At 44.4% G+C, this 144,179-nt stretch overlaps 1 protein-coding gene across 1 annotated transcript; it reads right to left on the reverse strand.

Moving 5' to 3' along the window:
• Positions 1-63,886: 63,886 nt before the first annotated feature.
• On the reverse strand, positions 63,887-67,472 carry LOC123448925 (protein YIPF5 homolog). The gene is made up of 2 exons (XM_045125969.1): positions 66,514-67,472; positions 63,887-64,188 (listed from the first exon to the last, which is right to left on the reverse strand). The coding sequence occupies exon 1, from the start codon at positions 67,299-67,301 to the stop codon at positions 66,534-66,536; it is 768 nt and encodes a 255-aa protein (XP_044981904.1). The 5' UTR covers positions 67,302-67,472; the 3' UTR covers positions 63,887-64,188; positions 66,514-66,533.
• Between the last annotated feature and the right edge of the window lie 76,707 nt (positions 67,473-144,179).

Below are 144,179 nucleotides of genomic sequence, written 5' to 3' on the forward strand. Positions count from 1 at the left end.
AACAATTTCCACATTGTCTTAACTGCGTACCAAAACTTGTAACTCAGATATTCATCTCTTTGATCATATTGTAGAACGTTTATCCTTTTGTCAGGACGATCTTCACTCTGAAATAGCTTTAAACTTTTCAATACTTCAGACTTGTGATTCATCAAGTAAATACTCATGTATCTACTTAAATCGTCAGTGAAGTAAGAACATAACGATATCCACTGCGTGCCTCAGTACTTATTGGGCTGCACACATCAAAAATGCATTACTCCCAACAATTTACTCTCTTGTTTCATGTGGCATGATTTGCATGTCTCAAGTGATTCAAAATCAAGTGAATCCAAACGATCCATCTGCATGGAGTTTCTTCATGCGTTTATACCAACAGGTATGGTTTGCATGTCTCAAACGTTTTAAAAATGAGTGAGTACAAAGATCCATCAGCATGGAGCTTCTTCATGCATTTTACACCAACATGACTCAAGTGGCAGTGCCACAATTAAGTGGTACTATCATTATTACTTTGTATCTTTTGGCACCAATATTATGAACATGTGTACCTCTACGATCGAGATTCAATAAACCATTGAGGGTAATTATTCAAGAAAATAGAATAACTATTATTCTCTTTAAATGAATAATTGTATTGCAATAAACACGACCCAATCATGTTCATGCTCAACGTAAACACCAAATAACAATTATTTAGGTTTTACCACCAATCCCGATGATAGAGGGAGCGTGCGATGTTTGATCACATCAACCTTGGAAACACTTCCAACACGTATCGTCACCTCGCCTTTAGCCAGTCTCCGTTTATTCCGTAGCTTTCATTTTGAGTTACTAATCACTTAGCAACCGAACTGGTATCCAATACCCTCGTGCTACTAGGAGTACCAGTAAAGCACACATCAATATCATGTATATCAAATATACTTCTGTCGGCTTTGCCAGCCTTCTTATCTACCAAGTATCTAGGGTAGCTCCGCCTGAGTGACCGTTCCCCTCATAACAGATGCACTTAGTCTCGGGTTTGGGTTCAATATTCGGTTTCTTCATTAGAGCAGCAACTAGTTTGTCGTTCCATGAAGTATCCCTTCTAGCCCTTGCCCTTCTTGAAACTAGTGGTTTTACTAACCATCAACAATTGATGCTCCTTCTTGATTTCTACTTTCGCAGTGTCAAACATAGTGAATCACTCAAGGATCATCATATCTATCCTTGATATGTTATAGTTCATCACGAAGCTCTAGCAGCTTAGTGGCAGTGACTTTGGAGAACTATCACTATCTTATCTGGAAGATTAACTCCCACTTGATTCAAGCGATTGTTGTACTCAGACAATCTGAGAACATGCTCAATGATTTGAGCTTTTCTCCTTTACTTTATAGGCAAAGAATCTTGTCGGAGGTCTTATACCTCTCAACAAGGGCACGAGCATGAAATCCCAATTTCATCTATTTGAACATCTCTTATGTTCTGCGACGTTTTCAAAACGTCTTCGGCGCCTTGCTTCTAAGCCATTAAGTATTGCGCACTGAACTATCATGTAGTCATCAAAGACTTGTATGTTAGATGTTCGCAACATCCATAGACGACAACCGAGGTACAGCACACCGAGTGGTGCAATAAGGACATAAGCCTTCTGCGCAGCAATGAGGACAATCCTCAGTTTTACGGACTGAGTCCGCAAAGTTGCTACCATCAACTTTCAACTAAATTTTCTCTAGTCACATATAAAAACAGTAGAGCTATAGCGCAAGCTACATCTTAATTCGCAAAGAACATTAGACTATGTTCATGATAATTAGTTCAATTAATCATATTACTTAAGAACTCCCACTCAAAAAGTACATCTCTTTAGTCATTTGAGTGGTACATGATCCAAATCCACTATCTCAAGTCCGATAATCACGTCAGTCGAGAATAGTTTCAGTGGTAAGCATCTCTATGCTAATAATATCAACTATACGATTCATGCTCGATCTTTTGGTCTCTTGTGTTCCGAGGCCATGTTTGCACATGCTAGGCTCGTCAAGTTTAACCCGAGTGTTTCGCGTGTGCAACTGTTTTGCACCCGTTGTATGTGAACATTGAGTCTATCACACCCGATCATCACGTGGTGTCTCAAAACGACGGACTGTCGCAACGGTGCATAGTCGGGGAGAACACAATTTTGTCTTGAAATTTTAGTGAGAGATCAACTCATAATGCTACCATCGTTCTAAGCAAAATAAGGTGCATAAAAGGATTAACATCACATGCAATTCATAAGTGACATGATATGGCCATCATCATGTGCTTCTTGATCTCCATCACCAAAGCACCGGCTCGATCTTCTTGTCATCGGAGCCATACCATGATCTCCATCAACGTGTCGCCATCGGGGCTGGCGTTCCACTTATGCTATTACTACTAAAGCAACGTCCTAGCAATATAGTAAACGCATCAGCAAACACAAACGTTAGTTTAAAGACAACCCTATGGCTCCTGCCGGTTGCCGTACCATCGACGCGCAAGTCGATATTAACTATTACAACATGATCATCTCATACATCCAATATATCACATCACGTCATTGGCCGAATCATATCACAAGCATACCCTACAAAAACAAGTTAGACGTCCTCTAATTTGTTGTTGCATGTTTTACGTGGCTGCTATGGGTATCTAGTGGATCGCATCTTACTTACGCAAAAACCACAACGGAGATGTGCAAATTGCTATTTAATCTCTCCAAGGACCGCCTCGGTCAAAACCAATTCAACTAAAGTTGAAGAAACCGACACCCGCCAGTCATCTTTATGCAACGAGGTTGCATGTCAATCGATGAAACCAGACTTTCGTAAGCGTATGAATAATGTCGGTCCGGGCCGCTTCAATACAACAATACCACTGAATCGAGAAAAGACTAAGGAGGGCAGCAAATCGAACATCACCGTCCACAAAACCCTTTGTGTTCTAGTCGAGATAACATCTACGCATGAACCTAGCTCATGATGCCACTGTTGGGGAACATATCATGAGAAACAAAAAAAATCCTATGCACACGAAGACCTATCATGGTGATGTCCATCTACGAGAGGAGATTTGGATCTACGTACCCTTGTAGATCGTAGAGCAGGAAGCGTTAAGAAACGCGGTTGATGTAGTGGAACGTCCTCATGTCACTCGATTTGCCTCGCGAACCATCCCACGAACCGTCCTGCGATCCATCCCACGAACCGTCCCGCGATGCGTCCCACGAACCGTCTCGCGATCCATTGCACGAACCGTCTCGCGATCCGTTGCACGAACCGTCTTTCGATCCGTTCCGATCTAGTGTCGAACGGACGGCACCTCCGCGTTCAGCACACGTACAGCTCGATGATGATCTTGGCCTTCTTGATCCAGCAAGCAAGACGGAGAAGTAGATGAGTTCACCGGCAGCGTGACGGCGCTCCGGTGGTGGTGAAGGATCTACTCCTGCAGGGCTCCGCCCGAGCTCCGCAAAAATACGATCTAGAGGAAAAATCGTGGTGTTTGTGTTCGGGATTCCGTGGCAAAAGTTGTCTCAAATCAGCCCTAAAACTCCACTATATATAGGAGGAGGGGAGGGGAGACTTGCCTTGAGACCAAGGCCCCCTATGGTGCGCCGGCTAGGAGGTGGAGGAGTCCACCTCCAATCCTAGTCAAACTAGGATTGGAAGGTGGAGTCCTTCCCTTCCTTCCCACCTCCCTTTTTTCTCTTTGATTTTTTATCCTTGGCGCATAGGGCCCTTTTAGGCTGTCCCACCAGCCCACCAAGGGCTGGTGCGCCACCCCTAGGGCCTATGGGCTTCCCGGGGTGGGTTGGCCCCTCCCGGTGAACATCCGGAACCCATTCGTCACTACCGGTACATTCCCGGTAATGCCCGAATACCTTTCGGTAATCAAATGAAACAAACCTATATATCAATCTTCGTCCCCGGGCCATTCCGGAAACCCTCGTGACGTCTGTGTTGGAATTATGCCCTAGAGGCAATAATAAATATAGTTATTATTATAATTCCTGTATCAAGATAATCATTTATTATCCATGCTATAATTGTATTGAATGAAGACTCATTTACATGTGTGGATACATAGACAAAACAATATCCCTAGCAAGCCTCTAGTTGGCTAGCCAGTTGATCAAAGATAGTCAGTGTCTTCTGATTATGAACAAGGTGTTGTTGCTTGATAACTGGATCACGTCATTAGGAGAATCACGTGATGGACTAGACCCAAACTAATAGACGTAGCATGTTGATCGTGTCATTGTTGCTACTGTTTTCTGCGTGTCAAGTATTTGTTCCTATGACCATGAGATCATATAACTCACTAACACCGGAGGAATACTTTGTGTGTATCAAACGTCGCAACGTAACTGGGTGACTATAAAGATGCTCTACAGGTATCTCCGAAGGTGTTCGTTGAGTTAGTATGGATCAAGACTGGGATTTGTCACTCCGTGTGACGGAGAGGTATCTCGGGGCCCACTCGGTAATACAACATCACACACAAGCCTTGCAAGCAATGTAACTTAGTGTAAGTTGTGGGATCTTGTATTACGGAACGAGTAAAGAGACTTGCCGGTAAACGAGATTGAAATAGGTATGCGGATACTGACGATCGAATCTCGGGCAAGTAACATACCGAAGGACAAAGGGAATGACATACGGGATTATATGAATCCTTGGCACTGAGGTTCAAACAATAAGATCTTCGTAGAATATGTAGGATCCAATATGGGCATCCAGGTCCCTCTATTGGATATTGACCGAGGAGTCTCACGGGTCATGTCTACATAGTTCTCGAACCCACAGGGTCTGCACACTTAAGGTTCGACGTTGTTTTATGCGTATTTGAGTTATATGGTTGGTTACCGAATGTTGTTCGGAGTCCTAGATGAGATCACGGACGTCACGAGGGTTTCCGGAATGATCTGGAAACGAAGATTGATATATAGGATGACCTCATTTGATTACCGGAAGGTTTTCGGAGTTACCGGGAATGTACCGGGAATGACGAATGGGTTCCAGGAGTTCACCGGGGGGGCAACCCACCCCGGGGAAGCCCATAGGCCTTGAGGGTGGTGCACCAGCCCTTAGTGGGATGGTGGGACAGCCCAAAAGGGCCCTATGCGCATTGGAAGAAAGATCAAAGAGAAAGAAAAAAAAAGGAGGAGGTGGGAAGGGAAGGAAGGACTCCCACCCACCAAACCAAGTCCAACTCGGTTTGGGGGGGGAGACCTTCCCCCCCTTGGCTCGGCCGACCCCCTTGGGGATCCTTGAGCCCCAAGGCAAGGCCCCCCTCTCCCACCTATATATACGGAGGTTTTAGGGCTGATTTGAGACGACTTTTCCACGGCAGCCCGACCACATACCTCCACGGTTTTTCCTCTAGATCGCGTTTCTGCGGAGCTCGGGCGGAGCCCTGCTGAGACAAGGTCATCACCAACCTCCGGAGCGCCGTCACGCTGCCGGAGAACTCTTCTACCTCTCCGTCTCTCTTGCTGGATCAAGAAGGCCGAGATCATCGTCGAGCTGTACGTGTGCTGAACGCGGAGGTGCCGTCCGTTCGGTGCTAGATCGTGGGACTGATCGCGGGATTGTTCGCGGGGCGGATCGAGGGACGTGAGGACGTTCCACTACATCAACCGCGTTCACTAACGCTTCTGTTGTACGGTCTACAAGGGTACGTAGATCACTCATCCCCTCTCGTAGATGGACATCACCATGATAGGTCTTCGTGCGCGTAGGAAAATTTTTGTTTCCCATGCGACGTTCCCCAACAGTCTGTTATCTCATCCGGGACTCCGAACAACATTCGTTAACCACGCATATAACTCAACTATACTAAAACATTGCCGAACCTTAGGTGTGCAGACCCTGCGGGTTCGATAACTATGTAGACATGCCCCGAGGTACTCCTCGGTCAATATCCAATAGCGGGACCTGGATGCCCATATTGGATCCTACATATTTTCCGAAGATCTTATCGGTTGAACTTCAGTGTCAAGGATTCATATAATCCCGTATGTCATTCCCTTTGTCCTTCGGTATGTTACTTTCCCGCGATCGTCGGCATCCGCATACCTATTTCAATCTCGTTACCGGCAAGTCTCTTTCCTCGTTCCGTAATACAAGATCCCGTGACTTACACTTAGTCACATTGCTTGCAAGGCTTGTGAGTGATGTTGTTTTACCGAGTGGGCCGTGAGATACCTCTCCATCACATGGAGTGACAAATCCCAGTCTTGATCCATACTAACTCAACGGACACCTTCGAAGATACCTGTAGAGCACCTTTATAGTCACCCAGTTACGTTGTGACGTTTGATGCACACAAGGCATTCCTCCAGTGCCAGTGAGTTATACGATCTCATGCTCATAGGAACAAATACTTCACACGCAAAAAACAATAGCAATAAAACGACACGATCAATATGCTACGTTCATAGTTTGGGTCTTGTCCATCACATGATTCTCCTAATGATGTGATCCCGTTATCAAGTGACAACACTTGCCTATGGTCAGGAAACCTTGACCATCTTTGATCAATGAATTAGTCAACTAGAGGCTCACTAGGGACAGTGTGTTGTCTATGCATCCACACATGTATTTGAGTTTCCAATCAATACAATTCCAGCATGGATAATAAAAGATTATTTTGAACAAGGAAATATAACAATAACTAATTTATTTTTGCCTCTAGGGCATATTTCCAACACTTTGCAAATCTTCTGAACGCATGGTTCATATCTTTGAGTATGTGGATTTGAGGCAGAAATGTGTTGAACATTCCATTAATTTCCTAGCATTCTTTATGGTACTTGAATTCTCCCCCTAATGCGAGGAAATATTCCTCATTGAATCAGCATATTGGCCTTGAATAACTCCCCATGCTAGGGCTTGAGGTATTGACAAAAATACAATTATTCCTCACATAGATCCCAACTATATGTTGAGGGGCCAATGATATATGTCGGGCGGTGATATGGGTATGCAACCGAATTACCGCGGATGGGAAATACTTGCTAGATTTCCACGTATCAAAGATAGAGGGGAATAAAATTATGCAGTTCTGTCATGAGCATGTAAAACTGCATGACTCCAACGTAAAGTTGGAAGTTGCAATCCCAAATTAAAGATAATGCAATGATCTTAACTCTTTGGATAAAGGATTCTACCAAACAATTTTGAGTTTAGACATTACGACAAATTGATAAACATCAATCCAAGGGCTATAGAGACGGCACTCAAGGAGAATTCTGCAATGTTATCCATTCGATTTGCTTGAAATCGATGTCAGGATAATGAGCCAATGGTTTTGTCTGAATAAAGAACACACTCAAGACCACTATATAGATATGTGTTTTAGAACCATTGAATACCTGAATGGTCTAGTAAATGGATGGGAAGAGACAATTACCTCGACTTGATGCATTCAAGGAGTCTGAGTGGTTCAGCGTAGACTTTAAGGTGCGCGAGCCTTAAAATTAGCTTACCTGTATCAGATGTAGTGCACACAAATTCCAAATACTGTTAGAATTTAGCATCATAATAATTATAAACTATTGTAATTTCTAATAGTTTCGCTTTCAACCCAATGTATCGATGACCAAGGCGAGAATGCCAAGTTTGTCATGTACAAGACATTGTGGAAAACTATCTCTTATGCAACATGTGTTATGGGTTGTATCGTATGTGTAGTACAATCCAAATGATACAAAGAAAATGTGCTTGCCATATCCGCTGCATATGGTAAAGAGAAATTATTTATCTTTGTTGTCATCATAAGTTTCTCTATGGAAACTATTTTGACGGCTACATCTATAATTTAGTAGGGTACGAGTTAAACCTGGGAAGCAATAAAGCATCCTGACGTTACTCGACTACCCACATGGATAGTAAATATGACTCAATTGAGCCAACAAATACCTCATCGCATTTAATGATTTTAAAATATCTCTTTTCTCTCGACGAGAGTGGAAACATTGTACTTCCGTGAGTATAGAGTTTGTGGTGCATATGTCCACAAGGCACAATATCATATTTCATCGGATTGACTCCCTTAGAAATCTATATATAGACATGAAGATTCTCAATATGAAAATCATTGTCAGATAAGTATAATACATAAGTGTTGATACAATATATTGTGATATACAATATATGATGACAACAATACTTATGTTCTTGATACAACATCATAAATGGACATAAATAAATATTGACCACTCAAGGGATTGAGAGACTATTCATAATCTCCAAACATGTCGGTTGAGGCATATTCAACCATCACGTTCTCATGCCCATAGGGTCAATTCATCACTGGTTATGTCGGGTTGAAAGTTGAAGTGAGCTTCAAACATTTGACCTTGAGGTTCATTGTGTCCGAGGAATTGCTGATACATAATAAACACATGCTACGATTTGAATAAGTGTAGTTCCTTATGATGTATAAGACAACATTTTTATATTAGGGGTGTGTTCCTGACCAGAGATGAATCTTAAGGTATTGGATTTCACACATTATCCCACGAGACACAAGAGTGATCACAATGTCCTTGGGCCAAGAAGGGCAGTGGTGGCCATTGAGGACGAATGCATCAAATTCTCTAGCCATCGGTTACCAGAGATAATGAATTTACGATCAGTAAATTAAAGACCATCATGGTTGATGTTGCAGTTGACTTAGCAAAATTAATGGGTATTTCAAGAAGTCGTCTTGAAACATTAATGTGAATCTCAAATTGCTAAGTATGACACCTTGAAGATAATCTTCAAAATGGAGTAGATCTCGTACCATTAAGGAGTATAATTTGATGAAATCAGTAGATACTCACTCGTAATGCATTATGTCATGACTTAGAGAAATATGTGGGAGAGCACTTTTAAAAGCAATCATAATGTCGAAATGACAAAATGTAGGCTTTTTCTGTAGTCATCGATAATACGCGTAGGCAGTAGATCCATATGACTATGTGTAACGCCCAAGATGCGACCCTATCCTTATTTTGGCACGAAGGCCTCGACAGGGATAGAAGCGATTCTCCTCATTTTGCAAGAATAGACATCATTACAAGTACATGTACTGAAGAGATGAGTAAATGAAATTGGCTTACACTCGCCACAAGCTACATCAAGTTCACATCAATACAACAATATACGGTCATCATGAAGAAGAGCAAGGTACGACTGTGGACGAAAACAAACGATAAAAGAATGACGTCCATCCTTGCTATCCCATGCTGCCGTCCTGGAACCCATCCTAGATCGATGAAGAAGAAGAAGAAACTCCAAAAGCACAATCATCGCGCTCACATCATAATAACTTTAGTTGTAACTGCAACTGGTGTTGTAGTAATCTGTGAACCACAGGGGACTCAGCAATCTCATTTCCAAAGGTATCAAGACTAGCAAAGCTTAATGGGTGAGGTATGGTTAAGTGGTGAGTCTGCAGCAAGCGACTAAGGATTTATTTGAGGTGGCTAACTTATGAGTAGAAGAATAAAAGAGGGGGATGATCTATGCATAGCGGACATGAACTACTGATGATCGAATGAATGATCCTGAACACCTACTTACATCAAACATAACCCCACTGTGTCCTCTTCCGGATACAGAACTCATGGGAAGAGACATTCATGGTTACGCACACAGTTGGCATATTTTAGTTAAGTTTACTTCAGGCCGTCTAGAACCGGATGTTAAACAAAGTTTCCAAGTTTGCCAAATAACCACGGGCACGGCTTTCCGAAAGATTTAACCCTGCAGGGTTGCTCCAACTAGTCCATCACAAATTACCACAAGCCGCATAGAAAGCCTCGATCACGAATCTCGTGATCTCCTCGGATTCCATAGTGGGAAAACATCAACTCTGAGATAGCCCAAAGCATCACCGGAATCCCGATGCACAATATATCTTGTAAAAGGTAAAAATTAATCCAACAAGGCCACCTGACGTGTCGACGAACCCGATAGGACCCGCGTATCTCGTTCTCAGGACACGGCGGATAAGCTACGCGTACAGTGGCCTGATAGAAATCACCCAAGTTGCCCTGGGTCGGCCCCACACAGTGCTCTATTTTGGACAAACACTCATGAGGAGTAGTGGCCCGGGGGTTGATTAATTTTCCAGAGGGTCCGGAAAGTCCTGATGCAATTTTATTAGGTTATTAGGCAAACGTAATACCAAAGTTGGGCCTTGCTAGACAAGCTTTAACTAAGATGAATTATCAAGGGGGTCCACATCACAACCCTCATCGTGTTAGGAGCACCCAATTATGGAATATAACACCGGTAGCTGAAACTAAGGCAACAAAGGTGGAACAAAACACCAGGCTAGAAAGGCCAAGCCTTCCATCTTTTACCAAGTATATAGGTGCATTAATTTAAATAGCATTAATATGGTGATATAACAAGGAACTCATGTTATCACATGATAGCAGCTGCACCTTCAACTAGCAACGCTATCCAATGGTTAAGCGAGCGGTAACATAGCCAATCAATACTTTGCTAGGTTGTAGAAAGGTTGAAGGTTTTCATGGCAATGTTCGAACTCTTATTAAGCAGGTGGTAGGCATCAAGACATAGCGGTAGAAACGAAACAACTAGCATGGAAATGATAGTGATGGTATCTAGGGAATGATCATCTTGCCTGAGATCCCACTTGGAAGAAGAACGACTGTGTGAAGCAGACGAGCCGACATAGTCGAACGAATCCTCACATTCAGACACGCTTGCGGAACTCTATCAAGAAGAAGAAAACCGGCAACAAGAATCAACACGCAATATTCACCACAACACATGCATGATATGATGCCCAACCTAATATGATACATGTCCATTTCAATTATGCAAGGCATGGCATGGCAATTCACAACAATCAAACACTACACCTTAAGTGAAGCTCAATATGTAACGAGTTGCATATTGATGAAACTCCACATACGAATTATTTAGTTCAATCCTGTTTAGGTACACGCAATATTCAATGTTGTTTAAACATGGCAAGAGGTGAAGCACAAATAAACTACCTATCTAGGCATTTTAAATGAGGCCGAAAACGACATATAGCATTTCCAAAATGACCCCACACAGTAACTTTGAAATCTGTCCAGATCTGTCCTAAACACATTTTATGTTTGTTAAACGGCAAAAATAAGTGGAGCACGTGAAACTACACGTCATTCTAGTCGGTTTACATGTATAGCTCATCTACAATGGAGCTAGGGTGAACTAGATACGGATTAAACCGATTTAGCATGGCATCACGCAAAACAAGGCAAACAACAAGGTTAACAGTTTTAAATATGCATGAGAGTCGGAAAATATTAATCTACATGAAATTCTACATGTTTTACATGTCTACAGTTTTCGCACACGACGCACGGTTTAAAAGTTATGGGTAATTTAAAATTGGCATCTAATCTGTAATTCTAAATGTCCCCGAAATAGCTAAATTCGCACAAAGAAAAAACACATAGCGGGTTGGAGCACTGGGCGACATTTAGCAACCATTCGCATAAGGCGCTAGATAGGGCGGCTCAGGTGCTCACCTTGTTGGGCTTCGGCCGAGAAGCGGGAGCTAGGCTGGCGCGGCCTAGCGAGCGACACACCTGGGTGTGGCCGGGGCGGACTGGGCCGGCTGTTGCCTGGAGGCCCACGCGGGCATGCGCTTCACGCGAGCGAGCGGAAGGGTCGACCTGACGTGCTCCTCGTGCATGAGACAAATGTTGCGGTGGCGAAACCTGCGGCGGCCGGCGAAGCGCTACGACAAGTCGGGGAAGACTCAGGGCGCGAGAGGGCGGTGGATCTGGGCGCAGCCTACCTGGATCTGGCCGGAGATGGGGCTGGAAGCGAGCTACAGAGCCAGCGGCATGGCTCTGTCGGGGTACCTGGGAGGGAGCAAGAGCACGCGAGGTGAGAAAGATGGCAGCACCCGAGGGAAGGAGAGAGGGGTCAGGCGGCGGAGCTTGGTCTATTCCGGTGGACGACGTCGCCTGCGGTGGCTTCCGACGAGGTGCGTGTGGCAGGGGCGACGTCTCTGGATCGGGAGCTCCTCTCTTGATCTGGAGCTTGAGGCCAACGCTATGGTTTGGGCCTGAACGGGTCGGCTATGGGCCAAAGCATGCCGGGGCGCGGTTGGGGCTTCGGGGGCGACGTGGCGGCGTGATGTTGGTCGCGGGCGGTGGTTGAGGTGGCGCTCGCTAGCCAGGCGGCACCAAGTGGTGGCGGGGAGGAGGCCGACACGGAAATTGAGGGAATGAGGCTAGATTAGGCAGGGTGGAGCTACTTAAATAGGAAATGGGGGCTGGGTTTTGGTGTTTTGGGGGGTTTTTCGACCCTCCGATCGCTATCGGACGGTCCGATCAAAGAGGCGGGTCAGATCAGCTTAGGTGGGTTGGTTGGGTCATGTTAGAGAGGCTAGGTGGGGAAGAGAGGGAATGTTAGCCGCCCGTGACACGTGTTTTAAAACGCCGAATACGTCCGACAAATAAACCAAAGACGGAGCCGCTCCGGTCGACTGTTCGGGTAACAAACAGACTCCGATTGCAACAGAATTTGGCACGCGGCCTACCTACATTAAAATAAGACTGCACGCCAAGTTTCAACCCAATCCGAGAATATTTTATACACACTTTTAAAAACAGTATTTTAACGATGTCGCGGGCGCGCGCGCGTGTGGTCGGTCTCGAAATGGTCAACGACAAAAACGGAGAGAACCGGCAACTAATAACGGACGCAAGTTTTGGAAACTCACGGCAACAGAGTGTCGATGCAATGTGGATGATGTGAATGATGCGATGATGCATGCGACAAACAATCTAATCACACGACGGCAACCGAATAAAAGGGGAATCTTCTGGAGCGTCGGTTCTGGGCTGTTACAACTCTCCTACACTTACAAGAGATCTCGACCCAAGATCTAAGAATGAAAGGGGGAAGGGGAAGAGGAAGAGAAATAGGTAAAACTTAGTTTCTTCTATGACAAACGAGTGAAACCAATGACTCTTGAAGGTTGCAAAGAGTTGGAGAATGACATGAAGAACAAGCTAGAATTCAAATGAAATTTCGGCAACACTTTGGTAGGAAATTGAGGCAAAATTTGATAAGATGGAAAGATCTTGACAAGATTCACAACAAACCAACTAAATTAATACGCAAGGAAATAACATGAAACAAGACACAACACTCAGATTAAATGAATAAGAAAGGAAATAACACGATCTTGCCAAAACTAGATAATGGATAAAAGAGAGCAACATCACAAAGCTTGTGGAGCAAAAGAACAAAACTAAATCATTGGGAAGAAATAATGAAGAGGAAAATGACAACTACTACCACAATTGAATTAAGAAGCATCAACAAGAAGAATTGAACAGAGTTGTTGGAAAACCAAGAACGAAAAGAACAAGCTTGTAGTGGACTTATGAAAACCATCCCAAAATAATGAGGTGACAACCAACCACTAACACAAACAATTGATTGCTTGGGAGCAACAAGATACGAAAACTTCTTTCACCAAGAGGATACATTGAGAACTTGGATCAACGATAATCATCATAATAGCAACAACCCTTAGGAAAAGCTTTAGGTGAAATTCAATCCAAGAAACGTCAATGAAGAAACCATGAGTTGAAAAATTCTCATGATCAAAGAATTGGTGGGTTTAAATATCTCATTCTTGAAACAAATTCCCTTTGAGACTCCTCCGTTAACAAGAATTCTATAACACCACCTCGAGGGGAAAAGGAGAAAGAATTTCTCTTTGAATGCAAGAGAAAGAATACTTGATATTCCCCCACAAGAATCTTGAAGAATTCCTGGAGAAAGAATTACATCCTCAACGAACCAACATGAAGAACCTCCGGAACAAAAGAATGATGAGAATAAATGAAGGATGAAAGAATAAGATTATGGCCATGAAAAGAATTAGATGGAACTTCGCGAAGTGAAACTTGAGAAAAAATTGACCTCCGGAAAAGAAAGATGAAGCACTTGAGATAAAGAATTTGATATCATGAGCCACTCCGGAAGAAGAATTGAAATCACTTTAAATAAATAAGAATAAGAATTATGTAGTTCATATCCTTCATCAAGTTAAATTGATGACAAGCAACGGATTTAGCATACCACTTATTCTTCTTGAAAAGACAAAAGATAGATAGAGCTAGGGTAGAAACCTGAAGAAGTATTGAAAGAACCACCAGTAATAATTTGGAATGAAAGATGATAATAAAAATGAACTGGGCTACATGAGGACAAAGAGAGCATGATTCGATTAGAGAATACTTGAACAAGCCACCGGTAAGAATTCACAAATGAATGAGGATATCAAGAATGAATGAAGATACACGAGAATGAAGAGATCATAATCCACCTAAAATAAAAATGTGAATGAAGCACCGGAATAATTAAGAGACAAACAAAGAGACAACAATTGAGAAGAATTTGAGAACGAAAGCTGAAAGCTGAGAATGAAGAAATCTTCTAAAATGATGGCCTTCGGAGGATCAAGAAAAGAAAACAACTCTGAAATGCACTAGATAGATATGGAAGGATTTACTCATGATCGAAAACAATTCAAGATGATAGCACCAAGATGAAACCATGAATCTTCAAGAGAACGGACCAAGAATTAAGAGAAACACTTCTTCGGTCTTTCAAGCTGAGAATGATGGCAAGAATCACCATCAAGAACTACAGAGGAACCCCGGAATAAATAATTACGAAATGGTTGAGCCAACGATGAGAAATAATTCAAAGAGATCATGGAGAAGGAATATGACCGATGAAATTCATACTTACGTCATGCTTGAGCAGAATTAGAGATCTCCGGATAAGATTAGAAGACCCACGTAAGATCCTCGGAAAATCATGTGGGTTATGGGCCCACTCAAAGAAACCACCGTTGAAAAGATTGCTTGGGAAGAGATATTGCACCGGTACAAATGAAAACTTGATGAGGCGAGAACCTCGAAATAATTGAAAGGATTGAAAACAAGAAACTTCTGAGATATCTTCAACACTCCGGATAGAATAGAGATCGATGAATAACCAGAGAGGCTTGGATAAGAATTTTCAACACGGGAAGCATTGGATGATTGAAAAGGATATGATGAACACCGGAAGCGTGAATTGTATCCACCAGAGAAGAAAAGACAAGAATGAAGCATGATGAACTCCAAACTCCTGAGAATCTTCACAAAGAATCACCGGATACCACACAGAAGAGAAGATAGCGGAAGCAACAATGAAAAAAAGGCACTTGGACGATAATTAAATCATTGAAGAAAAGGGCGGGAGGGTGGGTAAAATAAAGACAAGTTGGGACAGATGAGATGAACTCTAGAAAGAAATGAGAGATTGATCTTCCAAATATTGAAAATGATAGAATTCACTTGAAGAGAAGCACACCGGTAGAAAAGAATTAACATGACAGATCTGGTTGACAAGAATTTGATAAGAGAATTTGATTGAGCAAAAGAATTTTTATTCCCATAAAAATAGGAGAACACCTCTTGTAAAGATATGGATTCACCATTTGACATTGAAGCAACTCGAATTACCATATTCCAACAAAACAAAGGATGAGGCTTGCAATTAGCCAGAACAAACATATGACATAGATTCCACTCGATATTTTCGCGGATAGGATCGCACGGGCTCGATTGTACATTCGATTGTCATATTAAAATGATGCTCGAATTTGCTCCCTAGGCATAGCGAACTACAAGGCTTGTCGAAGCATACTGATGACATATATCGAGATTGTCCTGTGTAAAAACGACCCTAAACAAACGAATCCGCTAGATGTACCCCAACCTCACATCATGCATTTGTTGGAAGATTGTACTATAGGCAACTACTTGAATTCCCACCTAAGAACTCCCGAAATTTTTGGTCATGCAATTGGGTCCACGGATACAAGGAGTAAATTCCATCACTCAACTCCTAGCAATAACACTAACCCATCCAGTGTATCACATCCGTCAACACATAACCAGAGATCTCGAAAACTCATCTATCTCAGACCATCGAAAACACAACAATAGTAGGTATGGTAGTACATCCGAACTCTCTCCACCAGTACTGGGGATGTCGGACTCCTCTCGACACTACTAATATTGAAGCAATTTCAAACATCCTCCGTCCTGAGATACTAACAAATCTGAATGATAACGATGTGCTCAAGAATCCCCTGGAGCTCAACTCCCGGGAAGAAAGCAAGTTAGACAGGAGGCACCAAGACAGAACTCCGTCACATCGACATCATATAGATTCCAAAATATTTGTGTGATCCTAAAAAAATTGAGTCAGAAGAGGAGTAAAATTAAAATTCTACATCAAGATTCCTCAGCAGAGCATAGAAGAGGAGTAAAAATAATCCTACTCTCCAATATATAGCTAGATTCAAAGTAGGTTTTCACTAGACTCGACTCGGCCAAGTTCGATCAATCAAGGAGGCTCCTAGGTGGGTACGGCTCGGATACCAACTTGTAACGCCCAAGATGCGACCCTATCCTTATTTTGGCACGAGGGCCTTGACGGGTATAGAAGCACATCTTGTCCTTTTGCAAGAGTGGATAACATTACAAGTACATGTACTGAAGTGATGAGTAAATGGAATTGGCTTACACTCACCACAAGCTACATCAAGTTCACATCAATACAACAATATACGGTCATCATGAAGAAGAGCAAGGTCTAACTACGTACGGAAACAAACGATAAAAGAATGACGTCCATCCTTGCTATCCCAGGCTCCGGCCTGGAACCCATCCTAGATCGAAGAAGAAGAAGAAGAATAAGAAACTCCAAAAGCACAATCATCGCGCTCACGTCATAATAACTTTAGTTATACTTGCAACTGGTGTTGTAGTAATGTGTGAGCCATAGGGAACTCAGCAATCTCATTTCCAAAGGTATCCAGACTAGCAAAGCTTAATGGGTGAGATATGGTTAAGTGGTGAGTCTGCAGCAAGCGACTAAGCATTTATTTGAGGTGGCTAACTTACGAGTACAAGAATAAAAGAGGAGGGTGATTTACGCATAGCGGACATGAACTACTAATGATCAAATGAATGATCCTGAACACCTGCTTATGTCAAACATAACCCCACCGTGTCCTCTTCCGGATACAGAACTCACAGGAAGAGACATTCATGGTTACGCACACAGTTGGCATATTTTAATTAAGTTTACTTTAGGTCGTCTAGACCGGATGTTAAACAAAGTTTCCAAGTTTGCCACATAACCGCGGGCGCATCTTTTCGAAAGATTTAACCGTGCACGGGTGCTCCAACTAGTCCATCACAAATTACCACAAGCCGCATAGAAAGCCTCGATCACGAATCTCGTGATCTCCTCAGATTCCTTAGTGGGAAAACCTCAACTCTGAGATAGCCCAAAGCATCACCGGAATCCTGATGCACAAGATATCTCATAAAAGGTAAAACTAATCCAACAAGTCCACCCGACAGGTCGACGAACCCGATAGGAGCCACGTATCTCGTTCTCAGGACACGGCGGATAAGCGACGCGTGCGGTGGCCTGATAGAAATCACCCAAGTTGCCCTGGGTTGGCCCCGTCCAGTGCTCTATTTTGGACCAACACTCATGAGGAGCACTCCCCTGGGGGTTGATTAATTGTCCATGGTGTCTGTAAAGTCCCTTTGCAATTTTATTAGGTTATTAGGGAAATGTAGTACCAAAGTTGGGCCTTGCCATACAAGCTTTAACTAAGACGAAATATCAAGAGGGTCCCCATAACAACTCCCATCGTGTTATTCACCGCGCTTGCGGAACTCTATCTAGAAGAAGCAAACCGGCAACAAGAATCAAGACACAATATTTACCACGGCACATGCATGATACGATGCCCAACCTAATATGATGCATGTTTATTTCAATTATGCAAGGCATGGCATGTCAATTCACGACAATCAAACACTACAGCTTAAGTGAAGCTCAATATGCAATGAGTTGCATATTCAAGAAACTCCACATACGAATTATTTAGTTCACTCCCGTTTAGGTACATGCAATATTAAATGTTGTTTAAACATAGCAAGAGGTGAAGCACAAATAAACTACCTATCTAGGCATTTTAAATGAGGTCGGAAACGACATATAGCATTTCCGAAACGACCCCACACATTAAGTTTGAAATCTGTCCAGATCTATCCTATACACATTTTGTGTTTATTAAACGGCAAGAATAAGTGGAACACGTGAAACTACATTTCATTCTAGTTGGTTTACCTGTATAGCTCATCTACAACGGAGCTACAGTTAACTAGCTACGAATTAAACCGATTTAGCATGGCATCATGCAAAACGAGGCAAACAGCAAGGTTAACAGTTTTAAATATGCATGAGAGTTATAAAATATTAATCTACACGAAATTCTACATGTTTTATATATCTATGATTTTCGCACACGATACATGGTTTAAAAGTAACGGGCATTTTAAAATTGGCATCTAATCTGTAATTCTAAATGTCCCCGGAATATCTAAATTCGCACAAAGAAAAAACACATAGCGGGCCGAAGCACTAGGCAACATTTAGCAAACATTCGCATAGGGCGCTAGATAAGGCGGCTCACATTCTCACCTTGCTGGGCTTCGGCCGAGAAGCGGGATCTAGGCTAGCGCGGCCTGGCGAGCAGCCCGCCTCGGACTGGGCGTGGCCGGCGGCCTGGGACGACGGTTGCATGGAGGCCCATGCGGGCGTCCGCTGCACGCGAGCGAGCAGAAGGCTCGACCCGACGTGCTCCTCGCGTAGGAGACGAACGCAACGGGGGCGGAACCTTCGGCCGGCAAAGCGTTGCGACAGGTCGGGGAAGACTCGAGGGGCGAGAGGGCGACGGATCCAGGCACAGCGTGCCTAGATCTCGCCGGAGACGGGGCGGACGGCGAGCTACAGAGCCAGCGGCGCGGCTCTGGTGGGTGATACGTCTCCAACGTATCTATAATTTTTTATGGTTTCATGCTATTATCTTGTCAAACTTTGGATGTTTTGTATGCCTTTTATATATTTTTTGGGAATAACCTATTAACTCAGTGCCAAGTGTCAGTTTTTGTTTTTTCCGTGTTTTTGGCCCTTTTTCAGACGGAGTCCAAATGGAATGAAACTTTACGATGATTTTTTTTGGACCAAAAGAGACCCCCGAAGCTTTCAAAGAAGGCCAGAAGAGCCACGAGGGAGTCACAAGCCCAGACGGCACGGCCACCCCCCAGGCCGCACCAACCAAGCTTGTGACCTCCTCGTGGGCCCAACCGACGTAATTCCACCGCCATAAATTCCTATAAATTCAGAAACCCCCAGAAAGAAACCTAGATCGGGAGTCCCGCCGCCGCAAGCCTCTGTAGCCACCAAAAACCCATCTGGGGCATGTTCTCGTGCCCTGCCGGAGGGGGATTCGGATACGGAGGGCTTCTTCATCAACACCATGACCTCTCCGATGATGCGTGAGTAGTTCACCATAGACCTATGGGTCCATAGCTAGTAACTAGATGGCTTCTTCTCTCTTGGATCTTCAATACAAAGTTCTCCATGATCTTCATGGAGATCTATCCGATGTAATATTCTTTTGCGGTGTGTTTATCGAGATCCGATGAATTGTGGATTTATGATCAGATTATCTATGAATCTTATTTGAGTTTCTTCCGATCTCTCTTATGCATGATTTCATATCCTTGTAATTCTCTTCGAGTTGTGGGTTTTGTTTGGCCAACTAGATCTATGATTCTTGCAATGGGAGAAGTGCTTGGTTTTGGGTTCATACCGTGCGTTGACCTCACCCAGTGACAGAATGGGTAGCAAGGCACGTATCGTGTTGTTGCCATCAAGGGTAAAAAGATGGGGTTTTCATCATTGGTTTGAGATTATCCCTCTACATCATGTAATCTTGCTTAAGGCATTACTCTGTTCGGCATGAACTCAATACACTAGATGCATGCTGGATAGCGGTCGATGTGTGGAGTAATAGTAGTTGATGCAGAAAGTATCGGTCTACTTGTCTCGGACGTGATGCCTATATGTATGATCATTGCCTTAGATATCATCATGACTTTGCGCGGTTCTATCAATTGCTCAACAGTAATTTGTTCACCCATCGTGATATTTGCTATTTTGAGAGAAGCCTCTAGTGAACACTATGGCTCCCGGGTCTACTCCACACCATATTTTCAGCCTTACACTTTTTACTTCGTTGCACTTTCCGCCTTCAGATCTCACTTTGCAAACAATCTTGAAGGGATTGACAACCCCTTTGAAGCTATGGGTGCAAGCTTGTTTGTGTTTGCGCAGGTACTCTGGACTTGACGAGATCCTCGTTCTGGATCGATACCTTGGTTCTCAAACTGAGGGAAATACTTACTGCTCCTGTGTTGCATCACCCTTTCCTCTTCAAGGGAAAAACCGACGCAAACAAGAGAAGTAGCAAGAAGAATTCCTGGCGTTGCTAGGGAAAGACTTTTGTTGCCGTAGCAGTGGGGTACCTACGAGGGAGCGAGAGTGGGCGAGGTGAGAAACATGGCAGCAGCCGAGGGAAGGAAAGAGGGGTCCGGCGGCGGAGCGTGGCCTATTCAGGCAGTTGACGTCACCGATGGTGGCCTTCGACGAGGTGCGCGCGGCAGGGGCGACGGTTCTAGATCAGGAGCTCCTCTCCTGATCTGGAGCTCGAGGCCGACGCCATGGTTCGGGCCTGAACGTGCTGGCTACGGGCCAGAGCGGACCGGGCGCGGTTGGGGCTGCGGGGGCAAGGTGGCGGCGTGCCGTTGGTCGCGGGCGGCAGCGGCGCTGGCTAGCCAGGCGGCGCCAAGTGGCGGCGGGGAGAAGGTTGGCGCGGAAATTGAGGGAATGAGGCTAGATTAGGGAGGGTGGAGCTACTTAAATAGGAAATGGGGGCAAGGTTTAGGGGTTTTGGGGGGTTCGACCTTCCGATCGCGATCGGACGGACCGATCGGAGAGGTGGGTTAGGTTATCTTAGTTGGGCTGGTTGGGCCGTTTTAGAGAGGCTAGGTGGGGAAGAGAGGGAATGTTAGCGGCCCGTGACACGTGTTTTAAAACGATGAATGCGTTCGACAAATAAATCAAAGACTAAGCCGCTACGGTCGACCGTTCGGATATCAAACGGATTCCGATTGCGACGAAATTTGATAGGTAGCCTACCTACATTGCAATAAGACCGCACGCCAAGTTTCAACCCAATCCGAGAATATTTTATACACACTTTTAAAAACAATATTTTAACGATGTCGCGGGTGCGTGCACGTGTGGTCGGTCTCGAAACGGTAAACGACAAAAACGGAGAGAACCGGCAACTAATAACGGACGCAAGTTTTAAAAACTGACGGCAACAGAGTGTCGATGCAATGTGGATGATGCGAATGATGCGATGGTGCATACGACAAACAATCTAATCACATGTCGGCAACTGATAACCCACAAGTATAGGGGATCACAACAGTTTTCAAGGGTAGAGTATTCAACCCAAATTTGTTGATTCGACACAAGGGGAAGCAAAAGAATATTCTCAAGTATTAGCAGTTGAGTTGTCGATTCAACCACACCTGAAACACTTAGTATCTGCAGCAAAGTTTCAGTAGCAAAGTAGTGTGATAGCAACAGTAGCAACGGTAACAGTAGCAGTAGTGACAGCAGTAGCGGTAACAGTAGCAGCAGTGACAGCAGTAGCGGCAAAGTAACATAGCAAGGACCAGTAGGGAAAACTCGTCGGCATTGGATCGGTGATGGATAATTATGTCGGATGACATTCATCATGCAATAGTTATAACATGGGGAGATATGTAACTAGCTCCAGTTCGTCAATGTAATGTAGGCATGCATTCCGTATATAGTCATACGTGCTTATGGAAAAGAACTTGCATGACATCTATTGTCCATCCCTCCCGTGGCAGCGGGGTCCTAATGGAAACTACAGGATATTAAGGTTCTCCTTTTAATAGAGAACCGGAACAAAGCCTTGCTTGTCCTCAAGCAATTCAGTTGACAAACTGAAAGAGACAAAAGAAAAACTTTTACGAACTCCGTTTGATCTTGTTGCTGTAATTATGTCTAACTCATATTCAGATTTTTAGCAAGATCATAAGCTAACCACATAAGCAGTGACATTTAGGTCTCAAGATGAACTCATATCAATGGGATAATCAACTTGCGAGCAATAATAATAAGTTTCAAACGTCAACACTTCAATCAAAACAATCATGAAGCAATTTGAATAGATGGTATCTTGCTAGCCCTTTCTGAGACCGCATAACATAAATGTAGAGCACCTTCAAAGACCAAGGGCTGACTGAACATTGTAATTCATGGCAAAGAAGATTCAGTCACAGTCATACTCAATAACAATTAAAAGCAATGCATAAAAATGACGGAGGTGCTCTCTAATTGGTGCTTTTATAAGAAGAGGATGACTCAACAGAAACATAAATAGATAGGCCGTTCGCAGAGGGAAGCATTGATTTGCACAGGTGCCAGAGCTCAAGCTTTTAAAACTGAGATAAATAATTTTGGGTGGCATGCTTTCATTGTCAACGTGATGACCAAGAGTTTTCACCATCTTCCATGCTACACATACTATAGGCGGTTCCCAAACAGAAAAGTAAAGTTTTGACTCCCCCACCACCGATCAATCACACTCCACGACTAGCCGAATCCTCGGGTGCCGTCCATACCAACAACAATCCAGGGGGAGTTTTGTTTGCAATTATCTTTTCGATTTGAGCATAGAACTGGGCATTCCAATTACCGGCCCCTTTCTCGTGAGTGATAGTGAATAAACACATATTGAGGATAACACGCCTAGCATGGAAGATAATGATCGCCCCTTGTCACAACATGAGAGGTTCGGGCATGCAAAACAGATTATTACTTGAAGGTTTAGAGAGTGTCACATGCAAATTTAGTTTGAACGGCAGGTAGATACCGCATATAGGTAGGTATGGTGGACTCATATGGAATAACTTTGGGTTTATGGAAGTGGATGCACAAGCAGTATTCCCGCTTAGTACAAGTGAAGGCTAGCAAAAGACTGGGAAGCGACCAACTAGAGAGCGACAACAGTCATCAATATGCATTGAAATTAACCAACATTGAGTGCAAGTATGAGTAGGACATAAATCACCATAAACATGAATATCATAGAGGCTATGTTGATTTTGTTTCAACTACATGCGTGAACATGTGCCAAGTCAAGCCACTTGAATCATTCATAGGAGGATTCCTTTCTATCATACTACATCATAATCATCTTGAAATTCATGTTGGCATCCAAGACAAACCATTATAAGCTCCTAGCTAATTAAGCATGGCATCAGAAACTATGATATCTAAGTTGTCATTGCAAACATGTCTCTCTCACAACAAAGCTGAATTAGGAATGATGAGCTAGTCATTTTTACAAAAACAAAATAGATCGAGTTCATACCAACTTTTCCAGGCTCAGTCACTTCATCATGTATCGTCATTATTGCCTTTCACTTGCACGACTGAATGATGTGAACAATAATGAGAGTGTTCGTGCATTGGACTAAGCTGAAATCTGCAAGCAAACACAAAGAAGAAGACAAAGTAATATGGCTCTTTGACAGATAAACAGATATGCATGCGAGAGCCACTAAACATTGTAACCATTGTCTTCTACCTTGACCCAAAGAAAAACAAAACTATTTACATGGGAAAGCTCTCAACAAGCAAAAGAAGAACGAGAAATCTTTTTGGGTTTTCTCAATCTAAACAAACACACGATAAGAAAGCAAGAAAAATAAATAAACTAGCATGGATGATACAGTGGCAAGGTCTGAACACGACTATCAAAGTGAAAGTGTGAGCAAGAATATAAAGTCAGTGAGAAACACGTACTCCCCCAAGCTTAGGCTTTTGGCCTAAGTTGGTCTACTCCCATGGCTGGTCCGGGCGATATCCAAAATCATAATGGGGGTTGTACGGGAGCGCGGCAGCTACTTCCTGAATAGCTGCCTCACGGAGGCGAGCAGCATTTGCCTCCCTCTCATACTGCTATGCCTCTCCTCTGGTTATGTAATATCTCCATTTTACCTAAAAGTCAAAGAAGGCAGGAGCAGGAAAGGTAATATGGAAAACACACTGTCGGTTAAATATTAACCGGTATAGGAAGGATTCATTATCCCTCTCAAGGAACTGATAACGTGTCATAGCGGCGCGATCAAGGAAAGCTGTATGGAGCGGGGGATCTCCTTCGCGGATAGGTATTCCAAGAAAATTTATTACGCGCGTGGCATAGATCCCACCAAGGAAATCCCCTTCATTAGCATTATTATTTAGCCTCCTCGCGATTATAGCTCCCATGTTGAAACTTCTATCACCCGTTACTGCGATCTTAAGAATACTAAGGTCAGGTGCGCAGAGGTGACAATGCTCAATCTTGACGTTAATGCATCTACCTATGAAGAGGGCAAAGTAATGCAAGGCGGGAAAATGAATGCTCCCCATGGTAGCCTGCGTAATATCTCTAGTTTCTCCAACAGTTATACTAGAGATAAAATCTCTAACCGAAGACTTAGGAGGATCATTGAGACTGCCCCAATCAGGTATCTTGCAAATTCTATTGAAATTCTCTAAATCCATGGTATACGATTTGTCATATAGATCAAACAGTATGGATGTGTCACAGCCAGCTGAAAATTTGAATCTACGAACAAAAGAGGCAGTGAGAGTAGTATATTGTTCACATTTATCGGAGATGAATTCTTCGAGCCCGGCGTTGTGAACAAATGTATCAAACTCGTCTTTGAAACCTGCATCAATCATGAATTCATCAGAAGTCCATTCACATGGTTGTACCTGTGCGTTCCTAGGTTGGTAAGGATCGGGCTCCTGAATCGCGAGACGGGGACCCCTTTTGCTTGAGGAACCACCATGATAGTTTCTCCTGAACATCTTCTTTTTCTGAAATTTTCAGTGACTCAAAAGAAAAGTGAACAAGGCTCAACAAAACTCATAGCAACTACTCCTACAAGTTCCTAGAGGCCATATCATGCATCAAAACTACCTGGAACCAACTAAAATTAACATGCAAATCTCAAGAACGGGGTCACCAAGGCAGCAAAAATACGCAACAAATAAGGCACTAGAGCAAAAACTAATTGGACCAATGGAGGAGTCACATACCAAGGAACAATTCTCCCAAAACAGTTTGGTGAATGGGGTTTTGCACAAGGAGATCGAAAAACGCAGCAAGAAGAGCAAGAACACGGGTTTGAGCTGTGGAATGATTTTTTCTGGAGGTAGGAGAAGGAGATGGGAGCTGGAATAAGTGGAGGGGGGCCACGTGGGGCCCACAAGCCTGGTAGGCGCGGCAGGGGGGGTGCCCGCGCTTCATGGGCTTGTGGCCCACTGGTGCATCCCCCTAACTAACTCTTTTTCTTAGAATTTTTTAAAAATTCCAGAAAAAATCAGACTTGATTTTCAAGGCATTTGAAGAACTTTTATTTTCTCGACACTTTTCTAAGGGATGCAAAAAAGCAGAAAACAGGAAAGACTAAAGCTAAATTTATCATTTTTCCTTCTAAGCAACAGAAAATAAAAGTATGGAACAGAGGGTTGTGACTCCTGGATTCATCCATATCATGGTCATCAAAACAAATCCGTCAATGAGGTTGATCAAGTCTCCTTGACAAACATTTTTCGAATAGTCACTAGGTTACCTCAATGGGGATGTGCATATCCCCAACAAGTAAATCATACTTCATCTTGACAGTGGGTATAGGGCATTCAAAGCTCCCAATAAGAACCGATGAAGTTTTTTCAATAGCATTGATGCAATATACTCGATATTGTTTCTTCGGAAAGTGCAATGTATGCTCATTACCATTGACATGAAAAGTGACATTGCCTTTGTTGCAATCAATGACAGCCCCTGCAGTGTTTAAAAAGGGTCTTCCAAGGATGACCGCCATGGCATCATCCTCGGGAATATCCAGAATAACAAAGTCTGTTAAGATAGTAACGTTAGCAACCACAACAGGCACATCCTCGCAAATGCCGATAGGGAAAGTAGTTGATTTGTAGGCCATTTGCAAGGAGATTTCACTGGGTGTCAACTTATCCAATTCAAGTCTACGATGAAGAGAGAGAGCCATAACACTAACACCGGCTCCAAGATCGCATAAAGCAGTTCTAACGTAGTTTCCTTTAATGGAGCAAGGTATAGTGGGCACTCCGGGATCACCTAGTTTCTTAGGAGTTCCACCCTTGAAGGTGTAATTAGCGAGCATGGTGGAAATCTCAACCTCAGGTATCCTCCTTTTATTACTCACAATATCCTTCATGTACTTATCATAAGGAGACATTTTGAGCATATCTGTCAAACGCATTTACAGAAAGACAGGTCTAATCATTTCAACAAAGCGCTCAAAATCCTCATCATCTTTTTTCTTGGATGGTTTGGGAGGAAAGGGCATGGGTTTCTGAACCAATGGTTCTCTTCCTTTACCATTCTTCCTAGCAATGAAGTCGTTCTTATCGTATCTCCTATTCTTAGGTTGTGGGTTATCAAGATCAACACTGGGTTCAATCTCCACATCCTTATCATTACTAGGTTGAGCATCATCATGATGTAATGCCTGTGTCAGGTTATCAAGACCATGGATCTCTTCGATGGGTGGTAGATTTTTGACATCTTCAGATTTAATGCCTTTCTCTTGCATAGATTTCTTAGCTTCTTGCATATCTTCAGGATTGAGGAATAGGATACCTCTTTTCTTCGGAGTTGGCTTCGGAGGTGGTTCGGGAATAGTCCAAGCATTCTCATTGCACAAGATATTATTCAATAGAATCTCAGCTTGTCTCACAGTTCGTTCCCTGAAAACACAACTAGCACAACTATCTAGGTCGTCCCTAGAAGCATCGGTTAGTCCATTATAGAAGATATCAAGTATTTCATTCTTCTCAAGAGGGTGATCAGGCAAAGCATTCAGCAGCTGGACAAGCCTCCCCCAAGCTTGTGGGAGACTCTCTTCTTCAACTTGCACAAAGTTATATATATCCTGCAAGGCAGCTTGTTTCTTATGGGCAAGAAAATATTTCTCGGAGAAGTAATAGATCATATCCTGGGGACTATGCACACAACCAGGAGCAAGAGAAGTGAACCAAGTCTTAGCATCATCCTTTAGCGAGAAAGGAAATAGCTTAAGGATATAGTAGTGACGGATCTTTTCCTCACTCGTGAATAGGGTGGCTATATCGTGCAGCTTAGTAAGATGTGCTACAACCGTTTCAGACTCATAACCATGAAAAGGATCAGATTCGACCAAAGTGATTAACTCAAGATCGACAGAGAATTCATAATCCTTATCGGTCACAAAGATAGGCGAAGTAGGAAACTTCGGGTCATATTTCATCCTAGCGTTCAGAGATTTTTCTTTCCACTTGCGCAGTAATTTCTCAAGATCATAGCTATCCTTACAAGCAAGAAAGTCCTCAGCTACCTCTCCCTCCATAACATAACCCTCAGGTATATCAGGCAATTCATATCTAGGGGAGCTAGTTCTAACAGGTGAAATAGCAGGTTCTACTTCAATAATCTCAGCAGTTTCAGAAATATCATCACATTCAACAGCAACTCTATCAATTTGTGCATGTAGGAATGCACCTAGTGGCAAAGCAGTATCAAGCAAAGCATCATCACAAGCATCATGGATAGCAGATGAAAGGATCGATATGGTTGACTAGAGGGGGGGTGAATAGACAACGACCACTTTTTAATTAATCTTAGCAAGTTAAGGTAAACAACATATGGGTTCACAAATATTACGACAATGAGGTGAACCCTAATGAAGCTAACAACGAGAGTTATTAAGACAAGTAAGATATAGTCCGCAACATAAGCATACACAAAGTAAAGGATAGAGATAACCACAAGTGGAACCGATGGAGACGAGGATGTGTTACCGAAGTTCCTTCCCTTTGAAAGGAAGTACGTCCACGTTGGAGCGGTGTGGAGGCACAATGCTCCCCAATAAGCCACTAAGGCCACCGTATTCTCCTCACGCCCTCGCACGATGCAAGGTACCGTGATTCCTCTATAGGTGCCCTTGAAGGCGGCAACTGGACCTTTACAAACAAGGTTGGGGCAAACTCCACACAAAGCTTGGAGGCTCCCAACTAGACCACGAAGCTTCACCACAATGGAATATGGCTACGAGGTGACCTCAACCGTCTAGGATGCTCAAACACCCAAGAGTAACAAGATCCGCAAGGGATTGGTGGGGGAATCAACTTTTCTCTTGGTGGAAGTGTGGATCTAGGCCTTCTCAACCAATCCCTAAAGAATCAACAAGTTTGATTGGTTAGGGAGAGAGATCGGGCACTTTTGAGCTTAGGGAGCAACAATGGAGCTTGGGGAGGTAAGAGATAAGGTTCCTCAGCTAGAAGAACCCTTTATATAGTAGGGGGGGAATCCAACCGTTTTCCCACTCTCTGCCCGAGCTCCAGCGGTACTACCGCTGACCAGGGGCGGTACTACCGCCGACTAGCGGTACTACCACTGGTTGCAGCGGTACTACCGCTGGCACTCTAGCGGTACTACCGCTGGCACTCTAGCGGTACTACCGCTGGCCCCAGCGGTACTACCGCTGGGCCCCTGGTATTGCAAAAGCACTACCACCGCCAAGAAAGTCTTCGCAAAAAGGTCCGTCCACGAACAACCGCTAGGCAGGCGGTACTAAGCTCCTGGAGCGGTACTACCGCTGACCAGGGGCGGTACTACCGCTGGCTGCAGCGGTACTACCGCTAGCATTCCAGCGGTACTACCGCTAGGGCCAGCGGTACTACCGTTGGGGACCATTTTGCAAGGAGGAAAGAAACACAGTGGCGGGGGCCGCTCCAAAGATGAAGGTAAGGGAAAATGTGTGAAGTGTGCGCGTGCAAAGATGGATTCCACCCAAATCTTTCCACTACGGTTCCCGTCTTAATAGTACGGATTTCCTATGACTCAAATAAAGAGAATCGTAGAGAGCGTCGTGCTTCCGTTCCATGAATGAGGAGGCGAGTCGTCTTGTGCCGTTGACGTGTGTTATCTGAAACCTTAACACACACGGTTAGTCCTTTACGGTACTGTCATCAATCGCCAAAATTACTTAGGCATAAACTATGCCCCAACAATCTCCCCCTTTTTGGTGGATTGATGACAATACCGGATTTGCACAGTAAGAGATATGAGAACAAAACGATAGAGATATATGACAGTACGGGGCATATGACTCACAACATATGATGGAAATAAATCTCACATAAGTTCATGTCTCACACACGATAGCAAACTAGAAGCAAACCAAGTTCGAAGCAAACCACGAAAGAAAGCAAAGCAAAGCACAAAGCAAAGCAAAGTTCGACTCTGAAAGCAAATCCAGCTCCTAGACTCTCTCCCCCTTTGGCACAAGACACCAAAAAGGGGCACACCTAACGCCATAGGTGGTTACTCCTCATCCTCAGCATCGCCAGACTCGTCGGTACCCTCCGGATCATCCTGCTCCTCCTCTTCCGCCTCATCGCCAGACCACTGGTACCCTTGAGCCTGCATCCAAGTAGCCTCTGGAGTGATGTCGTCCTCTGATCCGCTGGAGATGTCAACATCAAGAGTCCTTAGAACACGCTTGTGCCTCTGGCGGCTCTCCTTCTGAGCCACGTGCGTCTGGTACTGACCCTTAGCCTGCATACAGGATAGAGTCTTCATCTTATCCTGCAGTTTGATGGCCCAAGATGGCATGGCGGAAGAACAAGACTGAGATGTTGTTCCTCTATCAGCAGATGTCTATGTGTCAGTATCCATGTGCTGAGAGGAAGCGGATGGGTTGGCCCATTTATCCTTGACGCGAAGCTTGACAGGGTCGTGTATAATGTAGTCAGCCTGAATGTATAGCTCCTCCTCCGGATAGGTATCTTGCCACTTCTGACTTATATAAGCAAACAGATAGGGCTCGTAGATGGGAACCTTGCGCATCATGATGCAGTTCCAGAGCTCCGTGAACATCACATCAGAAATATCAAGAGGGGCAGACTCCTTAGTCATAGCCTCCTCACAGAGCAGCAGCATCTCAGCCAGAGAGCCATGAACCTCGTCGAAGTTACCAATGCGAGGAAAGAGGGTGTTGCGGAAGATCCGATGCATGATGTCCAGATGCTTGGGAGCACACCCTTCTTCACATATAGTTGCTGCAATCTGTCCTTGGCGGGGGCCCTATCAGTGGGAGCTGCAGCATGAGGACGCGATCCAAGTGGAGTGTCAGCTCCCTGGAACCCAACCTTGAGGAATGCCATGAATTCACGCCAGGTACCAATCATCTTCTGAGTCCCAGTGATCCACACCATAGAGCGCTCGTCATCAGGAGAGAAGTGGACTGTGACATAGAACTGGGCAACAACATTGGGGTCAAAATCTGTCTTGAAGGTGATGATGTCCTTGATGCCCAGTTTGTCAATCAGAGAAAGGGCGTCACCAAAATAGTCCAGGTTCCGCTGAAGATGAGCGAGGTCAATCCACTGAACGGGGACAAAGTTCTTCTTGAACTGCATGACAATGTCACGGTAGATCCTGCAGTGATCCCTGGTCCAAACATGTTCAACATTCTTGATCACAGCCCGCTCTTGGAGATAATGGTTCTGAGTGCGGAACCGCAGAAAGTCCTTGGGGGGCATTGTGCGGACATTGATCCCCTTGTCCTTTTGCGCGGTCTTCTTGAAAGCCTGCTTTTTGGGTTGCAGATCTGAAGTGGCGGAACCCTCTGGAGCCTCTGGGTTGCGATAGTGCTTAGACTGCGTGTCCCGTGAGGGGTTCGAACGGCGAGCACCACCTGTGACACAAAACACACACCAAAAAGAAGCGACAGAAAAGGATTCAAGGCAATGAACTAGAAAATGGCAGAAAAAATAAACACTCATTGCCAAGCACATGAAAAGAACGCACAGTGATTCCTCCTGGCGGTAGTACCGCTACACCTGGCGGTAGTACCGCTGGGGTCCTAGCGGTAGTACCGCTACCCCTGGCGGTAGTACCGCTGGGGGTCCTAGCGGTAGTACCGCTACCCCGGGCGGTAGTACCGCTCGGGTCCTAGCGGTAGTACCGCTACCCCTGGCAGTAGTACCGTTGGGGTTTGATTTTCAGATCTGACAGATAAAATAGACCTCATGGATATGGCTACACGAGTTTTTACGAGGGGCATGGGTTGTGTATGAACACTAAGAACTCCACCACAGCCCTACACACATGAGGATCACAAGTATCACCGAAATAAGTACATGCCTAGGCAAGAGAGAGCAAGTTTTAGATCTAATCCAAACATAGTTCAAGTGCTTGATCTAAAACAAGTAAATCCTAGGGCATGGCAAAATAATCAGCAACGATTCATAGGACCTACACTCCCCTCAAATATCTCCTTCATGCCATCCAAGAACAAGACACAAGATCAAAGACATGAATCCAAACCACCAATGCTCCTAACCCTAGAACAAGAACATCAACCAATAGAAGAAGGGGAGGAGCTTTTACCGGGATTCATGGCCCTTGGAGGAGGAAGGAGAAGTGGAGCAACCCCTCCAATCCAACGGAGAGAAGGAGCTCCACGAATAGAGATCAAAACAGGGGGATTTCGGGCTAGGGGAGGGAGGAGCCGCGAGGAAGAAGAAAGAGCCTCGGAAAAACGGGCTCCCCCTCCTTTATATAGCCCAAGGGGTACGGGCCAGCGGTAGTACCGCTGTGGACTTGGCGGTAGTACCGCTGGATGCAGCGTTAGTACCGCTGGGGTCCTGGCGGTAGTACCGCTCCCCCTTGAGACAGCCCTAAAAATTTCCTAGCAGGTCGTGTTAGATGGGAATCCTGGCGGTAGTACCGCTATCCCTAGCGGTAGTACCGCTGGGGTCCTGGCGGTAGTAGCGCTACCCCTGGCGGTAGTACCGCTGGGGTCATGGCGGTAGTACCGCTGCAAATGACACAACGCGGCCTAGGATAAGAGAATAACTTGGGCAAATGACAAGTAAGTAAAAAAGATAGCATCCTAGAAATATGTACTGACTTGTCATTGTATATCCTTTCTTCTATATGATAGAAAGGTGGGAGGGGCGGTGGCCGAGGCCACCTATGTTTGAGACAATGGTATGACACCGCGAAGAATTATCCTTGGGTTCATAACCAATGCTCGTCCTTGAAGCACAAGTGCCATTTGACAATGGCTAAAGTGAAAGACTAGATTGATTTATGCATAATGGGGGGAGGGAAAGTTCATTTAGAGAACAACACTCCCCCTATGTCCATGCCTACATCTAGACCAAGATGGAATGCAAAGTGAGGTGCAACATGCCTAGTTTCAATCCACATTACTTGAATCAATGATATTTAGCTCATGCCTTAACTCCCTGAACCTTGCTTCATCTAGAGGCTTAGTGAAAATATCTGCAAGTTGCTCTTCAGTGTGGATGAAGTGAACCTCAATATCACCTAGCTTGATATGTTCACGAATGAAGTGATGGCGAATATCAATATGTTTGGTTTTTCTATGTTGCACTGGGTTGAGGGAAATCTTGATAGCACTTTGATTGTCACATAGAAGAGGCACTTTGTCACAAGTGACACCATAATCCTTTAAATTTTGCCTCATCCATAGCAATTGTGCACAACAACTTGCAGCTGCCACATACTCAGCTTCGGTGGATGATAAGGAGACGCAATTCTGCTTCTTTGACGGCCAACTTACCAATGAGCGACCAAGGAATTGGCATCCTCCATACGTTGACTTCCTCTCCACACAATCTCCTGCCCAATCTGAGTCAGAATGGCCAACTAGATTGAAGTTTGCTCCTTTGGGATACCAAAGGCCAAAGTTTGGGGTATGAGCCAAATATCGAAAGATTCTCTTAACAGCCATGTAGTGACTTTCTTTTGGTGTGGATTGAAACCGTGCACATATCCCTACACTCAACATAATATCCGGTCTAGATGCACAAAGGTAAAGGAGGGATCCAATCATGGAGCGATATACCTTTTGATCCACTGCTTTACCATTGGGATCACTGTCAAGCTTGCATCTTGTTGGCATGGGGAACTTGACCGGTTTGACATCTTCGAGCTCGAACCGTTTGAGCATGTCTTGAGTGTACTTGGCTTGTTTGATGAATGTCCCTTCTAGACCTTGTTTAATCTCGAACCCGAGGAAGGACTTCAACTCTCCCATCATGGACATCTCAAACTTGTCAGTCATTAGTGCAGCAAATTCTTCATTGAAGGAAATGTTAGGAGAGCCAAAGATAATATCATCAACATATAGTTGGCATATGAACAAATCCCCTCTAACCCTCTTAATAAAAAGAGTGGGATCTATCTTCCCAATTTCAAACCCACGATCTTGTAACAACTCAGTAAGATACTCATACCACGCGCGTGGGGCTTGTTTAAGGCCATAGAGTGCCTTATTAAGTTTGTACACATGATTGGGGAGCTTGGTATGTTCGAACCCCGGGGGTTGTTTGACATAGACCAACTCATTTAAAGGACCATTAAGAAAGGCACTTTTCACATCCATTTGTTGTAATTTGAAGTTATGATGAGAAGCAAATGCAAGCAACATGTGAATAGATTCTAGACGAGCAACAGGGGCAAAGGTTTCACCGTAGTCGATACCCTCGACTTGGGAGTAGCCTTGAGCCACCAATCTTGCCTTGTTTCGAATCACAATCCCATTGGCATCTTGCTTGTTCTTGAATATCCATTTGGTCCCGATGATATTATGTTCCTCCGTTGGCCTAGGCACTAAATCCCAGACTTGGTTGCGCTCGAAGTTGTTAAGTTCTTCGTGCATGGCCATAAGCCAATCCTCATCATCGAGCACTTCCTGTACCTGTTGAGGTTCACAATACGAAACAAACGCGTGATGCTCACAATAATTCCAAATCTGTTGACGGGTGGATACTCCCCTTTTTAAACTGCCAAGTACATTCTTCATAAGATGTGACTTGACTCTCATCTTGTTTGCAATCTTGGCTGCTCGATGCTCCAAGAGATCTTCATTAGATAACGGGGGAGCATCGACTTGTTTACTTTGCTTGCCCTTGCGTCTTGAGCCGGTTGTTGGTGCTCCAGAAGGGAATTGTGAGACAGTCTCCTGATCATCTTGTCCTTCGACTTGAGCAGGTTCACTAGTTTGTTCTTGTATTTGTGGTTGCTCTTGATCTTGATCTTGTGCTTCTACTTGGTCTGGATCTCGGGGTTGCACTTGATCTTGATCATGAGCAGGTTCGGAGTCTTGGGGTAGTGCTTGAATATCCTGAGACACATCATCATTGTTGGGCAATTTATCTTGACCTTGAGCTTGTTTATTTTGTTGAGAGTCTTCTCTTTGTTCATCAGAAGCGTGTGGGGCTTGTGGAGGTGATGGCTCCACTTGAGTAGAGCATTGTCCTTCTCCTTCCGCCACAAGGGGTTCCTCAATGGGGAGTATTTGACCAGTCCCCATTCTTCTTATGGCTTGGGGAGGAATTTCATCACCTACATCACACAGACCACTTTGCTCCACTTGGGAGCCATTATTTTCATCAAACTCTACGTTACACGTCTCCTCAATTAGTCCAGTGGACTTGTTAAGGACACGGTAAGCATGAGAGTTTGTAGCATAACCAACAAAGATACCCTCATGTACTCTAGAATCAAATTTAGCTACCGTGCACCTTTCTTGAGAATGAAACACTTACAACCGAATACCCGGAAGTACTTGAGATTGGGTTTGTTTCGAGTTAGAATCTCATACGGAGTCTTGTTCAAGCCTTTGCGGATATAGAGCCGATTGGATGCATGACATGCTGTGTTGATGGCCTCTGCCCAGAAGTTATATGGAGATTTCAATTCTGCCATCATTGTCCTTGCAGCGTCTATCAAGGTCCGGTTCTTCCTTTCTGCCACGCCGTTTTGTTGAGGGGTATATGGTGCAGAGTATTGGTGTTTTATTCCCTCATCACCTAGAAACTCATCCAAGGTGTAGTTCTTGAACTCGGTGCCGTTGTCACTTCTAATCATCAAGATCTTTGCTTCATGTTGACGTTGCGCTTCATTAGCAAAGTTGCTGACCGTTTGTTGAGTCTCACTCTTCTTTTTAAAGAAATATACCCAGGTATATCTTGAGTAGTCGTCAACAATCCCTAAGCAATACTTTCTGCCTCCAAGACTATCAAATGATGGAGGACCAAACAGATCCATATGGAGAAGTTCCAATGGCCTCTTAGTGTAGATAAGAGTCGTTGGACGATGAGCAGTTTCATGAATCTTTCCTTCAATGCAGGCACTGCAAACACGATCTTTAGCAAAACTCACATTTGTTAGTCCACGAATATGGTCCCCTGTCAGAAGGCTTTGCAAAGATCTCATATTGACATGAGCTAACCGGCGATGCCAAAGCCAGCCCACATCAACTTTAGCCATTAAACATGTCGCAGTCTTAGTGGGTCGCTTTGAGAAGTTCACCACATAAAGACCATTTTCGACATATCCAACATAGGCTACTTTAAGAGTCTTGATCCTCAGGAGGACCACAGTATCAAGATTAAAGAAAGTGGAAAAACCCATAATTGCGAGTTGACGAACCGAAAGTAAATTGTAGGCAAGTGACTCAACAAGCATGACCTTCTCAATAGATAAATCTTGAGAGACGACCACCTTACCAAATCCCAATACCTTTGACGAGGATGCATCGACGAATTGGACATGGGTGGGCATAGATGGAGAAGGATGCACATCCACCACTAAGTCCTTGCTTCCGGCCATATGATTTGTTGCTCCACTATCGAGCAACCATGACACCCCACCGGAAGCAAACTCCTGCAATAGATCAAGGCTTGGTTTTAGGTACCCATTTTTAATGGGTCCTTTCATGTTAGAGACAAGGGTCTTAGGAACCCAGATAGCCCATTCAATATCCTCATCGTAGGAACCAAAAAATCTGGCATAAACATGCCCATCATGTCACGCCCAAGATGCGACCCTATCCTCAATTTGGCACGAAGGCCTCGTCAGGGATAGAAGCGCATCTCCTTGTGTCGCAAGAATGGATATCGTTACAAGTACATGTACTGAAAAGAAGAGATATATTTTCAGAGTTGGCTTACACTCGCCATAGCTACATCAGAGTCACATCAGTACATAACATAATCATCAAGAGTAAGAGCAGGGTCCGACTACGGATGAAAACAAACGACAAAAGAAGAACGACGTCCATCCTTGCTATCCCAGGCTGCCGGCCTGGAACCCATCCTAGATCGATGAAGAAGAAGAAGAAGAAGAAGCGACTCCAAATGAACAATCAACGCGCTCGCGTCAAGTAACCTTTACATGTACCTGCAACTGGTGTTGTAGTAATCTGTGAGCCATAGGGGACTCAGCAATCTCAATACCAAAGGTATCAAGACTAGCAAAGCTTAATGGGTGAGGTATGGTTAAGTGGTGAGGTTGCAGCAGCGGCTAAGCATATAGTTGGTGGCTAACTTACGAGTACAAGAAATAAGAGGGGTGATCTACGCATATTGGACGTGAACTACTGATGATCAAATGAATGATCCTGAACACCTACCTACGTCAGACATAACCCCACCGTGTCCTCGATCGGAGAAGGAACTCACGAAAGAGACAGTCACGGTTACGCACACAGTTGGCATATTTTAATTAAATTGACTTCAAGTTATCTAGACCAGTGTTAAACAAAGTTTCCACGTTGCCACATAACCGCGGGCACGGCTTTCCGAAAGATTTAACCCTGCAGGGGTGCTCCAACTAGTCCATCACAAATTACCACAAGCCGCAAAGAAATCCTCAATCACGAAGCTCGCGATCTCGTCGGATTCCCTAGTGGAAAACCTCAACTCTGAGATTACCCAAAGCATCACTGGAATCCCGATGCACAAGATATCTCGTCAAAGGTAAAACTAATCCAGCAAGGCCACCTGGTGTGTCGACGAACCCGATAGGAGCCGCGTATCTCGTTCTCAGGACACACCGTCTATGCAAAGTGGACGGGAACCAAACCTCGAGTTGCCCCGTGGTGGCACCGCCGACTGCTAGGTGGGTGGACCAACACTCATGAGGAGCACTGGCCCGAGGGTTGATTAAATATCCTCGGGTTAATTACTCCCTATGGAGTTCATTAGTGATTAGGCAAATGTAGTACCAAAGTTGGGCCTTGCCAGACCAGCTTTAATCTAAAACAAATTATCAAGGGGGTCCCCATAACAACCCCGATCATTTTAGGAGCGCTCGTTTATGGAACATAACACCGGTAGCCGAAAACTAAGGGGGCAAAGGTGGAACAAAACACCAGGCTAGAAAAGCCGAGCCTTCCACCTTTTACCAAGTGTATAGGTGCATTAAATTAAATAGCATTAATAGGGTGATATAACAAGGGACCCATGTAATCACATGGAAGCAACTGCACCTGCAACTAGCAACTCTATCAACAGGGCTAAGCAAGCAGTAACATAGCCAATCAGTGGTTTGCTAGGTCGAACAGGTTGAAGGTTTCATGGCATTGTTGAGAGGCTGATATTTAACATGTGGTAGGCAACGAGACATAAACGATAGAAGAGGTAAAACTAGCATGGCAATGATAGTAATGGTATCTGGGGAAATGATCATCTTGCCTGAGATCCCGCTTGGAAGAAGAATGCCTCCGTGAAGCAGACGAACCGACGTAGTCGAACGGGTCCTCACAATCCGGCACGTTGCGGAACTCTATCGAGACGAAGCAAACCGGAAACGCAAATCAACACACGAAATTCACCACATGATGCACTACACATATGATGCATGAGCTACTGAATACATGCAAGTCACGGCATGACAATACACACAATCAAACACTATACATTAAGTGAAGTTTAATATGCAAAGAGTTGCATATTGACGAAACTCCACGTTTATGTATTTAGTTCTATCCCGATTAGATACACGGCAATATTAAATGTGGTTAAACATGGCAAGAGGTGAAGCGCAATTAAACTACATATCTAGGCATTTTAAATGAGGTCGTAAATGTCATATAGCACCTCCGAAACAACCTCACATGTTAAATTACAATTCTGTCCAGATCTGAACTAAAACATTTAATTGGTTGTTAAACAGCAAAACAAATAGGTTCACGTGATTCTACGTGTCATTTCAAGCAACCTACACATAAAGAACATCTCCAACGGAGCTACGGATCAAAATATACAAGCACCGCAAGATATGATGGCATGAATGCAATATGTGTGCAACGACGGTCACGAGCACGTCAAAACATTCAAACAGCAAGAGAAAATGAAACTACACGAGATTCTAAGCAAGTTTCATATAGGACTCGATCAAAACGGAGCTACGGTTCAACATCTACAAGCAAAACAAGAAAACACTACAATGTGCCAAAATCAGCCACATAGCATTTTCTACGCCCCACAACTACGAGCTACACAACTCCGATAAACTCAACCAAGGCATGGCACGAAATAGGGCAAGACGCACTACTACAAAGAACTAACAACAAATAGCATGGCAGCAAGGAGCACTAGGAAAAGAAGACACAAAATGGCATCCCACACACTATTTCAGACTTAGTGAAAATTACACCTCATGAAAGTGCAGTTTTCGATCTGAAGCTATATTGACAGCAGAAAAACCTAGAGCTACAGGACTCCAAATGGCATGAAAATTTACAGCATGCTAGAGAAACACAAGGGGTACAACTAACTCCATTGAACCAACCTCAAAAGAGCTACAGATCACAAGATGCAAGCAAGCCAAGACAGCAACAAAATAATAACAGATCCCAGACTTAGAAATATTTCAGCTCCTCTAAAACAGCACTATTTCTAGCAACTTGAGGGCAGTCAAAACACACCTAAACATGCATTTCTATTGCAACTAAAAATACCAGGGGCTAAACAAAACATCTAAGAAGAACTCCCTAGTTGACAACTAATTCAAACGAGGCACGGAATAAATCCTACGAATTAAACAAAAGGGCAACATAGCAAAATATCTCGCGAACTAACTTACTCAAAAGCTAAAACTAATTGCACAAAAAAATCCATGGGATTTTTCTACCCCGAAAACATATAAAATAAGTGGGGTTTGCAACACAAAATAAAGCCACACATAAATGCGGGAAAATAACCTATATACGGGAAAATAAACTACCGGCAAACCCTACACGTAAAAATACCAATGACCGCTCTAAAATACCTGGAATAATGGTCCCTAAAACATAGGCATTTCTAATACGGCACACGAGAAATCCGGACTTGCGCGAAAATTAAATACGGGACGTATCCTATTGCAACAGCATGCAAAACTAGGCGTTTGGCACGTTAAACTTTGTCCAATGATTATGCAAGTTGTAAATTCGGATTCTACACGAAATACATATCTAATACATCGCGATCCGACATACGGATAAAAATCTACGGGCGTTTAAATATTCGTCTACTTCCTGAAATCTATTTAATTCGGAAACTCCAGATAAATCTATTGGGCCGAAACTATCTTATGGGCCTAAACATCCACGTGCGCAACTTAGCTTCACGTTGCCTAGGCGAGGAGTACGAGGGCAGGTGGAAGGGAGGCTCACCTTGGGCCAAAGGCCGGCCTGGAAAGGAGGAGGCGGCCCACGAGCGCGTGGGAGGAGCTGGGCCGTCGGGGGAGGCCGCTGCTGGGCCTCGCGCCACGCTGCAGGAGGTCGCCGGCCCAGGCACCAGCCGCGGGAGGTCCAGGAGCGGGCGGATCTGGCATCGCTGGGGGGCTTCGGTCAACGCGGGGGCGCTGGGATCGAGCCACCGCTCGATCTGGCAGCCGCTGCCCGCCGGCGCTCGCACGGGAGAGAGGCTGGGCGATGCGGGAAGGAGCCGCGAGCAGGCGGGACGACGTGGGCACCACGGCAGCGAGGAAACGGGAACCGGTGGGGGGCCGGCCGGATCTGGGCGGCGGGGTCGCTGGAGGCGGGACCTGTCGCGACGGCGCGCGGCTGCAGTGCATCTGGCGGCGGGGCAACTCCTGCAGCCGACTCGAGGCGAGGTGGGGGCCGGCGCGGTAGCATCTTCGGCGACCGGCGGTGCAGGCAGGCGATCCAGCACGGCGAACGGCAGTGAGCAGGCTGGCTGAAGGCGTCGGCATGGCTACTGGTGCTCAGGGGCTCCTCCCCTCGAGCTGCCGGCTCGCGACGGCGGTGCTAGCCCGGATCGGGCCAGGGCGGGCCAGATCTGGGTTCAGCAGGCCCTGGCGGCGGCTGGGGCGCTGGGAGACGACCAGGTGGTGGCTAGGGTTAGGAGGGCGTGGAAATCGAGGGAGAGAGAGGGTTAGGGTCCAGATTAGGAAGGGGGAGCTGTTTAAATAGGGAAGGGGGTTAGGTTTAGCAGTTTTTCGCCCCGGTTTCAACCGCGCGGTCGGAATCGTACAATTCCAAACGCGGGAACGGTTAAATGACCGCGTAGAGTATGCTAGCCGGGGAAGAGAGGGAAACGGTGCGGTGCGGCCACGAATTTTAAAACACCGACAGACGTCCGACGGTAGACCGAATACGGTGCCGCTACGGGCGACCGTTCGGGTACCAGACGGTCTCCGATCGTGACGAATTTCGACAGGCGGCCTAGCTATAACTAATCACGACTGCATGCCGAGTTTCACCTCGATCAGAGAAAGTTTAACACACACTTTTAAAACAGGGTTTCGACGGTGCCGTGGGCGCGTGCATGTGCGGTCAGGCTCGGAACGAACAACGACGAACGTGAAGAGAAGCGGCAACTAATAACGGATGCAAGTTTTGAAAACTGGCGGCAACGGAATGCCGATGCAATGCTGATGATGCGCATGATGCGATGATGATGCGACAAAATAAAATAGACACACGACGAAAACGGAAAGAAGGGGGAATCTTCTGGAACGTCGGCATCGGGCTGTCACAACTCTCCTACACTACAAGAGGATCTCGCCCCGAGATCCAAGAATGAAAAGGGGAGGAGAGGATGAGAAAGAACAAGAGGTAAAAACTTAGTCGCTTCTTTGACAAACGAGTGAAACCAACGACCCTTGAAAGTTGAAAAGAGATGAGGAATGATATGAGAATGAGGCAAGAATTCACGGAAAATTTCGGCAGCACTTCGGTAGGAAAATGGGACAAAAAATTCGACAAGAAGAGAGAATTAGATAATATGCACCACAAACAACTAAGTAGAGCAAGGGAACACCATGATCTTGATAGAACAACATAATAGACCCAAAAGAGAAACAACGAGATGCCTCCAGAACAATAGAATAGGAACTAGCTCAAGCGGAAGAAGAGAATGAAGAAAGAATGCCAACTATCATCACAATAGAATTGAAGAGCCTCTGGATAGAGAATTGACGTAGTGGTTGGAAAACCAACAACGAAAAGAACAAGATATTAGTGGGCTTATGAAGATCATCTCAACATATATGAGGTGACAATCAACCACTAAAAGAAACAAGGATAGATTGGGAGAAACAAGATATGAACAATTCTTACACCAAGAGGATACATTGAAAACTTGGATTAATGATAGGCACCATGATAGCAACAATCCATAGGAAAAGCTTTAGGTGAAATCCAAACCAAGATATCTCAATGAAGAAATCATGGGTTGAAAAATATCTCATGATCATCGAATTGGTGGATTTAATTATCTCATTCTTGAAATAAAATCTCTTCGAGACTCCTACACTAACAAGAATGCTATAATACCACCTCAAAGGATAATGAAAGAAAGATTGCACATTTAATGCAAGAGAAAGGATAGTTGAGGTTCTCCAACAAGAATCTTGAAGAACACTTGAGAATGGATTGAAACCTTGATGAACCACCATGAAGGACCTCCATATACAAATGAATGATGCAAAGATAACAAGGTAGAAAAGAATAAGATTATGACCTTGTCAAGATTTAGATGAAGCTTCACGAAGAGAAACTTGATAGAACTTGGAACCCCGGAAAAGAAAGATAAGAACACTTGAGAAAAAGGAATTGATATCGTGAGCTGCTCCAGAAGAAGAATTCAGATTACTATTAACAAGAATAAGAATTATGTTATGCTGGTCCTTCATCAAGTTTAATTGATGACAAGCAACGGATTTAGCATACCACTTATTCTTCTTGAAGGAAACTTGAAGAGAGAGAGAGAGAGATAAGCACCACTTGAGACAAAATTGAAGGAAGCACTGGTAAGAATTCACAATTGAATGGGAAAACCAAGAATTAATGGAGATACAAGAGAATGAAAAGATCTTGAGCCACCTAACAGAAAACTTGAATAAGGCACCGGAATAATCAAGAAACGAACGAAGAGGCAACAATTTAGAAGATTTGAGGATGAAAGCTGAAAGCTGAGAACGAAGAATCTTCTGAAATGATGGCCTTCGGAGGATCGAGAATGAAAACAACTCAGAAATGCACCGGATAGGAAGAAAGGGATACTCATGACAGAAACAATTGAGAGGGGGGAAACGAAGCTGAGATGACAATTTTCACAAGAATGGAGCAAGATTTGAGAGAAACACTCCTTCGAATTTGCAAGCTGAGAATGATGACGAGAACAACACCAAGGATAATGAGACACTCTGGAATAAAGAAGAATGCAAGTTTGAGCCAAATATGAGAATTAACTCAAATAGATCTTGAAGAAGGGATATGAGTGATGAAATTCATACTTACGTCATAGTTGAAATAATTAGAGATCTCCAGGAAAATTACAGAGCTATATAAGATCCTGGGAAAAACCTGTGGGTTATGGGCCCACTCAAATAAACCACCGTTAGAAAAGATTGCTAGACCGAGAGATATTGCACCGGTATGAAGAGAACTAGATGAGGTTAGCACCTCGAAATAATCAAAAGAATTGAGAACAAGAATTCTAAGATAACTTCAACGCTCCGGATAGAATAGAGGGGGATGACAACAAGAAGATAGACTGATAAAAATTTCCAACATAGGAAAGAATTACAAGGATGAAAAGGATATGATGAACACGGACAACTGAATTAAATTCATCGGTAAGGCTGACAAGAATGAACAAATATGAGACGAATCTCCTGAGAATCTTCACAATGAATCATCGGGTAAGAGAGAAAAGAACAGACAGTGGAAGCACAATGAAAAGAAAACTCTTGGATGAAAATTGAATCACTGAAGAAAAAGGGTGGGAGGGCGGGGAAAACAGAGACAACTTGAGGCAGATGAGATGAACTCCGAAAGAATTGAGAGCATGATCTGCAAAAATTAGAGAGGATTGAATTGCTTGAAGAGAGACACACCGGATGGAAAAGAATTAACATCACAACTCCGGTCGACAAGAAGAGATAAGACAACTGAATGTGGAAAAAAAATAGCGCTCACATAAAAATATGAGAACACAGATTAGGAAAGATCTGAAATCACCACTTGACATCGAAGCAACTCGAATTACCATATTCCAACAACACAAAGGGAGAGGCTTATGAAACAAGCCAGAACAAACTCATGAGAGAGATTTCGTCCGATATTTTCATGGACAGGATCGCACGGGCTCCATCCTTACAGTAGCCATCAAGTGCAAGGCAGTGCACCCGACATACGAAGCGTCCCCGAGTCGTAGCAAGCTAGAAGGACTCTTTAAGACACAACGTGTACCGCTGTAAGTCGACCGTGAACAAACGAATCCACTAAATGTCGAACCCCAACCTAACATCAAGAATTTGTTGGAAGATTGTCCTATAAGAAACTACTTGAATTCCCACCTATGAATTCCCAAAATATCTGGTCATGCAATCTGGTACACGGATACAAGGAGTATTAATCACACAACTCCTAGACTAACCCGTCACCTATATCAGATCCGTCAACACACAACCAGAATCTCGGACCTTCATCTACAACAGACCCTCGTGATCACAATGATACAAAGTATGGCAGTACTCCCGAACAATCTGCACCAGTACTGGGGACATCGGGTTATCTCGCCACTACTAGTATTGAAGCAATTACGAACATCCTTCGTTCTTAGATACTCAGGAACCTAAATGATAACGATATGATTGAGAATCCCCTGGAGCTCAACTCCCCGGAAGAAAAATCAAGTCAGACAGGAGGCACCAAGACAGAACTCCGTCACATCGGCATCATATAGATTCCAAAAATATCCGCGTGATCCTAAAAAAAATTTGAGTGAGAAGAGGAGTAGAATTAAAATATTACGTCAAGATTCCTCACCAGAGCATAGAAGAGGAGAAAAAAAGAATCCTACTCTCCGATATATAACTAAAACTCAAATAGTTTTTACTAGACTCGACTCGGCCAAGTTCGATCAATCAAGGGGGCTCCTAGGTCGGTACTGCTCTGATACCAACTTGTCACGCCCAAGATGCGACCCTGTCCTCAATTTGGCATGAAGGTCTCGTCAGGGATAGAAGCGCATCTCGTCGTGTCGCAAGAATGGATATCATTACAAGTACATGTACCGAAAGAAGAGATATATTTTCAGAGTTGGCTTACACTCGCCACAGCTACATCAGAGTCACATCAATACATACCATAATCATCAAGAGTAAGAGCAGGGTCCGACTACGGACGAAAACAAACGACAAAAGAAGAACGACGTCCATCCTTGCTATCCCAGGCTGCCGGCCTGGAACCCATCCTAGATCGATGAAGAAGAAGAAGAAGAAGAAGAAGAAGAAGCGACTCCAAATGAACAATCAACGCGCTCGCGTCAAGTAACCTTTACATGTACCTGCAACTGGTGTTGTAGTAATCTGTGAGCCACAGGGGACTCAGCAATCTCATTACCAAAGGTATCAAGACTAGCAAAGCTTAATGGGTGAGGTATGGTTAAGTGGTGAGGTTGCAGCAGCGGCTAAGCATATAGTTGGTGGCTAACTTACGAGTACAAGAAATAAGAGGGGGTAATCTACGCATATCGGACGTGAACTACTGATGATCAAATGAATGGTCCTGAACACCTACCTACGTCAGACATAACCCCACCGTGTCCTCGATCGGAGAAGGAACTCACGAAAGAGACAGTCACGGTTACGCACACAGTTGGCATATTTTAATTAAATTGACTTCAAGTTGTCTAGACCAGTGTTAAACAAAGTTTCCACGTTGCCACATAACCGCGGGCACGGCTTTCCGAAAGATTTAACCCTGCAGGGGTGCTCCAACTAGTCCATCACAAATTACCACAAGCCGCATAGAAATCCTCAATCACGAAGCTCGCGATTTCGTCGGATTCCCTAGTGGAAAACCTCAACTCTGAGATTACCCAAAGCATCACTGGAATCCCGATGCACAAGATATCTCGTCAAAGGTAAAACTAATCCAGCAAGGCCACCTGGTGTGTCGACGAACCCGATAGGAGTCGCGTATCTCGTTCTCAGGACACACCGTCTATGCAAAGTGGACGGGAACCAAACCTCGAGTTGCCCCGTGGTGGCACCGCCGACTGCTAGGTGGGTGGACCAACACTCATGAGGAGCACTGGCCCGGGGGTTGATTAAATATCCTCGGGTTAATTACTCCCTATGGAGTTCATTAGTGATTAGGCAAATGTAGTACCAAAGTTGGGCCTTGCGAGACCAGCTTTAATCTAAAACGAATTATCAAGGGGGTCCCCATAACAACCCCGATCGTTTTAGGAGCGCTCGTTTATGGAACATAACACCGGTAGCCGAAAACTAAGGGGGCAAAGGTGGAACAAAACACTAGGCTAGAAAAGCCGAGCCTTCCACCTTTTACCAAGTGTATAGGTGCATTAAATTAAATAACATTAATAGGGTGATATAATAAGGGACCCATGTAATCACATGGAAGCAACTGCACCTGCAACTAGCAACTCTATCAACAGGGCTAAGCAAGCAGTAACATAGCCAATCTGTGGTTTGCTAGGTCGAACAGGTTGAAGGTTTCATGGCATTGTTGAGAGGCTGATATTTAACATGTGGTAGGCAACGAGTCATAAACGATAGAAGCGGTAAAAATAGCATGGCAATGATAGTAATGGTATCTGGGGAAATGATCATCTTGCCTGAGATCCCGCTTGGAAGAAGAATGCCTCCATGAAGCAGACGAACCGACGTAGTCGAACGGGTCCTCACAATCCGGCACGTTGCGGAACTCTATCGAGACGAAGCAACTGGAAACGCAAATCAACACACGAAATTCACCACACGATGCACTACACATATGATGCATGAGCTACTGAATACATGCAAGTCACGGCATGACAATACACACAATCAAACACTACACATTAAGTGAAGTTCAATATGCAAAGAGTTGCATATTGACGGAACTCCACGTTTATGTATTTATTTCTATCCCGATTAGATACACGGCAATATTAAATGTGGTTAAACATGGCAAGAGGTGAAGCGCAAGTAAACTACCTATCTAGGCATTTTAAATGAGGTCGTAAATGTCATATAGCACCTCCGAAACAACCTCACATGTTAAATTACAATTCTATCCAGATCTGAACTAACACATTTAATTGGTTGTTAAACAGCAAAACAAATAGTTCACGTGATTCTACGCGTCATTTCAAGCAACCTACACATAAAGAACATCTCCAACGGAGCTACGGATCAAAAGATACAAGCACCGCAAGATATGATGGCATGAATGCAATATGTGTGCAACGACGGTCACGAGCACGTCAAAACATTCAAACAGCAAGAGAAAATGAAACTACACGAGATTCTAAGCAAGTTTCATATAGGACTCGATCAAAACGGAGCTACGGTTCAACATCTACAAGCAAAACAAGAAAACACTACAATGTGCCAAAATCAGCCACATAGCATTTTCTACGCCCCACAACTACGAGCTACACAACTCCGATAAACTCAACCAAGGCATGGCACGAAAGAGGGCAATACGCACTACTACAAAGAACTAACAACAACTAGCATGGCAGCAAGGAGCACTAGGAAAAGAAGACACAAAATGGCATCCAACACACTATTTCAGACTTAGTGAAAATTACACCTCATGAAAGTGCAGTTTTTGATCTGAAGCTATATTGACAGCAGCAAAACCTATAGCTACAGGACTCCAAATGGCATGAAAATTTACAGCATGCTAGAGAAACACAAGGGGTACAACTAACGCCATTGGACCAACCTCAAAATAGCTATAGATCACAAGATGCAAGCAAGACAAGACAGCAACAAAATAATAACAGATCCCAGACTTAGAAATATTTCAGCTCCTCTAAAACAGCACTATTTCTAGCAACTTGAGGGCAGTCAAAACACACCTAAACATGCATTTCTATTGCAACTAAAAATACCAGGGGCTAAACAAAACATCTAAGAAGAACTCCCTAGTTGACAACTAATTCAAATGAGGCACGGAATAAATCATACGAATTAAACACAAGAGCAACATAGCAAAATATCTCGCGAACTAACTTACTCGAAAGCTAAAACTAATTGCACAGAAAAATCCATGGGATTTTTCTACCCCGGAAACATATAAAATAAGTGGGGTTTGCAACACAAAATAAAGCCACACAATGCGGGAAAATAACCTATATACGGGAAAATAAACTACCGGCAAACCCTACACGTAAAAATACCAATGACCGCTCTAAAATACCTGGAATAATGGTCCCTAAAACATAGGCATTTCTAATACGGCACACGAGCAATCCGGACTTGCGCGAAAATTAAATACAGGACGTATCCTATTGCAACAGCATGCAAAACTAGGCGTTTGGCATGTTAAACTTTGTCCAATGATTATGCAAGTTGTAAATTCGGATTCTATGCAAAATTCTACACGAAATACATATCTAATACATCGTGATCCGACATACGGATAAAAATCTACGGGCGTTTAAATATTCGTCTACTTCCTGAAATCTATTTAATTCGGAAACTCCAGATAAATCTATTGGGCCGAAACTATCTTATGGGCCTAAACATCCACGGGCGCAACTTAGCTTCACGTTGCCTAGGCGAGGAGTAGGAGGGCACGGGGAAGGGAGGCTCACCTTGGGCCAAAGGCCGGCCTGGAAAGGAGGAGGCGGCCCACGAGCGCGTGGGAGGAGCTGGGCCGTCGGGGTAGGCCGCTGCTGGGCCTCGCGCCATGCTGCAGGAGGTCACCGGCACAGGCACCAGCCGCGGGAGGTCCAGGAGCGGGCGGATCTGGCATCGCTGGGGGGGGGGGCTGGGATCGAGCCACCGCTTGATCTGGCAGCCGCTGCCCGCCGGCGCTCGCACGGGAGAGAGGCTGGGCGACGCGGGAAGGAGCCGCGAGCAGGCGGGACAACTTGGGCACCAGGGCAGCGAGGAAAAGGGAACCGGTGGGGGGCCGGCCGGATCTGGGCGGCGGGGTCGCTGGAGGCGGGACCTGGCGCGGCGGCGCGCGGCTGCAGTGCATCTGGCGGCGGGGCAACTCCTGCAGCCGGCTCGAGGCGAGGTGGGGGCCGGCGCGGTAGCATCTCCGGCGACCGGCGGTGCAGGCAGGCGAGCCAGCGCGGCGAACGGCAGCGAGCAGGCTGGCTGAAGGCGTTGGCACGGCTACTGGTTCTCGGGGGCTCCTCCCTTCGAGCTGCCGGCTGGCGACGGCGGTGCTAGCCCGGATCGGGCCGGGGCGGGCCAGATCTGGGTTCAGCGGGCCCTGGCGGCGGCTGGGGCGCTGGGAGACGACCAGGTGGTGGCTAGGGTTAGGAGGGCGTGGAAATCGAGGGAGAGAGAGGGTTAGGGTCCAAATTAGGAAGGGGGGGCTGTTTAAATAGGGAAGGGGGTTCGGTTTAGCAGTTTTTCGCCCCGGTTCCAACCGCGCGGTCGGAATTGTACAATTCCAAACGCGGGAACGGTTAAATGACCACGTAGAGTACGCTAGCCGGGGAAGAGAGGGAAACGGTGCGGCGCGGCCACGAATTTTAAAACACCGACAGACGTCCGACGGTAGACCGAATACGGTGCCGCTACGGGCGACCGTTCGGGTACCAGACGGTCTCCGATCGTGACGAATTTCGACAGGCGGCCTAGCTATAACTAATCACGACTGCATGCCGAGTTTCACCTCGATCAGAGAAAGTTTAACGCACACTTTTAAAACAGGGTTTCGACGGTGCCGTGGGCGCGTGCGTGTGCGGTCAGGCTCGGAACGAACAACGACGAACGTGAAGAGAAGCGGCAACTAATAACGGATGCAAGTTTTGAAAACTGGCGGCAACGGAATGCCGATGCAATGCTGATGATGCGCATGATGCGATGATGATGCGACAAAATAAAATAGACACACGACGAAAACGGAAAGAAGGGGGAATCTTCTGGAACGTCGGCATCGGGCTGTCACAACTCTCCTACACTACAAGAGGATCTCGCCCCGAGATCCAAGAATGAAAAGGGGAGGAGAGGATGAGAAAGAACAAGAGGTAAAAACTTAGTCGCTTCTTTGACAAACGAGTGAAACCAACGACCCTTGAAAGTTGAAAAGAGATGAGGAATGATATGAGAATGAGGCAAGAATTCATGGAAAATTTCGGCAGCACTTCGGTAGGAAAATGGGACAAAAAATTCGACAAGAAGAGAGAATTAGATAATATGCACCACAAACAACTAAGTAGAGCAAGGGAACACCATGATCTTGATAGAACAACATAATAGACCCAAAAGAGCAACAACGAGATGCCTCCAGAACAATAGAATAGGAACTAGCTCAAGCGGAAGAAGAGAATGAAGAAAGAATGCCAACTATCATCACAATAGAATTGAAGAGCCTCTGGATAGAGAATTGACGTAGTGGTTGGAAAACCAACAACGAAAAGAACAAGATATTAGTGGGCTTATGAAGATCATCTCAACATATATGAGGTGACAATCAACCACTAAAAGAAACAAGGATAGATTGGGAGAAACAAGATATGAACAATTCTTACACCAAGAGGATACATTGAAAACTTGGATTAATGATAGGCACCATGATAGCAACAATCCATAGGAAAAGCTTTAGGTGAAATCCAAACCAAGATATCTCAATGAAGAAATCATGGGTTGAAAAATATCTCATGATCATCGAATTGGTGGATTTAATTATCTCATTCTTGAAATAAAATCTCTTCGAGACTCCTACACTAACAAGAATGCTATAATACCACCTCAAAGGATAATGAAAGAAAGATTGCACATTTAATGCAAGAGAAAGGATAGTTGAGCTTGCCTCCGTTGTCTTCCCTTTTCTCATAGGGACATTCGGCCACGAAGTGACTCACGTTACCACAGTTATAACATGTCCTTACTCGTTGTTTGGGTTTGAATCCACTCGAGTTGTTCTTGGTGAAGGAGGGTCTTGAGTTCCTCTTGTTGCCCCAGAATTGCCTTGATGCAAGAGCCATGTGCTCATGATAGGCATACTTTGTTTCTTCAGTGCAGCCCTCCTCTTCCTCATCTTCTTCTTCTTCTTCAAGCATTGCTTTTGCTTTCAACGCAAGGTTGGGTGAAGTTGTATTTGATCGAACACGAGCAAGTGCATTGTCGGCTGTTTCGTTCATGATTGACATTGCAATGAATTCATCCAACACCTCACTGGAAGACAAGGAGTGGAAGTCTGGCCGCTGACGAATGACAGATGACATGGCTTTGTTGAAAGGCATGATGGCTTTAAGGAACTTGCGCTTGACCCATGTATCATCCACATCCTTGCTCCCATGATCCTTGAGTGCCACAGCAATAGCAGTCACCCTCCAATAGAGATCACGAGGGTCCTCGTTTTCCTTCATCACAAACTCATCGGCCTTATCAAGTATCACTTCATAGTTGGATCGTTGAATGCTTGAGCTTCCCTTGTACAACACCATAATATGCTCCCAACAATCCTTGGCCAAAGTGAAGGGACGCAAGTGGGGAAGATCTTCAGGTGGCACTGCAGACTGGAGGATAAACAAAGTGGAGTGATTGTATTGATTGTCTGCATCTTCTCTTGGAGTGAGGTTGCTTGGATCATGGGGATAATATCCTTGCTCGATGATTCTCCACAAGTTTGTTGAGCTGTGATTCAAATGAGAGTTAATAGAAAATACCCAGTTAGCAAAGTCACCTTTCACAAGCTTAGGAGGAGGACCAACAGGATTAAGACGTGGTGCGGGAACGGATCCTCCATAGACCATGGGGGTGGAACTGAGGCATATGTTCCAGTCCCATCCTTTTCGTGAGATGAGGGAGGTCGCATACCTTTAGCCGCTTCCTTAGAGGAGTTGGCCTCCGAATCGGTGACGGTGGGTTTAACCACCATAGCCGGTTCGGGTGAACTTTTAAATCCCTTAATTAACTCTTTAAGCATGGTCTTGACCAAGTTCGTCAAGGACGTCTTGAGAGCGGCCATAGCCGTATTCAAGTCGTCCCTTGTGACCGAAGTCAACTCCATGGTCTCGGGTTGCCCATGGTTAATTCCCTCTTCGCCTTCCATACTCTTCCGGTGGTTAAACCCTTAATAAAGAGACGTGGCTCTGATACCAATTGAAAGGATCGATATGGTTGACTAGAGGGGGGGTGAATAGACAACGACCACTTTTTAATTAATCTTAGCAAGTTAAGGTAAACAACATATGGGTTCACAAATATTACGACAATGAGGTGAACCCTAATGAAGCTAACAACGAGAGTTATTAAGACAAGTAAGATATAGTCCGCAACATAAGCATACACAAAGTAAAGGATAGAGATAACCACAAGTGGAACCGATGGAGACGAGGATGTGTTACCGAAGTTCCTTCCCTTTGACAGGAAGTACGTCTCTGTTGGAGCGGTGTGGAGGCACAATGCTCCCCAATAAGCCACTAAGGCCACCGTATTCTCCTCACGCCCTCGCACGATGCAAGGTACCGTGATTCCACTATAGGTGCCCTTGAAGGCGGCAACCGGACCTTTACAAACAAGGTTGGGGCAAACTGGAGGCTCCCAACTAGACCACGAAGCTTCACCACAATGGAATATGGCTTCGAGGTGACCTCAACCGTCTAGGATGCTCAAACACCCAAGAGTAACAAGATCCGCAAGGGATTGGTGGGGGAATCAACTTTTTTCTTGGTGGAAGTGTGGATCTAGGCCTTCTCAACCAATCCCTAAAGAATCAACAAGTTTGATTGGTTAGGGAGAGAGATCGGGCACTTTTGAGCTTAGGGAGCAACAATGGAGCTTGGGGAGGTAAGAGATAAGGTTCCTCAGCTAGAAGAACCCTTTATATAGTGGGGGGAAATCCAACCGTTTTCCCACTCTCTGCCCGAGCTCCAGCGGTACTACCGCTGGCTACAGCGGTACTACCGCTGACCAGGGGTGGTACTACCGCCGACTAGCGGTACTACCGCTGGTTGCAGCGGTACTACCGCTAGCACTCCAGCGGTACTACCGCTGGCCCCTGGTAGTGCAAAAGCACTACCACCGCCAAGAAAGTCTTCGCAAAAAGGTCCGTCCACGAACAACCGCTAGGCAGGCGGTACTAAGCTCCTGGAGCGGTACTACCGCTGACCAGGGGCGGTACTACCGCTGGCTGCAGCGGTACTACCGCTAGGGCCAGCGGTACTACCGTTGGGGACCATTTTGCAAGGAGGAAACAAACACAGTGGCGGGGGCCGCTCCAAAGATGAAGGTAAGGGAAAATGTGTGAAGTGTGCGCGTGCAAAGATGGATTCCACCCAAATCTTTCCACTACGGTTCCCATCTTAATAGTATGGCTTTCCTATGACTCAAATAAAGAGAATCGTAGAGAGCGTCGTGCTTCCGTTCCATGAATGAGGAGGCGAGTCGTCTTGTGCCGTTGACGTGTGTTATCTGAAACCTTAAAACACACGGTTAGTCCTTTACGGTACTGTCATCAATCACCAAAATTACTTAGGCATAAACTATGCCCCAACAGCAGAAGTAGCATCATCAAGCACAGGCGACACATCAGAATTTATAGCACGTGGTGGTGTCGCAAACTTACTCATAAGTGAAGGTGAATCAAGTGCACAGCTAGATGGCAGTTCCTTACCTGTCCTCGTAGTTGAGGGCAAGACTTTAATTTTTGGATCTCTCGGATTCCTCATAGTGATCAATAGACGTAAATCCCAAGTGACTCAGAGAATAGAGCTAGGCCTCCCCGGCAACGGCGCCAGAAAATAGTCTTGATAACCCACAAGTATAGGGGATCGCAACAGTTTTCGAGGGTAGAGTATTCAACCCAAATATGTTGATTCGACACAAGGGGAAGCAAAAGAATATTCTCGAGTATTAGCAGTTTAGTTATCAACTCAACCACACATGAAATAATTAGTATCTGCAGCAAAGTTTCAGTAGCAAAGTAGTGTGATAGCAACAGTAGCAACGGTAACTGTAGAAGTAGTGACAGCAGTAGCGGTAACAGTAGCAGCAGTGACAGCAGTAGCGGCAAAGTAACATAGCAAGGACCAGTAGGAAAAAACTCGTAGGCATTGGATCGGTGATGGATAATTATGCCGGATGACATTCATCATGCAACAGTTATAACATGGGGAGATATGTAACTAGCTCCAGTTCGTCAATGTAATGTAGGCATGCATTCCGTATATAGTCATACGTGCTTATGGAAAAGAACTTGCATGACATCTATTGTCCATCCCTCCCGTGGCAGCGGGGTCCTAATGGAAACTACAGGATATTAAGGTTCTCCTTTTAATAGAGAACCGGAACAAAGCATTAGCACTTAGTGAATACATGAACTCCACATACTATGGTCATCTCCGGGAGTGGTTCCGGCTATTGTCACTCCAGGGTTGCCGGGTCATAACACATAGTAGGTGACTACAACTTGCAAGATAGGATCAAGAACACACATATATTGATGAAAATATAATGGGTTCAGATCTGAATTCATGGCACTCGGGCCCTAGTGACAAGCATTAAGCATAGCAAAGTAGTAGCAACATCAATCTAGAACATAGTGGATACTAGGGATCAATCCCCATCAAAACTAACTCGATTACATGATAGATCTCATCCAACCCATCACCGTCCAGCAAGCCTACGATGAGATTACTCACGAACGGTGAAGAGCATCATGGAATTGGCGATGAAGGATGGTTGATGATGACGAAGGCGTCGATCTCCCCTTTCCGGAGCCCAGAACGGACTCCAGATCTGCCCTCCAGAGGAAGAGCAGGTGGTGGCGGCGCCTCCGTATCGTAAAACGCGATGAACTCTTCTCCTTGATTTTTTCCCGGGCGAAAGGGACTAAATAGAGCTGGAGTTGGAGGCGGCAGAGCCCCAAGGGCCCCACAAGCGTGCCAGGCGCGGCCAGGGGGGCCGCGCCTCCTGGGCTTGTGGGTTCCTCGTTCCACGTCTCTGATTGATTCTTGCGCTAGTATTTTTTATATATTCCACAAAAAATCCTCGTAAATTTCCAGGTCATTCCGAGAACTTTTATTTCTGCGTAAAAACAACACCATGGCAATTCTGCTGAAAACAGCGTTAGTCCGGGTTAGTTCCATTCAAATCATGCAAATTAGAGTCCAAAACAAGGGCAAAAGAGTTTGGAAAAGTAGATACGATGGAGACGTATCAGCAACCGAATAAAAGGAGAATCTTTTGGAGTGTCGGTTCCGGGCTATTACACTACTTGGTGATCTCAAGCATCAATTTGAAGAAATCACTTTGAGTTTTGCATCTGTATTTGCAAGAAATTGAAAATCGCAATTGCAAATAGACGTATTAATCTCGACATGTGTTTAAGATGGAGATAGATACATCATAGAAAATATTCCGGAATACATCGTACTCAACGGAGAAACAGTACTCTAGAGGTGCAGAATTTATCTTTACAAGATATTAACAATCTTAATTGCAAATGAACGTAATTAATCTCGACACGTGATAAACGTGGAAATATATTACATCAACTTAAGATTTGGAATACATCTCGGAACTTAACATGTATACACTACTATTGTAATGAATAGTAATGTTGCTGCAAACTTTGCTCAAATGAAAAACTTGAATTGTATAGACCGCAAATGAAATGAGGTGATCTTATATCACATTGCAAAATAATTCAGCAAGGTGAATTAATATTTTGCGAGGGAAAATTAATATCAATCGCAATGAGATTGTTTTACGAGAGAAAAGAATTCAATCACAAATCAATATTGTTGTACGAGAAAACCTAACCTCTATCGTAAAACAACGTCGTTGTACCGATAAAAAACATGTTTTAGGAATTCCTATAAAGCAAATACATTGAACATGTCTCGTTTCCACATAGAACATCTGAAAAAATCATTTACGTATTGTAGATGTGATATGGAGAAATTGACCTCCAATGTATTTCTTTAGTGGAACCGTGAATCAGTAAAACCTCGATGGTAAAACTGAAAAACCACAAAGAGATAAGAGATAAGGTTTCTCTCTCTCTCCCGTGTGCGATTACCAATTCCAAATGCAGAATTTACACTAGCACGGGATGTCGCTGCCTCTTGGGGCGGTCATGGGCACGGGCGGGCGTTGCGTCCAGTCGTGGGCTCGGGCGGGCTCGGGCGGTCTCGGGCAGGCACAACCACGGCCAGGTGTGGCGGTGAGGCCACAACGCGGGCACGCGCGGCGAGGCCCTGGCACGGGCGCGAGCGCGACGCATAGCCGGGTGCGGGTGTGGCGTTGCCGGGCGGTGGCCACTCGAGGCCCGGCGATCACAGGCGGGGAGCGCCCGTAGGCATACGGTGCGTCGTAGGGAGGCGGCCGGGCGGACGGGTGATGGGTGCGACGCATGTGGTCATGTCCTGCAGCGCGAAGGCCGCATCCAGCGCCATCGGTAGCCACAACGGAGGAGTGGCTTCGTCCGTCAAGGAGGGGCTTCTGCAGGACGCCAAGGTCTGAGAAGTTGGATAGTCGCCGCTTCCATCGGCGGTCGTGTCACTCAAGGACTCGCCACACGGAGGCGACGCCCCGTGGTCGCGATGTGGTGGAGGCGACGCACGTGGTCGCGATGTCTGTTCTTTCCCTCATCTTCTTCTCAATCTCGAAATTGCTGAGGTGTAGAGCATGCTGATAACGTGTTGAAAGTAGAACGAGAGACAAAAACACAAAGATATATATGTGAATCCAGTATCCTTTATTGATGATGTAAATTTCTTTTTTTAGCAGAATACAATCAAAGTCGCTCACATACACGAGCGTACACTCACCTCTATGAACGCACGCACGCACACCCTATCTCTGACGCCTTCGTTGTCGATGGAACGTCTCCTCCCACTGAAAGCACATCGCCGGAAGACCTGGAATAAATCAAAAAAAAAATGCAAGCACCAACGTCAAGTCTGGGACTTGAATTCTGGTGGGCAGGGGATACCACAGTTCACCTAACCATCCAACCACGAATTGGTTTGCGATGATGTAAACTTCTATTTATACAGTGTCTAAAGAGATGAGCGAATAGGCATCTATTCAAAAGACACACAAGTGAACCGACATGTCCATTGCCTAAAGGCAACTGCCGGTGGTTCCACACAAGCACGGATTAACTGCATAATTAACACGTGCTAATTAATTCTAACACTCCTCCTAATCAATGCTTGTCTATGTAGTAATATCATCTTGAAAGGTAGCTCCTCCAAAAACTCTGTGGAAAAAATATGAAGAGATATGTTGCTAAAACTCCTTCAAACCCACTGGAAAATATAAGAAGAAAATTGATGTAACATATAATGGTTATTGCCTCTTTTAAATCAATATGAGGAAACTCATAGAATTAAGATGACAATGAATATGTCGTATATACTTTTCTAAAAAAACAGTAGGGAAACTGAATATGTCATATTATCATATGAAGGGGAAAAGAGTATAATATGATGCATTGAACAGGAATAATTCAGGATGATACTCTCCTGATTCTTGCAAATTGAAGTTGTCACATACCAATTCCATGAACTTATTTCTGGAATGTAAAAGTTAGTAGAGACTTCGTGAGAAAATTAGTCACATGATTTGATTTGCAAGATATGCAATATAGCGATGTTGATTATTGCGTAACTTGTTTGCATCCGAGCAACACAAGAAACATTATCGTTGAGATAATGGTTGGTGGATGTAGCCATAGTAGGGACACTAAGCTTGTCTATGATATGACATAGTGGGATCTCATCAATGTATATGATGGTATTAGTATTCTAAAACTTAAAAAATGAGGACAAGATGTTTGATGCCTTTGGAAATATCGATAGATATTCTTGAGTCCCAACCAATCGTGTATGGTGGATCCAATAGCATTATGGAACGTTGAGTCCCAATATCTCATTTCCATCATCTCTTGGTCTAAATAGATCTTTCTCTATGTCTAGAAAATAAACTATCATGAGAGTTATGGATGGATAAGATTTGTCTACAATGAATTTCTTCAATATATTTTGGATATAGACAACATAGCATACCGTAATGTATGAATGAAGGTGATAAGGTTGTAGTAACGAGCGGTATTTTGGTTTACCCAAATCCTTCATTTTAAACTCCGTCATTTAGATGATTACATGTGTCATCATTGCAGACACACAAGCATGGATAATCATCATTGTAGGAGTAATCCGCGTGTATAAGGAACTCACTACGTCGGTTGTACCATATGTACCGACAACAATAAGACGTGTGATGACTTACTAATTTTTACACAATGTATGTTGCATTTTGCATTTAGATTCAGAAATGAGATTTCATTGGGAATCGACCATATATGTCTGGATCTAGTATCCACATGAATATGTGATCACTACATCTATCAAGTGTAGAGATAGATGATTTTGTACTGCCAATGATACAAATTATCGGAAAAAGATTTCACGTGTGGAGAATAGTTGGGTATGTGTTGAACCCTTGTGCTACAATACTTGCGCTTTGATTCACCACCTCGTTGTTCTCAATTTTGTTTCCAAAAGAAAACTGGTGTAGGTATTTCTTATGTATACTTCCCATTATTGAGCAAGACCATTTCTACCTAGATTATATCCTTTGCTTGAGTTCAGTCCGAGTGTTGTTCACACTTTCCCATGGCCGTGGTCTTTGGATCTGAATCATTTGAAAGGTTTTTGCAATCTAGTTGAGAAATATATGTGGACAATTGTAGACTTCCGGTGATTCTCTAGAATCTATATATCACTATATAGTTGATAGAAATATCGTTACCCATGGTAACTGCTCGCGATTTCCCGATGTGATTGAGTCGGGTATTCCGATGTACCCATCATTGTGTGCACTATGACCTGGATTGGTGGAGGTTTCCCATCCACTAGGTATACTACCCATTAGGTGTATGTCAACGTGAAGTTGACTTACATTTACTGATTCATAGGCCTTGATATCCTTGCTTTCAAAAGTTGAATCCTGATGTACTTTTGCCATACATCTCCCCTTGTTGCATCGAACGGGGAGTGGAGTGTTTTTGTTGATACCTCCACTCTTTCAGGCGTACTTTTTCAGGATTGTAGGATTGGATGACACCATTATAGTCCGTAAATGAATCTCACAGGTTATTTGCAATGTTTTTTGCAAATCTTCTGAACGCATGGTTCGTATCTTTGAGTACGTGGATTTGAGGAACAAATGTGTTGAACATTCCACTAATTTCATCACATTGTTTATGGTACTTAAATTCTCCCCCTAATGCTTGGAAATATTCCTCATTGAATCAACATACTAGCCTTGAATAACTCCCCATGCTAGGGCTTGAGGTATTGACGAAAATACAGTTATTCCTCACATAGATCCCAACTATATGTTGAGGGGCCAGTGATATATGTCGGGTGGTGATATTGGTATGCAATCGAATTACCATGGATGGGAAATACTTGGTAGATTTCCACGTATCAAAGATAGAGGGGAATAATATTATGCAGTTATGTCATGAGCGTGTAAAACTTCATGACTCCAACGTAAAGTTAGTAAGTTGCAATTCCAAAGTAAAGATAATGCAATGAGCTTAACTCTTTGGATAAAGGATTCTACTAAACCATTTTAAGTCTAGACATTACGACAAATTGCTAAACTTTAATCCAAGGGCTATAAAGAAGACACTCAAGGAGAATTCTGCAATGCTATCCATTTAATTTGCTTGAAATAAATGTCACGATAATGAACCAATGGTTTCATGTGAATAAAGTACACACTCAAGACCATTATGTAGATATGTCTTTTATAACCATGGAATACATGAATGGTCTAGTCAATGGATGGAAAGAGCCACTTACCTCGACTTGATGCATTCAAGGAGTCTGAGTGGTTCAGCGTAGACCTTAAGGTGCGCGAGCCTTAAAATTAGCTTCCCTGTGTCACATGTAGTGCACACAAAATCCGAATATTGTTAGAATTTAGCTTTCCTTTTGTGGACGAGGGGGCGAGGAGCTTTCCTTTTTCGCCGGTTGCTCAGGAGCCGTGTGTGGCACACCCGCGTCCACTAGACGCGTCCAGGATTGAAATTTTTAGAAATCCTCCCTTAAAATGTACTTGCACTGTAATAGAAAAATCTATTCACTTGGTGACGGCGTATTTGCACTCTGTTATTAATAGGAAAATCTATTCACTCGGTGATGATGTTTTGGTCCATGGGTCTCTCATCATGTCGGTTCGCGACCTCGTGGGTTGGGTTGAGAACCTTTAGGTCAGTTCCATCTTGGGCCACGTTGGGCGGCCCGTGACGTGTTATACAAAGACTTTGGAGGACTTGACGTACACGACTAGGATCTATCATATGACCCCCGGTATGTTATATATAAGTAGGGGATCGGGCTCATCAATAAACAACATACAATACAATCCATTGGTATTCAACTGTACTTTGTACGCACCCCAGCCGCAACATACACGCGCAGGAGTAGGATATTATCTCCACCGTGAGAGCATGAACCCGAGTAATACTTTGCTTCATGTTATTATCGAGCCCAATCGCCTAGCCGAGATTTAACTCCGATAGTGTTGGTCCGCTTGGTGAACTGAGGAGTTGGATTGGAGTTCAGATCCAAATCGCTTAGCCGAGATTTAACTCCGACAGTGTTGGTCCTGCTTGGTGAACTCAAGAGTTGGATTGGAGTTTAGATCCGTTCTGATGCAATCTATGTGTCGGACGAGATGTTCGATGTCGACTCAACATGCCACCTCGGCCAAGTCGAGAAGTACACTCGAGACTGAATTGTCTGGATGGACAAGAGACTCCGCTATTCATATATGGATTGAAAGAGGGACTCCACTAACAACATCAAAAGATGACTTTTCTGGTGGAATGCTATTAACATTACATAATGAGAATCTATAGTTATTATCTCTTTCCAAGAGATATCTCAAATCGCTTCCACCATTTTGGTGAATAAGGGAGGGTGTTTTCGATAATATAACTATGGACGGCCATCTTCCAATTTCTCGTCTATTTTTCATCGGGTAAGATGGAGAATAAGCAATCTTGAGTTAGAGAAACCATAATCAAATTCAATCCTTGGTTACTCAAGATAGAAATAGTAATAGTTTGGCTCACAATGGTATACTAAAAATCCAAGCTAATTCAAGTAGTGTGCACTACAATTTGTGCTTTGATGGTTTGACAGTACAAAACAGCCGCAAGCGCCTTATTTATGAGTTCTCCCGAGGTAGATTCCATAAGCCGTTTGAGAGAGCACTTTGACCCATTCGTGAAGATTATTTTAGAAGCTTGTACTCTAACTACTAATTATGAAAACGAGAACTCCTTTCCTCTCTCCTTGTTAAGATAAAACGACCCTAAGATATAGTGATTCCAATATTTGCAAAAAGAACCTTCTATTTTGTTAAAATCAACATGTATTCCAACATATTATTTTTTCTATACCTAAATAATCATAGCTGAAGAGAACTAGTTTTTCTCAACTACAATTATTTAGGTATAGAAGAAGTATTTGTCGGTGCCAATCCGTAAACATTCAAATCTAACTTTCAAAAGTCACGTGTTTAATGATATTTCTTAAAGACGCCACATAGAAAATGATAATTCTTAGAGACGTCACATAGAATAATTGATGAGGTAGAAGAGAAAAGAAAAGACCCTTGCCTTCTCTTAGCTGAGATGATCATAATACTAAAGGACAGAACTACGCGTCGGCGCGAACGCTCGGCCGGTCGCAGCGCGACCGTCAGATCTGCGAGGGAGACCGTTAGATCTATTTATGCAACGTTTTTTCCTCGATACAGCAAATTTCAGCGCGATGCAGCAATTTTCGTCAACGGTTGCAACAACAAAAATTGTAGCAAAAAAAAATACGTGATCGTAGCAGAAAAACGAAGCTAATGATGCGTGGTAGCAAAAGTCAAACGCCGGTTATGGCAAATATCTACGTAAACGTATATGCAACTTTTTAGTGAACGGTTGCAGCAAAAAATGATGCCGGTTGTAACAAAAATTAACACGGTTGTAGCAAAAGTCAAACGCCGGTTATAGCAAAAATTCAACAAACTCGAGTTGCAACCAACCATGGATGCAGCTTTTTAAAATGTACAAGATGTAGCAAAATGACAAACATTTGAAGCAAAAGTAAATGTGGTTGCAGCAAATCGGATAAAAAAATGTTGCATGCCTGCCAACGAGGCACGCAACCGGCCGAAACGATTCGGGCGGACACGCAGAGTAAAAGCGTTTACCAATATTAAATGCTAGAGATCGTATGGTATATGTTTTGTCGTCTTCCCTGAAGAGATACAGGTTGAGTGATAAAAACTATAATGAGGTGACTCATTTTGACATTGAGCACGAACCCTAGTTCATTTATTACCGGAATATGAACCATGTTCATTTAGTGCTTTAAATCTTAAGTTGTTGTGCCTTGCTACATCTAAACTTACAAGAAGAATCCGTTCAGCTACGCTCGAGTACAGTAGATTCCAGGATCACTCAAGCAATTGCGCCCACTCAAAGCCACAGTATTCTAAGAGCATCTTCAAGAGCCGCGCTTCACGCTGCGCCTAAAAAATGTGTTTGCAACGCGCGCTTCGGCTGGTTTAGCGCGGGGATAAGCGCTGGCTCCAACAGCCGCGCTATAATGCAGCGCGCGCGCCGCTCCAGCAGTGCCCAAAAATGCAAGCGCGCGCAGCACGCACAAACCACATATACATTTTAAAAAATAGGCGCAAAAACGATCAAACAAACAAAATAAATCAACAATAAATAGTCATTACAACTTAAACAAATAGTTTATCCTTCAATATAACAAATAATGCAATAAACACAATCAATAGTTCATGAACAATACAATACAAATAGTGCAATAAACACAACCAAATCATGCTCTTTGTTGTCCATGTCGTGCCCACCACTCTTCAATCAGATCCTTCTGAAGATCATTGTGCGTTGCGGGACGCCGAATGGCATGATAGAAGGCAACAAAACGGGCTACCCTTTCAGCCCTCCGTCGCACTCGCACGGGATGTCCCAAGAGCTCATACTGTGAGTAATCTAAATCTTGACCACGCTCATTCTCGATGATCATGTTGTGCATGATCACACAAGCGTGCATGATGTACCAAAGCATTTTTTGATCCCAAAATCTAGCCGGTCCTCTCACAATAGCAAATTAGGCTTGCAAAATCCCAAATGCTCTCTCCACATCTTTTCTAGCAGACGCCTCAGTATTGTGGAAATCAAGATTTTTCTTACCTTCCGGCTTTTTCAACGGCTTCACGAAGGTTTGCCACTTTGGATAGATGCCATCCGCTAGATAATAGCCATAGTTGTACGTACGGCCATTCGCTACAAACTGCACCGGTGGCAACTCACCATCTGCAATCTTATTCATCAGTGGTGACCGGTTGACAACATTGATATCATTCAAAGATCCAGGCATTCCAAAGAATGCATGCCAAATCCAAGTCTCCTGATCGGCCACCGCTTTAAGGATTACAGTGGAACCTTTTTTTGGCCGTGGAATTGCCCATGTCATGTCTTTGGACAATTCTTCCATGTCGGGAAAGCGCTGAACGGTCGCGTGGGCGCGAGCGGCAGCGGCAACACGACCGGATGAGGAAGGAGCGAGCGCGGGAGAGTCGCACGCGCGAGAGCCAGCGCAGCAAATAAGGGGCGCGGGATTGCGTTCCAGCCAGCGCGCTAAAATGAAAATGACGCGCGCGGCGTCGTTTTTGCGCGCCCACTGGAGCTGCCCGCCGCATTGCGCGCGCGCTAAAACTGCCTTTTTTGCAGCGCGGCGCTTGTATAGCGCGCCTGTTGAAGATGCTCTAAACAGTCTATTGCAAACACACGGGCCTCCCCTGAATCGCTTCAAAGTGACAGCAAGATCTGGGCTATAAGGGCTTAGGGGCATATCCCTAACCTGCACACTCAGTGGCCCGACAGAGTTAGAGGGTGTTTGGTTGGGCTTCCGGCTTCGTAGCTGAAAGCTCCCATTTAGGCTTTGTTCGGTTCCACTGAAAATGAGAGGGATTGGTATGGATTGACAAGGATTAAATCCCATCTAGTACAAATTACACCTCATTCCCCTTCAATCCACTTGGGACAGTGAATTAACCGAACAAGGCATTAGGGGCTTCCAGCTGCAGCTGTGGCTTTAGGCTGCGGCTGTGACAAGGCCGGAAGCTACAACTGCAGCCAGAAGCCCTGAAGCCGGAAGCTGGTTGGAATCCCAACCAAACACCTCCTTAAGCTATAAACAACTCCACAGAAGAAACTGGCGGATCAGCTACTTTTAGCAAGCCAGAAGGAACACCAAAACAACCTCCAATTTATGAATCGGTAATTGTCAGCTTCTCTAATGATAGGACAATCCCCTCATCAAACTGAAATGCAGGGAAAAAACTAGTAGCTCAGAAAGGAAATTAGGCACCTTGGGCGTGGTAAGCAAGCACGATGAACGAGTTCAAACAGATCACGAGTGTACTCTTTCAAAAGTTGCTAGCTAATCCCATCAAACTTCAGCAAAAGCTAATTACTTAAAATATTTTCACTGTCCTGATCTTGCCTTACGTTTCTTTACCAAGATCTATACCAGCCCCCTACCATGCCACAGAAACTAAAGGATGAAAAGGAGTAGATCGTTACATAACATTTTCCAAACAACTGACTAGATCATCAATAGTTCTGTAGCATCAATAAACAATTCCAGTCGCTGATCAAAAGCAGCTCTACGCTCCATAGGGCAAAAGAATACCGAGTGTGATCTGCATAATTGAGAGGGAACAAATTCAATAATAGGTGAACAACATCAAGGGAAACCTAGTAAATGCAATGTTACAGCAATGTATAAATTGCAAATGCAACACTGAGAAGAACAGAGAAAATGCAGAACAAGATCCCCTTGTGTAAATAATCATTCAAGATTCCCTTAATAAGATACTAAATGAGCTTATCTCGTTATTTACTTGAGCTAGCACCCAACAATGGACAAGACAAGAATAGCATCTTTTAGCAAAATTCTGAACAGAGAAATGTTCAATGAGAGCCATTTCAGTATCAGAGAAGTAGAAGTTTGACCCTAATGCGATAATAAAAAAGTGAATACCAGAATGTTGTTTAATGAGAGCCACTTCAGTATCAGAAGTACCAATTTGACCCTATCTCACGTTACAGCATATGCTGAATGGAGAAAAATGGCAAGCTCTTTCATGCAAACTGTTAAATGAAAGGGAAAAGTTGCATAGAAGTTCTCATTAAATTTCCAATGGAGAGTAGACTAACGAAAGAAGAAAAACAGAAGGTCAGGAGAAGTGTTGTAAGCACTCAGAGCTGAAGGAGTAGACATTATTACAACGCAAAACATCTTCATTCTACCATTCACAGTTTAACATCACTATACATCAGTCAACATTTTACAGTTCCAGATGATACCGCAGATAGTGTAGACCAATGCGAGCAGAAGAATGTTTTATATCATGAATATAAAAATTATTAACTACTGTACTGAACATCGCAGGTCCCACAATATTTTCTGATTTAGATTTCACATGTTTAAAACATGTACAACAAGGAAAGGTTTCATTGCCATCACAAGGGTTTCAGTAAATTGTTCGAGGTTTCACCTTCTTTTTTTACCTGGCTAGTTACAGTTTTCGCCCACTAACCAGCTAAATCAGTCTCTTTTTTTCTTTGTCCCCAGATTTCAGTTCTTTTTCGATGTTTGGAATGTAACTGATGGCCTGCATAGCAGACGGTTAAGGCGTGCTGATAATGTCAAGAAAGCATAGGAGGAGTCCGTTAAGAAAGATCTAAAGGACTGGAATATCACCAAAGAACTAGCCATGGACAGAGGTGCGTGGAAGTTAGCTATCTACATGCGAGAACCATGAGTTGGTTTTGGGAGCTTATGGGTTTCAACTCTAGCCTACCCAACTCCTTTGGGACTACATAAAAACTTTGTTGTTGTTGTTATTGGAATCTAACTTATAATCCATAGAAAACACACAAGTCCAAAGGCCTCTTAGGGCACACAGAGCATGCCAAATGCCAAATTCAACATGTACTCTCAACGGACACTGATGCCAAATTTGTTAAGTCTGCCCCAAATCCCTGTCAAGTGGCCCAAAACGCTGACGCAGATTAATAGATAAAAATTATCTTATTTCCCAACCGACAACCACAAATACATCCCTCTCACGCATCTTCTCTTTCTTTCAGATTCAGACCCCAACTACACACACCACCAAGCTCACTGTCCATGCCGGATGCATCCCAGCCAGCTCCAAGCCGACCCGCTCCTCTCCCTCCTCACTGTTGTGCCCGACTAGGCCAGGAGCGGATCCACAAGTCGCTCCCCCATGCTTTGTGGATCAGGGAATGGAGGTGTCGGTTGGCAGTCGGCACTGCATGCTGTTCCTGCAGACCGCAGAGATCCGTGTGATAATGCGACGCCGGAGGACATATGCGCACCGCGCGGGGGGGGGGGGGGGGGCTGGCTCTATCTACCGACTGTTGTTGGGGATAGGAGTGAAATCATATTTTATTCCGTCAATCAATTTGGCATTAGAGCAACCCAGTTTTTGGATTTGGCACCACTCCCGTAATGCTGCGGCACCGGTGCCACACCCATATTCTGCATTTGGCCTACGGTGTGGCTGACCTTAGCATCCATCCTCACAACCTTGTTGGTTGTACACTAAATTACAGGTAGTCTGTTACGGGAACTAAAGGCAGTACAGAATAATTTTTCAAATAAATTGCAAACTTCAAAAGCATAAGTAAAAATGAGCATTGCAGCATTCTCAATAATATCATCCAATCAGGTGTTCTTTGCATCTTCTGATAAGAAAAAAAAATAAAACTGGCTCTCCAAAAACCAATCTCTATGTAAGATTATTCACTACAAAATGTAAGCGTTAAGGATCAATTTATGAACTCCATGAATAATAGTTGTGTTGGGAGTTTATTATTCGATCAGGTGTATTCTTGTTCACTATCGAATTTATACTTGTGAAGTAGCATAGCCGAATTGATAACAGCAATAATTTAGGTAATTGTTAGCATGATCTGGTGAGTTTATGAAAGCATACCTTCCATCTCAAGAACAGCATCAGAAGATCACGAGCAGAGAGAAGAGCATGTAGACGAGCCAACAGGCGTAGGCAATGAGTCCCCTATGCTCATCGCCGCTGGAGGCAAGCTCTGCTAGTAACCTGGTGCAGACCCTGGTAGACCACAACACGAATCCCATGCCCATCCCGAAGATGAGCCCACCGCCCCGCGGTAGGAAGAGGGAGACCGCGGAGAAGATGACCATGGGGAGCATGCAGTATCCGACCAGGCTGACGCATCTGTAGAGGTCGAGGTCGCCGCGGCGTCCGCCGGAGAGCATGGACAAGACGAAGTAGAGGAAGAGGGAGGCGACAGTGACCCACCCGAGGACGATCCCGAAGTGGAACTTACCAGCCAGGAGCTGGAAGAGACCGAAGGATAAGAGGAACAGGAAGGGGCCGGAGAGATCGGCGTCTGCGTGGAGCGACGGGTCGGCGGAGCGGAGCGGGTGGAGGATGGAGAGCGTCTTCCGCCAGATCTGGCGCGTGTTGATGCCGAGCTCCTCGAGGAGCGGCGGCTCGTCTTCGAAGGAGGCACCGGAGCCGCCGATGGGCCCGGTGAAGATGGGCGGCGTGGAGTTGGACTGAGCGGGTATGTCGAAGGACATGAAGGGCAGGGGGTTGGCGGCGGAGGAGGTGGAGGGGCGGGGAGGCGCGAAGGCGGGTGGCGGAGAGGCGCCGGGTCCGGGGATAGGGTGGCGGCGGTGGGCTGGTGTGGAGGGGTTGAAGACCACCGGTGGCAGGGAAAACGGGGGCTCCTTCGCCATGGCCGCGGCGACCGCGAGGGTTCCGAGATCTGAGTAGTTGGCTAGATCGGGGAGTTGGGTTTTGGCCTCGGCGAGGAGGAGGAAAGGAGAGGAGAGGAATCGGGGATGCGGTAGCGGACGTCCAACTGCGAGACGGTGGGGATTCGTCGCGGTGACCAACGCTGTGCTTTCCTTCAGTTTTCGAGTTGCGCGTTTCGTGGTGAAGTAAAGGGAGCAAAAATACGTATTCACTTTGCCAGGTTGCTTAGGTGAGAAGGACTTTTTTTTTTTAAAAAGATCCAGCTTGGCTGGCTTCATTAAGATTTAGGGTGCTTTTAGTTAGCTGCATTGTAATGGGTAGTATCATATACTAGTATCATGCATATGATAACAGTCTATGATAACACATCTGTAAGGCTGGTTGTAATGGGTAGTATCATATACTAGTATCATGCATATGATACTAGTGTATGATACCACATCCGTAATGCATAGTATCATATGTTAGTATCATAGGATAGTTCATTTATTGTCATGCAAGACACATAGTAGCACATCATTTAATATGATACGGTATCATGATATGATACTCAACCTTCTCTTTCTTCATTTAATTTTATGCCACCTTATCGAAAATGCCTAGTTGGCATGCATAATACTCCCTCCGTTCCTAAATATAAGACTTTTTAGATATTACACTATGGACTATATACGGATGTATATAGACATATTTTAGAGTATAGATTCACTCATTTTGCTCCGTATGTAGTCTATAGTGTAATCTCTAGAAGGTCTTATATTTAGGAACGGAGGGAGTACTACCTATGATACAACATTACGGGCAGCCTAATGCATAGTTTTATATGTCAGTATCATAGAGTAGTTCATTTATTGTCATGCAAGACACATAGTAGCACATCATTTAATATGATACGGTATCATGATATGATACTCGATCGTTTCTTTCTTCATTTAATTCTATGTCACCTCACTAAGGTTGCCTAGTTGACATGCATGATACTACCTATAATACTCCCATTACGGGCAGCCTTAGGTCCACCTAGGCCCGCATGAAATGAAAATGGATTATTTGAATGTTTGCGTTCACTGTTTGGCAACAACCTCAAAGCACCTCTCCGTCACACCCGCGGAGAACGGTTGATTCGGTCGTTTCCAGCTAGCCAGGTGAGTCAGGACGAAAGGGGAACACGGACGTAGGACGTGGTGCACGGGGAATTCGATCAAAGATGGCGGGAGAGAGAAATCTATGGAGGCGGGATGGCGCAAAATATACCCTCACCACCCCATTTACTCCCTCACCCCTAGCTCTAGGACAAGTCATCCTCTGAAATTGGCACCGGCGACAGTGACGATTCAAATCTCACGCTGCAACGGCGGCGGCGGCGTTGGTGAAGGCAGCAGCACTCCCCCGCACCGACAGCTGCTTCTCCCCTTCTTCTTCGACCCCGTCCGGCCATCCTCGTCTCAGGCATGTCTCCCTGACCCGGAAGCTGGTAAGCTACTCCATCCCTGTAGGATCCAAAGTATGTCTAGAGGGGGGTGATTAGACTACTTGACCAAATAAACACTTAGCTTTTTCTTAATTCTAGTTGTGGGCAAGTTTTAGTAATTGTAGCAAGTCAAGCACACCCTACATATCAAGTCTAAGAGCATAGCAGCGGAAAGTAAAGACATGCACATGTAAAATAGAGGATATGGATTGGAAGATCAAACGCAAAGATTGACGCGGAGAATTTTGGTGTGGTTCCGGTAGATGGTGCTATCGTACGTCCACGTTGATGAAGACTTCAACCCATAGAGGGTAACGGCCGCCCGAGTCCACGGAGGGCTCAACCCACAAAGGGTCCATGGATAAGCAACCTTGTATATTCCATCATGGCTTACGTCCACGAAGGACTTGCCTCACTCGAGATAGATCTTCATGAAGTAGGCGATCTTCTTGCCTTTACAAACTTCTTGGTTCAACTCCACAACACGAAGTAGAAGGCTCCCAAGCGACACCTAACCAATCTAGGAGACACCACTCTCCAAAAGGTAATAGATGTGGTAGTATGATGAACTCGTTGATCTTGTGCTTCAAAAGATAGTCTCCTTAACACTCAATCACTCTCTCACATATTTGGTTTGGATAGAAGAGATTGATTGGGTGGAAAGCGACTTGGCGAGCTAGAAATCAAGATTCATATGGTAAGAATGGAATATCTTTATCTCAATTAGAAAACTGGATGGGGCAAGTGTTTGTATGTTCTGAGTGCTTCCTCTATGAATGAGAGGTGGTGGAGGGGTATATATACAGGCATCTCCAAAAAACCAATCGTTATAACATTATTGCCCAACTCGGTGAAACTGAACTAAAAACTCGGTTTGAACCGACTAGTGCAAAATGTGGCAACTTTCGACTTTTGGTGAGACTGATATATGAATCTCGGTGGGTCGGATTTTGGATGGCCTCCAGTTACCAGTCTCGGTGGCACCGATTCCTAAAACTTATAAATTCTAATTCTTGGAAACAGATAGACAGAGAGTTGGTCACTAATACTCGGTCGGACCGAAACAAGACTTGGTGTCACCGAGAAGCTAGGGTTTGGCATGGGATCTGTCTAAATTAAAACTCGGTAGGGTCGAATGGAAAAAGTTGGTGGCACCGAATTTTGGATGTTTAGGATTTTGGACAGAACATTTATGGGAGGATTCCATGAGTATTTTTGTTGTCTAATCTCTAAGCACTTGAGAAACCAGATTATCATAGTCACCTCATCCCCTTTTAATAGTATTGGCTTTCCTATGGACTCAAATATGATTTATCACAAAATGCAAAATGTAGAGTCTTCAAGCTTGTTGCCAAGATGTCCCTTGCATCTAGGGGTTCTCCTCACAATCCTTAGCCAATGCATCATTGAACGTTTCCTGAAATATACTAGATAGAATCATTAGTCCAATGACATATATGTTGTTATTAATTACCAAAACCATCTTAGGAAGAAGTTGTGCTTTCAATCTCCCCCTTTTTGGTAATTGATGACAACATATAGATCAAAGTTTCAACATAAGATAATTTTAATGAATAGCATCGTCACTTTGAGAAGTATGTGGTAACCAAGAGCTCCCCCTAAATTTGTGCATTATTTTAAATTTGAATGCAAATGCATAATCAATTAGGATCATGGGTTACTCTTCCATGTCACATACATCTTGGTGGTGCGCATAAATGATTTGAATGAATAGTAATGCACATAACACCAAACAATAAGTGAATGATCATCACATAGATAACTCAAGGATAAGAAATAGTAGCATCAACAATCAAAGCGATGATCAAACACGATAAATTTGAAGACATCCAAAAGAACCAAATGTTTTAGAAAACCAAAGAGAGCAACAAAAACAACTCTCTATCTCTCTCTCTCAACCCTATTGATTTATACACTTCTCCCCCTTTGGCAACAAGTTACCAAAAAGTTCAAGGATCTAGAACTACGCGTTGCTCCGGGCTCGATCTCCTCCGGTAGAACTTGATGGAGTCGATAAGAGAGCGTCGGTGAAGGATTCAGCAGATGTCCTCTGAGGTGGTGCAGTAGACACTAGAGGTGTGGGAGTTGATGGAGCTGATGATGGGGCTGATGAAGAAGGTATGGACTCTCGAACCGTCACACCGATAGATCTGGCCTGGGTCCTGAACTAAGTGGAAGTTGGAAGAGACAGACCATCATCATCACTGTTGGAGTGGGAGTGGGCACTACATCCACCTCCTACTTCAACTGGTTGACTGTGGTTGTCATCTCAATCACCTTAATGTCCAGGTCATGGAATTTGGTTTCCACGATCCTCTCGAGACTCTTCTGACTTAGCAAGATAAGTTGGATGTTTTTCTCCATCCCTTGGATGGTGCTGATAAGATATGCCATTTGATCTCCTTTGGATCTCACTGCTAGAGCACTAGTGGCTCTGGCTGCCTCTTCCTGGGCCTGAGCCCGTATCCCTGCCTATGTAGTAGCTGAAGTGGGATGGCTAGGATCCATCACCACTACATCGTCTTCAAATTCTGGCTTGAGTGGCAGGTGTTGACAATCAAGCATATACACATTCTTCCCCAATTTTGGAGTTGATCGGCATGTGAATGTAGGGTGCGTATCCGCAAGACCTCTTCTCGTTAGCAACAGTCCTTCTGATTGTCTCTACAATCAGGTCAATCACCCTGATTTTGGTGTTTGTGTCTACATGGTACGACATGTTGATGGAATACCCCATGATCATCTTATCATCACCTGATTTGGACATCAAGGTGTACCTCATTATGGTGTTGGTGGTGGGTAGTCCTGCTTGCAGAAAGTAGACTGATCCTAGCTTGTGGGTCTTTAGGTATTGCTTAGGCACTCGGTTATACATGTTGGCCATTGAGTTGTGGTTCATCTTGGCATCAATATAAACATCCATGTCTCTCTCTTGTACCTCTGGGACTCCTAATATGGTAGCCCACTCTTCAACTGTGGATTGGTACCTTTTGCCTTCTATCATCCATACAATTCTACCATGAGGATAAAAGCGAGTTGTAGAGTAGAATTGTATGATCATCTCATCGTTCCATGTTGTAATCTTTCTGCCAACAAAATGTTCAATATTTATGGCCCTAAAATTTCTTGCACATGAGTGATACGTCTCCAACGTATCTATAATTTTTGATTGTTCCATGCTGATATATTATCATTATAGGATACTTTTTGGGTATTTATTTACCAATTTATATTATTTTTTAGCACTAACCTATTGACTGGGTACCTAGTGCCACTTGTTGTTTTCTTGCATGTTTTAGATCTAGCTCTTTCCTCTTCGTGCCACTGTTTCCCTTCTTCTTACTTGAAACATCAACTTCTTGTCCTAAAGCAAGTTGTTCTTTGGCTAGATTCCATATTCTTGTAACTGTTCGCAGGTGAACATCCAACATAGTTGCAATTAGGACCTTGTCATATAGGTGAACATCCCCATCTCTGAGCTTGATTACCCACAGAGCAAAGTAAACACAAAACCTCTCCTTGTTTGACAGATCCTTCCTTTTTGAATTACCTTGTGCATCACTTGTTGAGCTTCTTGCTCTTGAGCTTGTTGAGATTCTTCCACTTCTGCATATTCTTGAGCCTCTTGAGCTTCTTCCTCTTCTGTATCTGCTTGAGCCTCTTCTTCAGGAAGCCAATTCAATTCAAGATCTTCATCCTCCTCTTTCGACATCAAGTTCAAATCCATAATGTCACCATGTTGAGCTTCATCCTCCTCTTCCGGCATCAAGTTCAAATCCATAATTTCACCATGTTGATCTTCATCCTCCTCTTCCGGCATCAAGTTCAAATCCATAATTTCACCATGTTGATCTTCATCCTCCTCTTCCAGCATCAAGTTCAAATACATAATGTCACCATGTTGAGCTTCATCCTCCTCTTCTGGCATCAAGTTTAAATCCATAGTTGTGTGCTCCTATACGTACTCATAACAAGAGTATACAAAAGATGAATGGTTAGCACATAATCATAGGAGTATACAAAAGAAACGGCCGCCATGGCACCATTTTAAGAAATGGCTCAATGAATATAATCTCAAGGACTAATATTTTGAAACTATACATCACTTGCTCCTTGTAAATTACTGCATATATCCATTGACTAAAATTTTTAAACAGTCTAAAACAGTTAAGAGTTTCTGATTGCATTAAAAACATAAAAGAAGATTTTACTTCAGGTTGATTGTTGGTAAGAGGAGCAGGCCAACTCTAGTATTTCTGCAACATTAATATAAAATCAAATTTGTTATTTTATCCAAACGCATCATAGATATAACATGTTCTGCTTTTTAACAGAGAATGGAACATCTTTGTGGTGTTGTTGGGCCATTGATGCAAGGGCTGAACTTTTGTTTATGCTGTAGGAGATTGCCATTCTAGATGTTGTTGTTAATTTGAAGTGTTCAAAAGATAGAAACAATGCAAAAATACAACATACTATCGGTTCTTGCCTAAAAATATGTTGAAGAGGCACAAGAAAGTCATTGTGAAAAACTATGAAATGGACATCTTTTGTCGAGAGTTGGAGTTATTATCTGATGCCGGTAAAGTTTTAAGTTGCGTGGAAGAGGAACTATTGAAATTTATCGTCCTCAATGCTTGTCGGAATGGAACTCTGGTGAGTTCATGTTTCTTTTACCAAGTGAACATTAGAACTTTGGTTAAGCCCTCATTAGTTGCATATGTTCTTCACAAGCAGCAACAATTCACTAAATTTCACTTAATATGGTGGTACCTTCAATCAACAGCAACAACAGAGGCGAGCGACAGCACCAGGTTCGAGAGGCAGCAACAGGTGGCGGGGGGGGGAGGGGGAGAATCAGGCCTGCCCAGTCGTCTCGCCGCCGAGGAAGATCCACCTGGCCCTGCCCACCGAAGACAGCGAGAGGGGAATGGCGACCGGGGTTGGCAGCGGCGGCTGGGGTTGGCGCGGGCACGAGAAGCCGGCCAGGGAGGCAACCGGGGCGATGAGTTGGAGGCGCCCGTCGAGGTGGTTATTGTTAAGAATAGATTAGTTTCTTATTAATTAAGCTGGTTAAGATTAAGTTAATTCTTAGATATGTTACTTAGTCCTCAAACAACCATGCACTTCCTTGACTCTCAAGTAAACTACGTAATAACTTGACCCTTAAGTAAATTCAAGTTTACTTGACTCCCAAGCAATATGTGTACTTCTGCCCGGGTATATATACCCCATTCCTACCATCAATAAAGACTAATGAATCATTTTTCATTCATCTCTCTCGTTCTTTACTTTCTACTTCAAACACGTTATCATGCACTTTGCTCTCTGCATGAGTGATTTGGTGTCTCCGCATGAGTGATTTGGTCACAGAGAAAAGGGGATCAGCCTATCACACGACGCCAACGAAAACAAGCGACGAACGGCACCGACCTCCACATAAACAAATGCAACTCCTGCGATCTTGAACATCGACCAGTGGACACAGCGCTAGCCTCAAGAAAAGACAAATGGGAGTCTAACAGTGTGCTCCTTTTTCCGATTTAATTCCCGCACATAACAAGTCCTTTTTCAGGAAGAATAGAGAAGGAGAAGATGTGAGGACTCAGCATATAATAAAAGCCACTCCTCTTATGAGAGTGAAAGCAAAATCCTTGTGGCGCTCTTCTCGGAAGCAATCAAGCATACCAATGTTTTGATATAATTGCTACAGGAAAAGGTGTCTTCTCTACTGATTTCAATCATGTACGCAACAAATACTATCGATTAAGTACCTTTGGCCTTCGCCATAGCAACGTGGAGGGCCCAATGCACAAGGAGAAACCATGGTTTTAGACCTCGGCGTGGCTCCTCAGCGGCCCCGGCCCTCTGCTTGGCGCTCGGACAAGAGGCGGTGCCCTACGGCGCAATTCCTATGGTTTCTCCCTTGACCGACGCTCAATGCAGCACGCCCCTAGCCACGGCTCCCTCCGGCAACGGTGACAAACGTGAAGGCATCACAATGGTCGTCGACCAAGATGAGCTCCTCCCTCCACCGGAGCATGGCGTGGATGTATCCCGGCAGCGACAACCGAGGCATCATTCCACCCTCTGGCCGAGCACAACAACGCCACCATGGCCACTCCCACGGCATCGGCCCCTCAACCAACAGCGCCCTCCGGTAGACTGTAGTGGCCAATCCGGCATGCCCTCTGGCCGGTGGTCGTGCCTAATCCCTAGCCACACGGCAGAAATTGGGGATTTCTTATCCTTTGACCAATTTGTAACTGAACCCTCGGGTTATATGATAATCTCATATAAGTCATTAAGTTCTATGTTTAGCCATCAGGTTAACAAAACTTTGCGATCTAACCGTCGGTTCATTCTAAATTGCAAAAAAAATTATACACCATTTTCATGTATAATTTGTCCTTTGGACATTGTATATGTCTTTGCCGCAAACATTTCCTATGGCATACGTTATAGGAGAACAACCATAATTTTTGCAAGTAATTTTTTTCTTGCAAATCCAATTGTAATTCAAACATGAATTATGAAGTGTCATTTCTCAATATGACCACCTGCATTTATTTGTGAATCACAAGGTATTGATGACATCTACTACATAATTTGCAGATCATCCATCATTATTATGAGGTCTACATGTTATCATTTAGTGTCGGCGATGCTAGGTTGATATCTATGGGGATCAACATGATACCCTTGTGATCGTAGGGCGGGGAAAGACAACATCAAGAGCAAATCTAACGATAAACACCCGTCAAGCCTTTTTACCAGGTTCGGGCCGCTTACGCGTAAAACCCTACGTCCTCCTCGTCTGATCGTATTAAGCGTTCCTTTGTTGTTCGTTATAGTGATGATAAGCATCTTCTTGGCCAATCTCCAAAAATTCTAACCCCTTGTGAATGAGCTAAGGGCCTCCTTTTATAGGCAAAGGGGCCACCTACAGTGCTCGATGGTAGGTTCACGAGATGTTACAGTGAACCTAGAGCGACGCTTACCATCTACCGCCGTCAAGTGCATTAAATGCACGTCTTGTCCTTGTCAGCAAAGTGTTGGCGAAGACATGTGTCCAGGTGTTTCAACACCTGGACGCCTCGCTGGCGCATGCGGAATGCGCTGGAACTCGGGGGGCGGTGGCACTGTGGCAAGGGTGGTCACCCTCAGTGCCTTGCCACGTCATCCCGGCAAGGGTGCTTGCCTAGGCCTTGGGTCTTCGTCTCGGCAAGGAAGCTTGCCGGGAGCTTCAGATGTCTTCCCGGCGAGGGAGGCTCGCCGGGGTCTTGTGCTTGGTGCGTTCATCACGTCCATTAAATGGATGTGGCCTTGGGTATCTTCCCGGCAAGGCAGGCTTCCAGGGCCTTGGATATCTTGGGGATGTGTCATGTCTGGACTCTGCCACGCCCTGCTGATACGTCTCCAACGTATCTATAATTTTTGATGGTTTCATGCTATTATCTTGTCAAACTTTGGATGTTTTGCATGCTTTTTATTTATTTTCTGGGACTAACTTATTAACTCAGTGCCAAGTGCCAGTTCCTGTTTTTTTTCTTCATGTTTTTGACCCCTTTCAGAGGAGATTTTGAAACGGAGTCCAAACGGAAGAAAATCCCCGAAAAGATTTTTTTTGGAACGGAAGAATATCGGAGAACTTGGGAGCCAAGCCAGAGGAGCTCCAGGGGCCCCACAAGCCCCCACCCCGCGGCCAGGGGGCGTGCCATCCAGGCTTGTGGCCCCCCTGGAGGTCCCCTGACCTAGATCTTTTGCCTATATAATCCCATAAATTCCAGAAAAAATCAGGAGATCATCGCAATCGCTTTTCCGCCGCCGCAAACTTCTGTCTCCGCAAGATCCCATCTGGGGCACGTCCTGGTGCCCTACCGGAGGGGGGATTCGGATACGAAGGGCTTCTTCATCAACACCACGACCTCTCCGATGATGCGTGAGTAGTTCACCATAGACCTATGGGTCCATAGCTAGTAACTAGATGGCTTCTTCTCTCTTGGATCTTCAATACAAAGTCCTCCATGATCTTCATGGAGATCTATCCGATGTAATCTTCTTTTGCGGTGTGTTTGTCGAGATCCGATGAATTGTGGATTTATGATGAGATTATCTATGAATCTTATTTGAGTTTCTTCTGATCTCTCTTATGCATGATTTCATATCCTTGTAATTCTCTTCGAGTTGCGGGTTTTGTCTGGCCAACTAGACCTATGATTCTTGCATTGGGAGAAGTGCTTGGTTTTGGGTTCATACCGTGCGGTAACCTCACCCAGTGATAGAAGGGGTAGCAAGGCACACATCGTGTTGTTTACATCAAGGGTAAAAAGACGGGGTTTTTCATCATTGGTTTGAGATTATCCCTCTACATCATGTCATCTTGCTTAAAGCGTTACTCTGTTCGTCATGAACTCAATACACTAGATGCATGCTGGATAGCGGTCGATGTGTGGAGTAATAGTAGTAGATGCAGAAAGTATTGGTCTACTTGTCTCGGACATGATGCCTATATGCATGATCATTGCCTTAGATATCGTCATGACTTTGCGCGGTTCTATCAATTTCTCGACAGTAATGAAAGTGCGTTATATCGACTAGAGGGGGGGTGAATAGGAGATTTTTAGAATTTAATCACTAAGGAAATTCCTCACTGATGACTAACTTACAGCGGAAACAATAAAGGATCAGAAGTGCAAAGTTTCACAACAACAGTTTTTCAGAGTGAGGAATGTGAAAACAGATTGCACTGTGAGCAGGCACGCAGAATACAGATGAGGATTAACTGATGTGAAGAATTTGGGGTTGAGGAAATTCAGAGAAAGTCTTCAGCAAATTCTTCAAACAGTAGTAGTGAAAGTCATCAACACATAATTCGAGGAAAGTAAGGAGTTGAGGAATAAGAACCCGTTTCTCAGTGAAGACAGTTGTTGATGACCCAGTTCCAACTGTTGTGACAGTCATACATCTGGTTTGGAGCGGCTTGGTATTGAAACCAAAGTACACACAGTCCCGGGACACACAGTCCCTACCGTGTTCTCCTTGGGCTAAGAACACACAGTCCTCGCCCAACACTCATGGTAAGTCTTCAGGGCAGACTTCCAAACCCTCACAAACTTGGTCACCCGACAATCCACAATTGACTGCTGGAAAGCTCTAGACCATGACGCCTAACCGTCTGGAGGATGCACAGTCCTCAAAGGTAAAAGGCTTCAGTCCCACACAGGAACAACTTCTTCAGTGATGCTCAATCACTAGGTTTGGTTTGTGGTTTCGGTGTATGGGGGTATTTCCTCACTGATGAGTTACTCTCGAAGACTCTGAGGAATTGGGTTGCTCTTATGACAAGTGTCAGTTTCTAACGGAGCAGCCAACCAGCTAATGGTTGTGGGGGGCGGCTATTTATAGCCTGGGAGCATCCCGACATGATTTGACACCAATGCCCTTAAATAATATGACTTTTGGTGTGGATAAGACCAATGATGTGGCGTGGCTATCGAAACGGTCAGAACCCTCAACTGTGAGAGTCCTCATGTCATTCGTATTCCTCACTTGAGGCTTTTGGTCGGATTAGGCTTGGGTTGAGCATCATGAGGAAATTCATTCCAAAGTGTAACTTCGACCCCCTTTAACAGTACGGTGTTCCTAGTACTCAAATGCGAAGAAAATAAAACAGAAAGAGTAAATCTTCATGCTTCAGAGTCTTCAAAATGATTTTCTTCAGGACACACCAAATTCCTCGATTTCAGTATCTTCATGAGGAATATGAATTTCATCGCAGATTCCTCGCGATTCATTTCTTCAGCTTCAGACCAATTTCTTCAACCGAAGATATATATTTTTAGGGGTTGATATTCTTAAAATATCTCAAACTCCTCAATGACTTATAGATCCTGTGTACACTCATAAACACATTAGATACTTAACCTATAAGTCTTCAAACCACCAAAATCACTAAGGGGCATTAGATGCACTTACAATCTCCCCCTTTTTGGTGGTTGATGACAATTAGGTTAAGTCTTCAACAGGGATAAAAAATATGAAGTGTAAATACTCATTTGAGGAATTTGAAATCAAGATTCAGACATACTCCCCCTGAAGGTGTGCATATCGTGAGGATTTTGCTTTTCACAGCAAATGCACATTGATGATTTATATCATGGAGATCTCCCCCGAGTCTTGTAAATCATGCATACATGTAACATATCATATGAAGAAAATGAAAATGCATGATGACAAATGGTATCTGACGAATTCCAGCATGCGTGCATTAAAACTTGAGGAATAAGCATGCGAAGAAAAACGTTCAAAAGCGTCAGAGTACCATCGGGCTTAAGTTACAACTCATTACATAAAAACTTCAGAAGAGCCAAGAGTTTGTAACTTAAATATAGTTCATAAGCCCCCAAAATATCCCGCTTTAAGACTAACTCTCAAGTTTCTCCCCCTTTGTCATCAAGTGACAAAAAGGGACAAACTGAGGACTAACGCCCGTGAAGACTTCACTTCTTGGCGGTGAGGAAGAGCCGTGACGTTTCTTGGGAGTAGTCTTCTTCCTTGGACCGGTAGCAGTGTCGAGTTGTTCTTCATCAGTTTCAGCAGTGTGAAATGAAGAAAATGAGCCGTCTTCAAGGTCTGGAACTGGAATGGGCCTGAACTTCTTCTTGGGAGGCCACGACCAGTCAAAGTCTCGCTCAAAGTCCATTTCTTCAAGCTCAGTCTGAGTCTTCAGATGTGCAAGTGTAGCCCAGGTGCGATCAAAAACCTCATGCAGATAGTGATGGTTGAGTTTCACAGAGTTCTGTGTTTCAGTGAGGGTTTTCACAATGGCGCCAAACTGGCGTTTGACCCACTTGTGATTTCGATCCACCTTCTGGTGAAGACCGAGGAGGAGCTCTCTTGTATTCATCACGCGAGGAGGAACGGGGCTTGCCGGACGAGTCTCAGTATCATCCCATGAAGAATAAGCTTCTCGCTCTCTGAACTGGCCATCAAGGGGCCTACTGCCTTCTTCAATCACTGACTTGCCTTTTCCTTCAATGGGCTCGAAAGTTTTCTTGTTGACCCAGATAGGAGGCATATAACCAACATGGTTTTGGAAATCAGTGTGGAAGTTGATGCCTGTCCTTGTCCTGATGAATCTCATGATCCATGGGGCATATGTCTTGTGATCAAAAGGACACATAGCATTGTCGGCCAAAGTCCTCAAGAAAAAATCATGGACGTTGATAGGAATACCATGAATGATGTTGAAGAGGATATTCTTCATGAGGCCTACGACATCTTCTTTATCATCATGGCCTTTGATCGACGCGAGCACACTGTAGAGGATTCTGTAGACAGACATGGGTGTATACTTGAGCTCGTGGACGAGGAATGTTTGTCTCGGTGATTTTCCTTCAGCCAAAGGCTTCATGAGGACTTCCATCATCCCGTTGGGCAGTTCACGCTCACCATAAAGCTTCACAACCTCCTCTGAGGGAATTGGTACAGGCAGTTCACGGAGGAGGTCAGTAGCAGGAGCCTTGTAGTGAGTGCTTTGTGTCATCCAGTCAAACACCCAGGTGTTGATGTCTTCAAGGTTGCCAGAGATGTGAAGAGTGGCATAGAACTGAAGAATGAGCTCGCTGTTCCAGTCAGAGATGTCGGAGCACATTGGCAGTAAACCAGCATCATGGAGTACATTGAGGACTGGCTCTAGGGACGGTATAGCTTCAAGTTCAACGTGAGGAATATGCATGTGCTGGAATATCTTGTTTATTCCACACAACACAAAGGCATAGTAATTCATCTGTGTCCTAGTCCAAAACTTCAGATGCCTCATTTGAGGCTTGTCATAGGGGTTCTCTCCAATGAAGTACATGCGTTCTTCAAACAAATTCTCCTTTTGAAACTTTGGACGCTTGGAGAATGGCTGACGCTGAACTGGCTGAAGATTTTGCTGAGGAACAGGAGGGAGACAACAATTGCAGTCTCGGGGTTGAGCACGACGAATGCATTGTCTTGGTCAGGTGCATTTTCCTCAGCATTTTCCTCAGGGTGAGGAATTTCAGCAGCCGGGGCTTCAGGCTGAGGAGATGGCTCTGGCTGGGCGTCACGCTGAGGGGCATGCTCTGGCTGTGCATCAGGCTGAGGAATAGTTTCATCTTGCTCAGGTGGAGGAGTTGGGTCAGCCTGTTCTTCATCTTGAAGATGTTGCTCAGAGCTTTGAATTTCATCAGCTTGAGGATTTTCAGTTTGTTCTTCCTCAGCTGGCTTGGTGGCAGAGGCAGATTCATCAGCTGGTGCAGCTAGTCCTTGAGCAGTGTCTTTCTGAGGACTGTCGTCAATAAGATTTTCTTCGTCAGTGTGTTCCTCAGAGGCGGCATCCTTCATTTCCTCATCTGCCCTTTTCGCTTGATCATCAATCATGACCATTTCATAAGAAGGAGCGACATTTAAGGGCACAGGGTACAGAGGAGCAGTCTCTTCAAGCGCTTTGAGGCGCTTGGCCTCTGTTTCTTCTTCTGCTGAGGAGGCCTTTCTCTTTTTGGCTTCCTTCTCAGCAGCCCTGGTTTTCTTCACGTTTGATGCAGACGGAGTCATCTCTTCACCTTTGAAGCTTTTGGTGAAGGCGTTCTCTCGACAGATTCTTCAGCTGGTTTTGAGGAACCAGCTGGAGCAGAGTCATTAGCTTGCTTTGATGAAGCAGCTGGGTCAGGGGCAGTCTCATCAGCTGCAGCAGATTCATCAGCTGGAGCTTCCATGATGATTTCTTCAATAGCCGGTACATCTACACGGCTTTCTTGGTGGATTTCCTCAGCTTGAGGAGTTTCCTCAGCTTGAGGAGATTCATCTGCTGGCTCCTCAATCAAGGACTCGGAAGTTGGTGCTGGAGGTGCAGCCTTCTTCTTGTAGTCATCAACAGCTTTAGTGGCTAGCTTGATGAAATTGCTCTTGAGACTCTTACGATCTGACAACTTGGAGTACTTGTCAGTCAAATTTTTTAGCTCTGCTTGTGTTGACACCAGTGCATCAGGTGTCAAGCTGAGGAGATTCTGCTTGAGGAATTTCTCCTTTTTAAGCTTTGCAACCTTGGCCTTCTTGGCCTGCTGTTCTTTCCACTTGGCTTCATTGATGAAAGTGGCCACCATGTGGCTGATGCCAGGGGGGAATTTCAAATCATCAAGCGGAGTGTTTGGGTCCTCATACCAGATGTTGATGTAGTCTAGGAGGACCTTGGGGTCCATGGCCAGAGGAATGGCGCTGCTAGATGCTTGAGCTACTCTTTCCTACTTGTTTCTGATGATGGCTTGCATGGTTTGATCATCATATTCATCACTGCCCTCTGATGCAGACGGGACGGTGATGATTTTGCTGGGGCTCGGCAGAGTTGCTCTTTCAGCAGACACCTGAGTCTTCACAGGAGGTGGTGAAGACTTTGTCACCGAGCTGGTTGCAGCCGGGAGTGAGGAGCTGGAGCTGGCGGTCATAGGGTTCATGACTTGCTTCTGTACTGGTGTCTCTTGAGGCTTTGGTGGTGGTGCTGAGGATTTTTGAGCTGAGGAGATTGGCGCTGAGGGTTTTGGCGCGGAGGGTTTATGTCACGCCCAGATGCGACCCTATCCTCAATTTGGCACGAAGGCCTCGTCAGGGATAGAAGCGCATCTCGTCGTGTCGCAAGAATTGATATCGTTACAAGTACATGTACTGAAAAGAAGAGATATATAATAGAATTGGCTTACACTCGCCACAAGCTACATCAGAGTCACATGAGTACATTACATAAACATCAAGAGTAAGAGCAGGGTCCGACTACGGATGAAAACAAACAAGAAAAGAAGAACAACGTCCATCCTTGCTATCCCAGGCTGCCGACCTAGAACCCATCCTAGATCGACGAAGAAGAAGAAGAAGAAGCAACTCCAAATGAACAATCAACGCGCTCGCGTCGAGTAACCTTTGCCTGTACCTGCAACTGGTGTTGTAGTAATCTGTGAGCCACAGGGGACTCAGCAATCTCATTTCCAAAGGTATCAAGACTAGCAAAGCTTAATGGGTAAGGTATGGTTAAGTGGTGAGGTTGCAGCAGCGGCTAAGCATTTATTTGGTGGCTAACTTAAGAGTACAAGAAATAAGAGGGGGAAGATCTACACATAACGGACGTGAACTACTGATGATCAAATGAATGATCCTGAACACCTACCTACGTCAGACATAACCCCACCGTGTCCTCGATCGGAGAAGGAATTCACAAAAGAGACAGTCACGATTACGCACACAGTTGGCATATTTTAATTAAGTTAACTTCAAGTTATCTAGAACCAGTGTTAAACAAAGTTTCCACGTTGCCACATAATCGCGGGCACGGCTTTCCGAAAAGATTTAACCCTGCAGGGGTGCTCCAACTAGTCCATCACAAATTACCACAAGCCGCATAGAAATCCTCAATCACGAAGCTCGCGATCTCATCGGATTCCCTAGTGGAAAACCTCAACTCTGAGATTACCCAAAGCATCATCGGAATCCCGATGCACAAGATATTCCGTCAAAGGTAAAACTAATCCAGCAAGGCCGCCCGACGTGTCGACGATCCCGATAGGAGCCGCGTATCTCGTTCTCAGGACACGACGGATGGGTCACACTAGGAGAACCAAACCTCGGGTTGCCCCGTAGTCTGCCAATTTGGACCAACACTCATGAGGAGCACTGGCCCGGGGGTTGATTAAATTATCCTCGGGTTAATTACTCCCTATGCAGTTCATTAGTGATTAGGCAAATGTAGTACCAAAGTTGGGCCTTGCCAGACCAGTCTTAATCTAAAACGAATTATCAAGGGGGTCTCCATAACAACCCCGATCGTGTTAGGAGCGCTCATTTATGGAACATAACACCGGTAGCCGAAAACTAAGGGGGAAAAGGTGGAACAAAACACCTGGCTAAAAAGGCTGAGCCTTCCACCTTTTACCAAGTATTTAGGTCCATTAAATTAAATAGCATTAATATGGTGATATAACAAGGAACACATGTTTCACATGGAAGCAACTGCATCTACAACTAGCAACGCTATCAATAGGGTTAAGCAAGCAGTAACATAGCCAATCAGTGGTTTGCTAGGTTGAACAGGTTGAAGGTTTTCATGGCATTGTTGAGAGGCTGATATTTAACAGGTGGTAGGTAACAAGACATAATCGATAGAAGCGATAAAACTAGCATGGCAATGATAGTAATGGTATCTGGGGAAATGGTCATCTTGCCTGAGATCCCGCTTGGAAAAAGAATGACTCCGTGAAGCAGACGAACCGATGTAGTCGAACGGTTCCTCACTTTCCGAAGCGGTCGGAACTCTATCGGAACGAAGCAAACCGGAAACAAACATCAACACAAATATTCACCACGGCAAAAGCAAGACATGATGCACACCCTAATATGATGCATGAACAGATCAATGATGCAAGTGATGGCATGGCAATTCACCTCACGCAAACACTACACATTAAATGAAGCTCGATATGCAACGAGTTGTATATCGACGAAACTCCACGATTAATTATTTAATTCACTCCCGATTATTTAACACGCAATATTAAATGTTGTTGTCATGGCAAGGGTGAAGCGATGGTCCTACACGGCATCCTAGACGGTTAACACGCGGAGCAAAGAGTGGAGCTACGGCACAAGAGGCATGCAACACAATATGTATATGCCATGAATGCGTCATGCATGCGAGTTCATAACACGGGCAAGAAGGGAAAGAAACAGGTGTCGCCACGGCGAGCGAGAAGGAACCATGGCGGCAAAACGGAAATGATGCCACGAAAACGTTCCTATCACGACAACTCGTCGAGGTACCGTGCCAACGAATAGGGAGCGCGTGCGGGAACGGTAAATAAAGAATGGGGTGATCCCGGTTACCGGGTTCCCATGTGTCGAGGCACAACAAAATAAGTACACGTGCAACGGGCAACATACGGTGCAAACATACATACAACTCATACATCACATGCACACGGTCACGACAACGTTTCATCGGTATACCTTCGAAGCGTGCATATCGGAGCGGTTCGGTCCGGTGAAGGAGAACAACGGTCGTCGTGGACGTCGTGGAAGTAGTCGTACACGGTCTCGTTGATGGTAGTCGTTCTCTTGCGTCGGTAGACGATCTTCAGCGTCGGGAGTCGAACACGTTTTCCAGGAGTCGTCGAGGACGACGTGGTACTCGCGGCGAACTCGTCGTCGATTCCAAGGAGGGGGGATGGTGCACGCGGCGACGTAACTAGCGACAGCAAACAGCAACGCGACGCACGCAGCAAGGCGGCAGCAGGCAACCAACAACATGGCAAACTATCATGCAGCAACCGGCATCCTAGCATCTATCTAGCGGCAAGCTACGACAACTAGCACTACAGCTAGCAACAACAACATTAGCTTTGCATCTACAACAAGCATGCCAAGCATCCATCAACAACTAATAGCAACAAGCAAGCTAACCCAACATCATCTATCTAGCGCCAGCAAAACGCGACAACAAAAGCAAAGCAAGGCATCTAGCTAAGTGGCATGGATAGCAGCAACAACAACTAACATCAAGGTGACATAGCAACAACAGCAAAACGCAGCAGCACATCGGGCACATCACGGGACAGCCACAACAACAACATGTAAGCAACGGCCAGCAAGAGCAAGCTAGCAGCACCTAGCCTAACTAGCAAGGCAAGCATCAGCTACAACTAGCAAGCAGCAGCAAAAACTACCTAGTAGCAAGCAAGCAACCATCAGGCAACATCAACAGCATGCATAGCAGCTAGGTAGCAACGACATGGCAAGCACGACATCATAAGCAACCAGCAATAGCAAATGCAGCAGCGGCATGGGCAGCAGCAAGCTAGTAGCAGCGGCAGGTGGCACAACACACGGCAACAGCAATAAGCAACGGCATAGCGAGGCAGGCAGCGGCACGGCGACGGCGGCAGCAGGGGCGCACACCAGTGGAGGAGGTCGGGGCGGCGCACCGCGAGCAGCAGCAGCTCGACTCCATGGGGAGGAGGAGGCCGGCCATGGCAGGGAGCATGGCGGCGACCTGGGCGAAGGGCGCGCGCGGTAGCTGGAGGCGGCGAGGAGGCCAGGGCGTCGGCGTGCAGCTGAGGAGGAGGTGCGAGGGCGAACGGCGGCGAGGGACGCGGCGAGGCTGCACGGCGGGGCCGAAGGCGAGGGAAGCACAGTGGCCACGGCGAGGCGGAGCGGCCCGGGAAGAACGAGGGGCGAGGCGAGGGACGAGGCGGCGGGGTGAACGGCTGCTGGCGGCGGCATGGCGGCGAGCGAGGGCGGCGCGCGGGGCTGCCGGAGTACAGGGAGGAGGCTGCGACATCGGGATCAGAGGGGGGAACGGGAGGAGGGAGACGACGACGCGAGGGGAAGGAGACACAGGGGGATCGGTCGCTAGGGCAGGGGGGAGCTACCTGGGCCTGGGCAGGCTCCTCCTCTCTTGGTTCTTTTTTTGCTTACTAAAAAAAATCAGAAAAACCAACATAAAGAAAAAAAAAGGTTTTTAACAAAATGAAGAAAATGCCTTTTACTCCTTTTAAAGAAATATACCCAACTTTAAAAATAGGTTGGGCATTTTTTAAACGAATAAAAATAAAACCTTTTTTGAAGAATAAAAGAAACCTCTTTGATTTAAAGAATAAAATAAAACTTCTTTAAAAGAGGCAAGAAAATGAGACTGTTTAAAGATAAAACAAAAGGAGAAAATGAAGAAAACCCAAGGGGTTTCCTCCACCTTCTAACAAAAGGAGTTTTTTTTAAAAGAAGACGATTTTTTAGAAGGGGTTAAAACGGAAACTTTTACGCCACCACAAAACAAACAAAAGAGGAGAGAGGGGGAGCTACTATCGCATTAAGATTCGGAGAGCACTCGAAGCACACACACGCAAAACACCACACGCGACAGACGATGCAAGATGCCATGCATGATGCTACGATGCAAACTAAATGACGATGCAAAAAATGAAATATAATCACTCGACGGAAATGGAAATAAAGGGGAATCTTCTGGGGCGTCGGCATGGGGCTGTCACAATTTAGTAACTGATGCCTGAGTAGACTTCTCTTGAGGCTTTGGAGCCCTTGGCTTTGACGGCACATACTGTGGTTGAGGAATAGCTGAACCAGAGGTCTCAGCGGCAGAGGAAGTAGCTGCAGCTGAGGATTCATTGAATTTCCTCACTGCAGCTTCTGCTTGCTTCTTGAGCTTAGCCAGATGCTTTTCCTTCTCATCTGGATAGTCATCAAGGATCTTGAGGCTTGAGGGATGTGCTACTTGATGAGCCTCAAGTGGGGCCGTTTGCCAGGGGGCTTTAGAGCGAATTTCTTTGCATACTTGGTAGTTACAAACCTGTATTCTTTCCATTCCTTCGCCCATCGGCGTTCTATCTTCTGCAGCCGGATCTTTCTCTTGGCCATTGTCTCATTTTCATCAGGTGTGCAATAGTCTAAGTAAATATCCTCAGGGATATCCGCAGCTATGTTTTGCTCAAGTTTCTTTCCTCCCTTCTGTTTTCTGTCATCCTCCATTTTCTTTAGCTGAGGATTTTGCTGATGAGATTAAACTCTTGAGGATTCTGATGAAACTTGAAGATTTTCTTCAAGAAACGTTGCAAATGAGTTAATGTGATGAGAACCGAGAGATTCATCAGCTCACATGTGTGTACCTGTGAACAGAGTATAGTTGCGAGGAATTTGGAGAGGTCATATGCATTCTCAGATTTGAAGAAAATGAAAAAGCTTGACAGTTGAGGAATTTGCCTAAGCATACTGTTCTTGGGTTCCAGAGTTGTACAGATCCGAAAATTCGCACAATTGAGGAATCTCGTGAAAAATCTTAGATGCTTAGTATCGTTCATCAATGATGTGGTGATAGACAGTGTTTGAGGAATCAAGTGCTTATCGATTCTTGAGGAAAAACAGATTTCACATAGAAGATGTAAAATTGTAGATCTAACTTGCGGTAAAAATGGGATTTTATTTACCCTTGAAGGAGCACACGAAGAACACAGAGAAGTTGTGTAGAGAGGCTCTTCGGTCGCGTGTCCAATGCGCCCTAACCCGGCGACACAGGACGTCTACGGCGGCGGCGGACGAAGATGGTCCGACTCCGGCGTGGTTCCGGCGACGGAGAAGTTGAGGCAGTGAAGCTCTTCCTCACCGGCGACGAAACTTCCAGCGGTGGCGCTAGGGTTCGGTGCTTTTTGCTGTAGCAAGAGAGTGATGGGGCGAAGAAGAGTTTGCCGAGGGGGATAGGGACATATTTATAGCCAGACAGTTACTGTTGGCGCGAAGATTTCGGACCAAACAACCCTTGCCTCTATGTCTCCGCAGGACACGTGTAGTTCCCAAACAAGGCGGTGGAGATAGTGGAGATCGTGGTTATCCGAACGTGGGAAGTGGGGTTTGGTTACTGTGCATTAAAGAAACAATTTTTGAAGATTTGAGGATTTTAGTTACAAAATCATCAGCTGACAAGGACGCAGTGAGGATTTTGAACAAAGTTTCAAGTAGAACGCATATGAAGAATTGAATAGACTGGATGAGTATAGCATAGAGGGAAAGTAGAGTCCGATCACATTCACTTAGAAGAAATATCAACTTGAAGAAATAGCTATAAGTGAATGCTGTTGAGGACTTGAAATAACAGTCTATCTAGTCAAATGAAAGTCATCAAGTGTTTTTGAAGATTTTGTGATAAATCGTCACAATGAAGAACAACTGTTTTGAAGAAAAACACATTTTGAGGAAACGGAACATTTGAAGAAAATCAACTTGAGGAATTTCACATTGGGCGGTGGCATGACCCACCATATAAGAATGTTGATTAGAGACGCCGCGTACAATTGTCGTAGGGCCCTGAGAATCAATTTCTTCGTTGATTTCTTCACATTCAGAGTGACATTCTTCATTAGTTGAAGAAAATCGATTCATCATGTGTTGCACATCTAAGTCATCAATTTTGCATAAGTGTTAGGACGTGTGCATGTTTTTACAAAACATTTGAAGATTCTAAGATATTTGGCTGCCACCGCAACTTGCAAAATCTTTTCTCATCCAAGGGCTTAGTGAAGATATGTGCCAGTTGATCATCATTCTTCACATGGTCGATGAGGATATTGCCCTTGAGGACATGGTCCCGAAGAAAATGATGACGAATCTGGATGTGCTTGGTCTTCGAGTGCTGTACTGGGTTGTATGCAATCTTGATTGCACTCTCATTGTCGAAGTAGAGAGGCACATTCTTCATGTTGATGCCGTAGTCCTTGAGGGTTTGCTTCATCCATAGTAATTGAGCACAACATGAACCAGCAGCAATGTACTCAGCTTCGGCAGTGGAGAGTGATACGCATTTCTGCTTCTTTGAGGACCAACAAACTAGTGATCTTCCGAGGAAATGACATGTACCAGAAGTTGACTTGTGATCCACACGATCACCAGCATAGTCAGAATCGGAATACCCTACCAGATGAAGATTTGAGCCCTTGGGATACCATAATCCTAGTGTTGGTGTGTGAGCTAAGTATCGAAGAATATGCTTCACAGCCTTATGGTGTGATTCCTTCGGTTTTGCTTGAAAACGTGCACACATGAAAACACTAAGCATTATATCTGGCCTAGATGCACATAGATACAATAAAGAGCCAATCATAGAACGATATACCTGCTGATCGAAATCTTTACCATTTTAATCAGTGCCGAGGTGGTCGTTGGTAGGCATTGGAGTCTTGGCACCTTTGCATTCATGCATTGTGACGCCCCGGTAAATTAAGCTACAGTAAACCCCTGCTAATGGTGCCACGTCACGGGGATTACTGTTGGTAGTCTCGTGTAGTTTCGAACCGATCCGAATTCAAATTAGAAATAAAATCAAAACAATAAAAAATTTCGGATCTTAAGATAAACAAATGTCAGGAGAGATATAAAGATTCCCTAATGATTTATAAAGTGAACATGGCATTTATAAAATTACTGCAGTCTCTATATAATTAAAACAGCAAAGCTATTTAGAAAATAAAAAAGAGAGAAAAAAACAAAAATAAAAGAAAATCCCCTGGCCCAACTAGGCCTATTGGCCCAGCCGGGCAGGCAACCAACCGCCCGCTGTTAGAGCATATATCTCCATATGTAGTTTTGGTAATTGATGACAATTCCTATGGACTAATGGTTGCCTTAAGTTATATTTATAGGATTTGTCCATAGGCACTTCTTGAAGTCCATCTGTTGGGTTCAAGGAGTTTATATGTTGACCAAGATGTTATTCAAGTTATTATCCAAAGAATGGTCATAGAAACACTAGGTTGATCAAGATCTCAGACAAAGAGTAAATCAAGATGATCAACACACAAAGCGTATAAGATGTACCGAGAGGGATAAGTGATCCCATGGTATGGTAAGCATTGTCCATTACGTGTTTGTGTACTAACCCATGGTCTTTGTGAGACTCCTATGTGGGGGTTAGGTGTGTTTCCATTGGGCTTGTGTCAAAAGGAAGATCTCATACAACCCATGAAGGATGACATCAAGTGGTGATCGTCATCAAGATTGTGGTGTGCAAGTTCAAGTGGATCAGCACGAATATATCATTGAAACTATTGTCAATGATCATGTGCTAACAAGGACAAGATCAAGATAAGCATTCCTGAGCACTACATGCTTGATTCTTGTGGATGTTCACATGGTGGATAGGACAAGATCAAGATAAGCATTCTTGAGCACTACATGCTTGAGTCTTGTGGATGTTCACACATGGTGGACAAATGAAGATAAATACATAAGCTAGGCTTTCCGCATTGTGTATGGGAAAGCTACTTGAAGACTTCATCATGTCTTGCTTTCAACTTGAGCCAAGAAGGAACAACAACATCAAGCTCAGGTGAAAGGGCTAACTCAAAGGTATCAGTTCCTTTGACGTTAGTTGTGCGGAGTGATGATCAGCGAATAAAAGTATACACTCAAGTATGGATCATCAGTACTCTTTTATGATTCTTGAGTCCTTAGGGATCCCGCACTATTAAGAGGGGATCACAGGTTTTGCGATGAACTTGCTCAAACTACATCATCACTTTCTGCTCAGACCACATCTCCACTGTTTTGTTGTTATCTGAAAACAGAACCAGTGCCTCGGACATCCGGCTTTCTCCGGACGTCCGAGGACCGGACGACTGACTAGTTCGGAAATCCGGAATCCTATACCAGAGAAATCAGAGCCATATAACTCGGACTTCCGGCCACCTCCGGACGTCCGAGGCCCGGATGTCCGGCCAAGTCCCGGAAATCCGGAAGCCTGCACCAGTAGAAGTTGAGTTCTATATCTCGGAAATCCGGCTCCCTCTGGACGACCGAGCGCTGGACGTCCGACACCCGTCGGAAATCCGGAACCTACCACCAGTAGAAGTTGAGCTGTATAACACGGACTTCCGGGCCACTCCGGACGTCCGTATGCTGATGAATTCAAATATGTTCAGGCACATCTACAGGCCTCGGATGACCGACCCCTGTCGGACATCCGGCCGCTGATGAATTCAGAAGAGTTCCAGTCATGCCTAAAAGTCTCGGACGTCCGACCCCGGTCGGACGTCCGACCCCTCACGGACGCCCGGACTTCCGACAACTGTCGGACGTCCGGACCCTGTGTGACTTAAAGTGTCCCCAACAGCTCTTTTTCTCTCCACACTATAAATACCCCCCTCCCACTTCGTGAGAGGGTGGCCCAACACAGACTTATCCTCATAAGAACACATTTCCACCTCACACACATTTGCTCACTCCAAATCTTAGATCCCAAGAGCATTTGTGAGCCCCTTTGAGAGTTGTTCCAATCAAAAGATAGATCTTCTCCCTCTCCTTCTCTCAACCCAAGCTATTTGTGATTTGAGCAAGTTTTGAGCATTCCCCGTGATCTTGTTACTCTTGGAGGTTGGAGACTCCTAGGCGGTAGGAGTACTTCGGAGAGGAATCAATCCGTGTGATTTCCCCCGGAAAAGTTTGTGAGGGTTTGGAAGCCACCTCAAAGGCTTACCACTAGTGGTTGAGAAACGCCTTCGTGGTGTTATCTCAAAGGGAGAATAGGGTGAGCCTTCGTGGCGTTGGTGTGCCTTCGTGGTAACATCCACCTCTCTAACGGTGACTAGCTTCCCTCCAAGGAAGTGAACATCGGGATACATCTTCGTCTCAGTGACCTTGGTTATCCTTAACCCTAACTCCTTACTTGTGGTTTACTTGTGTTATTTGAGCATACATACATTGCTTATTACTTGTGCTCATTATATTGTGTTGGCCATTTCTTGTACAAGATTAATCATTCAAGCATACCCTCTATATCCACACGTTCATACTTGCAACCCTTGATATATCGTGTTGATATGTGTGATCTAGTATCTTGTGTTGTTCACCTACTTGTCGTGTGATATAGCTCAAGTAAGTTTGTGTAACTTACTTGTGCTTGTTAGTAACTGTATTGTGTCCATCTTGGTAGATCGTGTTGTTGATACACGTTGCAGTGCCTAGTGCATTTAGGATTTGTGCTTGACAAGTACCCTCTTAGTTTATTTCCGCATTAGGTTCAAGCCAAATCTGAAGAAGTTTTTAAATAGCCTATTCACCCCCCTCTAGGCGTCATCGAGGTCTTTTCAGTTGGTATCAGAGCTAGGTCTCTCTTTAATTAGGTTTCACGACCTAGAGAGTATCGATGTCGACTATTGGATTAGTGCACAATGGCATCTTTGACTTTGATGGCACAAATTATACCCTATGGAGAATTCGTATGCTTCATCACTTTCGGGCCATGGGCCCAAATACTTTACGAATTGTTCTTGTAGGGATTGCCGACAAAAAGGATGATGCATCTTCATCTACTAATGAAATGTATCTTGATTGTGAGGCCTTTCTTGCCATTCATCGAACCATAAGTCCTGAAGTGTTCAAGTCTATCTCGACTTGCAAGTCAGCTCATGAAGTTTGGACTAAACTTGAAGATATATATGGTGGGTCCAATCTTGATGAAGACGGTATTATGATGAAGGAGTTGGTGCATGAGCTCTTCACTCTTTTCGATCTTAAAGAGTCCACCACTACTCCCATATCCGATTGCTTGCACACCTCAGCATCTTCAATCTCACAAGGTAATGACATGGTGAGTGAAGAAATATATGTTGATGAAAATGGCCTAGCCTCTATGGACATGAGCATATCTAGCACCACACATAGTGTAAATTATTGTGCTGATAGGTCATGCATTTCACCTAAAGATTCCTTGACAAATGTCTATGGTGATATGCCTGCTTCCTCATGTCCTCTTGATCAAAATATCTTGTTTCTCCCTAGTTGCTCTATGACTAACCATTTAGGGGAAATCAAGAAACATGAAGTACTTTTGGCTAATGAAGAATCTGATTCACCAAAAGAATCATCATCAACTCCTCCAGTTCACATGTGCCTCATGGCAAGAGGTAATAATGAGGTATCATCTTCCCTGTGCAATAACGATGATATTTGCGATGAGGATGATGATGATGACTTGACTGAAAATATCTATGTGATCAGTAAAATTCTTCATAAAGCTAAAAATAACTCTCTTAAAAGGTTCCAAGATGTTCTTGCTTACTTTGAAAACTGTAATGATTCACTTAATCATGAACAAGCTAAAAGTGAACAACTTGAACATGAACTTGAGAAGAGTCATCAAGCATGTAGAGACTTAAGATCTTCAAAAGGAGAGATTGAAGTTGCTCATGATAAACTTAAAAGGGATTTTGAGGTCCTTCTCCTTGAATGCAATAATGTCAAGGGAGAGCTCATCGAAACCTCTAAGATCTATGAGGAGCTTCAATCTACTCATGAGAAGTCTCTATTTGCTACTTACTCCTCTCATATTGTTGGTGATACTTGTACATATAACTCTACTTCTTTTGAAGTATCAACATTGAAGGAGAATGTTGAGCTACGTGCTCAACTTGATTTACTAACTAGCAATTATGGGAAGTTGGAAGAAAACCATGTAATGCTCACAAGCTCTCATGCCGATCTTCTAACATCCTATAATGTGCAAAAGTTAGCTCATGAGGCTATCATCACCAAGGTAACATCAAGCGAGCCTCATGTGGACAATGGCACTACTTCTGGTCAAAGTACTATATTTCCATGTGCTAGTCCTCGTAATTCGTCTACTCACAATGTTGCTACCTCATGTGATGAATTACTTTCCTTGCCTTGTTGCTCTAACATTGAAGCCTACACTTCCTCTAGTACTTGCATTGATACTAACCGTGCAGAGGAAATCAAAGAGCTCAAGGCCCAAGTCACTTCTTTGAAGAAAGACTTGGAACAGTGTCATGAAGGGATGCCCACACTCAACAACGTCCTGTGTGAGCAAACATCTCCGAATGACAAAAATGAGTTTGGAGTAAACTCAAACAAGAACAAGAGGGGCCTAGAACAAGTCAAGAATTCGGCCAAAATCATTTGCTTCAAGTGCAAAGTTAAAGGGCACCATGTTAGATCTTGCCCTCTGAAGACGAAGTCTCAAAGTCACAAGCAACAAGGGAAGCGGCCACAAACTCAATCACATATTCAACTACAAGTTGAAGGAAGGCCTCTTCCCAATAAGACCCAAACCAACACTCCCCAAGGTGAGAAATCATCTGGGAAGAAAGCAAAGGGTAGATGTTGCTACTTATGTCGTGAGAAAGGTCACGTTGCTTCATCTTGCACAAGAGGTAACTTATCCACCCAATCACTATTGATGATATCTATTTCCTTGGAAAGGATAAGGTTGGCAATGTGTTTGCCAAGTTTGTTGGTACTCAAAATGGTGTCAAGAAAAGAACCATTTGGGTTGCCAAGCCTATTGTGATTAACCTCTTAGGACCCTCCCCATCGAGCCCCACCCTCACCAACGAGAGCCCCCCCTTCGGCTCTCCTTCCCACCTACCGCAACCCACACCCCACCAACCACCACGCACCGACAACCCCCACCTTCCCCACGATAGCCCCCCTCTCTCTCGTATCTCTCCCTCTCCCCCCATGGGCCTCCCCTGCGTCAGGCCCCCTCGCCGCCCGTACCCTTCCTCCCGCACGCTCCCATCGCGGGGGCATCCTCCCCCCTGGAGGCCCGCGCCACCGGCCCTCCCCATCTCCCGTCGCCGTCACCGCCGACCCGCGAGCTCCGGTCCACCCCCGGCCTCCCCGACCTCGTCATCGCGCTCGTAGTGAGCCACTCGACCGATCCCCCCGTTCTCCACTTCGATTCGTCGTCGTAGCTGTTGTCCCCAAACTCATCCGAAACGTACGCGTACGTGTGTGCGCGTGTGCTGATGCTTGTTGCCATGGCCGCCACTGCCTGACGCTCGCCGCGCCGTGCTCAGCTGCGCCCGGGCGCGCTCGCGTTCACGTGGCCGCGCCCGTGTTGCCTGCTCCTTTGTGCTCGCGAGCTACTGGCTGCTACTGCTCCTCCAAGCTACTGGTTGCTGCTGCTTATACTGCTGCCGCTCTTTGCTGTTCTAGTGATGCCGCTCCGACGGACCACTTGCAAGCCAGCGTGTGCGGCTGTCCGTCTGTCCGCTGCCGCTCGCTGCCGCTCGTTTGCTACTGCTAGTACTGCTGCCGTGTGCTGTTGCGCTGCGGTCTGCTGCTACCACTGTCGTTGCCGCTTGCCGTAGCCGCTTCTTGCGGTAGCTGTTGTTTGCTTGCACGTGCTGCTCCCATCTGATGCTACTCTCAAATGTTGCTGCTACATTGCTACTTCTGGCCATGGCTATCGTGGCCTTGTGCCTGGCCATGGCACAACCGTGACATGGTAAGTACTGCTAGTGGCCGACTCGATTAGTAGGTCTAATTAGATTATGTTTATTTAGGGATTAATTAGTCTAGGCCTATTTCATGTGGACCACTCATTTTGATTTGATCCATTTTTAATTTATGTGCCTATTACAGGTGGGCCACATACCCTCTCTTGACTAGTCAATTTGACTTGGTCAATCCAACCCCAATGCACCCCGCTGTCTATGACACGGAGGCCCCACACCCTCTTTTGAGTAAAGGTGAAAATTAAATATAAATATAAATATAATGGTTTTATTAAATAAATAAATAGATATATTATTCAATTAATTAATTGGATAGTTAGAATAATTAGAGTATGACACGTGGGTCCCCCATTAAATTAATCTGATTAATCAATATTTAATCTAAATTAAAACTTGTGCCTATGACGTTCGGGACCCGCTGGTCAGTTGACGAATCAAATGTTGATGTGAGCATGACATCATGCTGATGTCATAATAACTTTTTATTAAACTATTTAAATCTGTTTTTAATTCCTAATTATGGAATAAAACTTTAAAAATTAATATTAAATAATCCGTAAGTGAAATCAAAATATTTTCAACATGAAAGTTGATCAACACAACGAGACGAACCCGGATACACGGTCCATTCGTGTGTCACGCCTCCCTAGCATAGCAAACATGGAACATTTCCATCGTTTCCAATATGACCGGTAGTAGCCCGAGACCCGGAAAATATCGTCAGATATTCTTCCGACCCGTCTATGACGGATGTTGCTGCGTTAGCTCATGTCTAGCCTGCATCTTGCCATGTCATGCTTTGTGTTGCACCGTTGCTATTATTTATTGTTTCTTCCCCCTCTTCTTACCGGTAGACCCCGAGACTGACGCTGCTGCCGGGTACATCTACGACCCTGCCGATCAGTCCTTTGCCGCAGAGCAGCAAGGCAAGCAAACCCCCCTTGATCATTTCTATATCGCCTATGTCTTTCTTCCTACTGCTTACATTAGTATTTTGCTACTGTTGTAGTTAGCTCCTATATCTGATGCATAGCCTATTTTTGATGAACTGCTACTTTCAGTCCTGTACCTTTAATGTGCTTAGTATAGGTGGAGCAGTCATCCCCGCTGACCCCGTAGTTCAGTTGCCCCGCTTGTTTTCAAATCTCGATCCATGATCGACGAGCCAGACCCGACACAACACATACACCCCCCTTAGTTGTACGACGCTACAGAGATACTATCGGGTACCGAGGGTGACACCTCGCTAAGTACTCCTGATGATATCTTTGTAGTATAGCTAGTCGGTCGTGGTTATCGAGGGTGGTTCCTCTTTCACCATTCCCGATGACGCCTCTGTCATGCAACCCCTCAAGTGTGGGACCCCCGAGGGTGATTCCTCTAAGCCCACCTTGACGGGTACATCGTTCGGAATCCAACGAGGGTGATACCTCGGATTCCCCCCGATGTTACAACCACACAGTTACTCGACCATGTTACTGGGATCATTGGTGATTAGTTGTAAGACGGGTGGATTCCCGTGAGACTGTGTTGATGGCCTAATTAAAATGTTAATGGATTTGGGTATTTGATCTGGGTTGGTCGGAGACCTTTTCGCACTAACCGGCTACGCGGGAAGAATTATGGGTACTCGGCGTCACGGTATCAGCCGAAGCTTTTCAGATGTCAGCAATCATAGTGGCGCGCGCCCGAGTGGTCCCGAGATGCATTGGGCTTGTGATTAAGGGATGCTAGGACTGACGTCGGCCGCCCTCGCATCGTGCAGGAGCGCGGAGGGGAACTGGGCCCATTAACCCTTTGCGCTTAGGATTTAGACCGGCGGGCTGACCTCTCTGATTAGTCTTAGGTGGGGGTGCGACATGTCGATATTCCGAGGCCGGGCAGGACCCAGAAAAGTATGTCCGGCCAGAGTGTTATCGAGTGTGACAGGACATGTGGTGCACCCCTGCAGGGATGAAAATTAACTATTCGGATAGCCGTGTCCACGGTTAGAGGACGACTTGGAGTTGTGCCCCGATCTTTTACAACTACAATTGTTACTTAACTGGATTTAGTTTGCCTCGGGATTGCTTCCTCGCAGGGAGTCGAGGGAGGATCTTTAGGCGTGACCTCACTTTAATATTGCTGCAACAATATGACTATTAATGTTTTACCCCCTGTTCTACTCTCGTCTATTGCTGCAAGACCCTGAAGATGCTAGTCTTCGATAGGACTAGGCCTTCTCTCTCTATTCTCGCATTGCTGCAGTCAGTCCACATATAACCACCCTTCTTTGATACCGATGCATATTTAGAATAGTTCTGATGTAAGACTTGCGAGTACTTTGGATGAGTACTCGCCGCTGCTTTGCTCCCCCTTGCCCCTTGATCCGTTGCTGCGACCAGATGATGGAGCCCAGGAGTGCAGTTTCCTGCTGATGTCTGTCATCCCGATGGTGTCATCTTCATGGAGGCCGTTGAAGCCCAGGAGTAGTTTAGGAGGTTCCCAAGCAGGAGGCCTCGCCTCGTTCGATCGTGTTTCTTTTGTGCTAGCCTTCTCTAAGGCACCCCATGTTTTATGTCTGTACTCAGATTTTGTTGCTTCCGCTGACTCGTGTGCTTATCGAGCTTATGTATTCTAGCCCTCGAGGCCCCTCGCTTGTAATATGAAGCTTGTATTATTTTATTTGTGTCTAGAGTTGTGTTGTGATATCTTCCCGTGAGTCCTTGGGTTTGATCGTATGCATTTGCGTGTATGATTAGCGTACGATTAAACCGAGGGCGTCACAAGTTGGTATCAGAGCCGACTGCCTGTAGGTAGCCCCCTTTCCAACTCCTTGGCCGAAGTTGAGTCTAGTGTTTGAAAAACTTTACTAACATTGATGTTGTGGCTTACGGGCCCACATCTCAATTGGGTGGTATTAGTATCTTTTACTCCTTTCCTATACTCTGGGCTCTACTCTCTCTTCTCTTTCGGGTTAAAGATTTTACTAACTCTAACATTAGGTTCTCGTATATACTTTCTTCCAAAGAGTCCCTCATTCCTGATAATGACTCGATTCGTCAGGAGACTCGGATGATATTCTCCGATGCTTTCTCTCGAGAACTTGTGCCCATCGCTCTTGCAATTACGCTTCCTTCGTCAACCACTATGGATGACTACATGCAAATGTCGTTCATACCTTCTTTTCTGATTGCTCTTGTTTTACGAGATGCAACGAATTATCTTATCGGGGATTCGTCCATCATCAGTTGTAATGGGTTTCGAAAGTTCTACGACTTACTATTCGGTCTTCCGAAATCCTCTGTAGCCTAATGTTCATGACCTGTCTCACCTGCTTGCATTTATGGTTAAATCCATATGACTAATCGCATTCATTAAATTCCTTTGTGAATTTTCCTGTGATCTTATTGATTCTATCTTTGCGTGAATGCACACAACCATCTGTTGATACTCATGAATTATCTCCCGGCTCAGACGTCCTTCCAGATGGAGCGGGTTCTCGACAAATCAACTTTGGTTGGCTGTCCATCTAAGTCCATTCAACCTACTGGTATTTGATCAGAGCATGTGTTTATGATACACCAAACTGGAAATCTTAATTCCTTTGGTACTTAAGTATTGATATTTTTCAGATGTTCTATAATCCGATGCCTTGCGTTTTACCCCCTCTGATTGAGTACCGATACTCACATCAGATCATTTGTGGATTGCCTGACTCATTTGAATTATTATCCGACGACATCCTTTGCTTTAGAAAATTCTTGTGATTGTTTCCCCTGACACATGATGCCATTGGTAAATTGTGTCTTCCCCCTTTTATAAGTTGTACCATACGATTTGTCAGCCATGCCCTTCAAGCATGTGTTATTTACTCTTGAAGTTTGTGGTATATGTTCCTAAGATGCCCCGATGGGCTGAACCTGTGCCTTCCTAAACCAATATGACCCGAAGAGTTTTCACTAGTCTTGCTCTTCTGGTGTTTTGCCAAATGTTCTTTCAAAGATATACTTGATCAAGAGCGTGGAGTAAATGGCAGGTGATGCATTGATGAAGTGGGAGTCGACCTTGAACTTTGTGTTCATGCCCATGGAAACGACATTGATCCTATCATATAGACTTCTCGTATCAATAATCATTCATTCTGTGGTTTAAATCTGGTATTGGTGGCCTTATCCTTTACAATCATGGTTTCGACCATGTTTTCCTACCTTGATTTCATTCTCAGACGAGTTAAAGTACTTGTCTTCTTCAGATCAACACACCGGTCCAAACCTTAAAGTTGATCTACCTCCGTGTATTATTCCTTGTAGCTCGAGGATATCACGGAGCTATATAACTTCTTATGAGCTCCTCATCAACTATGATATTTTCATTAATTCCAGTTTCCTCGTGTTTGAGGTGTTGGACACGCGAGTACATCGATAACTGAATCGAGTACGCATTGCGACTCAACAACTTTTCTTAATCTTCCTTGTTTACGAGTTTGTACTCGATCATGTCATTTCAAGCTGTTAAGCTACATCATCGTCATGTTGGAGCTCGACCATGCTATCTATACCCTTCATCCCTGGAACACAATCCCAACTGTGTGTTAAGCTTGCATCGAGTTTTCAACATTTTGTTGGTTGTTCTGAAAGGCAATCTCAATTCCAAGCTAGCAGCCTTATCTGTGATTCCGACAACCTCTTGCTTCATCATTCCCTTGCTTGATGTCGTCACTGAACGATTACATCTTCGTGAAGTTTCTCGACAACAGTGTCGTGATCATCATCAACATTCTGAGTTCTTGCAGGGTATCAATTGAATGCATGATGAGAAAACACCATCCTTGCCTCTCGATGGTTTGTGTTTTCATCGGCAACCTTTTGCCTTCCCTCCAACACAAACTTGTTCATGTTTTGTGTTGTCCCTTGAGTTCCTTGCTAGTTCAGCTTATGTTATCTTCTACCTTGGAGTATTACTATCTTTTCTGTCAAGAATGTTGTGAGCATCATTGTACCTCTTAAGAATCCTTGACATAGTAATACTTCTCGCCATCACCATTCATTTCTTGGTCCCGTGTTGTTTCAAACCGGAATACCAACAAGTGAAATCTGATGTGTGATTCCAATACTTCTGTCAACCCTATTGCCTTGAGGTTAACAACTGATTGTTTCATTCTTAGTGTGTTGGGTGTTGACTCATCATTTTTGACATTGGTTGTGCTACTCCGTCCGTACTTCCGAGTGCACCCTTCGACCAATGTTTTATTGTTGTTGTTCCCTCGAGCATACGACATTATACCATTTGATTTAACAAATGCTATCTCCTTGATATAATAATTTTGAAAATTCACCCCTGTCAAAGTCTTGGGGGATTGTTGCTAAGCCCATCGACCACACCCTCAACTTATTCATGGTTCGGCGATGAAGCTCTTGAAGGCATTATCCTTGTGCCTAGCTCATGAAGGATATGTTTGATATAAGAAGTGTTTTCCCAAGGTTCACGTGCATTCTTGCCGCCGTGAATATGTGAAAGTTTTGTTTTGCTCCCTCTAAGATCATCCCAAGTCATTCACGCCTGTGTGAAGTGTTAGATGTTTTGAAGATTTACTATCTTCACTTCATATAACTTTCTCTTAGCACCCCAAGCCACTGAATGATTTGATCAAGGAAAATAAGTTCCTTCATAAAAGCTAATCCAGACTTACACATGGGACCTTGTCATCCTCGATGATGGTTCCCAAAATGAGAACCCAGTTGCCTTTGAGATAAGAATTTCACGTGGGCATGAATGTCTTGACATGGTGTTCATGTGTCTTATAATCGAACAAATGATTCAAGGATTGCTTGTGAAGTTCATACCCTGAGAATCTTGCATCTTCATCTTTCTTCCCAGGCATCTTGAGTCTGAGGTGTCCCAACACCAATCAGATTTGAATCTCGGGCAGATATGATGGCTGGAACGTTTTTCCAATAATTATAACTTTGGTCTTATGTAACCCGGTACGGTGATGTCTTGTTTGGCACACCGGGCCACAGGACCTATTGTTATAAATCCTTCCATATGTAAGGTTCGCCATTTTACCATGAGGAAATTGTATGACTTAGATTTGCAAGTTGTTCCTCCTGGTTCCTCTTTGTATACCCTTAAGTCCAACCTCTATTTGATGACCATGTCGATGCTACCCCGAAGCACGGATGTGGTACTTTAGATTTCAACAGGAACATTGGAAGCCCAATGCTAAATTGTTCCCGATCAATTATCCAAAACCATATGGTATGGGTAAACATCATGATTCTTCTTGTCTCTTTATCAAGATGGTTAGGTACTGGATGACCAATCATGCATACCATACCCTATGTTTTCCTCGGGAATGGTATACCTTAATACTTGTGTGTGTGAAACACATTCTCATTCCCATTGGCCCTTTTGGCCTTTCTTGTGGCATAACTTATCTAAGCAGTGTTAATTCTCTATTTAGGTATAAACCTTGGTGTACAACTCTGTCAGTAAGACTGTGTTACTATTGTGGATAACATTCCGGTAGCCGCCGGTGGACGAGAACTTTGACTATTGGTCTGCCTCGTTTCAACGAGCAGGAAAATGGTTCTATTCGTCCCCCGCACTTGGTACCGACGTTGTTGCCAACATAACTGACAGGTTGTCCTCTGACATGTCTTGCTAGCAATACCGTACAAGATGTCACCCCTCTACCTACTCTCGTCCCACATGGTGGTCCCATAACCCAAAGTTCCACAGGATTGAAACCTGACTCTCCTGTACATCTTTGACTCCAAAGTATCATGTGCACTTGGCTTCGTATGAAATTCCAGAGCCATCGTTCAACGGACCGATCCCTCTCCGGTGCGGATGTGGCCCAGCCCGATGAAGGTCAAGTCCGCATTATTCATGAGAATCTGAAGTCTACTCAGTTCCGTCAGAAAAGTCAGTATGACCGTCATCATCAGGATATGGTCTATCAACCTGGCGAAAAGACATATCTTTGTATCACACCAATGAGAGGCGCACACCATTTTGTAATCAAGGGCAAGTTAGCTCCTCGCTATATTGGTCCTTTCACTGTTCTCGAAGGGCGTGGAAGAGTGGCTTATCAATTGGAACTGTCGGCGAACCTTTCTCAAGTTCACGATGTCTTCCATGTTTCTCAGCTCCGCCGCTGCTTCAAGGATCCTATTCGAGCAGTGGATCATGATATGCTTGAGCGGCAACAAGACCTTTCTTACAAAGAACATCCGGTCCGCATTTTCGACCAGACAGAACGTCAGACTCGTCGCAAAGTCACCAAGTTCCTTAAAATGCAGTGGTCAAATCATTCTGAAAATGACGCCACTTGGGAACGCGAGGATCATCTTTGTGATGAATACTCCGAGCTCTTTCCTTCTATCTCTTAATTCTCGGGACAAGAATTCTTGTTAGTAGGGGAGAGTTGTGACGCCCCGGTAAATTAAGCTACAGTAAACCCCTGCTAATGGTGCCACGTCACCGGGATTACTGTTGGTAGTCTCGTGTAGTTTCGAACCGATCCGAATTCAAATTAGGAATAAAATCAAAACAATAAAAGTTTTCGGATCTTAAGATAAACAAATGTCAGGAGAGATATAAAGATTCCCTAATGATTTATAAAGTGAACGTGGCATTTATAAAATTATTGCAGTCTCTATATAATTAAAACAGCAAAGCTATTTAGAAAAAAAAAGAGAGAAAAAAACAAAAACAAAAGAAAACCCCCTGGCCCAACTGGGCCTAATGGCCCAGCCGGCCATGCAACCAACCGCCCGCAGGCAACCCTAGTTCCCCCCGCGTCGCCTCCCAGTTCCCTGGCCGCCACCACCCTCCCCATCGAGCCCCACCCTCACCAACGAGAGCCCCCCCTTCGGCTCTCCTTCCCACCTACCGCAACCCACACCCCACCAACCACCAACCACCATGCACCGACAACCCCCACCTTCCCCATGATAGCCCCCCTCTCTCTCGGCTCTCTCCCTCTCCCCCCATGGGCCTCCCCTGCGTCAGGCCCCCTCGCCGCCCGTACCCTTCCTCCCGCACGCTCCATCGCGGGGGCATCCTCCCCCCTGGCGCCCCGCGCCACCGACCCTCCCCATCTCCCGTCGCCGTCGCCGCCGACCCGCGAGCTCCGGTCCACCCCCGGCCTCCCCGACCTCGTCATCGCGCTCGTAGTGAGCCACTCGACCGATTCCCCCCGTTCTCCACTTCGATTCGTCGTCGTAGCTGTTGTCCCCAAACTCGTCCGAAATGTACGCGTACGTGTGTGCGCGCGTGCTGATGCTTGTTGCCATGGCCGCCACTGCCCGACGCTCGCTGCGCCGTGCTCAGCTCTACCCGGGCACGCTCGCGTTCACGTGGCCGTGGCCGTGTTGCTTGCTCCTTTGTGCTCGCGAGCTGCTGGCTGCTACTGCTCCTCCAAGCTACTGGCTGCTGCTGCTTATACTGCTGCCGCTCTTTGCTGTTCTAGTGATGCCGCTCCGACAGACCACTTGCAAGCCAGCGTGTGCGGCTGTCCGTCTATCCGCTGCCGCTCACTGCCGCCCGTTTGCTACTGCTAGTACTGCTGCCGTGTGCTGTTGCGCTGCGGTCTGCTGCTACCACTGTCGTTGCCGCTTGCCGTAGCTGCTTCTTGCGGTAGCTGTTGTTTGCTTGCACGTGCTACTCCCATCTGATGCTACTCTCAAATGTTGCTGCTACGTTGCTACTTCGGGCCATGGCTATCGTGGCCTTGTGCGTGGCCATGGCACAACCGTGACATGGTAAGTACTGCTAGTGGCCAGCTCGATTAGTAGGTCTAATTAGATTATGTTTATTTAGGGATTAATTAGTCTAGGCCTATTTCATGTGGACCACTCATTTTGATTTGATCCATTTTTAATTTATGTGCCTATTACGTGTGGGCCACATACCCTCTCTTGACTAGTCATTTGACTTGGTCAATCCAACCCCAATGCACCCCGCTGTCTATGACAGGGAGGCCCGAGACCCTCTTTTGAGTAAAGGTGAAAATTAAAATATAAATATAAATATAATTGTTTTATTAAATAAATAAATAAATATATTATTTAATTAATTAATTGGATAGTTAGAATAATTAGAGTATGACACGTGGGTCCCCCATTAAATTAATCTGATTAATCAATATTTAATCTAAATTAAAACCTGTGCCTATGACGTTCGGGACCCGCTCGTAAGTTGACAAGTCGAATGTTGATGTGAGCATGACATCATGCTGATGTCATAATAGCTTTTTATTAAATTATTTAAATCTGTTTTTAATTCCTAATTATGGAGTAAAACTTTAAAAAATAATATTAAATAATCCGTAAGTCAGATCAAAATATTTTCAACATGAAAGTTGATTAGCAGAACGAGACGAACCCGAATACATGGTCCATTCATCTGTCACGCGTCCCTAGCATAGCAAACATGGAATATTTCCATCGTTTCCAGTATGACCGGTAGTAGCCCGAGACCCAGAAAATATCGTCAGATATTCTTCCGACCTGTCTATGATGGATGTTGCTGCGTTAGCTCATGTCTAGCCTGCATCTTGCCATGTCATGCTTTGTGTTGCACTGTTGCACTGTTGCTATTATTTATTGTTTCTTCACCCTCTTCTTACCGGTAGACCCCGAGACTGACGCTGCTGCCGGGTACATCTACGACCCCGCCGATCAGTCCTTTGCCGCAGAGCAGCAAGGCAAGCAAACCCCCTTTTATCATTCCTATATATCGCCTATGTCTTTCTTCCTACTGCTTGCATTAGTATTTTGCTACTGTTGTAGTTAGCTCCTATATCTGATGCATAGCCTATTTTTGATGAACTGCTACTTTCAGTCCTGTACCTTTAATGTGATTAGTATAGGTGGAGCTGTCATCCCCTCTGACCCCGTAGTTCAGTTGCCCCGCTTGTTTTCAAATCTCGATCCCTGATCGACGAGCGAGACCCGACACAACACATACACCCCCTTAGTTGTACGACGTTACAGAGATACTATCGGGTACCGAGGGTGACACCTCGCTAAGTACTCCTGATGATATCTCTGTAGTATAGCTAGCCGGTCGTGGTTATCGAGGGTGATTCCTCTTTCGCCATTACCGATGACGCCTCTGTCGTGCAACCCCTCAAGTGTGGGACCCCCGAGGGTGATTCCTCTAAGCCCACCTTGACGGGTACATCGTTCAGAATCCAATGAGGGTGATACCTCGGATTCCCCCCGATGTTACAACCACACAGTTACTCGACCATGTTACTGGGATCATTGGTGATTAGTTGTAAGACGGGTGGATTCCCGTGAGACTGTATTGATGGCCTAATTAAAATGTTAATGGGTTTGGGTGTTTGATCTGGGTTGGCCGAAGACCTTTTCGCACTAACCGGCTACGCGGGAAGAATTATGGGTACTCGGCGTCGCGGTATCAGCCGAAGCTTTTCATATGTCAGCAATCGTAGTGGCGCGCGCCCGAGTGGTCCTGAGATGCATTGCGCTTGTGATTAAGGGATGCTAGGACTCATGTCGGCCACCCTCGCATCATGCAGGAGCGCGGAGGGGAACTGGGCCCATGAACCCTTTGCACTTAGGATTTAGACCGGCGGGCTGACCTCTCTGATTAGTCTTAGGTGGGGCTGCGACGTGTCGATATTCCGAGGTCGGGCAGGACCCAGAAAAGTATGTCTGGCCAGAGTGTTATTGAGCGTGACGGGACATGTGGTGCACCCCTGCAGGGATGAAAATTAACTATTCGGATAGCCGTGTCCACGGTTACAGGACGACTTGGAGTTGTGCCCCGATCTTTTACAACTACAATTGTTACTTAACTGGATTTAGTTTGCCTCGGGATTGCTTCCTTGCAGGGAGTCGAGGGAGGATCTTTAGGCATGACCTCACTTTAATATTGCTGCAACAATATGACTATTAATGTTTTACCCCATGTTCTACTCTCGTCTATTGCTGCAAGACCCTAAAGATGCTAGTCTTCGATAGGACTAGGCCTTCTCTCTCTACTCTCGCATTGCTGCAGTCAGTCCACATATAACCACCCTTCTTTGATACTGATGCATATTTAGAATAGTTCTGATGTAAGACTTGCGAGTACTTTGGATGAGTACTCACCGCTGCTTTGCTCCCCCCTTGCCCCTTGATCCGTTGCTGTGACCAGATGATGGAGCCCAGGAGTGGAGTTTCCTGCCGATGTTTGTCATCCCGATGGTGTCATCTTCATGGAGGCCATTGAAGCCCAGGAGTAGTTTAGGAGGTTCCCAGGCAGGAGGCCTCGCCTCGTTCGATCGTGTTTATTTTGTGGTAGCCTTCTCTAAGGCACCCCATGTTTTATGTGTGTACTCAGATTTTGTTGCTTCCGCTGACTCGTGTGCTTATCGAGCTTCTGTATTCTAGCCCTCGAGGCCCTTGGCTTGTAATATGAAGCTTGTATTTTTTATTTGTGTCTAGAGTTGTGTTGTGATATCTTCCTGTGAGTCCTTGGGTTTGATCGTACGCATTTGCGTGTATGATTAGCGTACGATTAAACCGAGGGCGTCACATGCATGTCGAATTTCCTCAGAACATCATTGAGGTATTTCTTCTGTGATATGAAGATTCCATTGCTTTGTTGACGAATTTGAAGACCTAAGAAGAATTTCAGCTCCCCCATCATGGACATCTGATATTCTTCACTCATCATGTAAGCAAATTCATCACTGTATCGTTTGTCAGTACAGCCAAATATGATATCATCGACATATATTTGACACACTAATAGCTCATTATCATAGGATTTAGTGAAAAGAGTTGGATCGAGTGAACCAGGTTTGAAGCCTTTCTTCATGAGGAATTCCTTCAATGTATCATACCATGCCCGAGGGGCTTGCTTGAGACCATAGAGAGCCTTTTTGAGTCTGAAGACTTTGTCTGGATTCTTTAGATCCTCAAAACCTCGGGGCTGAGCAACATATACTTCTTCCTCAAGCTTACCATTGAGGAATGCACTTTTCACATCCATTTGATATAAGATGATGTTATGATGATTAACATAAGCAAGTAGTATTCGAATAGCTTCAAGTCTAGCAACATGTGCAAAAGTTTCATCGAAATCTATTCCTTCAACCTGGGTGTAGCCTTGGGCTACAAGTCGTGCCTTGTTCCTCACCACTTGACCGTCCTCATCTTGCTTGTTTCGGAAAATCCACTTGGTGCCGATAATGTTGTGCTTGCGAGGAGCTGGTCGTTTGACGAGCTCCCATACGTCATTCAGCTTGAATTGAAGAAGTTCGTCTTGCATAGCTTGGATCCACTCCGGTTCCAGAAAAGGCTCAGCAACTTTTGAGGGTTCTGTGATGGATACAAAGGAAAAATGCCCACAAAATTTAACTAAATGTGAAGCTTTTGAGCGAGTGAGAGGACCTGGCGCGTTGATGTCGTTGAGGATTTTGTCAAGTTCTACTTCATTTGCAATCCTCGGATGAGCTGGTTGAGGATTTCGTCTGGGTTGAGGAAGTGGTTCTGGTGCAATTTCCTCAGGAGCATCTTCTTGATTTTCATCAGTGATGGGGATCGTTTCTTCACCAATTTCCTCAGTGGGGACAATGTCTTCAGTAGGTTTGAGCTTTATTGCTTCCTCAGGAGACAACTTATCTGGATCAGAAGGCAATTGCTCTCTTTGTGAGCCATTAGTTTCATCGAACCACACATCTACAGTCTCAACAACTTTGTTGTGATAGTTGTTGAAGACTCTGTAGGTGTGCGAGTCCTTTCCATAACCGAGCATAAAACCTTCATGTGCCTTAGGTGCAAATTTTGAGCTATGGTGAGGATCTCTAATCCAACATTTTGCACCAAAGACTTTGAAATAACTTACATTGGGTTTCTTGTCAGTGAGGACTTCATATGAGGTTTTCTTGAGGAATTTGTGAAGATATACCCTGTTGATGATATGGCATGCAGTGTTGATTGCTTCAGGCCAAAAGCGACGAGGAGTCTGATATTCTTCAAGCATAGTTCTTGCCATTTCAACCAGAGTCCTGTTCTTCCTATCGACGACACCATTCTGCTAAGGAGTATAAGGAGCAGATAAGTCGTGAGTAATACCAAGTTCATCAAGATAATCATCAAGACCAGTGTTTTTAAACTCGGTTCCATTATCACTCCTGATATGTTTGATCTTGATGCCAAAGTTCGTCGAGGCCCTTGAAGAAAATCGTTTGAAGATTTCCTGCACTTCAGTTTTATACACTATGATATGCACCCATGTATATCTGGAATAATCATCAACAATGACGAAGCCATATAAAGATGCTGCATTGGTTACTGTGGCATAGTGAGTAGGTCCAAATAGATCCATATGAAGCAATTCGAATGGACGTGTAGTGGTCATGATAGTCTTTGAGGGATGCTTGGATCTGGTCATTTCCCCAGATTCACAAGCACCGCAGAGATGATCCTTGAGGAATTTGACTGATTCGATGCCGATGACATGCTTCTTCTTCGCGAGCGTGTGCAAATTCCTCATGCCTGCATGACCTAGTCTTCGGTGCCACAACCATCCTTCTGAGGTTTTTGCTAGTAAGCAAGTAGCTGGTTGAGGACCTGTAGAGAAATCAACAATGTACATATCCCCTCTTCTTACACCTTCGAAGACTTTGGATCTGTCAGATTCCATGATGACTACACATCTATATCTACCAAAGATAACAATCATATCAAGATCACAAAGCATCGAGACTGACATGAGGTTAAAACCAAGGGATTCAACAAGCATCACTTTGTCCATATGCCTATCCTTGGAAATAGCCACTTTGCCAAGTCCCAATACCTTGCTTTTACCTTTGTCAGCATATGTGATTTGCTTCAGAGGTGATGGAGTTAGTGGCATATTCATCAGTAAGCTTTTATCACCAGTCATGTGATGTGTGCAGCCACTATCAAGAACCCACTCAGTATTCTTGGGTTTGTCATCCTGCAGATGAATTAGTACAGCTTACCATCTCATATGCTTCAGTTTTGAAGAATATGATATTAATTTCATCAGATAAGAATTTCATCACAACAGAAATATGAGGACTTGTGAAATATTTCTATTTCATCAATCATTAGCTTGCGTCCTATCAAGCATTTCCTCAGGTCTCCAGCAAATTCTTCAGATGATGATTTTCATCTGGAGACCTGACCTGCAGAAGTGATTAGTTCGATTTCTTCACCACCCACATCTGAAGGGGTGGCAAAGCACTCATCATCCTGCGAGCACCATATGAGAAAGGTGGCATTGAAGCTAATGCACTTCTCTTAACAGTAGGGGGGGGGGTTAAAGTACTCATATGAATATGCAGAGAACTAGTTTGAGGATTTATGAACATAATGATTTGAAGAGCAGCGCTCATATTCATATTCCTTGTAATTTCCCTGCATGTTAGACGCATTAGCACGGGTACGAGTATAATTTTGACCAGTTGAGGATTTTAATCCTCTTGAAGACTTTGGTCCTCCTAAGGAATTTGATCTGGGGTTCAGATTCTTCAGTGGTGGTGTCATGAGGACATTCACCCGAAGATTTTCAAGACAGCTTTTGGGAACCCAGATTTTCCTCAAGGGAGGGCCATTCCTGCAGTTAGTTCCAACATATCGAGCAAATACTTCACCAGATTGATTTTTGAACAGTTTATAGTTGGAGTCAAATGACTCATCTGAGGAATAGGATAATTCACATGAAAAGCCAGTTAGATTAGATGGATCAAAAGGAGACCTAGTAGCAGCAACCCATGAGGTCTTGGGATACTGCTCAGGTTTCCAATAAGATCCATCAGCATTTAATTTCCTCTCAAAGGCAATTCCTTCTTTCCTCGGGTTCCCGTTCAAGATCTGCTTTTTGAGCACATCACAAAGGGTTTGATGTCCTTTGAGGCTTTTGTATATGCCTATCACATACAATTCCTTCAACCCTGCATTTTCATCAGTAACATTTGTGTTTTCCACAAGTGAGGAAATAGACACAATAGGTGCAGTTGAAGAATTTGTAGTAATAGTAGCACTTGATGATTCTGGTGAGGAATTAGTAGTTTCGCATTCAATGCATTTAAGACATGGAGGAATGAATTCAACTTGACCAACGCTGATCTGCTGAGCTAGTAATGAATCATTTTCCATACGAAGATCATCATGAGACATCCTCAGCTTCTCAAGATCAAGCTTCCTTTGAACAAATTCATAGGAAAGCTTCTCATGATCAGTGAGGAGTGTATCATAACGATCCTAAAGATTATCAAATCTAGACTGAAGACTTTTCACATCTTCAGTGAGGATTTGGGTAAGGTTCATTTCATCATTCAACAGATCATCACTTTTATCTAGCAGTTTCTGAAGCTTTTCCAGGGTAGTTTGTTGTTTAGTGGCAATGATAGCAAGTTTACTGTAACTGGGTTTTTTTATAATCATCAGGTTCATAGTCACTTGAATCAGAGGAGGAGGCATTATTTGGTACCTTTGAACCTTTTGCCATGAAGCAATAGGTTGGAGCAAAGTCATCAGCATAGTGATCAGTGTGGATGGTGCAATCATTTTCTTTAAGATTGAAGATTGACTTGCTGACGAAAGTGGTTGCAAGTGCAAGACTAGCCTGCCCGGATTCTGAGTCTTCATCAGAACCCTCTTCTTCATCACCTTCCTCTGATTCTGCCTCTGAGTCCATTTCCTTGCCAATAAGTGCCCGAGCCTTTCTGAAACTAGTCTTCTTGTGCGATGAGGGCTTTGAAGATGAGGATTTTGAAGATTTCTTCTTCTTCTTCGAGTCATCAGAACTGTCATGCTTGTATTTCTTCTTCTTTGATTCCTTTTGCCAACGGGGACAATCAGCAATGTAATGACCTGATTTCTTGCACTTGTGGCAGGTTCGTTTCTTGTAGTCCTCAGATGAAGATTCTGATTTCCTCATGTCTCTTCTTGAAGATTTACCGAACTGGCCACGTCGTGTAAATCTCTGGAATTTCCTCACGAGCATTGCAAGCTCCTATCCAAATTCTTGAGGGTTACCAATGCTGTCATCTGTGTCTTCTTCTTCAGAGAGGAAATTGCTCTAGCCTTCAGTCCACGAGGTCTGGAATAGCTTGGTCCATATAGATCTTTATTTTCTTCTAGCTGGAATTCATGAGTATTTAGCCTTTCGAGTATATCAGCTGAATCAAGCATCTTGTAGTCTGGTCTTTCTTGAATCATCAGAACTAAAGTATCAAATGAAGAATCCAAAGATCTCAGCAGTTTCTTCACAACTTCATGATCAGTGATGTCTCGCGCTCCCAGTGCTTGCAGTTCATTTGATATGTCAGTGAGGCGATCAAAGGTGTCTTGGCAGCTTTCATTGTCATGTCTCTTGAAGCGATTGAAGAGATTGCGAAGAATATCAACACGAGAGTCATGCTGGGTTGATACTCCTTCATTTACTTTGCATAGTCTCTCCCAGATGAGTCTTGCAGAGCCCAAAGCACTTACTCTTCCAAACTGGCCTAGGCTCAGATGGCCACATATGATATTCTTCGCTTGAGAATCGAGTTGCTTGAATTTCTTCACATCAGCAGCAGAGACACTAGCAGAGATGATGGGGACGCCATGTTCCACAATATACCAGAGATCATTATCAATAGCTTGTAGATGCATTTGCATTTTGTTCTTCCAGAAGGGAAAGTTCTTTCCTTCGAAGGTAGGACATGTTGCAGTCACCTTAAACATGCCTACAGTCGACATAACTAAAACTCCAGGTGGTTAAACCAAAATCACACAGAACAAGGGAGTACCTTGCTCTGATACCAATTGAAAGTGCGTTATATCGACTAGAGGGGGGGGTGAATAGGAGATTTTTAGAATTTAATCACTAAGGAAATTCCTTTTGAGGAAATTCCTCACTAATGACTAACTTACAGCGGAAACAGTAAAGGATCAGAAGTGCAAAGTTTCACAACAACAGTTTTTCAGAGTGAGGAATGTGAAAATAGATTGCACTGTGAGCAGGCACACAGAATACAGATGCAGATTAACTGACGTGAAGAATTTGGGGTTGAGGAAATTCAGAGAAAGTCTTCAGCAAATTCTTCAAACAGTAGCAGTGAAAGTCATCAACACATAATTCGAGGAAAGTAAGGAGTTGAGGAATAAGAACCCGTTTCTCAGTGAAGACAGTTGTTGATCAACCAGTTCCAACTGTTGTGACAGTCGTACATCTGGTTTGGAGCGGCTTGGTATTGAAACCAAAGGACACAGAGTCCTGGGACACACAGTCCCTACCGTGTTCTCCTTGGGCTAAGAACACACAGTCCTTGCCCAACACTCATGGTAAGTCTTCAGGGCAGACTTCCAAACCCTCACAAACTTGGTCACCCGGCGATCCACAATTGACTGCTGGAAAGCTCTAGACCTTGACGCCTAACCGTCTGGAGGATGCATAGTCCTCAAAGGTAAAAGGCTTCAGTCCCACACAGGAACAACTTCTTCAGTGATGCTCAATCACTAGGTTTGGTTTGTGGTTTCGGTGTATGGGGTATTTCTTCACTGATGAATTACTCTCGAAGGCTCTGAGGAATTGGGTTGCTCTTATGACAAGTGTCAGTTTCTAACGGAGCAGCCAACCATCTAATGGTTGTGGGGGCGGTTATTTATAGCCTGGGAGCATCCCGACATGATTTGACACTAATGCCCTTAAATAATATGACCGTTGGTGTGGATAAGATCAATGATGTGGCGTGGCTATCAAAACGGTCGGAACCCTCAACTGTGAGAGTCCTCATGTCATTCGTATTCCTCACTTGAGGCTTTTGGTCGGATTAGGCTTGGGTTGAGCATCATGAGGAAATTCATTCCAAAGTGTAACTTCGACCCCCTTTAACAGTACGGTGTTCCTGTTGGGGAACGTCGCAAGGGAAACAAAAATTTTCCTACGCGCACGAAGACCTATCATGGTGATGTCCATCTACGAGAGGGGATGAGTGATCTACGTACCCTTGTAGATCGTACAGCAGAAGCGTTAGTGAACGCGGTTGATGTAGTGGAACATCCTCACGTCCCTCGATCCGCCCCGCGAACAATCCCGCGATCAGTCCCACGATCTAGTACCGAACGGACGGCACCTCCGCGTTCAGCACACGTACAACTCGACGATGATCTCGGCCTTCTTGATCCAGCAAGAGAGACGGAGAGGTAGAAGAGTTCTCCGGCAGCGTGACGGCGCTCCGGAGGTTGGTGATGATCTTGTCTCAGCAGGGCTCCGCCCGAGCTCCGCAGAAACGCGATCTAGAGGAAAAACTATGGAGGTATGTGGTCGGGCAGCCGTGAGAAAAGTCGTCTCAAATCAGCCCTAAAACCTCCGTATATATAGGTGGGAGGGAGGGGAGGAGGCAGCCTCAAAACCCAAAGGTTTGGCCGAAATTGGAGGTGGAGGAGTCCTACTCCAATCCTACTTGGAGTAGGATTCCACCTTCCCACTTGGAAACTCTTTCCACCTTGTGTTTTTTCCTTCTCAAACCTTATGGGCCTTAGTGGGAACTTATTCCAGCCCACTAGGGGCTGGTTTATCTCTTCCCATAGCCCATGAGACCCCTTGGGGCGTGACACCCCTCCCGATGGTCCCCGGCACCCCTCCCGGCACTCCCGGTACACTACCGATGAGCCCGAAACTTTTCCGGTAATGCACGAAAACCTTCCGGTAACCAAATGAGGTCATCCTATATATCAATCTTCGTTTCCGGACCATTCCGGAAACCCTCGTGACGTCCGTGATCTCATCCGGGACTCCGAACAACATTCGGTAACCAACCATATAACTCAAATACGCATAAAACAACGTCGAACCTTAAGTGTGCAGACCCTGCGGGTTCGAGAACTATGTAGACATGACCCGAGAGACTCCTCGGTCAATATCCAATAGCGGGACCTGGATGCCCATATTGGATCCTACATATTCTACGAAGATCTTATCGTTTGAACCTCAGTGCCAAGGATTCATATAATCCCGTATGTCATTCCCTTTGTCCTTCGGTATGTTACTTGCCCGAGATTCGATCGTCAGTATCCGTATACCTATTTCAATCTCGTTTACTGGCAAGTCTCTTTACTCGTTCCGTAATACAAGATCCCGCAACTTACACTAAGTTACATTGCTTGCAAGGCTTGTGTGTGATGTTGTATTACCGAGTGGGCCCCGAGATACCTCTCCGTTCACACGGAGTGACAAATCCCAGTCTTGATCCATACTAACTCAACTAACACCTTCGGAGATACCTGTAGAGCATCTTTATAGTCACCCAGTTACGTTGCGACGTTTGATACACACAAAGCATTCCTCCGGTGTCAGTGAGTTATATGATCTCATGGTCATAGGAATAAATACTTGACACGCAGAAAACAGTAGCAACAAAATGACACGATCAACATGCTACGTCTATTAGTTTGGGTCTAGTCCATCACATGATTCTCCTAATGATGTGATCCCGTTATCAAGTGACAACACTTGCCTATGGCCAGGAAACCTTGACCATCTTTGATTAACGAGCTAGTCAACTAGAGGCTTACTAGGGACAGTGTTTTGTCTATGTATCCACACAAGTATTGTGTTTCCAATCAATACAATTATAGCATGGATAATAAACGATTATCATGAACTAAGAAATATAATAATAACTAATTTATTATTGCCTCTAGGGCATATTTCCAACAGTCTCCCACTTGCACTAGAGTCAATAATCTAGTTCACATCACCATGTGATTCCAACGAATCCAACACCCATATAGTTATGGGGTCTGATCATGTCTTGCTTGTGAGAGAGGTTTTAGTCAACGGTTCTGAAACTTTCAGATCCGTGCGTTCTTTACAAATCTTTATGTCATCTTATAGATGCTGCTACTACGTGCTATTCGGAAATACTCCAAATATCCACTCTACTATATGAATCCGTTTCACTACTCATAGTTATTCAGATTAGTGTCAAAGCTTGCATCGACGTTACCCTTTACGACGAACTCTTTAACCACCTCCATAATCGAGAAAAATTCCTTAGTCCAATTGTTACTAAGGATAAATTTTGACCGCTGCTAGTGATTCAAACATGGATCACTCTCTGTACCTCTCAACATACTTTGAGTCAAGGCACACTTCAGGTGCGGTACACAGCATGGCATACTTTAGATTCTACGGCTAAGGCATAGAAGACGACCTTCATCTATTCTCTTTATTCTGCCGTGGTCGGGTTTTGAGTCTTACTCAAATTCACACCTCACAACGCAACCAAGAACTCCTTCTTTGCTGGTCTATTTTGAACTCTTTCAAAAACTTGTCAAGGCATGCATCTTGTTGAAACTTCTATTAAGCGCTTTCGATCTATCTCCATAGATCTTTGATGCTCAACCTTCAAGTAGCATAATCCAGGTACTCCTTTGAAAACTTCTTTCAAACAACCTTGTATGCTTTACAGAAATTCTACATTACTTCTGATCCACAATATGTCAACCACATATACCTATCAGAAATTCTATAGTGCTCCCACTCACTTCTTTGGAAATACAAGTTTCTCATAAACCTTGTACACACCCAAAATCTTTGATCATCTCATCAAAGTGCTTATTCCAACTCCGAGATGCTTGCACCAGTCCATTGAAGGATCACTGGAGCTTGCATACTTGCTAGTATCTTTAGGATCGACAAAACCTTCTGGTTGTATCACATACAATGTTTGCTCAAGGAAACCGTCGAGGAAACAATGTTTTGACATCCTACGTGCAATATTTCATAAATAATGCAGCAACTACTAACATAATTCTAACAGACCTTTAGCATCGCTACGAGTGAGAAAGACTCATCATAGTCAACTGTTTGATCTTGTCGAAAACATCTTTGCGACAAGTCGAGCTTTTCTTAATAGTGACTTATCACCATCATCGTCTGTCTTCTTTTAAAGATCCATCTTTACTCAATAGTCCTATGAACATCAAGTAATTCTTCCAAAGTCTACACTTTGTTTTCATCCATGGATCCTCTCTCGGATTTCATGGCTTCCAGCCATTTGTCGGAATCTGGGCCCACCATCGCTTTCTCCATAAATCGTAGGTTCACTGTTGCTCAACAACATGACCTCCAAGACAGGGTTACCGTACTACTCTGCAGCAGTACGCGACCTTGTCGACCTACGAGGTTTGTAGTAACTTGATTCGAAGCTCAATGATCATCATCATCAGCTTCCACTTCAATTGGTGTAGGCGCCACATGAACAACTTCCTGCGCCCTGCTACACACTGGTTGAAGTGATGGTTCAATAACCTCATCAAGTTCTACCACCCTCCCACTCAATTCTTTCGAGAGAAACCTTTCCTCGAGAAAGGATCCGTTTCTAGAAACAAACACTTTGCTTTCGGATCTGAGATAGGAGATGTACCCAACTGTTTTGGATATCCTATGAAGATGCATTTATCCGCTTTGGGTTCGAGCTTATCAGACTGAAACTTTTTCACATAAGTGTCGAAACCCCAAACTTTCAAGAAACGACAGTTTAGATTTCTCTAAACCTCAGTCTATACTGTGTCATCTCAATGGAAATACGCGGTGCCCTATTTAAAGTGAGTGCGGTTGTCTCTAATGCATAACCCATAAACGATAGTGGTTATTCGATAAGAGATATCATAGTATGCACCATACCAAATAGTGTGTGGCTATGACGTTCAGACACATCATCACACTATGATGTTCCAGGTGGCATGAACTGCGAAACAATTTCCACATTGTCTTAACTGTGTACCAAAACTCGTAACTCAGATATTCATTTCCATGATCATATCGTAGACAGTTTATCCTCTTGTTACGACGAACTTCACTCTGAAACGGAATTGAACTTTTCAACATTTCAGACTTGTGATTCATTAAGTAAATACTCCTGTATCTACTCAAGTCGTCAGTGAAGTAAGAACATAATGATATCCACTGCGTGCCTCAGCACTCATTGGACTGCATACATCAAAATGTATCACTTCCAACAAGTTACTATCTTGTTTCATCTCAATGAAAACAAGGCTTTGCTCATGTGGTATGATTTGCATGTCACTAGTGATTCGAAATCAGGTGAGTAAAGATCCATCAGCATGGACCCTCTTCATGCAATTTATACTAACATGACTCAAGCGGCAGTGCCACAAGTAAGTGGTACTATCATCATTAACTCGTATCTTTCGGCACCAATGTGTAACACTACAATCGAGATTCAATAAACCATTGAAGGTGATTATTCAAGCAAATAGAGTAACCATTATTCTCTTTGAATGAATAATCGTATTGCAATAAACACGATCCAATCATGTTCATGCTTAATGCAAGCACCAAATAACAATTATTTAGGTTCAACACCAATCCCGATGGTAGAGGGAGCGTGCGACGTTTGATCATATCAACCTTGGAAACACTTCCAACACGTATCGTCACCTCGCCTTTAGCTAGTCTCCGTTTATGCCATAGCTTTCATTTCGCGTTACTAATCACTTAGCAACCGAACCAGTATCCAATACCCTCGTGCTACTAGGAGTACTAGTAAAGTACACATCAACATTATGTATATCAAATATACTTCTCTCGACTTTTGCCAGCCTTCTTATCTACCAAGTATCTAGAGTTGCTCCGCCTCAGTGACTGTTCCCCTTATTACAGAAGCACTTAGTCTCGGGTTTGGGTTTAATCTTGGGTCTCTTCATTAGTGCAGCAACTGTTTTGCCTTTTCATGAAGTATCCCTTCTAGCCCTCGCCTTTCTTGAAACTTAGTGGTTTTTCAAACCATCAACTATTGATGCTCCTTCTTGATTTCTACTTTCGCAGTGTCAAACGTCGCGAATCTCTCAAAGATCATTGTATCTATCCTTGATATGTTATAGTTCATCACGAAGCTCTCAAAGCTTGGTGGCAGTGACTTTTGGAGAACCATCACTATCTCATCTGGAAGATTAGCTCCCACTTGATTCAAGTGATTGTCGTACTCAGACAATCTGAGCACACGCTCAACGATTGAGCTTTTCTCCTTTACTTTGTGGTCAAAGAATTTTGTTGGAGGTCTCGTACCTCTTAACAAGGGCACAAGCATGAAATCACAATTTCATCTCTTTAGAACATCACTTATGTTCCGTGACATTTAAAACGTTTTCGGTGCCTTGCTTCTAAGCCATTAAGTACTTTGCACTGAACTATCGTGTAGTCATCAGAAACGTGTATGTCGGATGTTCACAGCATCCACAGACGACGCTCGAGGTGCAGCACACCGAGTGGTGCATTAAGGACATAAGCCTTCTGCGCAGCAATGAGGACAATCCTCGGTTTTACAGACTCAGTCTGCAAAGTTTGCTACTATCAATTTTCAACTAAATTTTCTCTAGGAACATAAAAAAACAGTAGAGCTATAGCGCAAGCTACATCGTAATTCGCAAAGACCATTAGACTATGTTCATGACAATTAGTTCAATTAATCATATTACTTAAGAACTCCCACTCAAAAAGTACATCTCTCTAGTCATTTGAGTGGTACATGATCCAAATCCACTATCTCAAGTCCGATCATCACGTGAGTCGAGAATAGTTTCAGTGGTAAGCATCCCTATGCTAATCATATCAACTATACGATTCATGCTTGACCTTTCGGTCTCATGTGTTCCGAGGCCATGTCTGCACATGCTAGGCTCGTCAAGCTTAACCCGAGTGTTCTGCGTGTGCAACTGTTTTGCACCCGTTGTATGTGAACGTTGAGTCTATCACACCCGATCATCACGTGGTGTCTCGAAACGAAGAACTGTCGCAACGGTGCACAGTCGGGGAGAACACAACTTCGTCTTGAAATTTTAGTGAGAGATCACCTCATAATGCTACCGTCGTTCTAAGCAAAATAAGGTGCATAAAAGGATTAACATCACATGCAATTCATAAGTGACATGATATGGCCATCATCACGTGCTTCTTGATCTCCATCACCAAAGCACCGGCACGATCTTCTTGTCACCGGCGCTACACCATGATCATCCATCAACGTGTTGCCATCGGGGTTGTCGTGCTACTTATGCTATTACTACTAAAGCTACATCCTAGCAAAATAGTAAACGCATCTGCAAGCACAAACGTTAGTATAAAGACAACCCTATGGCTCCTGCCGGTTGCCGTACCATCGACGTGCAAGTCGATATTTCTATTACAACATGATCATCTCATACATCCAATATATCACATCACATCGTTGGCCATATCACATCACAATCATACCCTGCAAAAACAAGTTAGACGTCCTCTAATTTTGTTGTTGCATGTTTTACGTGGTGACCGAGGGTATCTAGTAGGATCGCATCTTACTTACGCAAACACCACAACGGAGATATATGAGTTGCTATTTAACCTCATCCAAGGACCTCCTCGGTCAAATCCGATTCAACTAAAGTTGGAGAAACAGTCACTTGCCAGTCATCTTTGAGCAAAGGGGGTTACTCGTAACGATGAAACCAGTCTCTCGTAAGCGTACGAGTAATGTCGGTCCAAGCCGCTTCAATCCAACAATACCGCAGAATCAAGAAAAGACTAAGGAGGGCAGCAAAACGCACATCACCGCCCACAAAAACTTTTGTGTTCTACTCGAGAAGACATCTACGCATGAACCTAGCTCATGATGCCACTGTTGGGGAACGTCGCAAGGGAAACAAAAATTTTCCTACGCGCACGAAGACCTATCATGGTGATGTCCATCTACGAGAGGGGATGAGTGATCTACGTACCCTTGTAGATCGTACAGCAGAAGCGTTAGTGAACGCGGTTGATGTAGTGGAACATCCTCACGTCCCTCGATCCGCCCCGCGAACAATCCCGCGATCAGTCCCACGATCTAGTACCGAACGGACGGCACCTCCGCGTTCAGCACACGTACAACTCGACGATGATCTCGGCCTTCTTGATCCAGCAAGAGAGACGGAGAGGTAGAAGAGTTCTCCGGCAGCGTGACGGCGCTCCGGAGGTTGGTGATGATCTTGTCTCAGCAGGGCTCCGCCCGAGCTCCGCAGAAACGCGATCTAGAGGAAAAACTATGGAGGTATGTGGTCGGGCAGCCGTGAGAAAAGTCGTCTCAAATCAGCCCTAAAACCTCCGTATATATAGGTGGGAGGGAGGGGAGGAGGCAGCCTCAAAACCCAAAGGTTTGGCCGAAATTGGAGGTGGAGGAGTCCTACTCCAATCCTACTTGGAGTAGGATTCCACCTTCCCACTTGGAAACTCTTTCCACCTTGTGTTTTTTCCTTCTCAAACCTTATGGGCCTTAGTGGGAACTTATTCCAGCCCACTAGGGGCTGGTTTATCTCTTCCCATAGCCCATGAGACCCCTTGGGGCGTGACACCCCTCCCGATGGTCCCCGGCACCCCTCCCGGCACTCCCGGTACACTACCGATGAGCCCGAAACTTTTCCGGTAATGCACGAAAACCTTCCGGTAACCAAATGAGGTCATCCTATATATCAATCTTCGTTTCCGGACCATTCCGGAAACCCTCGTGACGTCCGTGATCTCATCCGGGACTCCGAACAACATTCGGTAACCAACCATATAACTCAAATACGCATAAAACAACGTCGAACCTTAAGTGTGCAGACCCTGCGGGTTCGAGAACTATGTAGACATGACCCGAGAGACTCCTCGGTCAATATCCAATAGCGGGACCTGGATGCCCATATTGGATCCTACATATTCTACGAAGATCTTATCGTTTGAACCTCAGTGCCAAGGATTCATATAATCCCGTATGTCATTCCCTTTGTCCTTCGGTATGTTACTTGCCCGAGATTCGATCGTCAGTATCCGTATACCTATTTCAATCTCGTTTACTGGCAAGTCTCTTTACTCGTTCCGTAATACAAGATCCCGCAACTTACACTAAGTTACATTGCTTGCAAGGCTTGTGTGTGATGTTGTATTACCGAGTGGGCCCCGAGATACCTCTCCGTTCACACGGAGTGACAAATCCCAGTCTTGATCCATACTAACTCAACTAACACCTTCGGAGATACCTGTAGAGCATCTTTATAGTCACCCAGTTACGTTGCGACGTTTGATACACACAAAGCATTCCTCCGGTGTCAGTGAGTTATATGATCTCATGGTCATAGGAATAAATACTTGACACGCAGAAAACAGTAGCAACAAAATGACACGATCAACATGCTACGTCTATTAGTTTGGGTCTAGTCCATCACATGATTCTCCTAATGATGTGATCCCGTTATCAAGTGACAACACTTGCCTATGGCCAGGAAACCTTGACCATCTTTGATTAACGAGCTAGTCAACTAGAGGCTTACTAGGGACAGTGTTTTGTCTATGTATCCACACAAGTATTGTGTTTCCAATCAATACAATTATAGCATGGATAATAAACGATTATCATGAACTAAGAAATATAGTAATAACTAATTTATTATTGCCTCTAGGGCATATTTCCAACAGTTCCTAGTACTCAAATGCGAAGAACATAAAACAGAAAGAGTAAATCTTCATGCTTCAAAGTCTTCAAAATGATTTTCTTCAGGACACACCGAATTCCTCGATTTCAGTATCTTCATGAGGAATATCAATTTCATCGCAGATTCCTCGCGATTCATTTCTTCAGCTTCAGACCAATTTCTTCAACTGAAGATATATATTTTTAGGGGTCGATATTCTTCAAATATCTCAAACTCCTCAATGACTTATAGATCCTGTGTACACTCATAAACACATTAGATACTTAACCTATAAGTCTTCAAACCACCAAAATCACTAAGGGGCACTAGATGCACTTACAAGTAATTTGTTCACCCACCGTGATATTAGCTATTATGAGAGAAGCCTCTAGTGAACACTATGGCCCCCTGGGTCTACTCCACACCATATTTTCAGCCTTACACTTTTTACTTTGTTGCACTTTCCGCCTTCAGATCTCACTTTGCAAACAATCTTGAAGGGATTGACAACCCCTTTGAAGCGTTGGGTGCAAGCTTGTTTGTGTTTGCGCAGGTACTTTGGACTTGACGAGGCCCTCCTTCTGGATCGATACCTTGGTTCTCAAACTGAGGGAAGTACTTACTGCTCCTGTGGTGCATCACCCTTTCCTCTTCAAGGGAAAAACCGACGCAAACCAGAGAAGTAACAAGAAGAATTCCTAAGCGCCACGGAAGGACTTTTGTTGTCGTAGCACCTGCCGTCAAGGGCTCTTCGCGCCCGTGCACAAGTCTGGGGCACTAGAGACCCCAGTCTTTAGTGCACCGACAGGAGCCCCCGGGCACGGGCCACACACGCGCGCGGAGCGTTGTTGGGCCAGGCCCAAAGAGGTGCACGGGCCTTTGTGGCTGGATCTGCTCGCGGTTGCCCTTCCTTATGCCGCGCATCGGATGTGCGAAGTGGGAGATCATGCGCGGAGTGGCCTCTCTGCCTCCTGAAATGCCTCTGCCATGCGCTTGGCATGCGAAGTCGTGGATGGACAGTTCACACACGAGGCCTTGAAAGGCGCAGTAGTGGCTGGGTCCGCCCGTGCATGCATTGGCGCATCAGGGCGGTTCTCTGTTCGCCGGTGAGCTCGAGCGATTGGTCGTAGAGGGTGGTGGCTTCTGGAGTAAGGGAGGCTAGTTGATACGTCTCAAACGTATCCTATAATTTTTTATGGTTTCACGCTGTTATCTTGCCTTCTTTGTATGTTTTATGTACCTTTTTATATCTTTTTGGGACTAACTTATTAATTCAGTGCCAAGTGCCAGTTCCTGTTTTTTCCGTGTTTTTGACTCTTTTCAGATCTGATTTTGGAATGGAACCCAAACAGAATAAAAACCCCGAAATGATTTTTTCCCGAACGAAAGAAGACCAGGGAGCCTTTGGGCCAAGCCAGGTGGGCCCCAGGGAGCCCACAAGCTCCCACCACGCCACCAGGGGGAGGCGGCGGTGAGCAAGCTTGTGGCCACCCTGGCCGCCCCCTGACCTAGATCTTGCGCCTATATATTCCCAAATATTCTGCAAAAAATCAGGGGAGCCTCGAAAATACTTTTCCGCCGCCGCAAGCTTCCGTTTCCGCGAGATCTCATCTGGAGACCCTTCCCGGCACCCTACCGGAGGGGACTTTGGAGCTGGAGGGCTTCTTCATCATCATCATCGCCCCTCCAATGACTCGTGAGTAGTTCACTTCAGACCTACGGGTCCGTAGTTAGTGGCTAGATGGCTTCTTCTCTCTCTTGGATCTTCAATACAAAGTTCTCCATGATCTTCATGGAGATCTATCCGATGTAATCTTCTTTGGCGGTGTGTTTGTCGAGATCCGATGAATTGTGGACTTGTGATCAGATTATCTATGATATATATTTGAGTCTTTGCTGATTTCTTATATGCATGATTTGATATCCTTGTAAGTCTCTCCGAGTCTTGGGTTTTGTTTGGCCAACTAGATCTATGATTCTTGCAATGGGAGAAGTGCTTGGTTTTGGGTTCTGCCATGTGGTGACCTTTCCCAGTGACAGTAGGGGCAGCAAGGCACACATCAAGCAGTTGCCATCAAGGGTAAAAAGATGGGTTTTTTATCATTGGTTTGATATTATCACTCTACATCATGTCATCTTGCATAAGGCGTTACTCTGTTCTTATGGACTTAATACACTAGATGCATGCTGGATAGCGATCGGCATGTGGAGTAATAGTAGTAGATGCAGAAAGTATCGGTCTACTTGTTTCGGAAGTGATGCCTATAGAAATAATCATTGCATAGATATCGTCACGACTGTGCACAGTTCTATCAATTGCTCGACAGTAATTTGTTCACCCACCGTCTACTTGCTTTCATGAGAGAAGCCACTAGTAAACACTACGCACCCCGGGTCTATTCACATCCATCGTTTACATCTCTGCTTTTACTTTGCTTTATTACTTTGTTGCTTTCAGTTCTCACTTGGCAAGCAATCTATAAGTGATTGACAACCCCTTCATAGCGTTTGGTGCAAGCTTTTGTGTTTGTGCAGGATCTTGAGATACTCTTCCGCCGGATTGATACCTTGGTTCTCAAACTGAGGGAAATACTTACCGTCGCTGTGCTACATCACCCTTTCCGCTTCGAGGGAACACCAACGCAAGGCTCCAAGGCCACGGGGCAAATCCTTTGCATACTTGCCTAGGAAGTCCCTTAAGGGGTAGCCGTAGCTGAAGGATTCTTGGTGCTGTCGACACAACTACTTCCTGGCGCCGTTGCAAGGGATACACAGCAGAACAATCAGAAGTATTTCTGGCCCGCTGCCGGGGATCTTTTTGAGGTAGCAGAAGTATTTCTGGCGCCGTTGCCGGGGATACACAGCAAACATCAGAAGTATTTTTGGCGCCGTTTCCGGGGAAGAGGATCGTCAAGAATATTCTCCCAACAACGTGCCTATTTCCGGCGCCGTTGCCGGGGAGGAGAAATCAAGATCTATCCAAGTAGGTCTCACAAACTCTTCTCCTGCATTTACTTTTGTTGCCAGTTGCCTCTCGTTTTCCTCTCCCCCACTTCACATTTGCCGTTTTCATTTGCCTTTCTCCTTTGCCTTTTTCGTTTGCCTTTCCTTGGCTTGAGTGCCATGTGCCTTCATTATCCTTGCATCTTGGCTTGCTGAAAATCTATTGATATGGATCCTCATCCACTAGCTAATCTCTTTAAGAGACCCACTCGTGTGGAACAAATTGCTAGTGAATTGAGGGCAATTGACTATTTCTGTGGAGTTTTGCGTAAGATGCGTGAATCTGAAAATTGTGAGGAAGAAATTCATGAAGTGATTCACGAGGGCTCCTTGGATGAAAAGCATGATTGCAATGATTTCACTATAAATTCTATTAGTGACAATCATGCTAAGAATATGCAAAACCCTAAGCTTGGGGATGCTAGTTTTGCTATGACCACTACTTATTGCAATAATCATGATTGGGGTGATGATCTTTCTTATGATCTTGAAAATTTGTTCAAACCTCATGATGAATATGATATTTGCAACAATACTGAAAGTGGGATTGGAGAAGTCATGACTTTATTTGATGATAATCCCACTATTTTTGAAGAGCGTCAACTTTGCATGCATGTGGATCATGAAAAGAATATCCTATGGGATAGCTATATTGTTGAATTTGAATATGATCCACATGTAATTGCTATGAGAGAGGAAAATATTTTGGTAGAAACTTTCATGTTACCAAATCACCTCTCGTGATGTTGAGATTGCTCTTGTCTCTTTCTTCTTCCTTGCATATGGCAACTATTGGTTGTCTTGACAATATGTTTTCCTATAAAATGCCTATGAATAGGAAGTATGTTAGACTTAGATGTGGTTTTCACATGCTTTAGGATGCTCTCGTTGTGCTTCAATTCTTGTCTTTTGTGAGAGCATCATTGAACGGCTAGCTAAGGGCGTTAAACAAAAGCGCTTGTTGGGAGGCAACCAAACGAATCTATCCTTTTTCTTTATGTTTTGTGTTTTCCACACTTTCATAATTCTGTTATGATTATGTTTTTTTGTGTTTCTTTTTGCGTTTGTGCCAAGCAAAACCGTTATGATTAGTCTTGGGGATGATCGTTTGGTCATGCTGGAAAAGACAGAAACTTTCTGCTCACGAAAAGAATTTTCATTGTTTTTCTGTAAGAGCTTTCGAGTTGATTCATTTTGCTGCTGATTGCTATGCAAATTCTTCAGACTATCGTAATTGTTCAGAATTTTTGAAGTACCAGAGATATATGAAATATACAGATTGCTACAGACTGGTCTGCTGTTAATAGATTCTGTTTTTGTTGTGTTGGTTGCTTATTTTGATGAAACTATGGATAGTATCGGGGGGGTATTAGCCATGGAAGATTGAAAGTACAGTAACCCAACATCAGCACAAGTAGAATCTGAGTTTGCTACAGTACCTAAGGAAGTGGTGGTTTGCTTTCTCATAGTAATGTTATCACGAGTTTCTGTTTAAGTTTCGTGTTGTGAAGTTTTCAAGTTTTGGGTGAAGTTCTTATGGACAAAGAGATAAAGAGTGGCAAGAGCTCAAGCTTGGGGATGCCCAAGGCACCCCAAGAGATTCAAGGATGTCGTAAAAGCCTAAGCTTGGGGATGCCCCGGGAAGGCATCCCCTCTCTCGTCTTCAATCCATCGGTAACGTTACTTGGGGCTATATTTTTATTCACCACATGTTATGTGTTTTTGCTTGGAGCGTCTTGTACCGTAGGAGTCTTTTATTTTTGTTGTGTCACAATCATCCTTGATGCACACCTAGAGAGAGATACATGCACTCACCATGATTTTGTCGAGCTTCACTTATATCTTTTGGTAGACAATTCAGCTCACATGTGCTTCACTTATATCTTTTGAGCTAGATACTTTTGCTCTGTGTGCTTCACTTATATCTTTTAGAGCACAGCGGTTCGTGTCTTGGTAGTTGATCTATGCTTTGAAATTAGTCTCAAAAGGGGTAGTTATCCAAAGGGATACAAAAACTTCCACCTTCATGTGCATTGAATATTTAGAGAAGTTTGATTCATCTCAATTAGTTTTGAGTTGTGGTTATGGTAATATTGAAGTCATGCTAGTAAGGTGTTGTGGATCTAGAAATACTTGTGTTGAAGTTAGTGATTCCCGTAGCGTTCACGTATGGTGAACCGCTATGTGATGAAATCTGAGCATGATTAGTATATTGATTTTTATCCTTTGCGTGGCGGTCGGGATCACGCGATGGTTTATACCTACCAACCCTTCCCCTAGGAGTATGCGTTGAATGCTTTGTTTCGATTACTAATATAACTTTTGCAACAAGTATATGAGTTCTTCATGACTAATGTTGAGTCCATGGTTTAGATGCACTTTCACCTTCCACCATCACTATCTTCTTAGTGCCGTGCAACTTTCGCCGGTGCACAAAACCCACCATTAGCCTCCCTCAAAACAGCCACCATACCTACCTACTATGGCTTTTTCAATGTCATTCCGAGATATATTTCCATGCAACTACCACCATGACATGTGCCACTACGTCTACATTGCCATTGCATGATCGTAAGATAGCTAGCATGATGTTTCCATTGATGTCTATGCCATGCTAGATCATTGCCATGGTACACTACCGAAGGCATTCCATATAGAGTCATAGTTGCTCTAAGTTTTGAGTTGAAAGTGTGATGATCATTATTAATGGAGCATTGTCCCATCTGAGGAAATAAAAGAGGCCAAAGAAGCCCACCAAAATAAAAATAATAATAAAAAAAGAGGCCAAAGAGCCCACCAAAAAAATAAAAAAAATAAAAAATGAGAGAAAAAGAGACAAGGGACAATGCTACCACTTTTTCCACACTTGTGCATATTAAGCACCATGATCTTCATGATTGAGAGTATCTCGTTTTGTCACCACCATATAGCTAGTGGAAAATTTTCATTATATAACTTGGCTTGTATATTCCAATGATAGGCTTCCTCAAAATTGCCTTAGGTCTTCGTGAGCAAGCAAGTTGGATGCACACCCACTAGTTTTCTTTAAGAGCTTTCACATACTCATAACTCTAGTGCATCATTTGTATGGCAATCCCTACTCATTCACATTGATATCTATTGATGAGCATCTCCATAGCTCATTGATATGCCTAGTTAATGTGACTATCTTTTCCTTTTTTGTCTTGCAACCTCCACCACATTCCACACCATTTATAGTGCTATAACCATGGCTCACGCTCATGTATTGCGTGAGAGTTGAAAAGGTTTGAGAAAGTAAAGGTGTGAAACAATTACTTGGCCAATACTGGGGTTGTGCATGATTTAAATTCGTTGTGCAATGATGATAGAGCATAGCCAAACTATATGCTTTTGTAGGGATAACTTTCTTTTGGCCTTGTTATTTTGAAAGTTCATGATTACCTTGCTAGTTTGCTTGAATTATTATTGTTTCCACGTCAATAGCAAACTATTGTTTTGAATCTAATGGATCTGAACATTCACGTCACATAAGAGGAGTTACAAAGGACATCTATTCTAGCTAGCATGAAAGCATCAAAAATTCATTCTTTATCACTTCCCTACTCGAGGACGAGCAGGAGTTAAGCTTGGGGATGCTTGATACGTCTCAAACGTATCTATAATTTTTGATGGTTTCATGCTGTTATCTTGTCATCTTTGGATGTTTTATGTACCTTTTATATCATTTTTGGGACTAACTTATTAATTCAGTGCCAAGTGTCACTTCCTATTTTTTCTGTGTTTTTGGCTCTTTTCAAATCTGATTTTGGAACGGAGTCCAAACGGAATAAAATCCCCGAAATGATTTTTTCCCGAACGGAAGAAGATCAGGGGGCCTGTGGGCCAAGCCAGGAAGGCTCGTGGGAGCCCACAAGCCCCCACTCCGCCACCAGGGGGAGGCGGCGGTGGCAGGGCTTGTGGCCTCCCTGGCCGTCCCCTGACCTAGATCTTTGGCCTATATATTCCCTAAAATACAGCAAAAAATCAGGGGAGCCTCGAAAATACTTTTCCGCCGCCGCAAGCTACCGTTTCCGCGAGATCTCATCTGGAGACCCTTCCCGGCGTCCTGCCGGAGGGGACTTTGGAGTTGGAGGGCTTCTTCATGATCATCATCGCCCCTCCAATGACTCGTGAGTAGTTCACTTCAGACCTACGGGTCCGTAGTTAGTAGCTAGATGGCTTCTTCTCTCTCTTGGATCTTCAATACAAAGTTCTCCATGATCTTCATGGAGATCTATCCGATGTAATCTTCTTTGGCGGTGTGTTTGTTGAGATCCGACGAATTATGGATTTGTGATCAGATTATCTATGATATATATTTGAGTCTTTGCTGATTTCTTATATGCATGATTTGATATCCTTGTAAGTCTCTCCGAGTCTTGGGTTTTGTTTGGCCAACTAGATCTATAATTCTTGCAATGGGAGAAGTGCTTGGTTTTGGGTTCTACCATGTGGTGACCTTTCCCAGTGACAGTAGGGGCAGCAAGGCACACATTAAGTAGTTGCCATCAAGGGTAACAAGATGGGCTCTGTCGTTGATATGAGATTGTCCATCTACATCATGTCATCTTGCTTAAGGTGTTACTCTGTTCTTTTGGACTTAATACACTAGATGCATGTTGGATAGCGGTCGACGTGTGGAGTAATAGTAGTAGATGCAGAAAGTATTGGTCTACTTGTTTTGGACGTGATGCCTATAGATATAATCATTGCCATAGATATCGTCACGACTTTGCGCGGTTCTATCAGTTGCTCGACAGTAATTTGTTCACCCACCGTCTACTTGCTTTCATGAGAGAAGTCACTAGTAAACACTACGGGCCCCGGGTCTATTCACATCCATCGTTTACACGTCCGCTTTTACTTTGCTTTGTTACTTTGTTGCTTTCAGTTCTCACTTGGCGAACAATCTATAAGCGATTGACAACCCCTTCATAGTGTTGGGAGCAAGCTTTTGTGTTTGTGCAGGATCTTGTGATACTCCTCCACTTGATTGATACCTTGGTTCTCAAACTGAGGGAAATACTTACCACTCCTGTGCTACATCACCCTTTCCGCTTCGAGGGAACACCAACTCAAGGCTCCATAGCCGTAGCAGAAGGATTCCTGGTGCCAGCGAGACGACTATTCCTGTCGCCGTTGCCGGGGAAGCACAACTGACATCAAGGATTCATCGCGTTTTACGATACGGAGGCGCCACCACCTCCTGTTGTTCATCTGGAGGGTGGATCTGGAGTCCGTTCTGGGCTCCGGAGAGAGGAAATCATCGCCATCATCATCATCAACCTTCCTCCATCGCCAATTCCATGATGCTCTTCACCGTTCGTGAGTAATCTCATTGTAGGCTTGCTGGACGGTGATGAGTTGGATGAGATCTATCATGTAATCGAGTTAGTTTTGACGGGGATTGATCCCTAGTATCCACTATGTTCTGAGATTGATGTTGCTACTACTTTGCCATGCTTAATGCTTGTCACTAGGGCCCGAGTGCCATGATTTCAGATCTGAACCTATTATGTTGTCGCCAATATATGTGTGTTTTAGATCCTATCTTGCAAGTTGTAGTCACCTACTATGTGTTATGACCCGACAACCCCGGAGTGACAATAGCCGGAACCACTCCCGGAGATGACCATCGTATAAGGAGTTCATGTATTCACCAAGTGTTAATGCGTTGGTCCGGTTCTTTATTAAAAGGAGAACCTTAATATCCTATAGTTTCCATTAGGACCCCGCTGCCACGGGAGGGATGGACAATAGATGTCATGCAAGCTCTTTTCCCTAAGTACGTATGACTACATACGGAATACATGCCTACATTAGATTGACGAATGGGAGCTAGTTACATATCTCTCCGTGTTATAGCTGTTACATGATGAATCACATCCGGCATACTCATCCATCACCGATCCACTTCCTACGAGTCTTTTACTACTGGTCCTTGCTATGTTACTTAGTCGCTACTACTGTTGCTACTGCTGTTACTCTGCTGCTCCTGTCACTACCGATGTTACTTGCTGGTGCTGTCACTACTGCTGTTACTTGCTACTTTGTTGTTACCTGTTGCAAGACTTTTCTGGAGCCGTTGCTGGGGAAGAATAGTCCCCCATCAACGTGCTATTTTCTGGCGCCATTGATACAACAAGTTAGGAATAGTCTACCATCAACAGATCTTTTTCTGGCACCGTTGCTATCATACCACTTTGCTACTCATACTTTGCTTGCAGACACTAACCTTTCAGGTGTGGTTGAAATTGACAAACTCAGCTGCTAATACTTCAGAATATTCTTTCGCTTCCCCTTGTGTCGAATCTATAAATTTGGGTTGAATACTCTAACCTCGAAAACTGTTGCGATCCCCTACACTTGTGGGTTATCAAGACTATTTTCTGGCACCGTTGCCGGGGAGGCACAGCTGTATTCTCTGGGTCACTTGGGATTGACGTCTGCTGATCACTATGAAGAACCTAAAAGATCCAAGAACTAAAATCTTGCCTTCCGCTACGAGGACAAGTAAGGAACTGCCATCTAGCTCTGCACTTGATTCACCTTGAGTTATGAGTAAGTTTGCGACATCACCTCCTGCTAGAAATCTTGATATGTCGCCTGTGCTTGATGATGCTACTTCTGCTGCCCATGATGTTTATGATGATGCTATGCTTGATACTATGCCTGATGATGCTATGCTTGATACTATGCCTGATGATGCTATGCTTGATACTATGCCTGATGATGCTATGCTTGATACTATCCTGATGATGCTATGCCTGATACTGCTTTGCCACTAGGTGCATACCTTGATGCACAAATTTCTAGAGTTGCTACTAGACGTGATGATACTTATGAAACTGCTGATACTATTGAAGTAGAACCTGCTACTATGCCTGAATTGCCTGTTATGCCTGATACGCGCTATGTTATGGAGGGAGAGATAGCGGAGGACTTTCTTGCGTGTAAGGATAGCTATGATGTTGAGAAACTACTGCGCAAGTGGAAAGAAAAATCTCTGAACGCTAGGATGAAATACGACCCGAAGTTTGCTACTTCGCCTATCTTTGTGACCGATAAGGATTATGAATTCTCTGTCGACCCTGAGTTAATCACTCTGGGCGAATCTGATCCTTTTCACGGTTATGAGTTTGAAACAGTTGTAGCCCATCTTACCAAACTGCACGATATAGCCACCCTATTCACTAGTGAGGAAAAGATCCGCCACTACTATATTCTCAAGCTGTTTTCTTTCTTGCTAAAGATGATGCTAAGACTTGGTTCACTTCTCTTGCTCCTGGTTGTATCTATAGCCCCCAGGATATGGTCTACTACTTCTCTAAAAAATATTTCCCTGCCCATAAGAAGCAAGCTGCCTTACAGGAAATATACAAGTTTACTCAAGCCGAAGAAGAGAGTCTCCCACAAGCTTGGGGGAGGCTCATCCAGCTACTGAATGCTTTGCCCGATCACCCTCTTGAGAAGAATGAAATACTTGGTATCTTCTATAATGGACTTACCAATGCTTCCAAAGACCACCTAGATAGTTGTGTCGGTTGTGTTTTTAGGGACCGAACTGTAGAACAAGCTAAGATTCTATTGAATAACATCTTGTGCAATGAGAATGCTTGGACTATTCCCGAACCACCTCCTAAGCCAACTCCGAAGAAAAGAGGTATTCTATTCCTCAGTCCTGAAGATATGCAAGAAGCCAAGAAATCTATGCGAGAGAAAGGCATTAAATCTGAAGATGTCAAAAATCTACCACCTATCGAAGAGATCCATGGTATCGATAACCCGATACAGGTAGTAGAAGTAAATTCTCTGTGTAGGTTTGATGAGAGTGATATTCCTTTTCATAAGCCTGCTAGCTTATGCCTGTATGAATTTGATAACTTTGTTGCCAAACAACAGAGTTTCAATGATTATGTTAGCACACAATTGGAATGGAATGCTCGTATGCTTAGCCATTTAAGTGCTTGTGTGGACAGAAACGTCAATGATCTTAAGCTTTTGAGTAAACATGCCTCTATGGTTACTACTCAGGTAGAACAAGTACTTAAAGCTCAGAATGACTTGCTCAATGAGTTGAATGACAATTCCATTAGAGTCGTTACTAGAGGCGGTAGAATGACCCAGGAACCTCTGTATCCTGAGGGTCATCCGAAGAGAATTGAACAAGATTCTCAAGGAGTTAGCACTGATGCACCTAGTCATCCTAGAAAGAAGAAGAAAGATGATAGGGATTTGCACGCTAGCAACCCTGTTGCTGCTACACCTGAGAGTCCAAACGATGTCTTTGTCTCTGATGCTGAAACACAATGTGGTGATGAACATGAGCCTAATGATAATATCAATAGTGATGTTCATGAAGATGCTCAACCTAGCAATGAAAAGGATGTGGAGATTGAACCTGTTGATCTTGATAACCCACAGCCTAAGAATGGAAGATACGATAAGAATGACTTCGCTGCTAGGAAGCATGGTAAAGAAAGGGAACCATGGGTTCAGAAACCTATGCCCTTTCCTCCCAAACCATCCAAGAAAAAGGATGATGAGGATTTTGAGCGATTCGTAGAAATGATCAGACCTATCTTTCTGCAAATGCATTTGACGGATATGCTTAAGATGTCTCCGTATGCTAAGTACATGAAATATATTGTGACTAATAAGAGGAGGATACCTGAGGTTGAGATTTCCACCATGCTCGCTAATTATACTTTCAAGGGTGGAACTCCTAAGAAACTAGGTAATCCCGGTGTGCCCACTATACCTTGCTCCATTAAAGGCAACTACGTTAGAACTGCGTTATGCGACCTTGGAGCCGGTGTTAGTGTTATGCCTCTCTCTCTCTTTATCGTAGACTTGAACTGGATAAGTTGACACCCACTGAAATCTCTCTGCAAATGGCCAACAAATCAACTGCTTTCCCTATCGGCATTTGCGAAGATGTGCCTGTTGTGGTTCCTAACGTCACTATCTTAACAGACTTTGTTATCTTGGATATTCCTGAGGACGATGCCATGGCGGTCATCCTCGGGAGACCCTTTTTAAACACCGCAGGGGCTGTTATAGATTGCAACAAAGGCAATGTCACTTAACATGTCAACGGTAATGAGCATACGGTGAACTTTCAAAGAAACAATATCGAGTACATTGCGTCAATGCTATCGAAAAAACTTCATCAATTCTTATTGGGAGCTTTGAATGCCCTATTCCTCGTGTCAAGATGAAGTATGATTTGCTTGTTGGGGAGATACACATCCCCATTGAGGTAACCTAGTGACTATTCGAAAATTCTCCGTTCTCTTTTGCGATTCGAAAAGGTTTGTCGAGGAGACTTGATCAACCTCATTGACGGATTTTCTTTCGATGACCATGAGATGGATGAATCGATGAGTCACAAACCTCTGTTTTAAGCTTTCACTTTAGGTTGCTTAGAAGAAAAATGATAGATTTAGTTTAGTTTTCCCTGTTTTCTGTCTTAGCGTCCGGTAGAAAAGTACCCCAAAAATAAAAGTTCTCCGAACATCCCAAAAATCAAGTATGGTTTTTTCTGGATTTTTTGAAAAATACTGGGATGAAGTATGGTTTTTCTGGATTTTTAAAAAAATACTGGGCTATACCAGTGGGCCACAAGCCCTGACGGCGCGGGCACCCCCCTGGCCGCGCCAACGAGGCTTGTGGGGCCCACAGGCACCCCTCCACTCATTCTTGCTCTCATCTGGTTCTCCTACCTCGAGAAAAAATCGTTTCGCAGCTCAAACCCGTGTTCTTGCTCTTCTTGCTGGGATTTTCGATCTCTTTACTCAAATCACCATTCTCCGAACTGTTTTGGGGAAATTACTCCTTGGTAAGTGACTCCTCCATTGGTCCAATTAGTTTTTGCTCTAGTGCCTTATACTCCGCGTATTTTTGATGCCTTGGTGACCATGTTCTTGAGCTTTGCATGCTGATTTTAGCTGGTCCCAAGTAGTTTTGATGCGTAATATGGCCTCTAGGCACTAGTTGGAGTAGTTGCTACGAGTTTAGTTGAGCCTTGTTCACTTTTCCTTAGAATCACTAAAAATTTCAGAAATTTTCAGAGATAGAAAAGGGAAAAGATGAGGAGATTCTTGAGAGGCTCGTCAAGCCGTGACCCCAAGGATGATGGGAGTGAGAAGAAGCCCATTATTTGGTCCCTCGAGTCACAGAAGTTCGAGCGTGCGAGTGGCCAAGCGACGTGTTCGTTGAACATAAGTGTCCGCAATAAGGACTTTTATCACTTGGTGGAAAACGCAGGCCTTACCGCCTTCGTTGAACATAAGTGTCTGCAATACCTCCTCCTCACTAATATCTTCGTACAAAGCTTTAACTTCTATCTGAGGAAGAATCCTCCTATGGTTGAGTTCAAACTTTATGATATCCCCCAGCGTATGTCACTCCAGGATTTTTGCAATGTCTATAAATTACCTTACATTGGGGATATTCATATACCTCGTCCACGGGACTTGGAAGCTTTCATCGATACAATTGTTGTAGGAGAGGAGAGAGGAGTGTCTTGCGCTAGAGCTGCTACCATTCATTTTCCCGTGCTTCGGTACTTTTCACTATTTGTGGGAAAATGTTAGATTGGTCGTGGGAAAGCTGGGTCACTTAGTCCTCCAGATCTTATGGTCTTGCGCGAAGCCCTTTATAACGATAAAACTTATAGCTTGGGCCCTATAGTAGCTCAACGGTTGAACCTGAACCATTCTAAAGACATTGTCTATGGAGGTATCTATGCTACTCATCTTGCTAGACACTTTGAGATACCTATTAGACTGGAAGAGGAAGAAGAGATTCTTCTTCCTGAGAGATATCTAGATTACGATAGCATGGTTCGCAATGACTTTCTTGATAGAGATATAAATAGAAGGATGATTTATAACTTGGTATTTAGTCAGGGTACTCGTGAGACTATTACTTTGCCTGCTCCTTCTTTGTTCAATCTTCATGCATGCAGGTACATTATTATGCCCTCGGACATCTACGCATATTGGGGCTTAGCCCAACCACAGGTGCCCGTGCCTGAGCCACCAGTCGAGTACCAGATGCCAGTTTCTTAGTGGGAGCCAGAGGAGCTCACACAACAGTGGCATCCTCAGTCCACTCCGGAGTACCCCGGAGCTGGTTATTTCCCTCCATGAGAGTAGACCAACTTAGGACAAAAGCCTAAGCTTGGGGGAGTACGTGTTTCTCACCAACATTACATTCTTGCTTATACTTTCACTTTGTTCGTCGGTGTTCACACTTTGCCACTGTATCATCCATGCTAGTTTATTTTCTTTTTCTCATTTTCTTTTCGTGTGTCTGTCTAGTTTGAGAAAAAACCAAAAAGATTTTCTTTTTCTTCTTTTGCTTGTTGGGAGCTTTCCCGTGTAAATAGTTTTCTTTTTCTTTGGGTCAAGGTAGAAGACCATGGTTACAATGTTTAGTGGCTCTTGCACGCATACCTGTTTAGCTTTCAAAGAGTCATATTACTTTGTCTTCTCCTTTGTGTTTGCCTGCAGATTCCAGCGTAGTCCAATGCACGAGCACTCTTATTATTGTTCACATCATTCGGTCGTCCAAGTGAAAGGCAATAATGACGATATATGATGAAGTGACTGAGCCTGGAAAAGCTGGTATGAACTCGATCTATTTTGTTTTTGTAAATATGACTAGCTCTTCATGCCTGATTCAGCTTTGATGTGAAATAAACATGTTTGCAATGACAACTTAGAGATCATAGTTGCTTATGCCATGCTTACTTAGCTAGGAGCTTATAATGGTTTGTCTTGGATGCCAACATGAATGTTGAGATGACTATGATGTAGTATGATAGGATGATATCCTCCTTTGAATGATTCAAGTGGCTTGACTAGGCACATGTTTACGCATGTAGTTGAAACAAAATCAACATAGCCTCTATGATATTCATGTTCATGGTGATTTATGTCCTACTCATGCTTGCACTCAATGTTAGTTAATCTCAATGCATTCTGATGACTGTTGTCGCTCTCTAGTTGGTCGCTTCCCAGTCTTTTGCTAGCCTTCACTTGTACTAAGCGGGAATACTGCTTGTGCATTCACTTCCATAAACCCAAAGTTGTTCCACATGAGTCCACCATACCTACCTATGTGCGGTATCTACCTGCCGTTCCAAGTAAATTTGCATGTGCCACTTTCTAAATCTTCAAGAAATAATCTGTTTTGCATGCCCGAACCGCTCATGTGGTGACAGGGGCTATCAGTATCTTCCATGCTAGGCATGTTATCCTCGATATGTGTTTATTCACTGTCATTCACGAGAAAGGGGCCAGTAATTGGAATTCCCAGTTCCATGCTCAAATCGAAAAGATAATTGCAAACAAAACTCCCCCAGGATTGATGTTGGTATGGACGGTACTCGAGGATTCGGCTAGCCGTGGAGTGTGATTGATTGGTGGTGGGGGAGTCAAAACTTTAATTTTCTATTTGGGAACCGCCTATAGCATGTGCAGAGTGGAAGATGTTGAGAACTCTTAGTCATTGTGTTTACAATGAAAGCATGCCACCCAAAATTATTATCTCTGTTTTCAAAGCTTGAGTTCTGGCACTGATTGGCACTCTCTGGCAATAGCTAGACGAATGCTGATTCTGTGACAACAGACCTTCCCCTGCAACGGCACCAGAAGAATGCTGCTAGCACTCCCCGGCAATGAAACTAGAAGATTGTTGTTGACGGCCCACCAGCGCGTGGGTTCGCAGCAGTTTTTGAGGGTAGAGTATTCGACCCAAATTTGTTGATTCGCCAACAAGAGGTGAGAGGATACTCTCGAGTATTAGCAGCTGAATTTGTCTAATTCAACCGCACCTGAAAGATTAGTATCTGCAAGCAAAGTAGCAGCAGCAAACTAACGAGTAATAGAAGTGGCAAGGAACAACAGTAGTGACAGCAGTAGCAAGTAGCAACAGTAGCAAGTAACAGCAAGACAAGTAACAACAACAGCAACAGTAGTAACAGCAGTAGCAGCAGAGCAAGACAAGTAACAGCAGCACTGGGACAACTCGTAGGCAATGGGTCGGTGATTTGTTTGGATGATATTCATCATGCAACAGTTATAACACGGAGAGATATGTGGCTAGCTCCCGTTCGTCAATGTGATGTAGGCACGCATTCCGTGTGTCGTCATACGTGCTTAGGGAAAAGAACTTGCATGACATCTATTGTCCATCCCTCCCGTGGCAGCGGGGTCCAAAAGGAAACTACGGGATATTAAGGTTCTCCTTTTAATAAAGAACCGGACCAACGCATTAGCACTTGGTGAACACATGAACTCCTCAAACTATGGTCATCACCGGGAGTGGTTCCGGTTATTGTCACTCCGGGGTTGCCGGATCATAACATATAGTAGGTAACTACAACTAGCAAGATCGGATCTAAAACACACATATATTGGTGACAACATAATAATTTCAGATCTGAAATCATGGCACTCGGGCCCTACTGACAAGCATTAAGCATGGCAAAGTAGTAGCAACATCAATCTCAGAACATAGTGGATACTAGGGATCAATCCTTGTCAAAACTAACTCGATTACAGGATAGATCTCATCCTACTCATCACCGCCCAGCGAGCCTACGAATAGATTACTCACAAACGACGAAGAGCTTCATGGAATTGGAGAGGGAAGAAGGTTGATGATGATGATGGCGACGATTTCCCCTCTCCGGAGCCCAAAACGGACTCCAGATCTGCCCTCCAGATGAAGAACAGGTTGTGGCGGCGCCTCCGTATCGCAAACGCGACGAAATCTTCTCTCTTGATTTTTTTCTGGGACGAAAGTGAACTTATAGAGCTGAGATTGGGGGCGGCAGAGCCACGTGGGCCCCACAAGTTGGCTAGCCGCCACCACGGGTGGCGGCTACAGGGCTTGTGGCCCACTGGCCCACCCCCTTAGGTGGATCTTTGCGCAGGTATTTTTCATATTTTCCAAAAATATTCTCCGTAAATTTTCAGGAAGTTCTGAGAACTTCCATTTCTGCACAAGAAACAACACCAAGGCAATTCTGCTGAAAACAGCGTCAGTCCAGGTCAGTTCCATTCAAATCATGCAAATTAGAGTCCAAAACTAGGGCAAAAGAGTTTGGAAAAGTAGATACGATGGAGACGTATCAACTCCCCCAAGCTTAAAACCTTGCTTGTCCTCAAGCAACTCAGTTGACAAACTGAGAGAGAAAGAAAAAACTTTGACAAACTATGTTTGATCTTGTTGTTGCAACTATGTCTAACTCATAACCCGAATTTCAGCAAGATCACAAGTTAACCATATAAGCAAGTGACACAAACATCTCACGGTAAACTAATATCAATGGCATAATCAGCTAACGAGCAAATAATAATGAGTTTGAAATACCAACACTTCAATCAAAACAAGCATGAAGCAATATGAATAGGTGGTATCTCGCTAGCTCTTTCTGAGACCGCAAAACATAAATGCAGAGCACTTTCAAAGATCAAGGGCTGACTAAACATTGTAATTCATAGCAACGAAGATCCAGTCATAGTCATACTCAATATCAATCAAAAGCAAAGCATAAAAATGACAAAGGTGCTCTCTAATTGGTGCTTATAAAAGAGGAGGAAGACTCAACAGGAAAATAAATAGACAGGCCCTTCGCAGAGGGAAGCATTGATTTGCAGAGGTGCCAGAGCTCAAGCTTTGAAAACAGTGATAATAATTTTGGGTGGCATGCTTTCATTGTCAACGCAATGACCAAGAGTTCTCAATATCTTCCATGCTACTCATGCTATAGGCGGTTCCCAAACAGAAAAGTAAAGTTTTAACTCCCCCACCACCAATCAATCACACTCCACGGCTAGCCGAATCCTTGGGTACCGTCCATACTAACATCAGTCCGGGGGGGAGTCTTGTTTTACAGTTATGTTTTTTATTTAAGCGTGGAAGTAGGCATTCCACTTACCGGCCCCTTTCTCGTGAATGACAGTGAATAAACACATGTCGAGGATAACACTCCTAGCATGGAAGATATCAATAGCCCTCTGTCACCACCTGAGCGGTTCGGGCATGCAAAACAGATTATTTCTTGAAGGTTTAGAGAGTGGCACATGCAAATTTACTTCGAACGGCAGGTAAATACCGCAAATAGGTAGGTATGGTGGACTCTCATGGAAAAACTTTTGGGTTTATGGAAGTGGATGCACAAGCAGTATTCCGCTTAGTACAAGTGAAGGCTAGCAAAAGACTGGGAAGCGACCAACTAGAGAGTGACAACAGTCATCAAGATGCAATGAGTTTGACTAAGAATGAATGCAAGCATGAACAAGATATAAATCACCATGAACACGAACATCATAGAGGCTATGTTGATTTTGTTTCAACTACATGCATGAACATGTGCCAAGTCAAGCCACTTGAATCATTCAAAGGAGAATACCATCCTATCATACTACATCATAGTCATCTCAAAATATATGTTGGCATTCAAGACAAACCATTATAAGCTCTTAGCTAATTAAGCATGGCATCAGAAACTATGATCTCTAAGTTGTCATTGCAAACATGGTTCTCTCACAACAAAGCTGAATCAGGCATGACAAGCTAGTCATATTTACAAAAACAAAATAGATAGAGTTCATACCAGCTTTTCCAGTCTCAGTCACTTCATCATATATCATCATTATTGCCTTTCATTTGCACGATCGATGTGAACAATAATAAGAGCATTGGACTAAGCTGAATCTACAGGCAAACACAAAGGAGAAGACAAAGTAATATGGCTCTTTGAAAGCTAAACAGGTATGCATGCAAGAACCACTAAACATTGTAACCAATATCTTCTACCATGACCCAAAGAAAAAGAAAATTATCTACACGGGAAAACTCCCAACAAGCAAAAGAAGAAAGAAAAATCTTTTGGGGTTTTCTCAAAAGGACACAAAACAAGAAAACGAAAATAAACTAGCATGGATAATACAGTGGCAAAGTGTGAACACCGGCTAACAAAGTGAAAGCATAAGCATGAATGTAAGGTCGGTGGGAACACGTACTCCCCCAAGCTTAAGCTTTTGGCCTAGCTTGGTCTACTCCCATGGATGGTCCTCGTGAAACCCAAAATCATAATGGGTGTTATACGGGAGTGCTGCAGCCACTGCGTGAATAGCTGCCTCACGAAGTCGAGCAGCCGTCGCCTCCCTCTCATACTCCTCTGCCTCTCCTATGGTTATGTAGTATCTTCGTTTTTCCTGAAAGTCAAAGAAAGCAGGAGCAGGAAGGGTAATATGGAAAACACGCTGCCGGTTAAATATCAAACGGTATAGGAGAGGTCCATGATCTCTCTCAAGGAACTGGTAGCGTGTTAGAGCGACACGATCAAGGTAGGCTGTACGGAGAGGAGGGTCTTCTGAACGAATGGATACCCCAAGAAAATTTGCTAAGCGTGTAGCATAAACTCCACCAAAGAAATCCTCCTCAATGGCATTATTATTCAGCCTCCTTGCTATTATAGCTCCCATATTGAAGCTCGTGTCACCTGTTACTGCGCTCTTAAGGATACTAAGGTCGGAAGCGCATAGGTGACAATGTGCACCCTTGCCGTTAATGCACCTACCTATGAAGAGGGCAAAGTAGTGCAAGGCAGGGAAATGGATGCTTCCTATGGTGGCTTGCATGATATCTCTGGTTTCTCCAATAGTTATACTAGAGACAAAGTCTCTAACCGAAGACTTAGAAGGATCATTAATACTACCCCCATCGGGTATCTTGCAAATCCTATTGAAATCCTCCAAATCCATAGCGTAGGATTTATCGTACAAATCAAATAGTATGGATGAGTCACGACCAACTGAAAATTTAAATCTACGCACGAAAGAGGCAGTGAGCATAGCATACTGTTCACATTTATCTGAGAGAAATTCTTCTAACCCGACATTGCGGACAAGTGTATCAAACTCATCCTTGAAACCTGCTTCGATCATGAACTCATCGGAAGGCCATTCACATGGTTGTACCGGTGCGTCCCTTAGTTGATAAGGTTCGGGCTCCCGAAAAGAAAGACGGGGACCCTTCTTACTTGAGGAACCACCATGAAACTTCCTCCTGAACATAATTTCCTTTTGCTGAAATTTTTGAAGTTCAAGAGAAAAGTGAATGAAGGCCAACCACACCTTGTAGCAACTACTCCTACTAGTGCTTAGAGACTGTATCACGTGCTAAAACTACTTGGGACCAGCTAAAATCAACATTTCTAGCTCAAGAACAGGGTCACCAAGGTAGCAAGAATACGGGAAGGATAAAACACTAGAGCAAAAACTAATTGGACCAATGGAGGAGTCACTTACCAAGGAGTAATTTCCCCAAAACAGTTCGAAGAATGGTGCTTTGAGCAAGGAGATCGAAAATCACAGCCAAATGAGCAAGAACACGGGTTTGAGCTGCGAAACAATTTTTTCTGGAGGTGGAAGAACAGGATGGGAGCTGGAATGAGTGGAGGGGGTCCCTATGGGCCCCACGAGCTTGCTAGCCGCCACCAGGGGCGGCGGCTGCAGGGCTTGTGGCCCACTGGTTAGGCCCCCATGCCAGCTCTCAGGCCTAGTATTTCTCAAATATTCCAGAAAAAATCATACTAAACTTTCACGACCATCGGAGAACTTTTATTTTCGGGGTATTTTTCTCCGGGATGCTAAAACAGAAAACAGGAAAAACTAAACTAAATCTATCATTTTTCTTCTAAGCAACAGAAAATGAAAGCTCAAAATAGAGGTATGTGACTCTTTGATTCATCCATTTCATGGTCATCGAAAGAAATGCGTCAATGGGGTTGATCAAGTCCTCATGAAAAAACCTTCTCTAATCGCAAGAGAAAACGGAGAATTTTCGAATAGCCACTAACTCACCTCAATGGGGATATGTATCTCCCCAACAAGCAAATCATACTTCATCTTGACACGAGGAATAGGGCATTCAAAGCTCCCAATAAGAATCGATGAAGTCTTTTCGATAACATTGATGCAATGTACTTGATATCATTTCTTCGGAAAGTGCACTGTGTGCTCATTACCGTTGACATGGAAAGTGACATTTCCTTTGTTGCAATCTATAACAGCCCCTGCCGTGTTTAAAAAGGGTCTTCGGAGGATGACAGCCATGGCATCGTCCTCGAGAATATCCAAGATAACAAAGTCTGTTAAGATAGTGGTGTTAGCAACCACAACAGGCACATCCTCGCAAATGCCGATAGGGAAAGCAGTTGATTTGTCAGCCATTTGCAGAGAAATTTCAGTGGGTGTCAACTTATCCAATTCAAGTCTACGATAAAGAGAGAGCGTCATAACACTAACACCGGCTCCAACGTCACATAAGGCAGTTCTTACGTAGTTTCCTTTAATGGAGCAAGGTATAGTGGGCACTCCAGGATCACCAAGTTTCTTAGGAGTTCCACCTTTGAAAGTGTAATTGGCAAGCATGGTGTAGATCTCAAGATCTGGTATCTTCCGTTTATTAGTCACGATATCTTTCATGTACTTGGCATACGGAGACATCTTGAGCATATCAGTTAACCGCATCTGTAGAAAGATGGGTCTTATCATCTCAACGAAGCGCTCAAAATCCTCATCATCTTTTTTCTTGGATGGCTTAGGAGGAAAGGGCATAGATCTCTGAACCCATGGCTCCCTTTCTTTACCATGCTTCCTAGCGGTGAAGTCATTCTTATCGTATCTCTTGGGTTGTGGGTTATCAGGATTAACCGTAGGTTCAATCTCCACATCCTCATCATTGCTAGGTTGAGCATTATTATGAACATCACTGTCCATATTGTCACCAAGTTCATGTTCATCACCAGATTGTGTTTCTGCATCAGACGAAGAAATATCATTAGGTTCTTCAGGTATGACAGTATTTGGTGAACTGGCATGTAGGTTTCTATCATCCTTCTTCTTCTCCTTAGGATGACTAGGTGTATCAGCATTGATTCCTTGAGAATCTTGATCAATTCTCTTAGGATGACCTTCAGGATACAAAGGTTCCTGCGTCATTTGCCTCCTCTAGTAATGACACTGACAGAGT

Source organism: Hordeum vulgare, chromosome 4H, assembly GCF_904849725.1.
Source record: "Hordeum vulgare subsp. vulgare chromosome 4H, MorexV3_pseudomolecules_assembly, whole genome shotgun sequence".
In the NCBI taxonomy this organism is placed as follows: Eukaryota; Viridiplantae; Streptophyta; class Magnoliopsida; order Poales; family Poaceae; genus Hordeum; species Hordeum vulgare.

Excerpts from the sequence above, each read along its gene's own strand:
- LOC123448925 (XM_045125969.1), bottom strand. The coding sequence starts at position 67,301 with ATGGCGAAGGAGCCCCCGTTTTCCCTGCCACCGGTGGTCTTCAACCCC.